This window comes from Camelus ferus, chromosome 5 (assembly GCF_009834535.1).
Source record: "Camelus ferus isolate YT-003-E chromosome 5, BCGSAC_Cfer_1.0, whole genome shotgun sequence".
NCBI classification, from domain to species: domain Eukaryota; kingdom Metazoa; phylum Chordata; class Mammalia; order Artiodactyla; family Camelidae; genus Camelus; species Camelus ferus.
In genome coordinates, this window is record NC_045700.1 from 91,020,884 (window position 1) to 91,151,451 (window position 130,568).

The 130,568-nt window shown below is 48.3% G+C and overlaps 5 protein-coding genes, 1 long non-coding RNA gene and 1 pseudogene across 16 annotated transcripts; 5 read left to right on the top strand and 2 right to left on the bottom strand.

The window, feature by feature from the left end:
- The first annotated feature begins 4,317 nt into the window (after positions 1–4,317).
- On the top strand, positions 4,318–9,648 carry PRSS56 (serine protease 56). Its single transcript, XM_032480835.1, has 13 exons — positions 4,318–4,548; positions 5,195–5,332; positions 5,705–5,758; positions 5,873–6,062; positions 6,405–6,504; positions 6,593–6,752; positions 6,992–7,134; positions 7,379–7,541; positions 7,729–7,905; positions 7,991–8,155; positions 8,235–8,297; positions 8,672–8,778; positions 9,158–9,648. The coding sequence occupies exons 1-13, from the start codon at positions 4,449–4,451 to the stop codon at positions 9,446–9,448; spliced, it is 1,851 nt and encodes a 616-aa protein (XP_032336726.1). The 5' UTR covers positions 4,318–4,448; the 3' UTR covers positions 9,449–9,648.
- Positions 9,649–10,000: 352 nt separating this feature from the next.
- CHRND (cholinergic receptor nicotinic delta subunit) lies at positions 10,001–18,271 on the top strand. Of its 5 annotated transcripts, none has more exons than XR_004320149.1 (13): positions 10,299–10,350; positions 10,588–10,733; positions 11,140–11,184; positions 11,703–11,812; positions 11,986–12,141; positions 12,361–12,470; positions 13,174–13,374; positions 14,450–14,561; positions 14,651–14,765; positions 15,527–15,731; positions 15,821–15,939; positions 16,644–17,256; positions 18,064–18,271. XR_004320149.1 is itself a non-coding variant. In XM_032480506.1 (12 exons), the coding sequence occupies exons 1-12, from the start codon at positions 10,071–10,073 to the stop codon at positions 16,824–16,826; spliced, it is 1,818 nt and encodes a 605-aa protein (XP_032336397.1). In that variant the 5' UTR covers positions 10,001–10,070; the 3' UTR covers positions 16,827–16,867. The 5 variants fall into 5 exon arrangements, 3 of the variants coding, with proteins under 3 accessions (XP_032336397.1, XP_032336395.1, XP_006191204.1); XR_004320150.1 differs by having other exon boundaries at positions 16,644–17,137; XM_032480506.1 differs by lacking the exon at positions 18,064–18,271 and having other exon boundaries at positions 10,001–10,350; positions 10,552–10,733; positions 16,644–16,867.
- A 3,094-nt stretch (positions 18,272–21,365) lies between these two features.
- On the top strand, positions 21,366–27,068 carry CHRNG (cholinergic receptor nicotinic gamma subunit). Its single transcript, XM_006191140.2, has 12 exons — positions 21,366–21,452; positions 21,648–21,787; positions 22,009–22,053; positions 22,219–22,328; positions 22,965–23,120; positions 23,897–23,994; positions 24,308–24,508; positions 24,685–24,799; positions 25,004–25,118; positions 25,833–26,049; positions 26,261–26,391; positions 26,674–27,068. Exons 1-12 carry the CDS (start codon positions 21,398–21,400, stop codon positions 26,845–26,847), a joined length of 1,557 nt encoding a protein of 518 aa, XP_006191202.1. The 5' UTR covers positions 21,366–21,397; the 3' UTR covers positions 26,848–27,068.
- A 1,250-nt stretch (positions 27,069–28,318) lies between these two features.
- EIF4E2 (eukaryotic translation initiation factor 4E family member 2) lies at positions 28,319–57,148 on the top strand. Of its 5 annotated transcripts, XM_032480508.1 has the most exons (8): positions 28,319–28,446; positions 34,938–35,052; positions 36,083–36,217; positions 40,084–40,188; positions 41,412–41,564; positions 41,666–41,802; positions 48,621–48,699; positions 54,599–57,148. In XM_032480508.1, exons 1-7 carry the CDS (start codon positions 28,427–28,429, stop codon positions 48,664–48,666), a joined length of 711 nt encoding a protein of 236 aa, XP_032336399.1. In that variant the 5' UTR covers positions 28,319–28,426; the 3' UTR covers positions 48,667–48,699; positions 54,599–57,148. The 5 variants fall into 5 exon arrangements, with proteins under 5 accessions (XP_032336399.1, XP_032336400.1, XP_032336401.1 ...); XM_032480509.1 differs by lacking the exon at positions 48,621–48,699; XM_032480510.1 differs by lacking the exons at positions 48,621–48,699; positions 54,599–57,148 and adding an exon at positions 44,888–44,912.
- On the bottom strand, positions 38,283–72,929 carry LOC116663798. Of its 2 annotated transcripts, XR_004320151.1 has the most exons (6): positions 72,706–72,929; positions 61,567–61,677; positions 57,807–57,985; positions 41,227–41,347; positions 38,710–38,944; positions 38,283–38,506 (listed from the first exon to the last, which is right to left on the bottom strand). It is a non-coding gene; the product is annotated as an uncharacterized LOC116663798 (long non-coding RNA). The 2 variants fall into 2 exon arrangements; XR_004320152.1 differs by lacking the exon at positions 41,227–41,347.
- Positions 72,930–88,843: 15,914 nt separating this feature from the next.
- Positions 88,844–125,405, top strand: EFHD1 (EF-hand domain family member D1). 2 transcript variants are annotated; one of them, XM_006191139.3, is made up of 4 exons: positions 88,858–89,493; positions 109,292–109,439; positions 115,673–115,807; positions 124,081–125,405. In XM_006191139.3, exons 1-4 carry the CDS (start codon positions 89,198–89,200, stop codon positions 124,213–124,215), a joined length of 714 nt encoding a protein of 237 aa, XP_006191201.2. In that variant the 5' UTR covers positions 88,858–89,197; the 3' UTR covers positions 124,216–125,405. The 2 variants fall into 2 exon arrangements, with proteins under 2 accessions (XP_032336407.1, XP_006191201.2); XM_032480516.1 differs by lacking the exon at positions 115,673–115,807 and having other exon boundaries at positions 88,844–89,493.
- Positions 125,406–128,310: 2,905 nt separating this feature from the next.
- LOC116663800 lies at positions 128,311–129,070 on the bottom strand (annotated as a pseudogene).
- Between the last annotated feature and the right edge of the window lie 1,498 nt (positions 129,071–130,568).

A 130,568-nucleotide genomic window follows, 5' to 3' on the forward strand; every position in this document is an offset into this window, starting at 1 on the left:
GCTCTGCCACATTCTGGCTGGGTGACCTCCCTGAGCCATTTTCTTCCCTGAGTTTGGGGAGAACGGTGTGAAGTGCTGGTACTTACCGGCCCCTCAGAAAATGTCTCTCCCCGACCCACACTCCAAGGGAGAGTGAAGAGACTGGGCAGACTGAATGTGGGCGTGAGGAAGAAGGAGCTGAAGACCAGGCCCCACCCCTGCACGGAAAGGGAGCTGATGGGGAGGAGCCGGCAGGGGAGGGGGACCCCAGGACTGCTTTGGACAGATTGAGGTTGACGTGCCAGGAGGCAGGGAATTCAGCCCTGGAGCAGGAAGACAGGCCAGTTCTGATCACTCATTTCTTCATTTGTTTAGCAAATACAATGTGTCAGTTTCTGTTGTGGGTGCTGGGGACACCACGGGGACGAGACAGAAAGCCCTACTGCCCTGCAGCACACAGACAACGCAAAGACCAAGCTCACAACTGCAGATGGCTCTTAGCAGCTCACTGGGCAATCTCAACTCATTGGGCTGTAGATTGGAAAAGACTGAAATTTTCCAGGCGCTGCCCTCCACTGTGCTGGGCAGAGGCTCCTTTCCCACTGGAAGGGGCAGCTCTCTTCCCAAAACTGGGCCAGATTGTGAGCCTTCTTCACCCCCAGGTTAGAGCTTCTTCTGGGCATTGTCCATTGAAACTCTAAGCTCTTGCTTGATAAAACTCATCTCCCTTCCCCAAGCTTCAGAAGTTCTAGTGGGGATGGAAGGGTGAGAAGGGGTCTCCCTTCACCCTTGGTTCTTCAGTGTTGGGGTAGGGAGAAAGAAAGGGGGCAAGTGCTCCTGACTCGCCTGGGCCAGGGAGCCCCAGAACCAGAGGCCCTGCTGGGGCTGTAGCTCCTTTCCATGGAGAACGAGCAGTGCCAGCGGTCCAACCTCTACCTCAGGGCGGCTCCCATGGGCACAGGGCCCTGTGCTCAGCAAGGCCCCACACTTGGTTTGATGTTCCACCTGCCACGGCATGTATTATAACAACGTAACGCTGGCAGCATCATACCATGCTGTACTTTGCCCCAAAGCCTGAAGCTACCTGTCTCTCTCACACTCAGGGCCAACTCTCAGGCCTGAGGACACATGTGAGATGGCCCTCTGCAAATGCTTAAGGACCAGGAACCGCAGGGGTATGGGCCCCGCCCTACTCAGCACTTCCACCCTACCCTCACTACAGAGGGCCCTGGCTGGTCAGTAAGTCCTCTGGCTAAGGTGACCTCCACTGGGCACTGAAATGCCAGTCCCTCCCTCTTGCCAGCTCCCTGATTCCTGAGCAAGGATTTTCTTGATTCCTCAGGGGATTCTACCCCTCCTTCTCGCTTGGCTGGAGCTGTGAGGGAAGATGCTCTCTCTGCCAACACTGTGCCACCCCCAAGGCCCTCCTCCCCCATCCTTTCTTCCGATCCACTTGGAGGAGGGGCCAGTGGGGGAAAATGGATTCTGACAAGGGTCCGGCAGTGAGCCCTGCCGTGGTGGTGGGGAACTGCCCACTCAACTAGCCTGCGGAGACCAAGCCCCTTAACCAGGCAAGAACTCCACTGGACAGCCTGCAACAGACATGATTGCTCTGAAGAAGATACAAGAGGGTAGTGTGACAGAGATGAGAGGAGCTGCCGGGACAGCGGCCAGAAGGCCCCTCTGTCACATTCCAACGGGAGAAGCAGATAAGGAACAAGTGCACTGTCACCAATAGTAAACAAAATCGTATCATGAAATGTGGATTTAGACGCGATTCTCAAGAGGAGGCCTGTGGAAGCAGATGAAATTGACCTGGACTTGGGGTGGGTATAGACAGAGGAGAGGGCTTGTGACTCAGCCATGGAAACAGCAGTGACAGAGGAGGCGGCAGAGAAGGGTGAGCTGGAATTTGAGCTGAATTGCGGTGCATTCTCTGAGGTCCCTGCTTTTTCTTTGGCAGTGGTGGGACTTTTTCCCGAGGGGAGTTGGGGCAGAAGGGACAGTAAAAAGACCAGCAACTCCTGGTCTTCTTGCTCCTCCGCCTCCTGCCTTGGAGACCAATGCAGGCAGAAGCGAGACCAGGAGGCAGGGTGGGAAGGCTCTTTACAGGTGCTCTAGCCTGAACAGGCTTTGGCAGATTCCAAGCAGCTAAGAGACTTAGGTGCTGTGTGGGTAGGAAGTGTACCCCCCAAGAAATTCCCCAGAGGAAGTGTCCACAGGGGGCTCCACTGTGGGGGGGCTGGCTTCAGGCTTCAGTCCTTTCAGTTTAAATGCAAGGCTCTGCAGCCAGAGCTTGCAGGATGTATCTGAGCTGCTGGCCTCTCTGTCTGGAGGCCTGCTAGACTTTCCCACCCATCTCTCTCTGCTTTCTGGGTCCCTTACTTAATGGCTCTCTCTTGCAACCACAGATAATTTTCCTTTGGACACTTTCTCAAACCTCTGTTTATGCTTCAAATACAGGTTGTGTTGAACTCTCTCTCTGCCAAGAATTTGGAGATCGTGGATAAAAAGTCCCAAAAGGTTCCCCACCTAGACACACATCCTATCTAGATGTATAGATTGTATAGATATTCTGATGAATACAGATAATTTCCAGTTTCATAATATTCACTCACAATAACCCACACTCAGACAGTATTTTCATGGCATTCCTGAATCGGAGGTGTTACCTTTCTGAGGTGTGGTGGTAGGTAACCAGTGAAGGGGAAAAGGGGTGTATATAGTGCTGTGCTGCTAAATGCCGAACAAATGCCTCCCTGGGGAAAAAAGAGCTCTGATCCACAGCTTTTGCTGATTCCCATGGTGTAAATACTCTCATCATGACTGATTTCAAGCTACCACGTGACATTACTGAATGCAGTCTTGGGAAGAGATGCAGATGATTAGCTCTCAGGAGCCAGTCTGAGCTGACTGTAGCACAGCACTGGGGCGGGGTGGGGGGGGGGCAGTGAGGGGCTACTCCAATGGAGTTCCATGGGGTGGGAGCCTCATTGTGGTCAGTGCCCAGAGAGGTTGGGAAGAACCAAACTGATGGGGCATCACTGCGATCCAGGGGGAAGAAAATTTCAGGGAGGAAAAGGAAGTCGTGCTTATTCTCCACTGCCCACAGTGGCACAGAAGGAAGAGGTTGGAGAGGATGCTGGATTTGGCTGCCCCTTCTCTTCATCTCACCTACTACCCCTGTGGGACCCCTGGCTCAAGGCTATCTCTGCAGGTCTGAGTTCTGTCTTTGAAAGGAGGGCAAGTTCCCATCAGGGTGAGTTCACCTATATAGAAAGAGCAAGGGCTGGAGAAGAAAGGACAATGTTACAGAGAAGACATCGTGACAGATCTGCTCTGAAAATGGACCAGGCCTGCCAAAGCCGCCTGGGGGTCACCAGCACAAACTGCGGTGCCAGAGTTCTTTTTTTGGCCCCAAGACATTCTGTGGGGCAAGAGGGTACCTTCTTTCTGCCCCAGGTGGGGACTTGGTCCCAGGAGAGCTGCCCATTTGTGGCCCTTCCCGTGAGACTACAGAAGACTCCCTCCTGCCAGATCAGGGTCATAGCAACCAAGAACAATGCCAGGCAGGCCGAGTGGGCCCTGCGCAGGGGCAGGGGGTCTGGGAGAGCGGCAGAAGCTGCTGGGGCCTGTCCTTCCCGAACTGGGCCACTGATGGGGCCTTTCATCTCCCGCCTTCCTCTCTGGGCCACTCCAGCGTCCGCCTGCCTCTGCCTTTCCCCCCACCCTAACTACCCCCAGTGCGGCAATTACGGCGCTAATTAGGGCGCTTTGATCATCTTTAGAAATGGCCACACTGGGGAGGGACACTGCCAAGCAATTAGGGGCAGAGAGGCTGGGAGCTCAGGCACCTCCTTAGGGGGTGGGACTGCCGAGGACCCTCAGATACCCCCTTCCCTCCTCCCTCCAGGAGTGTCTGCCCCCAGCATAGCTGTAAACTCTTCAGGGAATAGAGACAGATGGGAATCCCGCCCCCCATTTGAGCCCTGGAGACAGGGCCAGCCCCTGCCCACCAGCCTCCCTTTGCCTGGCCCCCAGCCCAACCGTCAGCTCTTCTGGCCTGTCCAGGCCCCTTTGATGGAGCCGCAGAAACAAGGGCTCCTTTGACAGAAGGGGGGCCTCAGAGCCTGGATGATGAGACTTCAAAGGTGAGGGTCAAGCCCACTACCCTGTTCCCTCCCCCAGGCCTGGCCCCCTCCCATGTACCCCCCCAGTCTGTCCTCTATATAGCCCCCCAAGCCCCATTTCCCCTGTGGGCTCCTGGGAGTTAAGGGCCAGGTGAGGGACTGACCAAGGGAAGCGGGTGATTTTGATGTAAGAGAATAGAGTCAGATGATCTGAGGGACAAGAACTCAGTGCCCAGGGGCAGAAAGGCAGTGGGAGACAGGCACCAAAGGATAAGCGCCTGGCGGGTGGACCCCGAGGGGGAAAGAACCCGGGGTCGCTTGCTCCGGCTCCTGGTCACCATGCTGCTGGCTGTGCTGCTGCTGCTGCTGCCCCTCCCAGACCCATGGTCTGCACATGGGCACCCACTGTACATGCGCCTGCCCCCCAGCACCCTGCAAGGTGAGCCCAGGCTGGTCTAAGGGAGCGGCTGAGGTGGGAGGAGCAAAGAGGAAGTGGGTTCTGGGCAGGGGAACATGAGTTTGCCCCCTTCCCCCAAGGCCTCTTCTGCCTACCCTACTGGGAGAAGGATCCCTGGCTGAGACACAGGTGGGAGAGGAAAGGGGAGGACGAGGCTGGAAGGGGAAGGGGAGTGCACTGCAAAAAGGTGTGCTTTCCAGGAGGTTCTGGGGTTAGCAGGGAGGAAGGGGCCCAGGGCAGCATCCCCTTGGTTATCTAGGCCCCAAGGTGGACGACTGGACCATGGTTTCGTTGTGTCAATAAGCCTTGGGTTCTGTGATGTCTGTACCTTTGGAGTGCTGTTTTCCCTTCAAGGTTTTAAGGAAAGGCCCTTTCCACAGATTCCAGCCCAGCTCAGTTGAATTACAGAGATATTTTGGGCTGAGAATCTGGGACCATCTGCTCTGAGTGCTGGGGCCTGGAGCCCTGGGGCTCTCTGTCGCCCCCTCTCCCATTATGTCCCAGTGCTTCTGGAGCCCAACCTGCTTCCCCACTGGGCCTCCCAAAGTGGGGCTCCAGGCTGGGGCAAGGAGGACAAGCCTGGAGCTCTTCCCCAGCAGTGCATGACTTGCTCCCCATGTCCCAGCAGCTCTGTCAGCCCAGGGGACAAAAGTGTTGCAGGCGGCCCAGAGGAGCGCCCAGTGGGCTGTAAATCAGGTGGTGATGGAGATCCAGCACAGACTGCATGAGTGCTGGGGTTGTGCCAACCACACCATCCCATGCCCTGGTGAGCTTGCACTGACTACCCTGGGTCCAGTTCTCCTGTCCACCCCTTCCCTTCCCTTTAGACTTGACCCCTTCTTGGGGACAGAGACTGGGTGGGGCTGAAACCAAGACAATGCTCATGAAGGTCTCTCCAAGTGGAAAGGGCACCCCAGGCTTGGACACTGTGTGTGCAAAGGCAGGAGGGCAGGAATAGTCTGGGCTCATTTGGCGAGCAGTGAGTTTATGGCTGCTGAAATAGATCCTGACTGCTAGGGGGCAGGGTCACAGAGGAGGGGTGCAGGGGTCGGGGAGGAGGGAGAAGACTCAGGCCCAGGCTGGGATGGAGGAAGGGTGGGAGGGTGGCCACGAGGCTCAAAGATCTGTTTCTCAGCAGCACCTGGGCGTCCCAGGCCTCAAGCCCCCCTCCTCCAGGATCCACCTGAGGCAGGTGAGGCTAAAAAGGCTCCAGGGGTCAGGGCTGAGAGCAAGGTGGACCCTGGAGGGGTCTCTATGGTGAGGTCGACCAGGATTTGTTCCTCCTGACGCCGCTTGGCCTTTCTAGGGCCGTGTGGCGAGAGGCACCCGGGCACTGTCAACGTGACGCGGGCCCACGGCCGCATTGTGGGGGGAAGCGCGGCGCCGCCTGGGGCCTGGCCCTGGCTGGTGAGGCTGCAACTCGGCGGGCAGCCTCTGTGCGGCGGCGTCCTGGTGGCTGCGTCCTGGGTGCTCACGGCGGCGCACTGCTTCGCGGGGTACGTCCAGCCTCAGGCCCCTGCCCAGCCGAGATCCCCAACACCGGGTCCAACTCTTCCGGGGTCGTCGGAAGGGCGCCAAGCGTGAGGGCCGATCTCTGCTGCCCCCTAGCGGTGACTGTCCCTTGCCCGCCTCAAGGCGTCCTCGCCTCCCAGCCTCGGATCTCCGATGACTTACAGTCCGAGGATTCGACCCACTCGGGGCCAGCTCTCCCTGTCCCCAGGTGGAGAAGCACCCCGGCGTGCGGACTCGCTGGGTAATGCCCGTGGGCAGGGGGCAGGGTCTCTAAGGGACCTCGCTGCTTCCTTGTCCAGCGTTATCTCCCGCCGCTCGCCCCACAGCGCCCCAAACGAGCTTCTGTGGACGGTGACGCTGGCCGAGGGGCCCCGGGGGGAGCAAGCGGAAGAGGTGCCGGTAAACCGCATCTTGCCCCACCCCAAGGTGAGAGGGCAGCCCCTAGGCCCTCAGAGTTCGGAACAGCACCCCCACCCCACGCCTCGTTGACACTGCGCCGCCACCCCCTCCCCAGTTTGACCCTCGGACCTTTCACAACGACCTGGCCCTGGTGCAGCTGTGGACTCCGGTGAGCCCGGCAGGGGCGGCGCGCCCGGTGTGCCTGCCCCAGGAGCCCCAGGAGCCTCCCGCAGGCACTTCCTGTGCCATCGCGGGATGGGGTGCTCTCTTCGAAGGTACTGGCGGGGCAGGGCCTGGGTAAGCCGCACCTGCGTGTGCATGGGAAGAATGGGGACTGGGGTTATGGAATTTCGGAAGGTCGGGGCGTAAGGATTCTGACCAATGCCCAGCTGCCTTCGCAAAATGCTGCCCATCTCGCATAGGAGGAATCAAGGAGGGCAGCAGGAAGGGGGAAAACCCTTGAAGCAGGACCCCTGCCCTTCAGGCCTGAGCCCCTTCCACTACTTCCCTGTAGACGGGCCCGAGGCTGAGGCGGTAAGGGAGGCCCGTGTGCCCCTGCTCAGCGCAGACACCTGTAGAAGGGCCCTGGGACCGGGGCTGCGCCCCAGCAGCATGCTCTGTGCTGGCTACCTGGCCGGGGGCATCGACTCATGCCAGGTATGAGCCTCGATTGATGGGAGGACTCTGGGTGGGGCGCTCCCCAGGGAAGGAACAGCCGTATTTCCTTCTAGAATCAGGCTGTCACTCAACTTCTCTGAGCCTCTATGTCATTTGCTAAAATGGGTACAAGAATGGTAGCCCCAGTAGAGCTCAGAGCTGCTTTCCCGGCCAGGCCTAAGGCTGTCGTTGGGGTGGAGGGGTGTCAATGCAATGGCCTCTCTCTTGGCTCGGGTCCTCACAGGGTGATTCTGGAGGCCCCCTGACCTGTTCTGAGCCTGGCGCCCGCCCCAGGGAGGTCCTGTACGGAGTCACCTCCTGGGGGGATGGATGCGGGGAGCCAGGGAAGCCCGGGGTCTATACCCGTGTGGCTGTGTTCAAGGACTGGCTTCAGGATCAAATGAGCGGTGAGCGCCCCGTTCCTATTCCCTCCTCCCCACAGTGTCCCGCTAACAGCCCTGAACAAGCCCGTTTCCACCCCACCCTCCCTCAGCCTCCTGAGCCAGGAAAGCCTGTCTCCCTCCAGCGGAGGATTTGGGGGGCTAGGGTCCAAGGCCGGGGGGTGGGGTAAGCTAGCCTGTACTGCCCCCGCAGCGGCCCCCTTCAGCCGCGAGCCCAGCTGCAGGGAGCTTCTGGCTTGGGATCCGTCTGGAGAGCCTCTGGCAGATGCCGCCCCTCCCTGCGCCTTCTACGCCCACTTGTGCCCGGGGCCCGTGGGCGCCTGTACGCGTCTCGCGCAAGAGCAGTGCCTGCAGCGCCGGCGGCGATGTGGTCAGTCCTGTTCCCGGGACTGGGCCGGGGGCCTAAGGGCCTGGCCCACATCTGACTACCACTGGGACCCCTGTCCCGCCTGCAGAGCTGCGCTCGCTGGCGCACACCCTACTGGAGCTGCTGCGGGGCGCCCAGGAGCTGTTCGGCCCGCGCCCGGGGATGCGGCGCCTGGCCCCGTCCGTAGCTCGTCCCGCTCTGTCTCTCCGGGATCCTCCCAGGCACCCGTCCCGCGAGCAGCGGCTGCACCCAGGTACCCCAAGCCCTCGCAGCACAGCCCCGGACCCACCCCGCCGCGGCCGAGGCGTTCCCTTAGCTCTGCGTTTCCGCAGGATCGCGGGCTGCAGGCACTCGGTTCCCGAAGAGGAGATCAGAGCAGCAAGGCGAAGCGGACGGTAATGTCGCCCCCTGCCGGCGATCGCCAGTGGAGCGGGTCAAGGGCTGGCCGAGGCCCTGAGGATTCTCCCAGGGTCTGCGCTGGGAAGCAGTTTCACCCCTTCTGGCAATGGGGAAATCGCTCTCCCTTTTTTTCCCCCAGCAGCAGCGCAGATGATTCTTTAGGGGAACTTGTGACTTTGGGCCATCATCAGTAGCAACAGAGATGCTGGGCCTTGTGTTATTATTTAAACTTTCCAAGTCTTGGCTGCTCCTCAGCTGCCCCATCTAGAGCATAAGTCTGCCCACTGGGAGGTGCCCAGAGGTACTGATGGGAATACCACCCCCATCTCCACGCTTGCGTTTATTCCCGCGGCTTCTCCCCTTCCTGCAGGCTGCCCTGGGCTGGAGCCCCTGCGGCAGAAATTGGCCACCCTCCAGGGCACCCATGCCTGGATCCTGCAGGTCCCCTCAGAGCACCTGGCCATGGACTTTCACGAGGTGGGTAGCCCTGCCTTCCCAGACTCCTTCACAGTGGCCTCAGAAGGCTAACCTGGGTCAGCCCTGATGGGTAGTGGCACAGGAGAGGCACCCTCCCCAGCAGGAGGGAGGACCTTCCCCCAGCAGCTTGGGGTGAAGGTGGGACGGGGGTTCTGAGGGGAGGGGGAGGGAAGCTGTGTGAGCTGAGTGCTGGGTGGGTGTGAAGATGTGAGGGAAGGTGTGAGCAGAGGGCTTGTGGGGGTGTCCCAGTGAGCAGGAAGTGTGCAGGATTAGGGGGAAGGGGAAGGAGAAGGGATGGGTTTGAGTGAGAATTTCTGAGGGCCAAGAGAGAGACCAAGAGTATGATTGTTGGCCCCTGAGCTGCCTCCTCCTTCTACAGGTCCTGGCAGATCTGGGCTCCAAGACACTGACTGGGCTCTTCCGAGCCTGGGTTCGGGCAGGCTTGGGTGGCCGACACGTGGGCTTTGGCGGCCTGGTGGGCCTGGAGCCAGCCACATTGGCTCGAAGCCTTCCCCGGTTGCTGGTGCAGGCCCTGCAGGCCTTCCGCTTGGCAGCCCTGGCGGAGGCAGAGCCTGAAGGACCCCAGATGGGTTCAAGGCAGGGCCGAGGGCTGGGGAGGAAGGAGCATCATCCATTCAGCCCTCGGGTTCCCCCAGCCAGATGGCCGTGAGCCATGTTTCTCCCCTAGGCCCTGGTCAGGACCTGCTGCTCCCAGGTTCAGGAATTATGATGACAAACTGTCACTGCCAGAGTTGGGTGGGGGTCGGGGAGGTGGGAGAAGGGTCCTGGGCCCTACGTGTCTTCCCAGATGTGCCATCAGAAAATTACAGCTGCTTTAATAAACATTATTTATGATCTACAGATACAACTCCAGAGCTTACTTAGCATTGAATTTCTTTCTTTTTTTTTTCCCCAGTGGGAGAGGTAATTAAGTTTGTTTGTTTATTTATTTAATGTGGGTTGAACTCAGGACCTCTTGCATGCTAAGCACACACTCTACCACTGAGCTATACCCTCCCACTGAGAGTTTCCTTAGGATGGACATTGGATCTCTGGGGGTATGGCCCAGCCCCTAGAAGCAGTTGGTGGAGGTCACAAAGACACTGGCTGGGGGCTGCAAAGCCCCCCACCTCAGCATACCTGTCTACCTCCCAAGAAAGGGCAGTGGCGGACCTGCCTATCACCACTTCGCTATCCATGGCTGATCAGTGCTGCCCCCAATGTTCAGCGTTGCACGCAGCCTCAGCCCTCACTGCTAGCTGTAGGGACTCCCAGCCTGGGATCTTTGTCTCATGTCTTTGGGCTCCTGCCCGGCTGGCCAGTCCCTGTCCCCACCCCCTCATCACCTGTCCCAGTTTCTCTTCCCTGCAGCAGAGCCTAGAGGTGTCAGATTGCGTTTCCGGCTGCCTCTTCCCTTTGTACCCTCCCCCCATCCTGCACCTGTCCCCTCTGTCACCCACCCACATTCCCCAGTCCTGCTGATAGGAGGGGCAGACCCAAGACCCAGTCAGAGGAGAAGGATGGAGGGGCCTGTGTTAACACTGGGACTGCTGGCTGCCCTGATGGTGTGTGGTAAGATTAGCCATCACCCCTCCCTGAAGGGTCCCTCAGGTTGCCTACCCGGGTCCCCACAGCATGGTCCCCTCCCACCCACTCCTACCTGATGCTCCCTCTTCCAGCATCAGACCCACCTCCCCACTCTCACTGCAATTTCTCCCTGGAGGGGCCAACCTCCAGGGCCCAGCTCCATCGCCCAGCTGGACCTCAGGGCAGCATCCTTCCTGGGCCCCTGTCCCCAACCCTCCCCAGGCAGCTGGGGCCTGAACGAGGAGGAACGACTGATCCGGCACCTGTTTGAGGAGAAGGGGTACAACAAGGAGCTGAGGCCTGTGGCACAGAAAGAGGAGAGCGTGGAGGTCTCCCTGGCCCTCACCCTCTCCAACCTCATCTCCCTGGTGAGAGGCCCCTCCTGGCTGGGCTAGGGAAGTGCGACAGGGACAGCTTCCTGGAGGCCTGGCTGTCTCCTGGCTTGGGAAGCCCAAGGCCCCAGCCCCACTTCTGGTAGCTCCTCTCCCCTGGAAACACACTCGGGCTGTCTCCATGCCCTGGGCTGCCTGCAGGCCTCAGGCTGATGCCCCTTCCCCTTCCCCTCCAGCTTCAGCTCTTGGGGAGCCCCCATATTGCACCCAAGACACACTTTAGAGGCCATGTGCCCTCCCTGCTCCCTGGTCTGCTCATCCACTCCTGACTGCTGGGGGCAGGCCAACACCATGGTTTCCCCATCACTTGGGTGGCAGCAGGGAGGAGGTGCCTGGTGAATGTGTGCAGGACCCTCGGGACAGTCGTCCTATTTGATTACAGAAAGAAGTTGAAGAGACCCTCACCACTAACGTGTGGATTGAGCACGTAAGGAGAACACCCCACTTAGAGCCGAAGGGTGAGGGTGCAGGGCCCAGGTTCCCTTCTGCTGGCTTCTGCTTGGGGATCCCCAGCCTGTGTCAGACACTGTTCTCCAGGAGGGACTGACTTGCCTATAGAGAAACCCTAGGCCCGGCTGCCCTTCCCACCAGCTAGTGCAGCCATAAGCCCAGATTGATTAGGCTTGTAGATTAGGATTCTTCATCTAGGAGAAAATTGTCACAGTGTCTTGATTTTACAGAAGACACTGTCTACCACCTACCAGAAGCTCATAATACAGATGTAAGTCTTCTATGTCCACAGTGAAAACAGTGCTTCCAAGTTGTACAGTGTACAACCTACACAGTTGTACACGACAGACCTGAGTCCTCACTCTGTGCCCACCTCCCCCAAACCTCTTCTGTCACAGCCCCAGACCCCACAGTCTTCCCTCAGGGAAGTAGGGGGAGTGGGGGGAGCCTGGACAACAGCAGAGCCCGCTGCCAACATTCCTTCTGGGCTTCCAGGGCTGGACAGACAGCCGGCTGGAGTGGAATGCTGAAAAATTTGGGAACATCAGCGTCCTGCGCCTGCCCCCTGACATGGTGTGGCTCCCAGAAATTGTGCTGGAGAACAAGTTGAGCCGCCGCCCTCCCTGGCCTCCCCTCCATCACTATGTCTCCCTTCCTTAAGTGTCTTGAGCCTCCCCCTCAGCCTCAAGAGTCTGACTGCCCTCCCTCCTCTGCCGCCCCCAACCCTGCCAGTTCTGAGCTGGCTAGCGCTCACTGCGACCTCTGTCCCTGTCCCCAGCAATGACGGCTCCTTCCAGATTTCCTACTCCTGCAACGTGCTCATCTACTCCTCCGGCTACGTGTACTGGCTGCCACCCGCCATCTTCCACTCTTCTTGTCCCATCTCCGTCACCTACTTCCCTTTCGACTGGCAGAACTGCTCCCTCAAGTTCAGGTGCACCCACTTCTCCAGCCACCCCTCACCCCAGGGCACCCTGCCAGGGCCTTACGGAGGTGAATTAAGCACCCTCAGGCGGAGACCTCTGCTCTGTCCTGATTAGAGCTCCCCATCCCTGCAGTGGCCCCTGCCACCGTGAACCTCCTGCACTAGCTTGCCCTGCTCAGTGGCCCAGTCAGTGGCTGAGGACCACTCTCTGTCCACTGCCCTCCCCAGTTCACTCAAGTACACGGCCAAGGAGATCACCCTGAGCCTGAAGCAGGATGAAGAGGACGGCCACCGCTACCCCATGGAGTGGATCATCATCGACCCCGAGGGCTTCACAGGTCCTGGGAACAGCAGCTGTGGGTGGGCAGGCCCTTCAGATACAGTCACACCAACACCCCTGTCCCCCGGAGATGCATGTTATGCTTTGGGTACATACACCTGGGACATAGACACACAGGTAAACAGACCTTCCGGGTCTGGGCAGGGTCCCTGGGGATGCATGTGGCCAACAGATGAGGGGGTGGTTAGTCTTCCTGTCCCCAGAGAGCCCAGGGGATGGTGGGGGCTTTGGCTGCCATCCTGATGGTGTGTTTGTTGCCCCTTCCCAAAGACCCCCATCCCCTTTCTGGGACTAAGCCCAGTCTTCTATGGGGCCCCACTGCTTGCCTCTCTCTGTCAGAGGAGACCCACATCACCAGGACGGGAGTTCCTACGCTCACTGCCTTGTTATCCCCAAGACTCCTTTGAATCACATATGCCCTCAGCTTCTATTTTTCCCAAGGAGAAAACAAAAGAGTCAGCCCTCGAGGAAAACATCCCCTCTGTAGATTGAAACTTCCTTTCCAACCCCCCGGGAAAGACACCCACAAACAGACCAAGAACCCTCCTCTGTGCCTCCCCCCCTCCCCTTAGGGCCCCGCAGACAGGCCTCGCTGCGCCTCTGGGCCCTCTCACTACCCCCAGCCTCTCGTCCTGCCCTGAGGCCCCCACCTTGGTCCCCTTGCCCAGCCTGACCCCAACGCGTCCATATGCCACCCTCAGAGAACGGGGAGTGGGAAATAGTGCACCGGCCGGCCAGGATCAACGTGGACCCCAGTGCCCCGCTGGACAGTCCCAGCCGCCAGGACGTCACCTTCTACCTCATCATCCGCCGCAAGCCCCTCTTCTACGTCATCAACATCCTGGTGCCCTGTGTGCTCATCTCCTTCATGATCAACCTAGTCTTCTACCTGCCGGCTGACTGTGAGCCTTAGAGCCCTCCCCTCCCCGAGGCACCTGTGCATCGCCGCCCCTGCTTTGCCCCTCACTTCCTCCTGGGAGCCACTTGGAGATCACTGCTCCTGGAGCTCCCTGCTCAGGATCCAGGCATGAGGGACATGTGGCCTGTCAGTGGGAGGGCTCTGTGCCCATGTCTGATATTCCCCACGTGAACAGGATCCCTGGGGGTTCCATCCCTCTTGGACCCCACTTCTGCCTCTCAGGATGGGCTTTCCAAGGACACTAGGGAGAACCACTGCAGTGTTCCTCTGTCAGGGCAGAGGTCTGGTCTTTGTGGTCACCACTGTGTGGCTGTGGGCCTGGCTGTTGAGCCAATGGGTGGATAACAGGGTCTCTAGGAAGCCAGGGCATGGGGCGTGCACTCTATACTCACCTGGTTCTAGAAAGGCACATGTCATTTGTAGTCACTTGGCTCCAGAATACTTACTATGAGCAGGGCACAGTGAGTTCCAGAGACAGATGTGACCCAGCCCCTGACCCTGGCAGACAGAATAGAAAGTACAGGACTAGGAGTGCCGCCTGGCAGCAGTGGGATGGGAACTGGAGCCAGGCTGGGAGGCGCATTGCAGACAGAGAAGGGGTGCTGGGGCCGGGCGTAGGGAGTGCTGGGCTGGGGTCTTTGAAGGAAGTGCTGCGAGTAGGACTGTTTGTTACCTGGGTGCCATGAGGATGCCCTGGGGCTTTCTGTGTGGAGGAGGGACACATGCAGATCTGTGATTCAGGAGGGCTGGGTGACAGGGGATTGGCTAACAATGGTAGCGGGTGTTCCTTGAGCTCTAACCCCATGCCAGGCAGAGTCTGAGTGTTTAGTGCATGTTCTCTCACCTTGTTCTCACAACATGTAACAGTTGAGAAAACTGAGGCACAGAGAGGTTAGGCTTTTTGCCCAAGGTCACTCAGCAGTAAGTGGCAGAGTGGGATTTGAGACCAGGATGGTAATCAGGGCACCATGAATAGCATTGTTAATAGTAGTGCAGGGGCCACAGTGGGACCCTCCCGGCTCGGGGCCAGAGGTCACAGCTAAGTCCGGGCTCTCCAGGTGGCGAGAAGACATCAATGGCCATCTCTGTGCTCCTGGCCCAGTCTGTCTTCCTGCTGCTCATCTCCAAGCGGCTGCCAGCCACATCCAAGGCCATCCCCCTCATTGGCAAGTGAGTGACTTACCCCGCCCAGCTTGCCCCGCCACTCTTCACTGCACAGAGCCCCGGGCAGGGGCTCCAGGCTGTGCGTGTGCCCACAGGTTCCTGCTCTTTGGCATGGTTCTGGTGACGATGGTCGTGGTGATCTGTGTCATCGTGCTCAACATCCACTTCCGCACACCCAGCACCCACGTGCTGTCTGAGGGGGTCAAGAAGGTGAGGGCTCTCAGTAGCCAAAAGCTGGGGACTGTCCACGTGCCCCTCTGCAGGGGAAGCCATGGCTACACCCACACGAGGAGCGCAACTCAGTGGCAAAAGCCCCACCGCAGGGACCCTGGGCGGAATGTTACCTAAAGAACACAGGCTTCCTGTGAGAGATTTCCTTTCTATGAAGTTCAAGGACAAGCAGAACCAATCTTTAGTGATAGGAATCGGGATGGTGGTTCCCTCTGGGGTGGGTAGGAATTAATGGGGTCACAAGGCATGAGGGAACACTTCTGAGCTGAAGGTCGATATCTTACCTGAGAGGTGTGTACGCGGCTGAACACATCTGTGAAATTGAACCTAGCTACATGCTTAAGATTTGTTGATTCTAATGTGAGTTTGTTACACCTCAATTCAAAGGAAGGTGAGAACTGTGGGGGCGGGATGCCCAGGATGGGGACTGTCCTTGCCTCTCAGCCTCTGCAGCCACCTGGTTCTTCTGGGACAGCTGAAGTAGTTTAGCAATTTTTCCATCTTAGCTCAGCATTTGGGGTATTTTTCTTACTTCTTTGTTTTTCATATATAATTCATTTTCAACAAATGAGTTCTCTATGCTGTGAGTAATGAGGGAGTGTCCATCAGTAGGGCATCAGGGGAATAATGACCAGCGTCAGACTTGGGAGCATTTTGTGGCAGCCAGGAACAGAGTCACAGATGTTTGGATGTGTGAAGGTGACCCATGTTTGTAAAATGTGACCCCTGACCTGCCACAGCTCTTCCTGGAGACCCTGCCGGAGGTCCTGCACATGTCCCGCCCCGTGGAGGATGGGCCCAGTCCCAGGGCCCTGGTCCGAAGGAGTAGTTCCCTGGGCTACATCTCTAAGGCAGAGGAATACTTCTCGCTCAAGTCTCGAAGTGATCTCATGTTTGAGAAGCAGTCAGAGCGACATGGGCTGGCCCGGCGCCTCACCACCGCACGTGGGTCCCTAACAGCTTAGAGTTTGGCTGATCTATGGGAGGTGGGATGAGGGTAGCCCTCATGCCCACCTCTGGTCTGATGTCCACAGGCCGGCCCCCAGCAGGCTCTGAGCAGGCCCAGCAGGAGCTCTTCAGTGAGCTGAAGCCAGCTGTGGATGGGGCCAATTTTATCGTCAATCACATGAGGGACCAGAACAATTACAACGAGGTGAGTAGCAACAGGGTTGCCGTGTACAGGTGTTCAAGTAGTGCACTGATCAAGCATATCCTATCTTAAGGGGGCACAGTTCTCCTCAGAGATACCTACCAACGTAGATGAAGGCGCTCACAGTGGGTACAGATTCTAGGCCCCTCAGGGAGGGGGAGCCCCTGCCTAGAACCCCATAGCAGCACACGGGGCCAGACACACGCTCAGGTATACACATAGGCACACTGCTCCCTGCTGTTGGCGCCACACTCTGGACCTCCCTTAGGGTCCCTTCTTTCTCCCAGCTGCCAATCATTTTCTGTCCCTGCTCAACTCCAAGCTGTTAGTCCAGACAAAACCAGACAGTTAAAAGGCAGCATTTTATGGTTGTTCAATATTATACAGCTTTAAAAAAATTCTTTCTTGAGAAAGGGGCACCTTTTTCCAGTTCGTATATAAGTTAGGGGTAGCACTGAGTGGCTGGGAGGGAGGCTGTGGCCCTGCTCTCGATCTCCTGGACAGACAAAGACCAGCCCTGCCTGTGGCTGGAAGGGGACCTGGGTCCTTGCTGGGGACATGCCAGCACATCCCATCTGCTGCAAGCCTGAGGCAGCCCCCACAGATACGCTAAGGCCGTGCCTCTGTCACCTGGGCCCCAGCTTGGGGCATGAGTCTGTGGCTTGAAGGCCCGCCCTACTCCACTGTCTCTGTCACCCTTCCCCCAGGAAAAGGACTGCTGGAACCGAGTGGCCCGCACAGTGGACCGACTCTGCCTGTTTGTGGTGACACCCATCATGGTGGTGGGCACAGCCTGGATCTTCCTTCAGGGCGCCTACAATCAGCCTCCACCTCAGCCTTTCCCTGGGGACCCTTTCTCCTACCGCGAGCAGGACAAGCGCTTCATCTAGAGTGGGCCTGTCCTGCCCCACCTGGCGCAGCAGCCAGGACAGCTCCATGGCGGGGAAAGGGTGGGGGTGGGCCTGAAAGGGATGGGCCTGCAGGGGGTGGGGGTGGGGCAGGTAGCTGTGTGGACAGGGGGGTCTGAGAGACAAGCTCTTCCTGGGGAGGCCAACTCCCGGCCATGAGACTTGAGTCCAGTTGGTCCTGCAAAGCTGGGGCAGAGATGATCTGGGCTTTCCTGAGCTCCAGGAAGTGAAGGAGAAGCCCCACTTCTCAACAGTGGTTCTTTTGCAAATACAGCCAGGAGTCACTCCAGAAGGTATGAGAGTGGATGTTGACTGGTGGTGGGGCAGGATGACGTCAGGGGAGGCAGGAGGCTGGTTCAGGGACCAGGGAGGATGCCACTCAGGATGGCCTTTTGGGACCCCTCTGTGACAGGTCAGAAAAACAGGCATCTTCTTGCCTCCCCTTCCCCCCAGGTCAGGGTAGAGCAGATGGGTCCCTGTGCCTTAACTTGCCGGCTCCTCCAGCCACCTCCTCCTGCCAACCCCTTAGCCTTGGGCTTCTGAGGCCCAACTGGAGGCAAGGTTGGGGATGCTTCTCTCTCCAGCCCACTAGGGAAGGAGCTTTTTGGCAGGTGTGGGAGCACCAGGATTGCAGAAGGGCCTTCCCCAACCCTTTCTTTCTGCCTTGGCCACTCTGTCTGGGCCCCTCAGAAGCAGAGGACCGTGGTGGAAGGGTCAAGTTCAGCATCCACAGAGGCCAGAGGTCAACCTGTCAACTTCAGGTCACGCACTATCCTAAAGCCCCAGAATACAGCCATCCCCCCAAGATTGCTCCTTCTTGGGCACCTATTCCTCCTCCCCAAAGTAGGATTGCCAGATAAGACTTGGGATATATGTATACCGAAAAATAATTCATCGTCTATCTGAAACCCAAATTTAACTGGGAATCCTGTATTTTAATTTGCTAAATCTGGCAACTTCACCCCAAAGGGCCAAGTGCTGAGGCTACAGGAGCTGGGGGATGTGGCTCTGTGTGGCAGCCCACCTCCAAAACGGCCCCAGTGATCCCTACCGCCTGGTATTCATATCCTTGTGTAGTGCCTCCCACATGGTACCAGGACTACTCTGTGTGACCAACAGAATGAGGCAGAAGTGGTTGTGTGAAACTTCCAAGTCTAGGTCATGAGAGACATTGTAGCCCTCCCCCCACCCCTGCTGTTACTCCCTCATTCACTCTCAGTTGGCTGACAGAGGAAGCTGGTTGGCACAACGAGCAGCCTGTGGAGAAGCCCACGTGGCAAGGAACTGAGGCCTCCTGCCAACAGACATGTAACTGACCTTGGAAGTGGATCCTTCAGCTGCAGTGGAGCCTTCAGATGAGATCACAGCCCCATGAAAATCTCTGTGCTAGAACCACCCAGCTAAACTGCTCCTGGATTTCTGACCCTCAGAAACTATGTGAGATAATAAACGTTTCTTGTTTTAAGAGACAAAGTTTCGGGTAGTTAGTTACACTAGCAGTGTGGCCTTGGGGGAACCACTCCTCATCTCCCAGCTTCAGTTTTCTCATCTGCAAAGCATATGTAAGTCTGGCTCAGGAGACGTTCTGAAGATCAGATTTGCTAGTAGGAGTAAAGGTAGTTACACGTGTCCTGCAAATTTTAGCGGTGGTGGTTTATCTCATATCTCATCTGTGAGCCTCAGTCACTGAGGATAGGCCTCTGGGGCCAGGATCAAGCCTGGCTCAGTGAGTGAAGGGGGACTGGAGCAGGTTAGAGAACGCAATTCTTTATCTCCTTGATGTGCAGGCGTGAGGTCCCACAGCTCAACCCGTCTCCCGCAGAGGGAGTCAGTGACCTCATAAGCTCAGGTATACAGAAGACCGACTTTTTAGTCTTTCCATGGAACTAAAGCAAAGACTAGCCATTTAAAACCACAACTGACCTTACTTCCGCTTTCCAATATGAACTTTCCAAAAACTCAAGGTACAAATCTTTAATTTTTTCCCTCTGAATAGGAAAACTAGCTTGGACTTACACCCTTCAGATGAGCAGGCAGTCCGGGTCTTCCCTGGAATTGGCCACCAACTCCAGGAGGTCCCTGTCTCACACACACAGACGAGAGGGCTGACATCCGAGCCCACAACCACTGTCATTGCTCCTCTCTGCCACACGGTGGCACTGTTGGCAGCAGGTCTTATACAGTCCACCCGCCAGGCTCTGTGGTGTCTGGCTCCTCTAGGGTGGCTATAAACCTTCCAGGGAAGACAATCCCCAAATGCCACATCCGACCAAGGGTACCTTTTGTGCAGGTTCCCAGGGTCACAGTGGGTCCCCCGAGAGCACCCACTCCCCCAGCACTCCAGCACCAGGGCGTTGTCAGGGTGCTGTCAGGACTGGTCCACATGGTGATATGGGAACTTGTCTCCTTCCCTCCCCAGAAAGTTACACCCACAGGGCCAGCTTCTTGTGAAGCCAGAGGGTGTCCATGCAGACTCCCCAGGCCAGCAGGGCTACCCACACTCTTTCAAAGGGTGATGAATCCATCAAGAATACACTGGCTGCAGACAGTCCAAAGGAACAGACAATCCAAAGTCCGGTGGTGTAAGCAAATAAGGTTTCCTGTCTCTCACATAATAAGAATTGTGAGGCAGTGGCTGGTGCAAAACTATTAGGGACCTGGGTTCTGTGCTCTCTGCCCAGCCCTCCCTCCAGAGCATGTTGGCTTTGTCCTCAAACTTGTTGTCACAGCTCCACACTTCACATAATGTTCAAGGCAGGAAAGGAGCCAGCCATTTCTGACCTCTTTATCAGGAGGCAAAAGCTGAACCCCTCAGCCAACTTTGGCAAACACCGCATTGGCCAGGATGCGATCACACGGACACCCCATCTGCACAGGAGCCCAGGAAAGGAGCATTTCACTTTTCCAGCCCCTGGAGTAGAAGGTGGCAAAGTTGTCAGACAGTGAAGACAACACGAGATTTTCTCTTTATGGGTCCCCTATCTCCCCACATAACCCTCCACGGCAGAAACTGCCACTCCTCAGAGATGCCCTGTCCTCCTGAGAACACTGAGGATACCTCTCAGAGCAGAGATGGGGAGAAAATGGGAGTTACAATCTGCATACATAGGGAGGTGGCACAAGTCCCAACAGAATGAAGTCACGCTCCATAGTATCCTTTTTCCCTCCCAGATGCTTGTAGGAAAAGGAAAGGAGAAGGTCAGAAAGGTCGGGCATCACCGATGGCCTATGCCTGGGGCAGCAGAGCCAGGCAGGGACTAGGTGGGCCATTTTGTAGCTGAAGCCGGCAATGATCTTTGGCAAAGTGTGGTCCTGGAGCAGAGTAAAGAGGAGGAGACATATTGCTCTGCAAAACAGGAGAGGGAATTGAGTCTGGGGGTACCAGAGGGCAAAGTGGGGAGAAGGAGCCGTTGGCTTTGTGAACTCCAGGGAAAGTGGACTACACACCCAGATGTGTGGTGAGAACAGAGCTTGAGGGAAGTGAGCGGCACTGTCAAGGAAAACTGAGTGTGGGGCTCAGAGCAACTAAATGCAAGGACTGAAGCAGATGATCAGGGAAGGCAGGGGCCACCATCACCGTATCTCCAACCCCAAAGTCCTGGGGAGGACAGGAGGGACTTCTGGCCCTGCTTGCAGGGGGCTGGGGTCTGAGCCAGCCTCACTCGGATCTCCACCACAGGGCACTGGGCTGTCTTCCAGTTTACTGACATGCATTGAAATGCCGCAGACATCATTCACTTGAGAGGAGGGCGACATGAAATGGTGCTTTCTCTCCAGCCCTCAGAGGCCGCCACCACCCTGTCCCCCAGGATGCTGAGGGGTGGGCTGTCCTATTCCCAAGAGCCTTGAGTTCCAGGTCTTCCTTAGCCCTCCTTCCTTTAAAGCTTACCAGGCCTGAGCCCCATGCCTCAGAGACTTGGGGGACCCTGACCTGGCGCCCTCATTTGCATTAAGGTGTCATCGCTTGGGGGACCTAGTGTCTCTCCCACCCCTAGTGCCTGACCCTCCAGTGTCTGGGCCTAGTGAAGAGATCCATGAAGATGTCAGGCTGGTGGGACCAGTTTGGGATCCTCAACCAGGTAATGGAGAAGCTCAGGTACAAAACATGCTTAACCAACAGCCTTCACACCTCCCCAAATCCCAACCCGCTGGATGGAGTGAGAGGAGGGCGCCTGGGTCAAGGCCCTTCCTCAGTGCTCTGTCTTCTCCCACACCCATCTGTCGCTGGCTGCGTCCTCAGCCTCCAGCTGGAACATGGATGGAGGATGGGGACAGCTGAGCCTGAGAGTGGGGATGGAGGCTGGACTGTCTCTGTTGGGGCAGATGGGGCCCCTCTGTCCCTCCGCAGCCTGGGTAACCTGAGCCCGGCATTGTGTCCATCCTGAAACAGCTGACTGTGCTGTGGGCAGACAGCTGGCGGGGCTGGGCTGGCCTGGCTGGGCTGGCTGGGGTGGGAGTGTGGGCTGTTACATGAGACTCAGAGTCTGCATCTCCCTACTCCAGACCTAAGGAGCTGCAGTCCCACCCCTGTCGCTGCAGAGAGCTGTGGCACCATGCATGGGGGCCAGAGCCCGCTGCTCCTCCTACCACTGCTGGCTGTCTACCTGGGTGTGGACTCAGGGGGTCTGGGTCCCGAAGAGCCCAGGAGCAGGGGTCCAAGGCCTCAGGGTTCGGAGGGTCTAGAGGGCTACTGGAGCCTTTCCCCACCCTAGCTCCCTGCTTCTCCAGGTCACACCCTTCCATGGCCTCCCCCTCCTTTTGTCCCAAAACCCCCGTAGCCAGGCTTACCACTGTCTGTTGCAGGAGCCCAGGGCCGGAACCAGGAGGAGCGTCTGCTCAGGGACCTGATGCACAACTACAACCCCCACCTGAGGCCCGCTGAGCGCGATTCAGACATAGTCAACGTCAGCCTGAAGCTCACGCTCACCAACCTCATCTCCCTGGTGAGCACAGGCCTGAGGACAGTGGGGAAGGGCGTGCCAGCGCACCTTGCCCCCGGGACCACTGGGGAGAGGAAGGGGCTGGCTCCGGCAGCCCAAGCAGAGAGGGCCTACACTGGAGAGGCTGGGAGCTGGAAAACTCCCATGGGGGCTGGGGTCTTATAGGGACTAACATCCTGGGAGGGACAGGGATAGGGGCTGAGCCCTCTGTTCTGCATCCCTAGAATGAGCGAGAGGAGGCCCTCACCACCAACGTCTGGATAGAAATGGTAAGAAGTCACCCTGCCACCTTCTATCCCCTGCCCCATAGGGCCCTAAGATCCTTAGAGCTGCCTGTTTCCTTCCCATCCCGTCCCTGCCTCTTCTGTCCCCCTGGGACGGGCTCCTGTTCCTGGGGGTGGGGTGCAGCAGAGAGAAAACCCCTCCCCCTGCAGCAGTGGTGTGACTACCGCCTGCGCTGGGACCCACGAGACTACGAGGGCCTGTGGGTGCTGAGGGTGCCGTCCACCATGGTGTGGCGGCCGGATGTCGTGCTGGAGAACAAGTGAGGAGGGGGTGCGGGCAGGGGTTGGGGGACAAAAGGACACAAGGGCGGGGCACAGCAGGACAAGGGGGCTCTGGGAGAAAGAGACGGGTGAGCAGAGGGTGCAGACCGGGGACCCTGCGGAGACTGGGGGGTACTGATGGAGCGGGTGCTGAGGGGAGGGCCCAGGGCCAGCGGACCTGATTCCAGACCTGGCTCCATCAGCTCTAGGCTGGGCTGCCTGGGTGGGCCACTCCCCCTCTACCATGGGGACAAGGACACATCACTCCCACAAAAGTCGCCTGTCAGGATTCCACAGGACAGGCACGGAAAGGGCTGTGCTCTGGCACTTTGTGAGAGCTCAACCAATGTAAGGGGCTGTTATGACCATTATCAAAGAGAGTCAGGGAAAGCAGCAGTGATTACGACGTGGGGCCAAAAGAGCCTGGTGGGGTGAGTGTGGCAGGGAGGGGGCTAGATGGAGGTCACAGTGCCTGAGGCTAGGTGGGGACCAGGCAGGGGTGTGGCAGGCTGGGAAGGATTGGTGTCCCCAGGCCCATCCATGCAGGGCAGAGGGCTGGTCTGGGTGCAGGTCTCAGCCGAGCAGGGGCTGTCGGGGTTGTGAGCCCCTAGCCCCATGGCCTGGCCTGTGCGCAGCGTGGACGGCGTGTTCGAGGTGGCGCTCTACTGCAATGTGCTCGTGTCTCCCGATGGCTGCGTCTACTGGCTGCCGCCCGCCATCTTCCGCTCCTCCTGTCCCGTCTCCGTCACCTACTTCCCCTTCGACTGGCAGAACTGCTCCCTCATCTTCCAGTGAGGCAACTGATTGGGGTGGGGATTTAGGAAGTCTCTCAAAGAGGGGCCCTGGCCAGGGCGGCAACAGGGGGCTTTCAGCCAGGGCTGGCTCCACCTCCCTGGGGCCACTGTGTCCATCTCAGGCCCAGAGACCTGAAGATGCCCATGTCCCTCCCTGCTAAGAGCCCTCACTCATCCTCCTTCACTGCCTCAGTTTCCCTGCCCATGCCCCGAGGAGAGACATAAAAGACTGGTGGGCAGCAAGAAGGCATACACACACCCAAGACACACATGCACAACTAGACCGCTACACCCTACAGCCCCAGGGAGAGGCGGACGCTGTCTCAGTTTCCTCATCCGTTAGTGGGGGAAGGGGGTCACGGTGACAGTTTCCCTATATTTCAGAAGAGCAGTGATTTTTCACAGCAAACTGGCAGGGAGACCCACCTCAGTAAACAGACCTGAGAGGCACAGGCTGTTTCCTTTGTTCTTAGCGTGGGCCCCTCCTGCCCTGGGAGGGAGGAACATGGGGTGGCCCTGGGCTCTTGACATCAGGGGATCACACTGAGCTGCAGCCTCCTGGCCCTTCAACTTCAATTCCCCCAGATCCCAAAGAGCCCAGCTCCCAGCCCCTGCCGTATCTTGCTGTCAGGGTTTTGTGGAGAACTCAGAAATTCTTGGCTGCACTTTTTGAGGCAAAACTGCCCACAGTTGCCCTCAGGTGACCTGTATGGGACCTCATGGGTGGGTCTACACACCTTTAAATTTAGCCTCTTTTTCTCCCCATCTCCCAGGTCCCAGACCTACAGCACCAGTGAGATCAATTTGCAGCTGAGCCAGGAAGATGGTCAGACCATAGAGTGGATTTTCATTGACCCCGAAGCCTTCACAGGTAACATCCACCCAAGGCTCCTGCTGGATCTGGCTGTGGGGCAGGGGCAGACCAAGATGCCCCCTCCCACAGAACTCAAGATGAAAATCATAGTAAACCATAAAATATGTATATTTAAGGGCCCAGCAATGCTCTGATTTTCCCCATGATAATGACTCAGTTCTGGCAGGAGGGGATCATTCTCCCTTACTCCTTCTGTTCCTCAATGGTGCTCTTTTGGGCATGTGCTGGTTGCCCTGTAGCTGGGTCACCCGGGGTTGCAGGGATCTGCCTGCCAGCACTCCCCAGGCCCACTCCAGCCTGCTGCCTGCAGAAAATGGGGAGTGGGCCATCCGGCACCGGCCAGCCAAGATGCTGCTGGATGAGGTGGCACCAGCAGAGGAGGCAGGCCACCAGAAGGTCGTCTTCTACCTGCTCATCCAGCGCAAGCCCCTCTTCTATGTCATTAACATCATCGCGCCCTGTGTGCTCATCTCCTCCGTGGCCATCCTCATCTACTTCCTTCCTGCCAAGGGTACCTAGTGCCTGTGGGAGTGGGGGCATGGCCTTGGCCAGCGGCACGGGGGGTAGCTGGAAGGGCAGAATGGCACCATGACCCAGGCCCAGGGACACTGGGCTCCTTGTGGGAAGGGGCGTGCCCCGCAGTGGGGAAGCTGAGATCTACTCTGAGGGTCTCTTGGTCATGGGCAGCGGGTGGCCAGAAGTGTACCGTCGCCATCAACGTGCTTCTGGCCCAGACTGTCTTCCTCTTCCTTGTGGCCAAAAAGGTGCCCGAGACCTCCCAGGCAGTGCCACTCATCAGCAAGTAAGGCCAGTCCTCATGCCTGCTACCTACCCCTCCCCTCCCTTCTCAGGAACGCAGGGTATAGCCCTCCTGCCAACTCCCAACCCCCGCCATCCTCAATGCCAGCCCCTCACCCTAAGGGATCTAGGGGACTCTGCCACTAGGGGTGGGGGTGGTATCTGGGGATGGAGTGCTGAAGGGCTCCTGCCTACCCAACCCCGGCAGGTACCTGACCTTCCTCCTGGTGGTGACCATCCTCATTGTTGTGAATGCTGTGGTTGTGCTCAACGTGTCTTTGCGGTCCCCACACACACACTCCATGGCCCGAGGGGTTCGCAAGGCAAGCCACCCTCTCCCTACCCATCCCAGCCCCCACCTCCCATTCCAGCATCCTCCTGCCCAGTCCACTCACATGCCCCTTTCTCTGCACTCCTGTCTCTGGGCATATTCCTCACCCAACATGTCCAGCAGCAAACCTGCCTTGTGTGTATCTTGAAGCATGTGCCCAAATGGATTAATAATAATATCGAGTGCTTACTATGTGGCAGGCAGATTATACATACTAATTTATTTAATCTTCATAAAACCCCTATGAAGTGGGTATTATATCATCTTCATTCTACAAATGAGGAAACTGAGGCACAGAGAGGTTAGGTAGCTTACCTGAGGTGGCATGGCTAGAAAGTGGAGGTGGCAGGATTCTGCCCAGGCAGTCTGGCTCCAGTGCCTACATGACTGCCTGCAGCAGTCAGCTGGGATCCTTGTTACAAATAGATTCCTGGGCCAGAATACAGGGGTGGGGCCCAGGAACTCGTTTGTAACAAGTTCCCTGATGATTCTGATGTGCACGAAAGTTTGGGGGCCCAGGCTGGGTTTCTGGCACAGAACAGGCAAGCTGTACCAGGGCCAGCCACTGCCCCTAACATGTTGTCTCCGGGCCCCCAGTGCATGAGCCCCTCGTGACAACCATCACCTTCTGCTCCAAAGCCCAGCCTGGCTGCCCAAACATCCAGGTCTGCTGGCCACTAAGCCACCCACAACATCTCCTCTCCAGGTGTTCCTGCGGCTCTTGCCCCAGCTGCTGCAGATGCAGGTTCGCCCACTGGCCCCAGCAGCTGTGCAGGATGCCCGGTCCCGGCTACAGAATGGCTCCTCCCTGGGGTGGTCAATCACGGCTGGGGAGGAAGTGGCCCTCTGCCTGCCTCGCAGTGAACTCCTCTTCCGGCAGCGCCAGCGCAATGGGCTGGTGAGGGCAGCGCTGGAGAAGCTAGGTGAGGCAGGGCCGTGGACACTGCAGGCGCCCCTCCCCAGGGAATCCAGACAGGAAGGGCTGTCTGTTGGCCAAGGTGCCAGGCACAGCAGATGAGTGTTGGGCAAATGTCCAGGTTGAGGAGAGAGGGACTGGGGTCCCTAAGGAGAGGCCACTCTCTCTACTGTTTCTTCTCTATTCTATTCCCAAACCTTACCCCGTCTCCTCAACAGAGAAAGGCCCGGAGTCAGGGCAGAGCCAGCTGTGTGGCAGCTTGAAGGAGGCCGCTCCGGCCATCCAGGCCTGCGTGGAAGCCTGCAACCTCATTGCCCGTGCCCGGCACCAGCAGAGTCACTTTGACAGTGTAAGCCAGTCCGGGGGTGGGGTGGGGGGTTGAGAACCTGATGAGAAACTTGGACCTGAGGTGGGGGCAGGATGAGTGAGATGGCCATGGTAGGGCAATTGATGGAAAAAGCAGAATTGGGAATGGGGCCAGGAGACCATGGAAGAAGCCAGGTTGATGCCTGGAAGTAGGTGAAAAGGATGGGGAAATGAAGAATGGAGGTCCACCAGATGATCAAGGATGGTATAGCGGCCCAGCTTCCTGTCACCGCTGGTCATCTCATACCCTGCCTCTCGCCCTCAGGGAAACGAGGAATGGTTTCTGGTGGGCCGAGTGCTGGACAGAGTTTGCTTCCTGGCCATGCTCTCACTCTTTGTCTGTGGCACTGCTGGCATCTTCCTCATGGCCCATTACAACCGCGTGCCTGCCCTGCCATTCCCAGGAGACCCCCGCTCCTACCTGCCCTCATCGGACTGAGCCAGCCAATTGCTGCTAGCCACGTGCAGTCTTACCAGCTTTGTTGTGCTGCTGAAGTTATGAGTATGCTCTTTGGGAAGCACACTTCAGGGACATGTGAGCCAACGGCCCTGAGAAAAGCTGAGGAAATAAACAGACACAGCTGGAGTTCGGGAGGGGCTGGGGATGGGATGTGGGCAGAGTGTGCTAGTGGGATCGGCATCCATGTGGCACTAGCTTGCTAGTCCTGGAACTCCCCTCACTTCAGTAAAGTGTTATCAATTCCCATCATTTCTGAAGTTCTGAGGACTCTGTTTTATATCATATCCCCAACTGGGCAAGGTCCTATCACTCTAGGCCTGGGCCTCCCTTCCCTTTTACAAGTTCCCTGCAGGCTCCTGAAGGAGGGAAGTCAAGAGAGAAATGAAGAGTAGCAGCCAATGCTCTCTCAAAAGAAGGGCAGCAGCCCATTCCAGCTGGCATATGCCTACTTTCTGGGTGCTGTAAACACCTAATAATGACACGCACCAGTGACCTTTTCATTTATAGGCATTTTTTGTCATTGATCACCAAACAGTTCATTAATTTTATTATCTTTTCTTCATTGTTAAGAGAAGAGATCTTCACAGCATCATGGATAAGCAAGTCACTATTCCCCTATGTTTAGGATAGGCAAATTGGGGCCCAGAGTAAGAGAGGCTTCCCAGAACAATGGTAGCTAAATAAAAGTGTCTGGTATAGAAGTCTCAACTCTGACCCAATCTTAGACACTAAGAAAGTACAGGGTTGCTGGCTTTGGGGATCAATCACCAGCAGGTTCATCTCATTTACTCCGGGGTGGGGGGAAGGCGGCGCAGGCACCGCTGTGTATTTGGAGCAAAGGCTTAGATCCAGGAGGCAATTTGTTGATGGTGGGACCATCTCTTGTTCCTGAAAGCCTCTTGCTAGCTTTGTCACCCAGAGTGAGTCTCTCAACCATTCTGACTGCCTCAGAGGGCGGAGATTAGTTCTGTAGCTCCTGGCACGAGTAAGCAAAGATTAACAATAGCTACCACTTATCGAAGGTTACGGTGTCTAGCGCCTGACACTGATTATCTCGTTCAATCCACACGGCCATCTGAAGAGGCGCGTACTATAGTACAGTATTGCCAGAACCAAAGAAGGACCTAACCTCGCGGAGGTTAGGAGAGAATCCAGGATCTTGTAGCCCCACTGGCGGTGGAGTCGGGATGTGTACCATGCCGTGAATCCAGAGCCTGCGCCGTCAGCGACTCAGCGCTGCCTCTTTCTCCGAGCCCGCCGCGGGAGGGGGTCAGGATGCGCTCCCTGGGGAGGGCGGTTGGGCGGACAGGGAGGCGGCAGACAGGGACAGGGATTGGAATTGGAATAAAGCTGAGGCCCTCAGCCGGCGAAAGAGCTAAAGCCGAGCGCGTCGGCGAAGCCGCCCAGATTTGGTGTCCCGGGATACCCGTTCCCTACCGGGGCAGCGCGCCGACGTTCCGCTGCGTCCCGCACAACCGGAAGTGGCCGGACCCTAGGCGGAGGGACCGGAGGAGCGGAAGTCACTCCGTGAGGCAGTGGCTACGGCGGCAGCGAGAGGATGAACAACAAGTTCGACGCGTGAGTGGCTCGTGGCCGGTCCCCCGGGGCCCCTTCCCCCAACCGTTCCCCGCGCCCGCCCCCGCCAGGACGGCCGGCGGCGCAAATTGTGCGGCACCGGCTTCCCTCCCGGGCTCGGGCTACGGGCCGGCCTGGGCGGCTGGCGGGGAGGAGGGAGTTGGGGAGGTGGGATGCAGGGGGTCTCTGGGACCCCAGGGTCGTGAGGACCGAGGACGAAGTGGGGGCTCGGGGGAGAGAAGGTGGCCGTACCTCCCGGAAGGAGATTTTCCGACGCCCCGCCCGGGCGGGTGCGGGTTGCCAGTGGCGTGGAGGGGCGGAGACCTCGGCGGTTTGGGTGTTTCCGCAGCCTGGCCGCCTCTGAATCCAGCTCTCCTCACAGACTCTGGCCTAGGCAGCTCACCTCTCTTCTCTGTCTCAGTTTTCTCATCTGCAAAGTGAGGACTGTAACAGTTCGTGTCGTACGGTTGCGAAGATGCAATGAGGTAATGTGGCTGCCGCGCTCAGCGCTGTGGCTGCTCAGTTACGGAATTCTCATCGTCTTCCTGAGACTCCTTCCTACTTCCTTTCTCCTCCCCCTCCTTTTCCCCTCTTCCAACACACTCTCCAAGAGATGCTCAGTATCTTGCCCAAGTTTCTTGTTACTGTCCCCTTCTGCGATTCTGTATGTACCCTGATTTCTAGTTACAGCATCTATTTGGAGATGCAGAATGGAAATGCTAAGTGTTTGCGTATTTCCCTCCAGCGATTGTATCTGAAGGTAGATTATGTTCTTAGCTTTCACCTAGTAGTCCAGTAAATCTGTCTTCTGAAGACCTAGATTTCCAGTCGCAGACCCACCCACCAGTTAATAGTTATTTGATAGCAGAAAAGTTACCCAGTCTCTGAGCCACTGTTACCCAAACCCAATTAATGGCTAAGGCCTTGCTGCCACACTGGTGTGATAAGGATCAAATCATGTTCAACAGTGCTTAAAGGTACTTTGTAAATTGATAAATAGTGAGATATAAATGTAAAATAGAATTACTTTTAGTTTAGGTTGTGACCCACTGTTTCTGATGGGAAATTGGGGCTTTTCCTGTACAGTGAGTGCTGGTGTGCAAATTCAGAAGTCCTGGATTCTGACACTCCAGACAGCTCCTCAGGAATGTTTCCTGGTTGCTGAGAGGGCTTTACTAGTTGAAAAAAATCTTTGGGAGAGCGCTTCTGCGGCCTGCTGCATAGCTGAGCCATCCCTATACTAACGCCACCCCACCCCCCATCATCATAAGCCCTGCAACTCTTAGCTCCAGATCTAAGTCCAGCCTCTGGAGTTTTCTGCCAGCCTTACACCCCTTCTCCACTGAATTGAAGAAATAAAAATTTCATCTTAAGAAGGCATTTTATGGGCTCTCTGGCCCAGTCCCAACCAAATCATTGGGAGGCCTGGAGTAAGCTAATTTAAGAACGGCAATAATGGCTTCCACAGGCATTTTGCTATTTTTCATATATTATTTATACTTCTAACAAGCCTGTAAAGGGGATCTTGTTACCTCCTTTTAGAAATGAGGAAAATGAGACTCTGAGATTAAATAACTTGCCCACAACAACAAGAATGGCCATATGGTGGGATTCAAACCCAGGTTTGTTATTTAATGTTTGTTCAAGCACATCTTGACAAAAACTAACCTGGGTCATTTTTAATTAGTTCTAATTATTAACTATTTATTATACTGAGCCAGATTTTTTTAAACATGTCTTCTAACTAGGAAAAAAACAAAGCTGGCTTTCATTTGAAATTAACAATTGGAGACAGCACTCCCCCCAGTTTTGTTTTTGTTGTTTTTGTTTTTCATTCAAAAAAAGTATGCAGTTTTTAGACCACTGCTGCATATTCAGCCTCTGCACTCTTCACCACATGGCTCCTAAGGATGTGTTCCAGTTTGCCAGAGTTCTAAAAGTTCAGTGCCTGGAGTTCAGTACTGTAGTCTAATCTGATGGGCTCAGATTTAAGGGGATCTCTAGTCTCCTTTTCTGTGTGGTTTTCTGTGAATGTAACCTAATTGCTACCCCCCCCCCACCCAAATCAAGTCTTTAGCTCCCAGTGCCATTGATCCTGTTCAGATATAAAACCTTAAGATGCTTTCACTGTACTGTAGTCCCTACATATTGAGCTTGGTTTTCAAATCTAGATGCCATACTTGACTTTGTCCTTATTCTCTCTCTGTTAGCTTTTGGCCCATTCTTAACTATTGTCTGAACCACTTATTTGTCACTCATCCTGCTGTGCCTTGTATTGCTTTGATTTTAGAGATCCATTCATTAAACGTGTTTGTTTTCTGCCACTGCCTGATGCTGAACATGTAAAGATGAATTATACCAAGTTCCTACCTACAATGTATTATCTAGTCAGGAAGTATGAGGACATACCTGGGCAGAAGCTTGGTGATCTAATTAGGTGCCACAGTCTGGACAGCCTCAGGTGCTAATTGCCTGCCTGAGTCTATGGAGCACTGATTTTTCTGTAGATTATATCTTTGCTCAAATCCAGCTTCAGGCTGGGAGGAGTAGCCTCTGAAATATAGGATGCAGATGACTTGCCTTAAGTGTAGGCTCAGAGAGCAGAGTGGTTGGTTAGCTTCACCCTCAAGAAATAACAGCATCAGATGAATGTCCATTAGGGTTTCCATTTACTATCTTAGAAGGAAGTCGGGAGGTGTGGTCCAGGAATCACAGTAGCGTTGTTTATTCTCTGACATGAATATTTTTGTTATTCTTTTTCTGTTTCCTAGCAGTGATTAGCAGCAAGAGCACTAAAAAAGGAACTTACATGCTTTTCTTGGGACTAGCAGAACGTGAGATGCTGGGATGACTGTGCCCCTCTTCAACCAACATCGAAGGGAACAGACCCTGAAGGATATAGTGGGGGATTGGGAGCTGAGGAGAAAGATGGTTTGAGTCCTTGGGGTATGCCCTAAAGAAGAGAATTAGGAGCTGTCTTGGGTCCAAGCAATAGAAAAACTCATGAGATGTTCGTAATCAGGAAACAAGAAACTAGTCATGACAGTATAGCTGGGACAAATACAAACATTTATATGGGAGTGTTCAGAAGAGGGGATCCCGACTCAGCTTAGAGAGAGATTAGGAAATATTTTCAAGAAGAGAACGTGGCCCTTAGTCTGAGTCCTAAAGGACAGGTTAAGTAGGGGAAGAGGGGCTCTCTGAGGAGAGCATGTGATGAACGCAACAGAGGGGTGAGGTTGAGGACTGCAAGTAGGTTGATACCACCGAAGGGAAAGGAGTCTGTTGTACCATGCTGAGGCCTGACTCTGGCATTCTGTAGTATCTGATACAGTATGCTTATAAATGTAGTGGGGCTTACATGCTAGTCAGGCACCTCTTGAAAAGGAAACCACACCACCTCAAATTTAATAAAGGGAAAGGAGTAGTGTAAGTACCGTTAAGTCTCCCAGAGGTCCAGGAAGGCTGAACTAAGCCAATGCGATATCAGCATCACAAACAAAACCATTGTCCTCTCCACTCTGTTCATCTGCTCCATTCTCTTTGCCCCTCCTGGCTTCCTTTGCTCCTCCTGGCTTCCTTTGCTTTTGCTTAATGTCTTTATTCCCTCATGGCTTTTCTTGTATGAAACTTGTACAGCTGACCACCCCAGCTCCTGAATCTGTGTCATCTTTCATCTCCTGGATGAAAAGCTGAGGGAAGAATCTGCTTATAATTTTGAGCAAGGCCTTGAGGCATAGGCCAGTCTCGGCCCTTTGTAGTCATGTCTTGGCCAGGGTGGGGATGGGGACAGTGCATGACCTCAGGAGTGAATCTTACAGCTAGGGCTGTGAGGTGGGCAGAACAGACACCTCAGCACATGCTGCGCTCATCCATCCTAACATTTGAGTGCTTTTAATGTGATAGGCACTAGGGATTCCTGGGCAAGAAAACAAAGTACAAAATTCTTTGCAACATGTTTCTAATCTGTAATACAGGCAGACTGCATTTGACTGAGCTGTACAGATACTGCTTTTTTTTTTTTTTTAAAGAAATTGAAAGTTTATGGCAACCCTGTGTGTCAGATAATGGTTAACATTTTTTAGCAGTAAAGTATTTTTTAATTAAAATACCTACTTTTTTTAAGACATAATGCTATTGCACTCTTAATAGCATACAGTATAGTTTAAACATATGCACTGGGAAATCCAAAAAAAAAAGTGACTGGTTTTATTGTGATACTTACTTTATTGCAGTGACATGGAACCAAACCCACAATAACCCCAAGGTATTCCTGTATCTGAGTTTTAGTTTGACCATTTCTAGTACCTTTCTTAAGAATTGCTGAATTCCACTTGACTGGATAGGGCTAGAAAGGTGATTTCAGGAAAGACCCATGATAAGTTAATGGTCCAGCTCTAAGCTAAACAGCATTCTTACTATCTTGGTGAATTCACCTTCCATTTATCTTTTTGTCTGAATCCAGTGAACTTCAGGTGTACCTGAAAGCCTTAGTATTTTGTTTTGAAGGGTGGTAAGTTAGGCTCAGAAACTGAGATTGTCCTTGCCAATAGTTTATTTCACACTGATTCACCGTGAGAATTGCAGTAATTTCGTAAACCAGTAGCAATGCAGATGTCTCTTATTAAGCCAGTAAAGAAATAACATAACATACTTCAGACCAATGATAGATTAATCACACTGTTCCAGGCAAGAAGAGATAAAAGGAGTAAAGTCCAAATTTAGTTCAGGGTGTACCTTTGTATGAATTGGTACTAGGATAAGAAGGCTTTGCCAACCAAGAGCTCAGGTCCAGCTGCCAGCTCAAAATTCAAAGTCCCTTATTGTAAGGGACCTACAGAACTGGTGTTGACGGGGGAGCTGATCTTTATGGGGGCTGCTGCATACAAGGTTTGTCACCACTGCTAAAAAGATCACCATTACCACAGCAGGAGCTAATGTCCCTTCTCTTCCTGAGACTGCTGCATGGTTTAACACCAGTTCCAACCAAAGAATCGCCTTGGCCACTGTTGGAGGAGCAAGTGTCCCAAGATACTCAGAGAGCAAGATCAGCCAAGGGTGGCTTTACCCGGACAGAAACTTGGATGTTCCTCACAAACCCTCCGTGTTTGTAGTCTGTCCCCTCACCGTAGTTCCTTCTTTGTCTGTTTTTATTGATGATGAGCTCCCAGGGGGGCCACTCTGCAACTGAGCTGCTAGCGCCTGTCAGAGGCAGCAGACGAGGTGACGTCCTGACACATTTTGTTCTATAGCAAAACAGTTTTACTTCTAAAAGCAGTTTCTTTTTGGTCTTTGTCATAAACAAGTGTATTAAAATATCTTCATTTAAGTCATAAGTGGATTTGAAATCATAGCAAACCGATATACAACACTTAGAGTGGTTTCACTGCTCCTAAAAGCTTGGCGCATAAAGTACATTTGACTGTATTAACAAGACAAGAAGGCATTCCTTCCTTTTCTTTCTTTTCTTTTCATTTAACACTGATGCAGCATCTGCTTGTGCTACATGTTAGAGCAGCATCTTCTTGTCCTACATGCTGAAGATGCAAAGATTAATAAGACACTGTTCTAAGAGCCCCCTCCACCTAGAAGGAAAAATGCATATGGGAGGAATGGTGCCTTGGACTGAGGGGCAACTTTGCAGATAGCTCGGATGTGGAACTGTAGGTTGCTTTGGGAGGTTGAGGGAGCAAAGAGGATGCCAGATTGACCAGAGTCAGATTCTAGAGAATCTTACATTGTTGTACTTTATCCTTCATGGCGGACATCAAAGGGCAAGGGACAGTTGAGGGGTTTAAGCAGGGGAATTAAAAGATTAGATTTGCATTTAGTAAGATAGAGCTGGTGGCAATGTGGAGGACAACAGAGCATGGAGATGATTTGTGTCAGGGAGACCGGATAGGAATTTATTGTAATGTAATTGAGATGACAGGAGAGAAGGGTCCAAACTAAAGCAGTAGCAGTGGGGAAGGGTAGGAAAGATGATTAGAAGTGGCAAGAAACTTTTTAAACTTCATTTTGAAATACCAGAGTGGTTATTTAATCCAGAAAATTTTTTCATTGTTGACTCTATTTTTGGTAAAGCAATCTCTTACCCCCTTGCTTACCCTCTTGCTTCTTTTGGGGGAGGGGGTGGCTGTTAGGTTTATTTATTTATTTATTTATTTTTGATAGAGGTACTGGGGATTGAACCCAGGACCTTGTGCATGCTAAGCATGCACTCTACCACTGTACCTCAGCTTCTTTGTGCAGCCTTTTAGAAAACTAGAAGACCATGCTTTCTGGAATTTACAGGTTAGCTGATGAGCATTTCGTTTTTGTTGACTCCTAGTTGCCTTTCTGCATTCCCTTGTCCTGTCCCATGTGCATCCCATTGCCTGTATCTTAAGTGACTTCAGGTTGGTTCCATGGTAGTTCATTTGACCTGGTGGCTTTGTTAGATAAGCAAGAATCAGCTCAGTCATGGGATAACGTTGTTTTGCCTTCTCATTTAGATTGAAAGATGATGACAGTGGGGACCATGATCAGAATGAAGAAAACAGCACACAGAAAGATGGTGAGAAGGAAAAAACGGAACGAGACAAGAGTCAGAGCAGCAGCAAAAGGAAGGTGAGTTTTGTGCTGTAGAGACGTAGTTGCCTTTGGACTTGAGACTGGGTTATCTTGTGAAATCTGTTTATCTGGAAGATGCCAGATTAACTTAATAGCACTCTGTTTTGTAATATATGATTTGTTCTCAGAAAAGATTATTGAATCACTGGAGTTCATTTTGGGACTTAGAACATTTCCCTTGAAACATGATCTTGAGATGCTGCCTCACTCTCTGGTATTCTCCAAGCTTGATGTAATGGAGATTAACCCTGGAGTTTAAGGCTGTTAGCTGCTTCGTAAGCTGCTGCTCAGTGTTTCAAGTCCTGCACATCACTTAGAAGAATAAGTACTCTGAGCTGAAAGTGACTTGGAAAAGAAAAAAATTAGAGAATCTGAGATAGATGGGTCAATTTCTTTCTTGAAATATTAAAGCAATCATTAATTCATTTGCCCCACAATATCGAGTACTTTCCAAATGTAAGCATCTTGTGTGCTAAGAGGACTCAAAGCTGGATGAGACCATGGATCAAGGCGTTTACAGTGCCAGTAATACTAGTAGCTGTCTTTTATTGAGCACTTACTGTGTGCCAGGCACCATGTGAGCACTTTACATCTATTAATTAATTTGATCCTCTCAGCAGCCCCATGAGGGTGGTTATTATTATTTCCCCCATTTTGCAGATAAGCAGCTGAGGCACAAACAGGTTAAGCAACTTGCCCAAGGTCACTTGGCCAGTGATAAGAGTGCCATAGAGGAGGCCGTACTTGGCCTGGGAATATGTTGAGATAAGATACAAAAATAAATACCTATGGTAGGAAGTAGAAAGTTACAAAAGCTTTGAGAACACAGAGAAAATGTTACAGGAACTTACAGTCAGTTAACCACTAAAGAAATTTACTACGTAAGCAGAATCTTGAGCACATTGCAGTAATTGAGGATGCATCCTTTTTAATTGTGGAGGTTGTGAGCGGTGACAGTGTAAAATGTTTTCTCAGTCTCAGAGCATGTGAAAAATGCCCAGGTTAACCCACCTTCTTTAATTCACAGGCTGTTGTCCCTGGGCCAGCAGAGCACCCCCTGCAGTATAACTACACTTTCTGGTATTCCAGGAGAACCCCTGGCCGTCCCACCAGCTCACAGAGCTACGAACAGAATATCAAACAGATTGGCACCTTTGCCTCTGTGAGTATTTAGTGGCTTAATGTAGTGTGAGCCGTGATTGTACATTCACGCCTGTATTTACATCACTGTGTTTATTTACCCTTTTGGTAACCTACTTAGGATACTGGTTTCCTTAGTTGACTGATTGAAGTCTCTGAAGTCAAATTGCTTCATTCTTAGATTTCTTCATTACACATCTGTAGGCAATATACATTGATATCAACAAGTATGTGAATTGTGGAATTGATCAGAAGGGGATGATACAAAAATACAGATTTGTTTAGTTATTTATTGAGTTCTTACTATGCTCAAAGTGTCACTGGGAGATACAAAATTTTATAGTGCGTGATGTCTGTTCTCATGAAGCTTGCAGTAAAGTCAGAGTGAAATTCTAAAGTTTTTGTTTAATAAACTCCCATTAGGGTTTTGGATATGTTAGTGATTATGCATAAAGCAGCATCTTTTTTTCTATGTTCAGAAAGAAACAAAATCTCTAACTTTTTTTGTGGGTACTGTCAGTATAGAGAGCCCACACTCTCTTATCTCCCTCACAGGTAGCTGGTTTGTGTACTGTGAAAAGCTGTGTGCAACTAAAGTCAGTCTCGTTCAATGAAAGTTACTATGTACTTCCTGTGTGCTGTCCAGTCAATCTCTGGGCAGAATCAAATGCAGGATTTGTTATTTTCTTGAAATTATTGAGGTGTTTGTCCTGTTTAAAATGCAGACACTGGAAAAGGAAACTATAATAGACAGTAAATTTTACAATAAATTAATAAAGAGGAAGGACACAGTAATAGACACTTCATGTAATTCACTTCAGTTGTTACGATGGCTCTATCAAGTCAGTGATACTATCTATTTACAAATGAGGTGAATGAGATTTGGGCTAAGTATCTGATCTGAAGTCTCAAGTAAGTTACAATTTACTTGATTAAGTAGAAGAACTAGTATTGAAACTCAGGTTGGGTAGGCTGTAAAAAAACACCTTCCAAAGCCCGTGTTCTGTCACGCTTCCATATGCTAAAATGCATTCCAAGAGGCTCCAGTTTTTTTAAATGTTTGTTTACTAGACAAGCTCTATTTATATATCTGTTTGTTTATTAATTAGATATACAAATATAACTGGTAATCAGATTATCTGATTACTGTGCTGAGTTGATAAAGTTTCAGCAAAAAGCAAAGATTTTGTTTTAGTTGGCCTGTGCTCCCTTATCACTGGTAAATGTAGGCTTTTTTGAATTATTCAAAATAGCCTGTGCACTGGTACATACTTGATTCAAGCAGTGTTTGTTGAATGAATTCAAGGCACTAATAGAGTTCTAAAATGAATTAAAACCTTGCCCTTGGGGAAATAAGACCTTCCCAGGAATTTCTAACACGGAGGGGCAATGGACGGTGCTATATAAGGAAGGCATGGCTAGAGTGATCTTGGAGTTCAGAGGAAAGGAATTAATTTCAACTTGGAGAAAGCCTCTTTGAGAGGAGATGGATTGAAGATTGAATTTAAAGAATTTAAACAGGTGCTAAGAAGAGGAAGGAATTCTTGGCAGAGAGAACAGTAGAATTAAACTTTAAAAAAATACCCATGAAGTCTTAACATTCCTGAATCCACAGAAATTTTGGTTACTGGCTAGACGTTGCAGGTAAAAGGACAGCCATTACGTTATGAGCAGCTGGTTAGGCACTCAGAATCAACGAAGGAGCTGACCTGGGGAGTAAGTTTTCATTCAGGATTTTGTTCAGTTATTTTGGGATGATTATAAATATTTCTAGCATTTTCTTTTCCTCTTAAGAAAAGCATGCATGAATTTACCCAACTTGTGCAAGGAAAGTTTTTGTTTTCTTTGGGCCTTTATGTTGAGTTGAACAGTTTATCATCAGCAGCATCTTGGGATAATGCTGCTTCAGTACTCACCGCTGTCATGTAATTCGGGGCATTAGGAAATGTCTCACAATATTAAATTCCTCACACGGAAATAATTACGTTGTGAAACCCTTTATTAATGCCAAAGCAGTATTTCCCAGTGGTCCTCAATCCTAGTATTTGACATTTAAAAGTTCTTGAAAAGTGACTAAGAAGGCCGTGTCTTGAAGTGGAAAGGGCATTGGACTTGGGGATCACAGGTCTGTCTCATCCATTCTGGTGCTTGACTTTGTGGGTCAGGGCAAGTTCTGAAACTGTGTTCTCAATTAGAAAATGAAGAAGGTAGTTGAGATGATTTCTGAGGTCTTTTCTACATCTTGTATTCTGAGTCTAAATATTTCTTTCACCTTTTGGTTTCAGTTGGGAGTTTCAAAAATGAAAATTGCCTAGAGAGAAGGGGGAAAAAATCAAAGTTTAATAATATTTCTCAAGCTACTTATTACTTCATCTCTCTTGTCGTTTGGATATGAGATTCTGGCTCTAAGATTGTATGGGATGGCTCAAAGATTGGTGGAGACCAAACTGTTAATGAAGCAGTGCTTGATTAGGGGGTTGGTGATGGTTGATGTACTTTGTCCCTGCCACTCACCTCAAGTCCCGATTCACAACAAGCCACAGCTTCTAGTAGACGTGCTTCATTTCTTTCCACTGTGTTAGGGTGGGGAAAGATTGTTGCTCGCCGTGTGCACATGACCAGTCACTGTTCTGAATCTCCGTGTACAATTAAGCATAGCTATTGCTGAGATGAAACACTGCACTGAAGTCCTAGGAGTGGTGTTCATTCCTGACTTTGTAACATGAGACATTTTCCATGTTTCTGTTCTCTAGAGGAAAGAAAAGGATAGCCATTTCACACAGTGTGAGGTCTGTCCAGATCTAGGAGTATCTACTCAGTTCCCATTTTGAGCTGCACGTTGTAGAATCTTGCTTTGTATTTATTTAGAGCCCCCTCAGCAGTGTGTTGGCAAATACCAACTGTTTCTTTAGACTGTTCCACATTTTCTTTTTCTTCCTAAAGTGTGCCTCTTCACTGGCCAGTACTTTGTAGGTGTTCTCTGTGAACTGCAGAGGAATAGGGATGTACTCTCTCCTGTCAAGTTACTAGTGAGAGAAACAGGAACAACATGATGACTATAAATAAGAGTACATTTGATAGAGAAATATGTATAGAATAGAGAAATATCTAATTTTCTAACAGGACTGTGAAGAAGGAGCTAAGAGAAACAAAATTTCTAGCCAAGAAGAGGGACTTAAACCCTAAGTGAGAGAAGCCATGTCCTGCTTGGTTTTGGACTGTCCTGGCCTTAGCAAGGGCACTTGGGTGTAGAGTAGAGCATGTGCCTGATTCTGTCACTTAGTGCTCGGTAGCTAAATAAAATAAAATGTATTTCATTGTAGCTACTGCTGTATTTGTCAGTAAACATCTTTGATCAAGAAGTGATCAGACTTGAAGTTATGAATAAGTCATGGGCATGTCATGTACAGCAGAGTGACTAGTTAATTAACGTAGTTAATAATACTGTATTTTCTTAAGTGATTTTGTTCTAAAAAAAATACATTCAGGCTGAGGTTGTGTAGCACTTAATATACCTCAAGACTAAATGGTTTTTATTGTGTAAAACAAGGTCCTCTTACAGTGTGTGGTGACTGCCCTGCAGCTTCCGCGGGAGGGTTTGTATTGACGTTCACCAGCTAGGGCTCCTAGCTGAGGCTAGTGTTTCTCACCTAAAGAGTTTACTCCTGTATCAACAGTATTACATGATTCTTTTATCAAAATATACAATTTGCTTTCCTCTAACATGCCTTCCTTCCCACACAATGCCCTGGATGAAAATCTACCCTCCAGAAAGTAGTGTTTCTAGTAGAGTGTCTTTCATGTTTATGCTCTTTTCTTAAATAATTCTCACATTCATTCAAAGAAGAGGAAAAACATCTGTTTCACTCTGGTATCTTCTCTCTGCAGGTGGAGCAGTTCTGGAGGTTTTACAGCCACATGGTACGTCCTGGGGACCTGACAGGCCACAGTGACTTCCATCTCTTCAAAGAAGGAATTAAACCCATGTGGGAGGTGAGAACTAAAGGCCTCAGACTGCTTTTCTAATCAGCTTGGGTTTTTTGTTGTTATTGGGTGGGGCTGTTGTTTTTTTTTTTTTTTTCCCAGCCATGTCAAGGTTAAAAGTATTTTAAAATCTCTGAAAGCTACATCACTATTTGGTACGTCCTTGGAACCGGGACCTCTAGGAAAGGGCACTGATGCCATTGTTTGTGTGGATGGTTTTCGAAGATTGTTTAGTCACTGAAGTCACTTTAACAACATTAAAGGCTTGAAAAAAAATTACCATTCTTCCTATAGAACTGGTTGTGTGTGTGTATAGTATGTTACTATGTATACATATGATTAAAGTTTGTAAAAATAAGCTTACAGGCAGTAATTGGAGACCCAGACCTGAGCTCCATGATCTCTTTGCAGTAATCCATCTTCTCTATTTTGATGCCAGAGCATTTTTCTAGAAGACAAATATGGTCGCACATACCCCCCAGTTAAAAATCTTATGCAGCTCTTTGTTGCACACTTGATCTTGTACCTAATTTACCTTTCAGGCCTTGTCACTCATCATCCCTAAATAAATCTATCCTTCTGTGTAGCCAGATACTCCTCTCTGCATCTCCTTGGCTCACAGTCAGTTTGTGCACAGGCATGTTCTTCCCAATGCCTGCAGGGCCCTTCCCCTGCTTTCCCTGGCTAACTCCTGTGTCCCTCCAGAGCCAGCTTAAATGTTTTCCTCTTCTTGAGTGTTTCTCACAGTCTTGTTCTTCTTGAACTTACTGTGCAAGTCTCTGTTGCAGCAGTACTTGTCAGACTGCTATTGTCATTAATTTTCTTGTCTGTCTCCTTCACTAGACTGGATCTGGGTAGAGACTGTGGCTTCATATCTGTGTGTTTGGGACATGGTGATATTTGATAAACTTTTTAGCAGATCAGGTGAGGAATGATTTGTGTTTGAAATCTGACGTTTCATTTTGATGTAGTTCTGAGAAAAGAGGATTATTTTTAAAGGTTCTGTTTGGCCATTTTTTGTTAGTGACTTGTACCAAAGATCCCCACCTTGTTTTTCTTTTTTCTTGTTTCTTCTCTCTGTAGTCCTACCACCATTTTTCCTGTAGAGTTGAATAATTGGAAGGCAACAAGATTTCTTAGCATCAAAGGATCCTTGGCTTTTTACTGCCTGAATGCAAAAGAAAAAGAGCTTTGAAACCATATCTTAACTTTTAACACTTTTCTTTTTACAGGATGATGCAAATAAAAATGGTGGCAAGTGGATTATTCGGCTGCGGAAGGGCTTGGCATCCCGTTGCTGGGAGAATCTCATCCTGGCCATGTTGGGGGAACAATTCATGGTTGGGGAGGAGATCTGTGGGGCTGTGGTCTCTGTCCGGTTTCAGGTAAGCCACCCCGTGGGCAGGTCTGCTTTCAGGGGTTGCCTTTGCTATTCTCACTGCTTCTGGTTTGCTCTGATGATTCCTTCTGTTGTTCCTCCCTGTAGGAGGACATTATTTCAATATGGAATAAGACTGCCAGCGACCAAGCAACCACAGCCCGCATCCGGGACACACTTCGGCGAGTGCTTAACCTACCTCCCAACACCATTATGGAATACAAAACCCACACCGACAGCATCAAGTACGTGTTGTGGGGGCTTGGGGGAGCATGTCCCTAAGTTTAGCAGAAGTAGGTCCTTAGTTGGGCCCAGAGACATATGGTCGTACAGGAGACTGACTTAAGGAGAAGGGACAGACCAGTCTTCCCCTCTAGTGCTTCTGGCTACTTGCAGCGGTTCTTTGCTGGCGAGGGTCCCTGCCCACCTCCACGGTGGGGCGCTGTGTTTGAGAGAGAGCCCTCCTGCAGAGCCCCCTTTGCACTGCCTGGGCTTGCTTATTGACACAGGCTGTCTTGTCTTTCATTTGCTAACCACTGTCTTAAAATGAAAGACGAAGTGCTCTTCTTTTTCTCACTGTTCTTTTAAGATAATTTCACTGAACAGTAAAGTCCTGCCTGTCTGCCCCTCACCCCACTTTTGCATGTCTTTTTAACCTAGTAGCTTCAGTCTGTTTTCTTTGTCCTGGGAAATTGACTTCTTCTCAGGAATAATGGCTGCATTTCCTTGTGTGTAGAGCTGAAATTGTGGAGGAGGCAGAATAGTGTGTTTGTGAGAGTAGACTCTAAGGGGCGCATGAATGCCAAAGGGGAAACCAGTCCTGCCATCTACCTGAGACTCAGGGAAGTGGAGCTGGGCATCCACAAATGAGAGTCGGTGGTTAGGCCTGCTCCTTCAGTGATTCAGTGTCACACATAAATTCAGGTTATTATGAAGATGTTGTGGGGAGCGGCTGTTAGATGTCTCACAACTGGAGAGGGAGCCAGCCAGCCAGGAGTCAGGACTTAGAGGTGCAGTTCTCTCCTTTGACTTTAGTATCAGTGTGTATCTTTGGCAAGTCTCTTTGCCACTCTGCTTCAGTTTCCCCGTCTGTAAAATGGGGGATAATAGTGCTTTACCTAACAGGGTTGTTGGGAGGCTGATTTAGTCTTTAATGAAGGTCCTCAGATGGAGAGTGCTTTCAGGGCCAAGTGCTGTTACTGCTCTCGTCATCATTAGTGATGGTATCATCATCATGCTGTTCTTATCAAAGGCATTACCAGTAACGAGCCCAGTGATGGTGTTCAGCAGGCAGGCCATTTGGGGATCTTTTTCCCTTGCATTTACAGATGATGTTTTGGGTGGAACTGGCTTAAATTAGCTGAGGGTCAGATTTTAACTGGGAATGCTGCCATTGGAGGTGGTCTGCATCCAGTGGATGGGTCTGACTCATCATGGCCACCAAGTTACTAGGCAGCCATGGCCCTGGTTGCTTGCCTTGGCAGTCATAGGTCAGCATTGTTTTTTTCTAGGCAGATTTTCTCTGTTCTTTGCTCTGGAGTACAAGTAGTTTCTGCCCTCCAGCCAGACTCAGTCCAGGCTGGAGAGATCCACACCTACTTTTTCTGGGACTGTCATGTTCAAGGTTTCCAGATTTCCCCTTCCCCCAGGCCCCAGATAAGCAACGTTTTCACCCGGATAGGAAAGGGAAAGGGGTATTTTTCAACTCTCCCCTCTGCACTGTTCTCCCTCTCTAATACTCTGAAGCAGTTCTTCCTAACTTTTGTAGAAACGTGTACAAGTCCTTGTAGAGTCTAGGAGAGCCTGTGGGCTTTTTGCCTTAGTCTGTTGCTTGCTGCTTTATCCAGAGGTCTGCCTAGTACTCCAGCCCTGCAGCTACAGGGACCAGAAAACCCTCCTTGATACCCAGATGCTACTTTTCCCTCGTGTCTCCCTCTCTTTCTCTCCCAATGTGCCAACCTTTTGCACTTCCACTAGAATGCCAGGCAGGCTGGGCCCCCAAAGGCTCCTTTTTCAAAACCTCTGGAAGCCGCGGTTGAATGTGCCATGACCCTCTCCCTCTCTGGATGGCACCATCATTGAAGCTGGCATCATCGGAGCCTCTTGTTCTGTTGGCGTGCTACCTGGAAGATCCTTCTGTCCTGGACAAGAGGAATTGGAAGAGCATTTTATGTTTAAGCACAGGCTGACACGCAGCAGCTACAACAACAGCTGAGATCACTTAATAAATGGTGCTAAACTAGCTTGTCTCATGCTCTTGCTCTTTATGGTGCATCAAAGAAGTGGCCTTTCAAACTGACTGTCACCATATTAAGGAATGGCACAGACTTCTCCACGGAGGGCCATCGGGGAATGCAGCCTCATTTCCATAAGCCCGTTGTGTAACGTCACATGGTATTTTGTTCCAGCTCTGCTGAGGTCTGACATAATGAGGTGACATCTAGCTCTCAAAATGAGACCCCATTTTTGAGTACTTGAATTTTAGTTCCCATCTAATGAACGCTGATGACCAGAACAGAGTTTTTTCTGATTTAGAATTCAGCTTGAAAGTCCGTAAGGTTGGAAAGGGGGATCCTTGGCCTTTGCTTCGCTGACTTCGTTTACTTGCCTTTCCTTCAAAGAAATCTCTTGCTTGGAGGTAAAGCCGTGCTTCCATCTGTGTGTGGCTGTACGTATGTAGCTTCCTTGCTTTGTGTTAACAGGGTTTTCTCACTGCCAAAGCCGCTCAAGCCACAAGCTCTTGGCCAGACTTCTCCCTTCTGCTGTCCCCTTAGAGCCAGATCGTCTTCCTCTTTGAGCTCGCCCTGCTTGCAAGGTCTCAGGGTTCTAGCCCTTTCATTTCTCCCAGCCTTCACTCAGGGTTGTCGTGTGTCAGGACCTGGGATGGGGAAATGTCTTCGTCCTGCGTGAGTTTGCTCCTTGGGACATTTGACCGTAGTGCATATCAGCCCCTCACACGCTTTGTGACTTGGCTTGTATGTGCAGCAGCTTGGCCTTAGGCCCCTAACCTGCATGTAGGATTTCAGCAAGCCTCATGTTACTTTAGGTTTTCTTAGGAACCACCACCAAAACCAAAAGTAGACCATTTTTGCAAACAGCAAGCCAGGTTGCCTGAGAGCATCTGTGAAGGTGGCTGTGGGCGTAATGTGGAGCTTTCCCAAGTGGCTGTGCTGTTCTGTTTTGGCAGCAACACTCTGAGCTATACCATCCTGACTGACCACAAATCTTCACGTGGTCGGGGATTCCACAGAACACACATTGGGACTAGCACCCTGGGTCAGCATTCTGGAGGTTTTGTGTCATTGCTGCTTTTTTTTATTACATATCCAGAATTGGTTGAAGTACCTAGAAGATGGGAGATTTGCTGGTGTGTGGAAATGCCTGTGTTTTCAGCGTTTGTCAAAGAATTGTCTTCTATGGCCCTTTCCCTCTTGCCTTCCACGATGATGTTGTGTGTATCGACCTTAATTTCAGCTAATATAACTGGTCCAGGGGATGAGCTTGATGTTACCTTCCAGAATAAGAGTTGATCAGAAAGCACCAAACTGACCTTGAGACCCCTCCGATCCTTGCCAAATCTGAACAGAAGCCGGAACTGTTCTGCTTTGTTCTCCGCCTTGTGGCTCTCCCACAGGTGTGGCTTTGTTTGAGCCAAGGAGCAGCAGCTGCTGGAACTTGAGAATTCAAGGGAAATGAAGGAAGAAAAAGCCAACAGTTGTTCTCTCCCAAGTACTCTGGAGATTAGGGCCCCTGGAAATGGTGAGGGGAATTTTGTTTAGGGGTGGCTTAGATTTCTCAGTCAGGTGGACCTCCACCTTGCCATGTTTCCGTCCAGTCTGCAATGTCCTCTTTCAACTGTCTGGTTTTTCCAGCCTTCCCCTAATCACACTGCTTGTGGCCTTTGCCTGCTGCACTCCTCAGTGAGCTGAGAGGCTAACACTGCTGCGCACAGGGCGTGATGAGCTGCTTTGCTGCGAAAGGATGTTGCCCGCCGCCTCATACCCTGTTTACTGCCAACAGTTAGCCCTTAAGGGTGCTCAGGTCCCATTGAGAAATAGGAAACTTGTTAAACTGAGTGTTAGCGTGGCTTCTTCTAACGAGGCCAGTCTTAGTTGAGTTTTCAGACATTTGGGTCCTTGCAGGGGTCAGGTGATTTCGCTGTATCCTCCACTTTGAGGGGAATCTTACAACACAGCCAGACTCGCAACCCAGCATCATGGGACCACCAGGCTAAAACTTGGGGCACAGAGCCATATAAAGCGGCAGTGTCCTTTGTGAAGAGATTTCTCTTTGGAATAATTGTTGAGTCCTGTTGTGCACCTGGCCTGGAATGGGAAAAGGAAGGCAAGGCCAGCTGCCCTTGGCAGGCCACAGTGTTGGGAAGACTGGCCAGGCCCCTCTGCAGAGAGAGCTGAGGGTAGGTGACTTCTCTATTCATTTATTCTAGAAGAGAAATGGGTCAAGTTGTAGGGACTTCACCATGTCTAGATTTCACTGTATTTAGACATGGAGCTTTGTAGGCAAGGACCAACCATCCCTTCTCCTGCCATGGCTAAATCATAGCAGGTGGCACTGATCACACCAGCATAACTGCTGGCCAGGCTTTCCATTTGTGAAGTGTTCCCCCATGCTGATGTGCAAGGTACAGAAAGCCCAGACTAGCAGGAGGCTGAGCTCATCCGAGAGTGTGACGGCCAGCTGAGTGCAAGGCTGTGAACCAGGATTTGGGCAAGTGCAGAGTCACACAAAAATGAGATCTCTGCTTTCAGAGTTTGCTTTCTGGTAAGTGAGCTGATAAAGAGTGGTTATTGAAGGACTTGCTGTTATTCTGTCATTTAAATCTGTTCAGAATTCCCAGTAGGCTATATTAATCTCAGGGTAATTTAAAAAAAATTTTTTTAAGAAACTCCATTTACATTACAGTTTTAACATTGAACTTGTTCTTTCTTTACCTTTAAAAGAAACAAGTTTTACCATTACTAAAATGCCTGGGATGCCAGATGGAAAATGGCTAGAACATTTGTACCTACCTTTAGGTGATTGATTTGCCTCCTAGCCAAGTATTGGCCTGTGAGAATGAGTTACTGTACAATGACTATGATCAGCTATTTTATTTCCATTGAATTCGTGTGAGGAAATGTCTTTGAAATAACTTTGCCCAGATTCTTCATGTAGAAGTTTAACATTTGAAGAAGATTCTTCTGAAGAAAATGGGAGGGCAATTTAATACTAGAATGGACTAGAGGGGAACTCTGAAATCCATATTTCTGCAGGTTCTTGACAACAGAGGAGGACTTCTCTATTTGGACTAGTATAAACCTTTCTAGAAACGGAAGGATAAATGAGGTGACGCTTCAACACAGCCATGCAATTTCTTGTTGACACCTAAATTGCTTAAGTAGAATTTAAATCTCACTGTCAGAACTAGAGAGGGTTTCCTGGTCACTGCCCAGGCATCAGATTTTGCTTTCCCCTTATCTTCATTTGAGTGAAGAGCGAAGTGGCCTTCTGACATCATTCGTGGACTCTCAAAAGTTCATCACGTTACCATCTCTCCAGAAAGAGCTGAGAAGCAGATGTCTTTCCATGGAAACTGAGCTTGTGAATTGCCAAAGACTGGCACACTTGTTGGGCAGTCTTAACATTTTCCTTGAGTTCCGTTAACACACACGTATTGGTATTTTGCTGATACACTCTGAAGAAACCATTAACTGCAAGTCAACCTTTTATTCTAAGAGGTACATCATTAACTTATGAATGCCACTATTCAAAAGAGGGAAATGCTAATGAAACTGGTGTGACTATTGCCTGTAAGAATGAGTTTGTTGTGCCAGGTCTCTGTATTTAATCCCATCCTATTTAAAAAAAGAAGAAAAGCTATTTGTAGAAGGCTCGATGATGAAGTATATTTACGTGGCCATAATATTAAATCTAGTGAGTTAATCATTTAAGATATTAAACCCAATATGTTGTCAGCATGGCTTAACATGGTGACATATTAACATATTAACCCCAACATGTTGTCACTATCCTTTAAACCAAGAATGAGATAATTGACAATAAGGAATTTTAGATTTAGAAGCACCAAGTTACCCATTTTATATGTAATTCCCAGGAAAGTTACCTGACACTTTGTCCCTAAGGGAGCTGAAAAGTGGTTAGGACAAAAAGGTAGGACATGAGCTACTCTGAGAAAACTTTAGGTGAGTTAGGGCTTCTGGATACATGGGAGATCAAGTTTTCTCCTGTTTTTTTTGGCCAGCAGTCACCAAGGGCCTGTTCTTTGTGGAGCATTACTCCAGGAGACTCTGTACCCCTTGGTCACATTTCTTAACCCTTCCTAACTCCAATTTCTAAATTAAGTTAATAAGCATTAAAGTTGTGATGAGCATTGATCCTGGAAATTTCTAACTGCTGTGACCTATGCAACTTAAAATTTAAGGTAATAGTTACTTGGGTATTTTTTAAAAATTGTTACTTGGGTATTATCAGAAACAGATGGAACCTGATACAGATTTGGGGTCTGAGTTTAGAAGGGTCAGAAGGTTGGAAATGTGAAAGCAGATAAAGTGGTATAATTTCCTCATCGCACCTTTAGACATCATAGTGCTGTTGGGTACCTGCCTTTACCCTCGGGGTGAGGCCTGATGAAGAAAGATAGTTTGTACCACCTGTCCTCACGTCCCCAGGGCAGAATACAATTGCTGCCCTTCGCCCCAGTGACTTGAAGCTGTCTCTGTTGGTGGGTGACCTTAGCTCTGACCTCATTGGCCTCCCCAGTAGACGTGTTGAAAGAGTGGATAGAAGGACTTTTGCAAGTCCTCGAGGTAGTAGTGAGGGCCAGGAGAATTGCCAGCTGCCCCTGCAAGGTGCAGGCCCCCCTGCTAAGCTGAGAGGAAAGTCTAGGGGGGAGACCTCACTGCTGCGCTTGCGGGTATTGGTGGGCTCCACTCGACCTTGAGGGTATGTGAAAGGGGGTGTGGGGTGATCTTATCTGTTCTCTCTTTGTTAAAAAGCCTTTGATCTGAATGTACTATTGTGTTTTTTGTCTCTGGTTTGCCAGGGCCTGGGAGGAGTTTCATGGCCTGGTGAACAGCAGCGGCCGCTGATCGGACGCTCCCCCTCTGTCTCTCACACTCAGGGTAGGGCCTTGTCTATCTTCTCCGTAACCTTGTGACATACCTCTCAGCCATAGGACCCCTCTTCCCAAGGGATGCCCTCTCCCCATTTACCCCCAGCCTTGCCTCTGCCAACACGGGGCCTGCTCCAGACTCCCCTCTGACTGATTATCCCCGTCTCAGAGAATAACTCTGAGTCCAGAACCGCTGAGGTATCATCATCCCTGGGTCGCATGTCGGTTAACCTCACTGTACCTCTTGGTTCTAATTTGGAAGATGAGGTTCCACAGACTAACATGTCTCGGTTCTCTTTGGATGCTGACATTTCATGATTATAAGCGTGCCACAGATCCTTTTGCCCAGATGTGGCCATTTTTAAGTCATCTGGCAGTGTCCTGTGACTAACAGGGCAGTTCCACAGGCCCCAGGATGGCTTAGGTGAGAGTGATGACTCGTTTGCTGGTAGTGTTTGTCAGTTGTGAGGAAACAGTGATATAACTTCAGGGTTAAAGTGAACAAGGGGTAGAGGTCAGGGCTGTGTAGGAGACATAGTGCCAGATTGTATTGTGGTGGGGCCATCACATGTTGGCTGGCAGAGAGAGGCACTGGGATATATCAAAGGCTGGGACAACAGAAGCATTCACTGTAAGAATATTTGTATTTCAGTTAAGAGAGCTCCAAGTCCATGACTGTCTCCTTAGCAGAAGGAATTGGGTAAATTTATTCTGAATGAGAGGAGTAGATGGACAGTGTGTGCATGTGTCTGGTCTGAGAGATGCTCCTGGACCTCAACTACCCCCCACCCCCATCCCTAGGAAATGGAGAATTTTTTAAGTTGGAACGGAACATGTCAGCTGTAGTAGCAGCTTCAGAACTCCCCTCTCCCAGGAAGGAAGTGAGGCTTTTTCAAGAAAAGGAGGACTACATTCCTCAGATAGGCCAGGAGAGAGGATGACACTGAGGGACCAGAAGAGGGTGGCCAGGGGCCTGAGTAGTAAACAGTCCCAGAATTCCTGCACTCTCGTGCCACTCATATTTCTTCTTAAATAGTTTAATTCCTTTATTACAAGTTCAGTTTTTAGATGATAACACTAGATTTTTAAGATTATAGTTGAAAGGGTTTCTTTGTAAAATATTGTCAATGTAGAATTCTGAAATGGCTGCTAGTATATACAAGGAGGAATGAAAAACATGTATCAGCTCTAATACTGATACACTGATTTGCAGGCTAGAATCTAGCAGATATTCAAAATACATCAGCAAGTTAAATTTCCAGAAGCCTGGTTCTATAATGGATTTGTTTTGATAGTATTACTATATTTAATTCTGATTCCTTTTTTTAAATACTTTTAATATCCCTAAAATTGGGATGCTTACAGTGAATGTGATAAAAAAAAATAGTTTAATTGGCAGTGTTTACCTCTTAAGGTACATAAAATGAGGGAACTTTTATAATTCAACAGCATCTTAGGTTCCATGGGGGGGGGGGAAGGCTTTCAATGAAATTGGAATAGTCAGAATGGAAGAAAACTTAAAATGGTTCCCTCTCCCCTTAGCTAACACTGAATCCCCCAGGACAAATATCTTCGAATTGCTTTGAAAAGACATATATTTGCATTGTTGCCATTTTGTAGTCTCTTTGTTCTTTTTGCTGCCCTCCCCCACATATCTTTTATGCGGCAGATTGACGGGAGCGCTTCCTGCATCAGGTGTTCTTGAAGCACAAACTTAGAAGTCTGAGAGGAGTGTTAGAGCCTAAACAAGAGAGAGCAACTCACTTCATTGTCTTAGCAGACTTGAAAAGGACTTCATAGTGATTGATTGATTGATTGATTGATTGGGGAGGGGTTGGGTTGGTTGGTTTATTTATTTAATTTTAATGGGGGTGGGGGGATTGAACCTAGGACCCTGTGCATGCTGAACATGCAGTCTACCACGGAGCTATACCCTCCCCCTTATCTCTAGTAAGTCAACCTTCAAAGAGGTGATGGGTTTCCCAAGAAGATGCGCACAGTACGTGGTAGTGTGAGCTGCCACTTTAGAGGCCCCAACACTTTAGCCTTCTCATCCTCCCTCAGTTTTCTTCCCCCCTTCCCAGTAGGTCATTATCTATGAAGAAGTAAAAACTACTATTTAAATAATTCTTGATCCACAAATACTTTTCCTCAATTTATCTGATATTTTATACCATTACATATGGCTGCTAATATTTTAGGACTGTTTTATTTAACCTCCATTACCCTTATCAATAAGTATTGCCCTTTCTGGGGTTTCAGTAGAATTCCCAGTTAGCTGCTGGGGGAGGATTCTGGGTCCTCACATGTCTGGGCTGGCATGCACAAAGCATGATCTCTATTGGTGGGGAATGAAGTTAATGTGATCCCTCAGTGGGAGATTAGGGATTGAAATTTGCCACACTAAACCTAGGAAGGGCTTGCAGCTTTATTTACTGTTCAGGGAGGGAGAGAAGAGGAAGCCAGAGCTGGCATGGGCTGGACAGCTGAGTAGCCAGGGAACGCTTCCCTGAAGACCATGTGTCCTTCACCCTATAGGCTGCTTTGTGAGTGCCCTCAGAGCCTTATTCAGAGCAGACTCAGGCAGGGCTCCTCGGTGGCTCCCAGCTTTCCCTTGACCCAGAATATCACTTGGGTGCCCCTGGTAGGGCACCAGCAGAGTGGCAGGTTGCTGTAAGAGTGAGAGGCGTTTTTCTAAGGAAGACTTTGCTCCTCTGTTGTCCACCTGCAGGAGCCAGCCTCTACCTTAGCTCATTCTTTCCCGAGTTTGTACTTGTCCACTTCACTAGAAGTACAAAAAGGCGATTATTTTGAGCAGAGCAGATTAGAAAGCTGCTTCAGAGTATTTGGGCAACAGTTTCCCCCCAGATCCCTGGGAATGTGAATTTGGAATACAGTTGGGATGGGGCTCGGGCATTTCTGAGGCCCCATCTTTAGAACAAAGTGTCACACAGTAGAGAATGTCCTTTTGACTTCTGTAGCATTGTGGGTCTTTTGGCTTCTGTGTCGTGTGCCCTGGAATGTAAAACTCCCTGGAATAAATAAGATACAGTAGAAATATTGATGTCTGAAGAGCCCCTTTAATCAATATACTGGGCTCAGTCCTAGTTGCTTGTTTTATATAAATTCACAGATGAGGATGTAAAAATTTTATCATTTCTTTGTGGAAAGTCTGTTGGATCATAGAAGAAACAAAACCAAAACCACACTACCTTGCCAATGGTCCACACGTTGCTAGGTGCCTCGAGGGGCTAGCTTTCAGGAACTCACTCTGGATTTCCTAAATTTTAGTTGGCTTTTAAAAGAACAGAAGCCCATCTTTAAAAACAACCAAAAATTTGCTTGTGGCCTCTGCTGCCTCCTGTCTACATTCTCCCTTTCCCTGTCTCCTAATCTGCACTGCAGCCTGCAGTGAGGGACAGACGTAACTGAAGGTTAGTTCCCAGCTGGTTTGAGGTTAACACACTCCTCAGGCTAAATTTGGCACCGAGCTGTTCTCAACCCAGTTTTTTTAAAGAAAGGCTAGACCAGCACTGCCAGCTGCCACCAGCCTGCTTCAGCCTATCCTTGCCAGGAGCCTATTGCCCACCCTCATTTCTCTTCGGGTTTTTTTTTTTTTAGTATCAAACTCTGGAAAAACTCAACTGGATTCTCCTGGCTCTGTTCCTCCCCTTTTCCACTGTAGAGATAAACTTCAGAATAATTCTTAGATTTTCTGACTATGAAGAGATCTATGACAATAGAATTAGAATGAACATTAACTGAATGGGAAGGTGTTATAAAGCCTTCAGTTTACCTGCCACAGAGAGAGTCTGTTTCTGGCCCAGCCCCAGCACAGTACAGGAGTTCTTCCAGAAGATAAGATGACCTGCTTAAATGGTGATGACTTATCCTGAAAATTCTCTTCTTTGCATCACTAAACAGCTGAAAAGGTTGAGCCCGGATACTTGCCTGCCATCTCTTCCTCCAAGACAGATAATTCTCCCAGAGTCCGAAAATTGTGATTCTCCCTTCCTGCACCCCTGCTTTTCTATTCACTTATCTTACTTCTTCCTGCTGATTGACTTTTGTGACCCAGTTGATCTACAGGGATAGGGATGGCGTCAAAGGGGAAGAAAGGAAACAGAGCAAACCAATCCTTCCTAATCACTTGTTTGTTATTAGAGGTGTCCTCTGCTGTGCAGACTCAGTATTACAGCACGTCGTCCCTAAGGGGACTCAAATCGCACACCCCGGTATGCCCTCTCTTCTCTGTCTTAGGACCAGGTATATTTTATTCTTTGCTAGCTACTTGTGGCACCTCAGTGGGGTCTGTCCTTTTGAACTGCCCTTTAAATAGATAATTACCCCATTAAGTTCTCTTTGTGTTCCGTCTTCAACTCATTAGATGGAAATCATTGAAATTCTCAGTAGCCATTGATCATTGAGCTTCATGATCATGCATGTCAGTTACAAAAAGTACCAGTGGGCTCTTGAGATAACATCAGTGTCTTCCCAGCCAGAGTTAACCTATGCCCCTCTCAGTGTACCTGTCCACACTTACTCTCTGTGCAGTGAGGGCTGTCACTGTCAGCCTGCTGCCATCATGGAGGAGAATCTGCCAGCCACCAGCAGCTGTTTGGCTGGGCTGAGCATATTCTTTCATGAGTATTAATTTACCCGGGACCAATTGCCAGATACCCAGTCAACTGTAGCAATTTTAAGACAGATCAGTTAAAACCAAAGCTTCTAGAATGTCCCATTAAAATTAAGCAGAAGTAGTGATTTCAAAATCAGGTTAATAGAATTTCTATCTCAAAATTTCAGACAAGTTTAAGTCTGGGCCAGAGCAGTAGATGCAGTGACCTTTTCAAGCCCCTTCCAGCCCTGAGATTTGGAGATTAAAATAGTGATGTGAACTGCTGTGATGTCATTGGATGTCTAGTCTGGGACAGGAGAGGTTACTAGTGAGCAGCCAAACCTGTCTGCTTCCAATAGAAGGCAACTGAGAAAACACATTTTATGATCTGTTACACACACACACACACACACACACACAAACGCACACACACACAAACGCGCACACACAGACACACACTTCTCTTCTAAGAATTACAGCTAAGTTTTTCCAGATCTCACCTCTTGGAGAATCCTTTTGTAAGCAGCTATAAGTTTTGAACCAAGGAGTTTTGGGTTGGTTGGTTGATTTTTTGAATATGTAATACAGTCTTTGGTTCAATTTTTTTTTTTAATGTGTGTGCGCGCGCGTTTGTGTGTGTGTGTGTGTGTGTGTGTGTGTAAGAAAGAAAGAGGTTTCCTTCCCACTCTTTCTCCATCATCCAGGATCCACTGTGTCCCCCTCCTCTGCCACCGCTCCACTCCAGTTTACCACTGTTACTGGTTTCTTGTGTAGCCTCACAGCGTTTTATTATGTATGACCTTATTTGAGGCAAATATGACCTATGACCTTATTTCCCCCACCCCTACTTACACAAAAGGTAGCATACTATGTACACACACTGTTCTGCACCTTAGTGTATCAGTTTCTCTTGGAGATCTTTCTATTTTAGTAGAGAGCTTCTTTATCTTTTTTTTTAAGCTACACAGTGTCCATTAATTTTTAGTCCCCTAAATATTTAGTTCCCTATTAATTAATACTTAACCACCTGTTGATGTGCATTTGAATTGTTTCTGATCTTTTGCTATTGCAACCATTTGAGTTGAAGGGTTTGAAGGGACTTGGGAGGCAGGTTGCTGTGTTGGCATTAGATTAGCAAAGTGGGAAGGTCCTGGGGTGTCAGGAGGGCCTGAGAGCTGCTAAGGCCAGGTTTCCCGTGTGTGTGTGTGTGTGTGTGTGTGTGTGTGTGTGTATTTTGCCTAGAGATGATCTTTGTATTGAATGTTCTATTTTCTCCCATTTTTTCTTTCAGGGACAATTCAAGCTTTCGAAATACAAAAATCACATTGTGAAAGTACACAAGCTGGCAATAATCCTTTTCTGTATGTGTGTGTTTGTCCGAAATGGATGGGAGGTCTTCGGCTGGTCCTTCCCTCTGCTCACTGAAGGGACGTCCCTGAGCTGTGTGCTCCCCTTTTGCACTCATTCCTGGAGGACGGATTCCGCTAGACACCCTCCAGCATCGCTGACTTTATAAAGCGGAAAAACGGAAAACGTGACTTTGTGATAGACAAACTTTTTTTGTTTTAAATGGGGTTCTGTGAGGGGAATTCAGCCTTTCATTTTGCTGCGTGCTGTCCAGATGCCTCCCGGGCATTCTGTCGTGCTCTCCTCTGCTGTACGAAGGGCGTCATGACCACATGTATACGCCAGAGCTGTCGACTGAGAGTGATCAGTATTATGAATGTCTGTGCATCCAGAGTCCTGAAATAGCATAAATGCTCTCTCTAGCTCTGCCATTAAATTACTGGGACTTTTTGTTTATTTCATGCCCCTCTTCCCGCAAGCCCCCACTTTCTGAAAATGTGTTACTGATTTTGTACAGTCTCCTGCCTTATGCCCTCTAGTGTCCCTCCTGTGGGACTCTTTCCTTTTAGGCACTGCTGCACTTAGACTTTTAATCCAGTGGGCCACACTGGTTTCACTGAGGCGGCTTAGAAGGTATGACTTTATAAATTAAACCCCAGCAGAACCTAATTTGGTTAGGAACTAGGTTATAATGGAGGTTCCAAGTGCAGGATTTGGAGCTGAGGGCAGTTTCTGAAACCATTTTTCCAGATGAGGAGGGCCTGTGTGTCCAGCCCGTTTCTGTGGGTTCTTGCTTGCCCCTCATTGAGGAAGGGAAGTAAATGCTGGTTGTTGCCAGGTGTTGACACTTAATATGGTGAATTCTATGATCCTGAAACTGGGACATCTGAGGAAACGGTGGCCACGATAGGTGGCTTTCTTTGCGTGGCTGTGCCTGTCTGCAGTGGTTGGAGGAACCCGCCTTCAGTCCTCATCACCTGGTATATACATGTTAGCAAATGTGTGCTGATCCAGGAGGCCCAGACAGAAACCTTGCAGGCGACTGTAGGCAGGCTCTAACGGTGACTGGGCATGCATCAGACTCCAGAAGGACTGAAGTCAGAGAAGTCAAAGAGCACCTAGGGTTGAAATGAGTACTGAGGACCAGTCCTCCAGCAGCCTCCAAGGAGCACTGTCTTACTTGGCTCTTGTGAGCAGAGATCGCAGTACCTTAAATTAAGGCCTCTCCTAAAACCTTCCTTACAGGCCAGGGGGCCTTGGCTACCTGGTCTCAGAGAAATCGTATGAGAGTAACAGGCATTTCCTTATTATATTTGTATTACTCTCTTCTTGCTTTCCAGCTCCTGAACACCCTGTAATTACCACTGTCTTGGGATGTTTTTTCCTAGAAGAACAGGGGAGTATAGGGGCCAAAAGGGAGGTGCTTCCATTACAGGTGAAGTTAGATCAGATAAGTAGATCTAGCCGGAATTTCAACTCTAGGAATGTGAGGAATCAATTCCAGTGCCCAGACAGTTGTGAAGGGCTCAGACAAATATAGGAGCAACATTGGTTAAAATGGGGAGCAAAGGCTGCCTCCTGAGTTTAGACCCCAGGGAGGTCTTCACTTTTGCCTAAACTCAGATTTGCCATGAAAATTCCAAAGAGAGCAGACATTTGGATTTGCCCCCCTTTGGGCATCTACCTGACTCTTAGTGTGTGCGTGTGGGTGTGTATGTGTGTATGTTCACGAGTGAGGGTTTTGTCAGGCCGAGTGCTTGGGTATTGTCCGTATTCATGTTTTTGCTTTTCTGCCTCTTTTATTTGTCTTATTTGTTCAGACTTTTTAAACTTGTGTTTCCTAGAGCTGCTCATGTTTTCCCCTTTCCTCTTTGTCTTTGCAGTATTTGAAAGTTGTTTTTTCCCATCAAAAATATGCTGGTTAGAACAAGAGTTATTCCTGCTAGGCAGCGTCTTACCCCCAGAGCTCTCCAGAGATTCTGCCTAACAGCTTTAAATGAGAGAGTGAAGAGTCAGTTTCTCCAAACCACCCATTTTCCAACACTAGCTTGAGAGGTCGTTTCAGTTTTGTTTTGACTCCATGGGCCTCCGCCACACTGAGATAGGACACAGTTATGCTTATGGCATCACCAGTGCTAGCGACAAAGGGGAGAAGGTGCACCAGGGCCAGTCTAGCAGACGCGGGAGGCTGCTGCTGGGGGATGGGGAGTCACTGTCCACTGTGCCAGGCGGGCTGTTCCCAGGACCCCTCAGAAGCTGGCCCTACTCCCTCCAGTGCTCGTCTCATCTGTTCATGTGTATGTGCGTTTTCCCTGTTACATTAGCAGTGACAATACTTTTCCACCCAGAGAGAAGCTTGTGGTCCACGATGCTCCAAGAATGAATTTGCAAGTATTTGCCAGTGGAGGAGCAGAGGCTGTGACAAGAGTAATTTAGTGTTGCACTTTCAGAGCAATTGTCTACTGCAGTAATAAATGAAAAATAACAGCAAGAACCCGGTTGTGGACTCTTTAATCCAGTGGAAATGGCGATACTGGTAGTTTGTTGCCACTAATTCTGCCCTTCACTAATTCTGCATGGATCTTCATTTTAAATGCATCCCAGAACAAATAATGTGAAATAAACTAGAAACTGCCAGTATCATTGACATAAATATATCATAAAAAATATTCTCTGATATTAATAATTGTCAAAACTCAATTTACATTTTGAATGTCAAAATATAGTTGTTCATTTTAATTCTTCTAAATTCAGGATGAGGAGTATTGGAATGGAAGGAAGTTCAAAGATTCAGATTTGGAAGTAAGAAGTCTCCCCAGGCCTTGGCTTGGGATGTTCTGTTCAGCCCAGAGTTGGACATGTGGGGCATTCCAGAGCCCACGTGAAATACCGCGGGAGCGTGACACTTCTGCAGAGCCGCAGTTTATGAAAGATTTAAAACAGTGTAGTCTGGAAACTTCATTTCAATAGGTAGAAATTTCCTCTATGTATATGTCATGGTCCAAGTGAAGACAGAAACCATGCAAGTTATTTTAACAATATGGTAAGAGTTGTTGACTCAGTCACTAAGAAGGCCTAAAGAAGACACCAAAAAATCAAGGAGGTAGTAGCAACTCCAGGGGCAGGGGCCTCTGAAGATGGATGCTGCTCACCTGGTGCAGGTGTCTGACGGTGAAAAGAAGCTGGTCCGGGCATGTTGGCAGCAGCAACTGATTCAGCTGCAGCCATAGGAGCACATAGCCTTTGCAGAGATGAGTGAGGCTGGAGTGATGCTGATAAGAACAGGAAGGAGCTGCTCTTCCTCTTCCTCTCTCCAGCATCGAAGTGCACCCTGTTGGAGAAATCCAGTGGTCTGCCAGCTGGCCAAGCAGAAACGTGTGCAGAGCTCTAGGCCCAGTATCACAGAAATAGAGTTCAAAACGGTAAGTGTGAAACTGAGAGGTACAGTCCTCCCCTTTAGCCACTCAGCGTCTGCACACACCCTTCTACACATACTGGAACTTCAGTAGTATCACTAAAGAAACTCTTTCTGCCCAAGATACAACTAATTGTCAGACGTTCTTAGCCTCTCCCCAAACCAAGGACATGTAAAGATCAGCAGTCAGTGTGGGCCTCTGGGCCACGCTGATCACTCTAATTCAGTCACAGCCTCATCTCAACAGAATGTAGAGCAACAAAACTAAAGGGTAAAAACTTTCCAAAATACTTGTGTGAAATAACGAGGAAAGAGGAAAATTGTGTGTGTGTTTACACATAACAAGCAAGAATAGGTAGTGTCTGTAACTCATGAGACTGGAGTTGGTACTTTTAACTTTTTTTCCACTATCAAGCCTTGATTTCCTTTGCTCTCAGCCAGGATCTCAGCTGGTCGGGATTCTTTGTTTGGCATGGTTGGTCCAAATCTTTATTCCTAAAGGATCTGAATTAGTCATCCAGCCTTTATTAGTTAACAGTTTGCCATTCATTTGTGCTGTTTGTAAGAGAGGACCTCGAGAATTCTCTGGCTTCCAGCCCGTCCTCCCTACCCGATCTGTGCAGCAGTGCCCAAGTTTCTTCTCGGGGGTGCTCCCCAAGCAGTAGAATAATCCCCTTATCTGCTTGTTGGTTCAGTGTCCTCAAGGGCCCAGAACAGCCTGGTGAGCTATTTGCAGCCCAGTGGAGCCATTTGTGTCCCCTGGTGGATGCATTCCTCCTTTGAAAGCAGTAACATACTCCAGCAGACCTCCATGTTGAGGGGGCTGCTGAGAGGAACCACTCCCACTTCTATTCCTTGATTCCTGGGTGCATGAGTTCTGGCTTATATGAGCAGGGAATGCAAATCCAAGTCCAGAATATGCATCTACTTACACGGTTTGCCAAAGGGCAATGGAATGAATCCAGCCCTTTCTCTTTTCTTTGAGCTCTGGCCACCTGGATGTTCCACGTTTTGGTATTTCTCATCTCATGTCTCTGCCCACGGGGTCACCTTTCCATTGGCTACAGTCCTGTTTGGTGTATTTGAAAGGGTCACATCCCCCAGGCTTGGTTCCATGTGACTGTTACATTGAGCTCACTTCCAAGATCATTTTTGACTCAAGCTCAGATGTCCTGGACAAATAGCCCGACTCCATTCCAACGGTTCATAGAAGTACAGCTAGCTGATGTCTCAGCTGCAAGAGAAAAGGAGGCTTCTGCTGCCCTCAGAATGTTCATCCAGCAAACACTCACTTCCTGTGTGGGCAGCATGTGGCTATGGTGACAGGTGAGCTGGCAGCCTGGGGCCGTACCCTTGAGGAACTCAGGCTGGAGGGAGAAGTTCCCGAGCGCAGCACAGGAGACGTGATGAGAGGCATGGGAGGGTAGTGGGAAGACTGGGAGGAGCTCTAGCATCCCGGCAGGGCCAGGGAGGAAGGAAGGCCTTCTGGAGGCTCTGGGGTTCAAATGTAGTCAGTGCAGGCCCAGTCCAGTGGGCAGGTTACCTTCATGCACCTGGACTTTGAAAATGCAGGTGTGAGACTGGTGGGCTTCATGCTGGAGGTGTTCCCTCTGCGTAAGATTGGCATTACGTGTAGTAAATTATACCAGTTACTAAACACTCCCTGTCAGTGCCAGGCACTGGGATAACTTTACGTGTATGGTGCACTCAGTCTCCTGACAGCCCTGTGGGTAGGTGACTATGGTCCTCATTTCACGGATGAAGAAATAGGCAGGAAGAGGGTAGCAACTTGCAGAAAGTCACACATGTCATGCAAGGGCAGAGATGGGGGTCTGACCTTGGGTCCGTTGAGTCCCGAGCTCCTAAACCTTCTAGGGCATGGAAGCGACGGCTCACCTAGTCTGCAGGCCATTACTTGGATGGATAAGAAAAATGGTCTCCAGAGCAGACCTGGGCCCTATCACTGTAAAATGACCCTTGCTGCTGCAGGGTGGTCCCAAGGGGTAAGAGGCCCCACCCAGCTGGCCACAGAGGATCAAGAACAAGAATACAATGTTACTTCCATTCAGCCCCTGTGAGGGGAAGGAGGGCACAGTGGTTTGCTGGCCAGGTGACATTTTGTATTCTTTCCTCATCCCACACCATCCGTCTGACACCAAGAAAGCCTGAGTACTGGCCTCACCCACACCATGTAGATTCCTAGTTTCCACAACTGTGAATGTTTCTATAAAGTCACTCTGCCCAAATCACTCTCGGTGTGAGTCCACCAGTCCTACTGTCTCGTTAGACTCCCTTCACCAGTTGTGTGGCAAGCAAAATTCCCACCCTGAGAGCCAACGCCCAATGTTCTCCCTACTCCACTCTGGCCCCCCCATCCCCCAACCCTCCCTGCCTACCCCATAACCACAGTGGACCCAGGCATGAACTTGGGCCCAAAAGTGTCATTCTGGCAGCATGTCAATTCATCTGGATGGGTGAGACCCAAGAGTCAAGATGAAATACTAAAGATGAAGTCACTCGGGATAACTGCAGTTTGCTACAGCCTTCCTGCAGCATCCAACATGTATTACTGGCATAAAAACCTGTTAAAATCTGATGAGATGCTAGAAGGAACCCTGCAGCGCTGGATTAGAGTACGAGATATCAGTATGAAGTCATGTTTAATTTAATACACATAACACAGATACAGAAATAAGAATACATGTGTATACATGTGTTAATATACATAGACATATTCCCTGGCTTTATCCTCTGAGCAGGGACTAGAAGCAATGACACCCCAGTAGCAGCAAGGGCACCTTGCAGCCAGATCTTAGTGTCTAATACCATTCTACAATAAAAGGAACCACACTCCCTGGAGAAACAGCTGAATCTAGGGCTGGGCAGGAAAAATATAAGATGAACCTGGAGCAATCTGAAGTGCCTGAAAGTAAAGCTTTTTTTTTTATAAAACCTACAACACCTCATATTAATGGGGGCATGCCAAAAGGACATAGGAGCCGAGCAAAAGAGCTCCCAATGGCCAAAGCTGGAACAGCCTGAGCAACAAAATAAATGTCATGCTGGATTACAAACCAAAGTAAAAAATAAACATCCATGAGTCTGTACTGATATAAATAAATTGTTCAATAAGTAAGTCAATGGAAGGCAATAGACAAATCCCCTGTGGGGAAGAATTCCAAATAACATGGAATAACCCCTTTCCTTAAGTGTAGGCTATGCACAGTGGATTCCTTCCAAAGAGTACAGTATGGAAAGGAGATTTAAAAAACTGTCTTGACAGGAGAGAAACCTGATAAACATGACTTCAGCCAGGTGATCCAAGTCAGCGTCGCCAGCGATAATTCACGTTACTGTGTGTATCTGTGTACCCTTGATATGATGTGATGAAAATGACACTTTACCTCTGTGATCTTCCTCCCAAAGACCCAGAACCCCCGTCTAACCCTAAGAAAAAAATCAGAGAAGTTCCAGTACAGGGGTATTCTGCAACATACCTGACAAGTGCTCCTCAAGACTGTCAAGGTCATCAAAAACAAGGAGAGTCTGAAGACTGCCACAGTCAGGGGGAGCCTAAGGAGACGTGATGACTGATCCTGGATAGGGTCCTGGGACAGAAAAGGGACATTAGCTAGAAACTAATGGAAATCTGAATAAACTGTGGACTTTAGTTAATAACAATGCATCAGAATTGGCTCATTAATTGTAACAAGTGTTCCATACTAATGGAAGATGTTAATAATATGGGAAACTAAGAGAAAATAAGTGTGGAGAATATGAGAGTGCTCTCTACTATCTTCTCAATTTTTTAACCAATCTAAAGCTGTTCTAAAAATATTTAGTCTATTAAAAACAAACAAACAGGACACAGGAGCCAACCTGAAAGGGTTCCCAGTAGCCGAAGCTGGAACAGCGTAAGCAACAAAGTAAGGTAATATTGCACTATAATACATAGAATGAAGTATATATCCATGGATCCATACGAATACAAATAAATCACTGAATTCATAAATAAATAAATGAGGGAGAAGGGATATCTTCCTTATAGAAGAATTTCTAATGATGAGTGTAGAAGGAATGAGCAAAATAGAAATCACCATTACTTCATTATAGTGATGAATGCTAAAAACTGAGCAAAACTTTAAGGAGAAATTGGGTATCTCCCTCCCCCACCAAATGTTTATTAATTACAGCAGTGGTTTTAACACATGTCCACAAATATTTGGTACTTGCCCTCCAAGAAGTAGAGCTTAATTCATCTCCCCATGTGTGTGATTTGAACTTGACTCCCTTCTAATGAGGGAATGTGGAAAAAGAAAAATAGTAACTTTACAGTAGAGAAACCTGGCAGACACATCCTTAGCCAAGTGATCAAGCTTAATAGCATCACTGGGTCATGTTGACACCATGTGCCCTGATATGTGATGAGGACACTTCACCTCTGAGGTCTTCTTCCCCCAAATCCACAACCTGTGTACTTGTAAGAAAACATCAGACAAACCCACACTGAGGGATAGTCTACAAGATACTAAAATACTTGACCAGTACTATTCAAAAGCATGAGCATCATGAAAGACAAAGAAAGATCCAGAAACTGTCAGATTGGAAGAAATGAAGGAGATATGATGACTAAATGTAGTGTGGGATCCTGGACCAGAAAAAGGGACACTACTGGAACACTTGGGGAAATCCAAAGGAAGTCTGAAGTTTAGTTGCATAATGTACCAGCGCTCATGTCTTAGTTCTGAGCAATGCACCTGTGGTTATGTAAGATGCCAACATTAGGGGAAGCCAGGTGAAGGGTACAGGGGAGCTTTGTATACTATCTTTGCAACTCTTGCATAAGATTTAAAATTTATTTCAAAATAAAAAGCCCAAGAGCTTGCACAAGGGGTGACGCTTGATTTGAATGCCTAGATCTTGTTCTGAGATGAGGCCTGGGTCCCTGCCCTCCAGGGTAGGTTCTGGTGGCTCCATCAGTGCCAGCACCAGGAGGTATGCCTGCATGCCTGTTACTCAGGGAGACTCTGCCTGATGCTCCACCCTCCAGGCTCCACCTACCCCGATGCTTATCCTAAATCAGCACACAGCCTGCAGGTGCTTTAGGGTCCCAGCCTGACAATAAATGAACATGAGCCCCACCTCCCCATGGCACAAGGGAGACATTCTGTGAGCTCAGGTCAAAAAAGGCCTGTGCTTATGAAGCTGAATGGAACCCCTCTCACCCCAGTCCCAGCAGGAGGAGGAGTGGTAAGACTTGAAGTAGCAGGTGGTAAAGAGAGGGGGCCTAGAGAGCAGGTGTGGCTCCTGAAGTACCAGCAGAAAGGGGACAAGGTAAGAACCCCAGGAGTGGAAAGCTTAGCCCAGTTTGCCCATCAAGGAGCCCCGCCTGATACCCCACCCTGGGTAGGCTCTGGGTGGTCCACAGAAGGCAGAGGGCTGGAGTCCAAAATGAAAGGGACATGCCACCAGCTGTGGGTCACTGATGGGCCAATGGTCAGACTGTCTCCTCCCAGGTTAAGGTGTGGTGAGGTGGTCACAGGTCAACCAAATCAGGGCGGAAAGGCAGCAAAAGGGCACCATACTGGCTCTCTAGAACAACCATTGGTAAGATGTTAAGTTCCAAATTTGCTGAGGCTTGCAAAAATGACCATGGGCAATAGAAAGGATCTTTTAATTGATCAGGGCATGAAAGGAACAAGAGGCAACTAGTGTGAGATCAACAGAGGAAGAACAAATTGCCTCCTCAGCATGGAAAGTGTGAGGCCTAGCAGCGTGGTGCAGACAAGAGCCCAGGAAATCTCGGATCCCCCAGCGCTAACCCAGGCAGGAAATAGGAGGTGTGCTGACAACTGGAGACAGGGATCCCTAAACTCGAGTCTCTGGAAGAGGAGAGGCTTCAGCTAACTCTATACAGGGCTAATCAATGCAGATGGAGGGTTTGAGGGAGAGGAGGGTGGCCAGAGAAGAGCAGAGACTCTGAAGTCCTTTAGTCTGAAGAAAGGAACAGTGACAGGTGAATGGCTTTTCAAATGTCTCAATGACTGATTGTAGGAAATGGCCTCATGCCATGGAACCAGGACCTCCGGGTAGAAGTTAGAGATGGCTTTCAGTTTAAGAACAGCTTCCTGGTAATTTGAGCTGTCTAAACATGGAGGGGCTGGCTCAGGCAGTGCAGGTGGACAGGCAGAGGCCAAGTCCACCTATTGGGGGATTTACCATGAAGATCCAAGTGGCACACCCAAGGGTAGAACAGATGGCCTTTAAGGCCACATTCATCTCTGGAATCTGAAAGTCTCAGAACTGAGAATGGGGAAGCGACTCTCTGCTGCCTCCTGCAGTTACTCAGGTCCTGGGGACTCAGTGGCGTCTGGCTCTTGGGCTGCTGTCAGCTGGTGAATTTCACCCGAGCACCAGCGACAACAGGCAGTCTGCCAGTTTGGCCACGAAGGTGCTAAATGTCCAGGCTCTGAGCCCCTGGCCTTCTGGGAAATTCTTGCAGCATATTTATAAAACGATGGCTCAGTGGTGAGCTTTTCCAGACTGCAGCTGCCAGGAAGGGGTAGACAAGTGGTTTGAAATCCACTACAAGCTGGGCAGGAAATTCCTCAAGACACAGGTCAACATGAAGCAACATGAGATCCCATTGCTCCTGCACCTGTCACGCCTCCGCCTTCTCTCCCAGGACCCAGAGGCCCAGGGCTCCAGCTAAGTACCTCCTGCCGGTGCCCTTCCTTCCGCAGGCCCCTCTCCAGCCCAGGCAACCCGATGCCTCTGCCCTGGAATGCCTGGCTGAGCTCCATCCTCACCAGCCCACAGCACTGTCATGTGGGGCCTCTCTGCCCACACATTTTTGTTCTTCCTCATCTCCCTCAAATATACTTTAGCCCCTTTCTAAGGAAAGAGTTTTTTTTTCTTATTTTAAAAAGTGTTCATTAGATAAACAAACTGGTACATCCATACAATGGGCTGTTATTCAGTAATAAAAATAAATGAACTATCAAGCTACGAAGAGACATGAAGGGAACTTAAATGCATTTGACTAAGGGAAAGAAACCAATATGAAAAGGCTACACACTGTGTGATTCCCACTATATGACATTCTGGAAAAGGTAAAACTATGGCGACTAATAAAAAGATCAGTGGTTGCAGGAAGAAGTGCGGGAGGGTGATGGGCGGGGCACGTAGGATTTTTAGGGGAGTGAAACTGCTATTCTGTGTGAAACGGTAATAGTGGGTACATTTATTACACAGTTGTCAAAACCCATAGAATGTACAAAACCAAGAGTGAGCAGAGTGAGCCCTAATGTAAACTATGGGCTTTAGTTGGATAATAATGTATTAATATCGACTTGTCAATTGTAACAAATACACTAAATACGATGTTAAAAATAGGGGAAATTGGGGAAGGTGGTAGAGTGGATTTGGCAACTCTCTATACTTTTTGCTCAATTTTTCCTGTAAACCTAAAACTGCTCCATTACAGAAAGTACAGAGAGGCAAAAAAACAAAACAAAACAAAACGCTCTAGAAAAATCCATCATCTCATTTACTCAGAAAAATATTTGTACCACTGAAGTGTATAACATTTACACTTAGGGATCTCTAACGAATGGGATCATTCTGTAGGTCCTCTTTTTCTTATCTTCACGTTTTATTTTGAAATAATTACAGACTCACAGAGAGTTGCAAAAATAGTATAGGGAGGACACCCTTCACCCAGCTTCCCCCAGTGGTACCGTTTTACACAGAGATAGCACAGGAACCTGACCTTGCACAGTCATACTTGTCTTATAATCGGCTCTGTTTATTTAACAATGTGTTTAACAGTGTATTGTGAACACCTTTCTGTCAATGGTTACATTTCTGAAGTGCTGTGGGTTTTTGATGGCCATGTAATAATTTGTTGTGTAAATTCCAATAATGTACTCAATAGTCCCTATGGTTATTATGGATGCTAGTTTATTTCCAACTGTTTTGCTGTAACCAAAGGCACTAAATTTTCATCAGTTACATCTAAGTGTATATACTCCCTGGGAGAAGCCCTTCATTTAAATTGACCCATTCAGTCCTCTGACTACCCCTTGAGGCAGGCACTGCTTCATGCTTCCTTTATAGATGAGGGTCCAGGAGAAACACTTGCCCTAGGTTGGCCCCAGAGCCTGGGATCTTTACCCCGGAGCTGCTCTGCCCTGAGAGGCATCCACCTCTGCTTCCTTTGGATCAACTGCCATCAGTAGGAGCGCTGGGTTGAAGGGGATGCACCTTGTACCTGCTGCAAGCAGCACAGCCACCAGCTCACAGCACTGTAGCAGCCGTGCTGGTGCCCTGCCTGTATCCTCTGGGCATTCATTCTACAGGCAGAGAGAGCTGCTTTTACTTGCTGTGAACATGAGACTCTCTGCTTCAGGACTTTTTCCCCCTCGCTGTCCAAGCACACTTGGCCAGCACACAGCCAAACTGGAAATCCCAGCTGCTGGTTAATACCCCTGGAGACAGCCTCCCTCTCATGGTGGACAGGGAGCTGCCGTGTAAATACCTGACTTCTTGCCTCTTGGCTGGGATAACCTGAAAGCAGGCTTCATGCTGTACCCCAGAGTTCCCCAGTGGGACTGAGCTCCATTTGCCCCCAGTGGAAAGTGGCTTCATAACACACACTTCCCTCCCCGTCTCACTTCCATACTCTCCTACTGGTGTTGCCTGAAATCACTTTCCAAATAAGCCACTTGCATTGAATCCTTGTCTCTAGGCCTGCTTTTAGGGGAACCCAAACCAAACAATAGAGGGGATTTATTGGTACACAGAACCAGAAGATCCAGAGAGGCAGAGCAGGCTTCAGGGTTGCTGTGATTCCGTGGTCACACAGTACCATCAAAGGCCTAATCTTCTTCTGTCCACTCTGCCTCTCTCAAAATAGCTTCATCCTTGGCACTCTATGCCTCATGGTGGGAAAATGGCTGCAGCACGTCCAGGGTTCCAGGAAAGGAGACAGAGACAGAATCTAGGAGTTCTTGCCAAAGAATAAGGAATCTTCTTTCCTTGTATCCCCAGCAAACCTCCCTTGAGTCTCTTTGGCTTGATTGGGGTGAAGTGGCCAAACCTAAACCAGTCATTTGGCCAAGGGTATTTAACTGGGTTACCTGGTCAATTGCTGTGGCAGGAGGGTGGAATTTTCCCAGTTGGGTTAAAATGATCATCCTTCATTTCTTCACACTACAGGGCAGGGAGGTCAGGGCTATTGGGAATCAGAACACGCTTTATATACCTTTGAAAGATTTGTGACGTGCTGGAAAACTGCCCCTCAGAGAATGTTTCCTTTTTTTTTTTTTTTTTTAAATGGAGGTTCTGGGGATTAAACCCAGGACGTCATGCATGCTAAGCATGTGCTCTACCACTGAGCTATACCTACCCCCTAGAAAATACGTTTTCTTACACACTTTCCTACTCTGGGTTATTATATATTTTTAAAACATCTTTGCCGATTTGATATGTAAGAAATGGTATTGTCCATTTTGGACATTGTATTTGCTGGGTATTTATATTTTTTTCTTTTGTAAATTGCCTACTTATGCTCAAAGACAATTTTTCTATTAAAATAAACATCTTTTTAATTGATATTTGAAGAGCGCTTTAGAAATTAAAAATACTAATCTCTCACCATAGCTGTTGCCAATATTTTTCCTAGGCTGTCATTTGCTTTTGAATTTCATTTATGGTATTTAAGGTTTTTTATCTGGTTATGTTTATCAAATTTTTCTTTATGATGTTTGCTTTTGCTTAGTTCTTCTATTCTAAATTTATGTAAACTTTAACCTACAATGCATTTTCTTCCAGTAAAACTGGTGCTTTTGGTTTGTTAGTTTTGCATTTAAATCCTTAATAAATCTGGAATAAATTTGACTTCAGATGTTAGATAGGCATTTACCCTATTTTCAGTCTACGGTGTTAGCGAAGTTTTTTTTAAAAACACCATTTGTTAAACATTCGCCCCAAGAACTTGAAATGCTTCCTTTATCATATATTAGATTATCATATTAGCATTGGCCTACTTGTGGGTTTCCTGTTGAGTTCTATGCATCTGAATGGCTATCTGTATGCCTATAACGCATGGTTTTAATAATCATAATTAAAAATAGGTTTTAACAACAGTAAGGAAGTCTTCTACCATAACTCTTTCAAAAATGTCTTGGCTGTTCTCATCTATGAATTTATTTATTTATTTATTTATTTATTTATTTATTTGGGGCTGGGAATTAAGTTTGTTTATTTGTTTGTTTGTTTATTCTTATTTTTCACCTGAGGTACTGGGGATTGACTCCTGGATCTTGTGCATGCTAAGTGCACACTCTACCACTGAGCTGTACCCTCCTCCTTAGAATTGACTTTTATGTAGTGATTAAACTGAGTATGGACTCAAAAGCTGAGTTTTTATGACACTGTATATTAGTTTCAGGGCCATGTCGTATATTCCTCTCTAATCAAGTCTGTTATGTTTCTCTGCAAAGTTTTATTGTTTACTTTTATTTTTGTTTATTTTAAAATCTAGATCCTACACATGTTTGTTAAATTCATTCCAGGATACTTCATATCTTGTTATTGTAAATAGATTTTTTTCATCATATTTTCAACTGGAATTACAGTATAGGGAACGGGTGTTGTTTTTGCATATTTCTCTTTTATAATCACCTTTTCCCAAAAACCAGTTTATAGTTCTAATGTTTTTTTGGTTTTATAGTGTGTGTGTGTGTGTGTGTGTGTGTGTGTGTGTGTGTGTGTGTGTGTGTAAAGGGTAGTTAATTCTTTGGGCTTTTCCAGGTAGATAACCATATCATCTCCAAATCATAACTGCTCTCCCTCCCTTTCCCAGTATTTATACTAATTTATTATTTCTTGTGTCATTGTGTTGGCCAGAATGTCTAGAAGAAATGTCAAATGATGGCACTGATACTGGACTTCTTCCTTGTTCTAACTTAACAGGAGAGCTTCTAGGATTTCCTGCAAGTTACCTAGAGATCAGTTCTCCTTATTTCCATCCAAGGACTCATTCTATTGCTAATTTACTAAATTTCTTTCAGAACTGGTTTAACTTTCATTAAATGCTTCTTCATCGATGTCAGTGATCTTTTCCTTTGCTAATGTCATAAAATTCATGAATAGGCTAATTTTGAGCCTTCTTTGATTCCTGGAACAAATCTACTTACGAAGTTTCATTACTGAAGCACAATGTAGGATTTAATTTGTAACATCAAAATCCTTCTAGCTCTCCTGGTGGGACTTGCTGCCAGGGTTTCCCTCTCCTCTTCAGCACTTACTCACCTTCCTTTTCACGGGCTTCTCTTTTCCCAGCTAAAAACAACCACAGCTTCCCAAGACCCCACCCTTCCGCTTTCTTTGCTTCCCTCTCTCCCAGCCTCTGAAATGAATGTTCTGGGCCAGTAGGCACCACTTGGCCACCCACTTTCTCCTGGACCCCATAATCCACCCTACTCCCTTCTGTATCCTCCCTGGCCTGGGGCGTACTCATCTTGCTTCACTTTCTGGGTGGACCTCTGGGGCCCCTGTTCCCTGCCCTGACTCCTCCATCTTCTCCCAGGGCCATGAGTCGAATCCCCTTTCTGCTCCTCTTTCTCACAGCTTCTTCTACCACCAACAGGATCTCAGGTTGGTGACACCTGATGCGTCCAGGCTCTTGTTTCCTCTCCCCACCTGCCCACTAGACACAAGATTTCACTGTCATCCCAGATTCCACAGGTCTGAACTGAAGTTCCTTCTCTTTCTTCTTCAGCCTCCCACTTCCCACAGTTCCTCAAGGGAGAGAAGCCCCTTCTCTCCCAGTGCAACTTGGAATCAGAAGCCTTGGCGCTCCTCTTGGACATGTTAGTTTTCTTGGACATGCTTCTCGTACATAATCAATCTCATTCTCTCCTTCCAAACTCTGATAGCCAGGTAATTGTGACCCCATTTGACAGATAAGGAAGCTGAGACTCCAGGAAAGGAAGCAATTTACCAGATTGGGCAGCTGTTAATTGCAGAGCCTAGGGAGAGGTGGGGATGCCCCCGGCACCCTGTCCTCAGCAGACCCCCCCCCCCAGGGTGTGTCGCAGCTCCCTGGATGTCTCACTGTCCTGCTTGTGCCTCTTGCCCCATTTTCTTACTCAGTTGGTGATGAAGTCAGATACCCAAACACTAAGCCACAGCCTCCCAATCGTGGCAGCATGTGAAAGAATTAGGCACCAAGTTCTGGAAATTGTGACTCCAAAGTCCCCCAGCTTCCTTCAACATAAGGATGTGGCTTTTTGTCTATGGCTTCCGAGTATCTAGAAAAACACCGCCAACGCGGACGTGTAATCCTTAGGAGCGAGCAGTGCAGGGCAGGTGTGGAGGGTACAGGCTTTGGGGTCCGGCCAGAGACCTCAGGCAAGTCACTAGACCGCTCTGAGCTTCTGGTCCTCATCTGGGAAGGTAACGATTTCCTTCGCCCTCTGGCTCCCTTAGCATCAAGTGAACTTAAAGCCCGAAGAGCCAGCGCCGTGCCCAGGACGTGGTGGGGGTCAATGAACTGCGTCGATTACTATCAGAAGTTGATGCCAGGAGGGGACCTGCGTGTGAATCTCCGGGGAGTCTCAGGGCGGAATGCAACGGGCGTGGCGGCGCCATCTGGCGGCCGTTTTCTGCTTTGCTGCATTTCAGCCCACGCCGAGCGAAGGAGACCCCCGAGGCCCTTCATCGAGCAGCGTCGGATTCTGGGGGCGGCCGAGAGTGGGCAAGCAGGGCTTGGGCTACATGGGTGTCACCTGGGGTGTTAAGACTCTCGTCTCCCCTTCCCACTTCATCTGTAAACATAGATTTCATTGTCTCCCCCAATTCAGCAGGCTTTAGCGGAGCTCATCCTCTCCCCGCTTTGCTCTGGCCGCTGACTTTCTCATCTGCGACTCGTCTTCCACCGAGGAGGCATTATTTGTTGACTAACTGCACGACAATTCCTTTCACTTTTAAATGATTCTTTAAGTAGCAAGCCCCCCAGACCTTAATGCACATGTTAAAGTCTAGTATGTGACATGGTGGCATTTCAAATCACTAAAGAGGTATTATTCAATAAAGGGGCTGGACTGGTTAATTTAATTAACTATTAAAATATAAAATAATTTCATCCTCTTCCTTTCTCTTCATTAAATATTAATTATTGGCATCTTCCTTCCTTTGTCAAAAAACCCACAAGGTGGGTTCAAATGTGATAGTTGACCTGGGGTTGGGGATTACTGAATCAGGGAATGTGCCCCAAGTATGGGTGGGGGCCCATGCGTGAAGGGGTAGCATCCTTGAGGAGCTGGGAGAGTGGTTGTGCTGGTTGTGCCAGGGGACAGGGAGAAAGTAAGTAAATACATGGAGGGTAATGGGAGCCAGGTTTCTTTCTGCTGGAAAGGGAGGTACAAATCTGGAAAGGGCAGAGGTGGAAATGAACCCTTTGATTTGGGGTTGGAATTGGCGATATTGGTCTGAAAAGTTGTGATTTTTCAGTATACATAAACGAAGAAATAAATAAAGATGTAAATCTGAGTGTATGTCCATGTGTTTCAGTGTGGGTACATGTACGTATCGATGTCCACTAGCTTTGTCACTGAAAAGGTCTGGGAACACGACACACTTGTGCCAATGACCACACCCACCACCCAGGTCTTGTTTACCAAACACCGCACTCCACCAAAAGGAACTAGAGCTCCCCGGAGAAGTGAAGAAAAGGCAAAGTACAAGATGAACCCAGGACATCCTTAGTGCCAGAGAATTAGGACTTGCACTACAAGTGGAGGGACATTTAGAGGGAAAAAAAACAGGAAAGCAAATTTGAAGGGGCTTCCAATAACCAAACCTGGGGCAACTGGACCATCAAAATAACTAAATATAGTCATAGATCATAATCCAGTAAGTAAAATAAGAACCTAAGAGTCCCTACTTATATAAATGAGTAAATAACAGTGACAGAAGGATTGGAAACATTAGAACATCACTGTTTGGCAGCCACCATAATAAGAACTCATTCCAGCAGGGGACATGAAGGTGAGCCAAACTGTATGAGTGAAAGGCGGTGAGGGAGCACAGAGTTTTATACAGTCCCAAAGTGTCTCCCCACAAAACATTTATTATGTACAAAAGGAAGAGAAGAAACTTTATATTGGAAAAACCTGGCATGTATTGTTTTCATCAAGTGGACTAAATTATTACCACCAGCTGTGGGGCACAGAAACATCAGGGTCACCCACTAGGTTGCAAGGAGGAGAAGGCAGTGCACATGAGAAAGACTGAGGGGTGGACTCAGGCGGAAAGGGACTGCAGGGGCAAGACAACTGGCTGCCATGTGTGACCCAGAAGTGGAACCTTAGCTCTCAATGATGCTACTGGGACAACTGGTGACATGTGAATAGAGTCTTCAGCTGGAGAACATGCAGGAATTCTTTGTCCTATTCTTGCAACTTTTCTGTAACTTGAAAGCTGTTTTACACTAAAATGGTAAAACAACTAGAGGATGGAGCCGCTGGCTCCGGTGAAGAAGAGAATCTTGCTTCCTGCCCTGAGACCATCAGACCGCCTTCCCACCCACTTCTGTCAGAAACAATGCGATAACCGGACAAAATACTCACCTGACCTTGGGAAACAGGCAGCGTGGGAGAAGAGGGAACAAATGAGACGAGTCCTTCCCTCTTCCAGGCTTTCTGCCTGCAGGTAAAATCCAGACTGAGACAAAAAAGGGAAACCCAAGCAGAGCCCAGTAATCTCACTGAGTTCAAGAGACAGAGATGGAAATTTGGGGAGGCCTAGACGCTTGAACTGGCAGGACAGAGAAGGGCAGGAGGAGGGAGAAGCAGATAAAGGGCTCTGGAAATCTGCAAAGGGTCCCCGAGTCTGGCTAAATACCAATGTGCACACATTGGCGGAAACTCCATGGAGCCAGACCAAAACTCCTTCCAGAGAAAGAACAATTACTGCAGAGCCATAAGTTGGACAATTCCCAAAACTCATAAGAATTAGGAATTGTTTGAGTTCCCACCAGCCAAAGAGAAGAGATTTCACTGAATGCGTAGGGTGTTCAGTAGAGAGCCCAGAAGTGCCACACCTTAAAAGTGGGTTAAATTCTCCATAGAGGAAGGCCTAGACCCATGTTGAAAGAGCTTAAAAACAAGTATTAAAAGATCCAAGTGGTTTGCAAGTAAATTAACTGCTTGCCATCCAAACTCCAACATTCTTTAAATGAGCACAACAAAATCTAGCACCCCAAAACAAAAATGTCACAATGTCTGGCATCCAGTAAAAAAAAATTACTTGACATAATAAGAAGTAAAAGGCTGGGGGGAGGATAGAGCTCAGTGGGAGAGTGTGTGCTCAGCACGCACAAGGTCCTGGGCTCCATCCCCAGTGCCTCCACTAAGAAATAAAATTAAAAATTAATTTAAAAATACATAAAGAAACCTAATTACTCCCCCTAAAAAAGACCAAAACCAAAATTATATACATATATAAAGAAGAAGTTAAACGTTACCTTTAGCCAGTGGAAAAATCAGGTACTATAAGCTGACCCAGAAATGACAAAGATGATAGAATTTTTCAAATTTCCATTCTAAAATGAACTCCAACTAATAGTCCTTGGTGAAACTTGGGAATGGGACCCTGCTTCTTACCCATCTTGGTGAACTGTTTCCACCTCACAGTGCACAGCAGTCAGCTTCCCCTGTCAGTGGACAAGTGGCTGCAGTGACCTTGGCACTGGCCTGGGTGGAGGCGCAGTCTTTACACACCAGGCCCTGCTGCTTGACATTTTGTTTAACTTCAAACTTCCATTTCAGGAGCAATGTCATCTTCCATGGGAAGCCCTCCCTAACTGCCCAGGTCAGGTCCCCGTAATACATTCTCACTGCCCTGTTCGCTCATCCTGGCCGTTTATCTCAGTTGGTGTGAATTTGTGTGAGTGTTTTATTAGCATCTGTCTGCCCCATTAATGCCCTGAACCCAAGAAATGAGGTTAAGTGTTTTCCTTGAATCTCCAGCACAAAGCGCAGTGCCTGCATAGGGTGTCCTGATAAACATTTGCTGAATGAATGAGGCATACGTGAACAAATGCAATGGGCATAATGAGTTTCATTTGGTCTTCCAAGCAAATTCTGAGGGTAACTGACAAACCATTGGTATCCAGAGGAGGGCACGCCAAACTTCTGATGACCCAGAACTCGCCAGACTCAGCCTTAGATATGCTTCAGGGAAGCCTACCAAGTGCAGGTAAATATTCGGGCCCCTGTCTGGCTTCCTTTTGATGACTTATTCTTGACAGAGGCATTTCTCCTAAGTGTCAAGTTCTTCAGGTCATCATCTGTAACGCTGAGAGCATTGTCCTTACAAGTGAGACTGACCCAGACAGAAAACGGGAGGATTGTAGTAGATGCTGTTTAAAACCCCTTTCAATCTTGAAAGTGTATGATTTTTGACGTTAACCAGCCAATCTTTTTCTTTTTTAATTTTAGCTTTATTGAGGTATAACTGACATATAAAATTGTAAGACATTTGAAGTGTACATTGTGGTGATTTGATATACATGTACCCTCCCCTCCTTCCCCTTCCCCGCTCCCCTTCCTTCCCTTCCTTTCTAGGTCTGCTCTCTTAGCAAATTTCAATTATTTAACCAGCCAACATTTCTGCCAGCTCAGTTGCAGGGACGCGGTAATTCCTCACTTCCGCCACTAGGTGGCACTTTTAGTTTTAAATTCTCTGCCTGGCGGGAGATTGGGAATCCTTTTCACTTTTAAACCCACACTCGAGTTTGTTTTGTAGAAGAGAGAACTGGTAACTAAAAGCTTGTAACATCCTGCAGCCTCCTGCAACCCTGGGATGCCGGTAGGGGTGCGGGATGGGGTTTGAGAAGTCCGCAATCGGACTCACGTGGAACGCTCGTGAGAGGGGTCTCCCTCCTCTCCACGCTCTCCCTCCTCCTCTGCTCCCGGCTCACCTGCTGTCTCACCTCCGAGGAGGGTCCGGGGTGTCTGGTGCTGAGACCCGCAGGGCTGGAGATGCCTTGAGCAAGTTCCGCGCCTCCCTGACCCTCATCTTTAAAGTCAGGGTGCGCGGGGTGTGCCTCCTGGGTAGATCCCAAGCTGGGGGCAGCCGAGAACATCTTATTTCTGAAACAGAGGTTCCCAGGCTCCACCTCCAGAGCTTGATTCTGATTAGGGCGAGGGCACTTTCCAGGTTACTGGGAAGATTAAGTAAGACAAAACCTAGCCAGCAGGACTTTCAGGAAATCGAGGCCTGTATGTAAAGCTCCTCATACCACGGGCAGCGTGTAGTAAGTGTTGGTTGAATGGGAGCTTTTGTTATTTTTACCACTACTGGTGAGCAGCCCAGGTGCCTAGGACGGTGTCTGTGCGGAGTTGAGGCCCAGTAAATATTGTCAAATGAATCAACAACCTCCCAGTCAGACCCTGGGGGTGGAGGCCCCGACCCCATCCGGGAGGGCAAGGGAACTAGTGTGACCACCTGCCCCACCAGGACCCACACCCCTGCCCACCGGGTCTCCAGGGGCCCCTTGATCCCAGGAGTCCCGGGAAGTCGGGGGTGGGGGGTCCCATCCTGAGAAGACAGTGGCCTTAGTGAGGCTGTCAGAGCCCTAAAGCCAGGTGGGGACACAGGCTGTGCACCCTGGCCCACAGTGGCATCTTGGGAGGGGGCTGTCTGCCCACCAAGTCACATGTATTACCTTTGTGGTAAGACCTTCCATAGCTAGAGGGCTTCAGTCACCTGGTGAATGACGAAATCACTGACAAGGGCCAGCCCCAGCAGAGGTCCGTGGCAGTTGGCTGGAACACAGTGGCAGAGAACTCAGGGTGACTGGTGGGCCAGTTGTGCTCCCAGCTACCCATGGGCTGGTTGGAGCCACTTCTGAATCTCCCACCCTTGGGCAGAGCAGTTCTGTTTGTTCTCCCAAACCTCAGAGATTCCAAGAACTAAATCTGAAGCTCCTGAGGCAAGAACTGTCCCAGCCTTGTGCTGCCAACAGGAAGGCTCTGCTGGCTTCAGGAGAAGGGGTAGGTAGTAGGCCCACAGCCCTTGGCAGTTCCTTCCCACCAGCCAGCCAGGGAACTCAGGGAGCCATCTGCCATGTGGTTCCCTGCGACCTCCAGCAGGGGGCAGTCTGTCTGAGAAGTCTGGGGGCCATGCCATCACAACCTGGTGTAGGCTTCCTCAGGCCAGCACCCGGGGGTCCAAAAGAGCAGACAGCAGAGGTCAGTGTCCAGCATAAAATCAGCATGCTTGGCCCTTTACCTGTCGGACTCATGGCCTGGCACAGAGGATGCCCTCAACTGTTGTTATTGAAAGAGTGAATAAATGAATAAATGAATGAATGAAAAAGAATCTTTGTTTCTATTGTAGAGACGAGGTAGCTGAGGCCAGAAGGACTTTGTCCCAAGTTCACCCAAATTAGAAGCTGACTCAGCCCACTAACACCCAGTCCTGGACATTCTCCCTACTCCAGAAGGAGAGGGGCTTTCCAAGGCGGGGGAGGGGAGGCCAGACCTGTAGAGCTGGGGTTGGAGGGTTGGGGTCAGGATCAGGCATGTGATCTTACAAATGGGCCCCTCCCACGACCAGCTGTGTGCCTTTGGGTGGGCGTTTAACCTTCTCTGAACCTCAATAAAGTGAGCCAGTACCACTAACCTCAGGGCAGCGCGGCCTTGAATCAGAGCACGACAGCCCCTTCCAAACACCACTCATTCTTTGTTGCCGTTGTTGTTGTTGTAATTATTCAAAACGAATAAATAAAAACCCTACGTAGTTTGGTAGTAGATACAATTGATTGATTTTCTGATATTTAGAGGAAGAAATTAGTTCTGTCTCAATCCCACCTTCTTTATATATATATATATAAACTACACATAGTGTTAGATATGTAATTATGTGGTTATAAATAATATGATTACTTACATTTTTTCCTTAAAACCTTGGACTTACAATCATACATATTCACCCAAATAACCATGATCCCCCTTCTTCTTCTTTTTTTTAGTTATTAGGTTTATTTGCTTATTATTTTATTATTATTTTTTGATGGAGGTGCTGGGGATTGAACCCAAGACCTCTTGCATGCTAAGCAGGTGCTCTGCCACTGAGCTATACCCTTGCCCTGCCTTTTTCTTTAGTCTCTATTTTTAAATAGGTTTGGTTCTCACCACCAGACCTTCCTCTGTAGCTTTTCCTTGCTTGGTCTTGTTTATTTGGATTTATCTCTGGATGGTTGTGTCCAGCACAGACAGGTCTTGTTTTTTTCAAGAAGCCATGGAGCTGCATTTCCTGAGTGTCTGCACATTGCCTAATCTCTGTAAGGATGCTTTGATGTGTAACATGTTTTTAAAGTGTAGTCATCATTAATTGCCTTTTTTTAAAATAAACTTTTGTTGAGGCACAACGTTGTTCCAGCTATTTGCTGTGGTGACATGCACTACCTGGAAATGCATGGCAGTATTATTATTCACAACATTCAAAAGGTGGAAGCAACCTGAGTGTCCTCTGACAACTGGATGGATGGGTCAATAAAATGTTGTTTCTATGTACGGTAGAATATTATTCAGTCTTAATGAGGAAGGAGATTCTGGTACGTGCTACAACATGGCTGAACCTTGAGGACATGATGCTAAGTGAAATAAGCCAGTCACAAAAGGACAAACACTGTATGATCCCACTTAGATGAAATTTCTAGAATAGTCAAATTCATTGAGACATAAAGTAGAATGCGGTTGTCAGGCATGAGGGGGAAAGGGGACTTTAATGGGTGCAGAGTTTCCGTTTCTCAAGATGAAAATGTTCTGGAATCTGTTGCACAACTGTGTGAACATATTTAACACACTGAACTATACACTTAACAATGATTAAGATGATACATTTTATGTCATTTTATTAACCACAATTTAAAAAAACCAGTGATGTAAAACAGCGACCACCATTTTATTATGTTTATAGGCTCTCTGGGTCGAAAGTCTGGGCACAGGGAAGATAGTTCTGCTCTGCTCCAGGATGTCTGAACCCTCAGCTGGGGTGACCCCAGTGGCTGGGGCTGGAAGAGCTGGGGCCAGAGAGTCCAACATGGTTCCTTTACTCAGGTGTGTGGCACGTAGGATGGGCAGCTCCTCTGGGCCTGTGGACCATAGCCCTACAGGTGGCACCTCCGGGCGGGCAGCCTCAGAGTAACCAGGCTTCTTGCAGGGTGGTTCAGGGTCACAAGGATGAGTGCTCCCCGCAGGCGAGGAGGAAGCGGCGTGGCCTTTCATCAGTCTCAGAAGTGGTGTTGTATCACTTCCCACCATATTTTTTGGTCCACCAGTCACAAAGCCCATTCAGGTTCAAGAGGTGGGGACACAGACCCTCTCAATGGAAGGAATGTCAAATCATTTGTGTTCATGTTTTTAAACCACCACAAACATAAACACAAAAAAAGGACACAAATCATGAGGGTATTGCTCGATGAAATTTTCCAAAGTGAACCTCTCATATAGTTAGCACCGAGATCAGGAAATAGAACACTCCCCGAAACTCAGAAACCCCTCTTGTGCTCCACCCTCCACCCTCATCCCCGACTTCTAGCACCAAAGGTTACTTTTGCTTGAGTTGAACTGAACTGTACACTTCAAAATGGTTAATTGTGTGTTGTGTGAATTTTACCTTAATTAAAAAAAAAAATAAGAGTCCAGAGGTCTCAGCCAACATGATATCAGAAGGAACTCCGTGCTGATATGGCAAATACAGGTCTTCCTGTTACCCATGCCTTGATCAATAACTGAAGCTTGACTTGCTAATTAGCCTAATGATGTCAGAAATGTTCTTTTAAAAACATTGGTGAATATAGTGCCTCATTGACTAAACTGATGAATGTTCGAAACAGGCTCTCATTGGCGAAATGAAAAGCGTTGTGTTTCAAGATAAGTGGATTGCCTTGAAATAGTCTAAAAGCACTCCCACCCATACTGCATAAGACATGAGAATCCAGCAAAATTTATCACCTGCCCCTAAGGCTTGATTTTTAATGGACCAGTTTACAGCAATTGATTTGGGAAGTTTTCTGGTTGTTTGGTGCTTATCATTGATAAGGCAAAGACTCTGGTCTCTAGGATATGTGTCTGCCGCTGGTGAAGGATGTGGTTGGATTTCCTAAAAAGGCCAAGAGTCAGGACTTGAGACTTCATCAAATTTACAGAATAGGGTATCTGAGCTATTCTATGTCTGCTTGCTGACAACGTTTGGTTAATAAATATCTTTATGTTTAGCAGAATTTGATCTGGTCTTCCTTGCAATGTGATAACAAGAACGTGGAGGAGAAGCGAACACCCACCCCAGACTTCTTTGACCAATACACTAACCCACCAAGTGGTCTGAGTTGTGCTGAATCAAACCAGTTTAGGTAAGTTTGCTCATAACCATTGCCCGATTTCTTCATCAGTTTTTTTTTCTTCTTGTTTTCACTGTGTAGGCGCTCCCAGTGAGATTCTGGATACTTGGTTGCTTTTGTTGAGGATATCTTCCAGTTTATGTGTTAAATCTTTGAATATTTTTCCTTGCAATAGACCACTCTTTTTTTTTTTTTTTAATTGTGGTATAGTCAGTTCACAAAGTTGTGTCAATTTCTGGTTTACAGCATAATGTTTCAGTCATACATATACATATATATTCCTTTTCATATTCATTTTCATTATAGGTTACTGCAAGATATTGAATATAGTTCCCTGTGCTGTACAGTATAAACTTGTTGTTTATCTATTTTATAGATAGTAGTTAGTCCTGGCAAAACTTGAACTCCCAAGTTATCCCTTCCCACCCCCTTTAACCCCTGGTAACCATAAGTTTATTTTCTCTGAGTGTGTTTAGGTTTGGAAATAAGTTCATTGTGTTGTGTTTTTTTTTTAGATTCCACATATAAGTGATATCATATGGTATTTTTCTTTCTCTTTCTGGCTTACTTCACGTAGAATGACGATCTCCAGGTCCATCCATGTTGCTGCAAATGGCATTATTTTATTCTTGTTTATAACTGAGTAGTATTCCATTGTGTAAATATACAACTTCTTTATCCAGTCATCTGTCGAAGGACATTTAGGTTGCTTCTATGTCTTGGCTATTAAATATAGTGCTGCTATAAACATTCGGGTACATGTATCTTTTCGAATAAGAGTTTCCTCCAGATATACGCCCAGGAGTGGGATTGCTGGATCATATGGTAAGTCTATTTTTAGTTTTTTCCATACTGTTTTCCATAATGGCTGCACCGAACTACATTCCCACCAACAGTGTAGGAGGGCTCCCTTTTCTCCAAACCCTCTCCAGCATTTATCGTTTGTGGACTTTTTAATGATGGCCGCAATGGACAACTCTTAACTTGAAACTGTAAATAGGTGACATTTGTTATGCCAGTGATTCTGAAAGAACCAAACCATCCCTCCTCATCTCAAGACCCATGAAGCCTTTGTCAAAAAAGGCATAATTCCCAAGCACCAGCCAAATCCTTTGAAATGCAAAGGAAAACTCAAACCCAAATTTGAGGGAGAGGCTGGAGAGGCAGACTTGATGTGCATAAGAATACAGGAGGAGTCTGCAGCCTGGGTAACGGGGATTCTCTGGGAGAGAAGGAAGAAATGCTGAGCTTCTTGGCCGATTTGGAGTGGGTAAAGGAGTTGCTAAGAGCAAAGTTTTAAAAAAATCAAAGTAGAAGTCATTGTTGTGGCATCGATGCGATTCCCTGGTGTCTCCTAACCACACCAACTGGTGTGGGCTTTTGAAATCAGAAAAGCTGAGCTGCTTGTCTGCACAGCAGGACTGTCAGTGAGGGCTTCATGACACTCCCCAACCCCAGCCCAAAAAACTGGCTTAGTAGGTGCCCAGGTGAAAGCCAGAGGGCACGGGGCCTGCCCTGTGGCTGAGGCTCAATTCTGCCAACCCCAACCTGAGCCAACATCTGTTCTGCGCCTATAGCAACAAGGTGACATTAATTTAACACCTACTAAGAGCTTTACACGCAATCAGTTATCACAACATCTTCGTAAGTCTTGTGGGTAGTATTATAGGCAAACCTTGTTTTATTGCACTTCAAAGATACTGTATTTTCTACGAAGTGACGGTTTGTGGTAACCCTTCCTTGAGCAAGGCTAGCGGCACCATTTTTCCAGCAGCATTTGCTCATTTCATGTCTCTGTGTCACATTTTGGTATATCTTGCATATTTCAAACTTTTTCATTGTTGTTATATTTGTTATGGGAATCTGTGGTCAGTGATCTTTGATATTACTACTATGACTCCCTGAAAGCTCAGATGATGGTTAACATTTTTTAGCAATAAACTATTTTTAAATTCAGGTATATACATTGTTTTTTTTTTTTTTTGACATAATACTATTGCATACCTAAAAGAATACAGTATAGTACAAACATTAATTTTATATGCTTTAGGAAGCCAAAATATTTGTGTGACCAGTGGTCTGGAACCAAATGTGCTGTATCTCTGAGGTACGCCTGTATCTTTGTTGTACATATGATGAAACAGAAGTTCAGAGAAGTTAAGTAACTTACTGAAAGTCGCACAGCCGCGAGTGACAGAGCCAGGATTCATACCACTGCTCCCTTCCTCCTACCTCTGCCCTCACAACTGAGGGCTTCTGGTTCTGTGTCTAAAGGGATGAGCCAAAATAGTGTATTGTTATTAGAGTCCAAAGGTTGTTTTATCCTGTGCTACCTGTAAAGAGAACTTGGGGGATCAGATGAAGTGTAACATCCCCAAACTCTTCTAAGAAACGCTCTTATCAACAGATGCCTGGCAATCAAGCAACCCTTTTGAACCTCAGAGGTGTCCCCTCTGCAGGGGGAGGGCAGCCCCACCCACTCCCAACAGCTTCCTGCAGCCACTGCTGGGGCCTTAAAATGGAAAAAGTAAGGACACCTGGGAGCTGGGACCAGTGGTGAAGTTTGGTCTTTTTTTTTCTTTAATCTGGTTTTTTTGTTTTTTGGTGGAGGAAGGTAATTAGATTCATTCATTCGTTCATTCATTCATTCTTAGAGAAGTTACTGAGGATTGAACCCAGGACCTCATGCATGCTAACCATGCGCTCTACCACTTGAGCTATACCCTGCCCCACCCTGGTCTTTATGTTAGGATGTTACTCTCAGGTCCAGTGTCGGGGGAGCACTGGGTCAGATTTGGGTGGATCCAAGTACCTCGTGTGGGGGACAAGTTGAGTGTGTCTGTAAGGGGTGGTTGAAACCAGAGGTGAGGCCAGGTAGGAACTCCTCAGCAGCAGAACTTCTCCAGCTGAGGATCAGAGGAAGGGAGCAGGGACCACTCTGACTTGCCTCTTAGTCCCAGGTTATCCATGATGGTAGCCACCAACCACAAGTGGTCGTCCAGCGCTTGAAATATGGCTAGTCTGAATTGAGATGAGCCTAAGTGTAAAACAGACCTCAAATTTCAAAGCTTTGGTAGGAAATAATGTAAAATATCTCATTAACATTTTTGATGTTGATTATATGTTGAGATGATAACATTTGGCATATAGTGGCTTAAAGAAAATAGATTATGAACATGAATTTCCTACTAAAAAATTTAAATACCAAATACACAATATTCTAAAATAAAATATTCATTCTCTTTCTATCGGACTACACTGTTTTGGACTAATCCCTCCCGCCTGGGTGAGGAATGGAGGACACATGGGCACAGGGCAAGTCAGCTTAACAGCATGGCACTGCCTCCTGTCGCCCTTCCAGGAGAGGTGCTTGTCGGGCCTGACACAAGGAAGAAGGGAGAGAACTGAACTGCCTCAGGGTGGAAGCAAGACTTGCCTGACTAGGTGAGCAGAGCGTGGAAAGGCCTGGGGGTGGGGTACCAATCCTGATGGGCGTGGTGGGGAGAAGAGTGGGCAGGGTGGGTCTGTCAGTCTGACAGTCACACCCGGGGATCCCTAGGGCCACCAGAGGGCCTAGCTTTCCTCCTTTCCAACCCTGTAGGATTCATTTTCATCCACTGATTGTTCTCTGATGCTCCATCAGGTGAGAAATAGAAAAGTGGGTTATTTTCATTTTCAGCAGCTTCTACTGCAGCCCAGAGTCTATTTTCTGAGCCAGGGAGCTGAGGCCACCCAGTGAACCTGAGTCTGAGCTCATCGTACCCCTGGGGGGGGCTCCCTGGCAAGTTCCCAAGGCCACAGACAGACATGGATGCCTGGAGCCAAAGGGGCCTGGGGACCAGGCCTCACCTGGAAGATCAGGGCCTCTAGGTCCACCCTGGGGCCTGGAGTCTGAAGTTTATAATGCTCCCCGATTCTCTGCCAGGAATCTCTCCTGCAGCAGAGCAGGGCAGAGTGTGGTTAAGGATTCTTTTTATGCTGCTTGGGCTAAAAGAGAAAGGTAAGAAATCCCTTTCAGGTGGTCCTGTGGGCTTTCCGCTGGGGAAGATGCAGCCTGCCTGGGGAAAGATAGGTGAGTCACTTTAGGAGTTTCCCAATTAAAATCGAAGACCTGAAACGTGCCCTCAAGGAGACATCCCTGGAGAAAAGGAAGAAGTAACTGAGAGCCTTCTGGAAAGAACTATGGAAGACTTAGAAGAAAGGAGGCAGAAGCCGACCACAAAGGAGGAGTTCCTCCAGCCTGAGTGGCTTGTGTTCTGAGCACTCCGTTCACTGTTTGGTCCACTCACTTTCTACTGCTCACCATGTAAATGTCACCTCCTCAATGTGGCTTCTCCTGGCCATTTTACCTAAAGTTGCAACTTGCTCCCTACCCACATCCTAGGCTCCTTCCAGCTTTATTTTTGTCTGAGTGCTTGTCATCATCTAACATAGCATATATTTTATTGATCTTGCTGAATGTTTGCTCGCCCTGCTAGACTATACACTATGAGGGCAGGGACCTTGTTTTGTTTGACTGTTCCCAAATGCCTAGAACGAGACCTGGCACTGGGTTCATATTCATTGAATGAATGGATGAAGTGTAAAAACTTTTAATCCAACTGATGCATAAGAGGGGAGCCCACCCTCTGCTCACTGCAGTACTGTGTGGACAGCAGGCAGAAGCAACTTGAATGTCCATCAGCAGGGGACAAGTTAGAGAATTTATGTGACACGGAGTAGAATGTTTGGCCGCTGTTAACATAAATAAGGTAGGTTAGTGGTTCTTAAAATGGGGTCTGCAGTCCTCTGATAACTATTTTGTAATTCTAAGACATCATCTGCCTTTTGCCACATGCTGACATTTGCATCAGTGGTACAAAAGTGATGGTGGGTAAAACTGATGTCACCTTAGCCTAAATCAAGGCAGTGACTCCAAACTATACTGAGTCACTATATTCTTCACTCTCATGTACTTTGTTTTAATGCAGTTTCACTTAAGAATGTTTTTGATGCAGCAGGAGAAGGATTTCTAATTTTATTAAATTTTGATCCTTTGATACATGTTTAATACTTGGTGCCGTGAAGTGGAAAATACACACAAAGCACTTCTGTTGCAGATCAGAATATGGCATCTTGAAAGGATTTGTACGATCGACTGAGCTATGAGGTGAACTAGCTCCCTTTTCCAGGGAACATCATTTCTTACCAGAAAGAGCAACTAACAAACTAAGGCTGTTCATAGGTGGGTATTTGGGTATTTTGGTATTTGAACAAAGAACCAAGTGAGCCTGTCACTTGAAGATAAACAATTGCTATCAATAATAACATTTGAGTTTCAAGCAAAAATTAGAATTTTGGACAATTTTACTGTTATATAAGTGAAATGGGTCAACGTAACCAATGCATAATAATACAAAGTTATGCATAAAGCAAGGCCCCTTTAAATGCACGAGACAGAGTGATAGATTTCAATGTAGCAGAGTATGGAGAGTTCAGTCTGGATGCTTTCACTTTCCATGTTGCAATTAAATTTCAGGAAATGATCACTTAGGAATTTGGGTATAGGTACAAAGAAGATGATAACCACAATTATCTGAAAAGACTACAAAAATACTCCTCCCCTTTCCAGTTATGGATCTAACTAAATTCCTAGCCTTCAGCAGAAGCCTAGATTTTCTTCATATACTTCACACAAAGCAATGAAATGTAACAAATCGAATTCAGAAGCAGATGTGATATTCAACTGTCTTCTATTAAGGCAGACATTAAAGACATGCAAAAATATAAAACAATGTTTCTCTTGTCATTTATTTATGTTATTATGTAATGGCTTGTTATTGTCATTTTTAAAATAATGGGGAAAGGTATACTCAGTGGTTAGAGTATATGCTTAGCATGCACAAGGTCCTGGGTTCAATCCCCAGTACCTCCACTAAAATAACTAACTAATAAACCTGATTACCCCCCCCCCAAAATAAACAAACAAAATAACAGATTTATTGAGCTATAATTCACGTACCATAAAATCCATCCTTTTGAAGTATACAATTCAATGGTTTCTAGACTATTCATGGAGTTATACAGTCATCATCATTATCTAATTTTAGGATATTTTCAATTCAATGAGGGAAGGCAGGAAAAGACTTACAAAGAGCACCTAACACTAACAATTACTTAATTTTTAAAGGACAAGAAGTTTTCCTCTAAAACAAATCAAAGCTGTGAGATTTTGACTTGTTAAAGAAGTTGATAATGCAAAGCTAAGAAGGACTGAATGCCTTCAGAGACGGAAGCATCCCCAGGCTTCTGCATTTTTTGGAAGGGCTTTTCCCTTTCTGGACTTCAGTTCATTCTGACTTCTTTGTGACTTGTAGGTCTGCACTTCCTGGAGGACCCAGAGACCTGTGCCAGCCATCTGGGCTGAAGGACATATCTGTTCTCGTCCGGATGCAAGAGAACCACGATAGACTCAATCCTGCAGGGATTTTCAGAGGGAGGACTGGCAAATTGTATTTTCCAAAGATGGCCACAGTAGTATGTATCCCATGCTGTTCTTAGACATTGTCACTTCTCCACTGAGAGATGGAGAGTTACGTTCCCTCCCCTTTGTGATGGCCCTGACCAATTAGAGTAGAGCTGTGTGATTTCTGACCCTACCTCGGATACAGCTTCTACCTGACTCTCCCTCTTTGCAAGTCCTCCCTGAGAACCCAGTGACCATGCTGTGAGGAAGCACAGGCCATACTGAGAGGCCATGTGTAGATGTTCTAGTCAACAGCCTCAAGGAAGGGCCAAGCACAAGCCAGCATCAATCCCGTACATCTGAGGGAATGAGTCTTCAGCTGATCCCCGCCCCCAGCCTTGGAGCTGCCCCTGCTTATGCCAAGTGGATCAGAGAAAACAGTTCCCCATGAAGTTCTGCCCAAATTGCAGATTTGTGAGCAAAGTGAATTTGCTGTTTGGGCCATAGGTTTGGGGATGGTTGGTTACACAGCAATAGGGAACTGAGAAAGAAATCTTGGACTTAAAACACATTTGGTTTGCCCTATGAAATGTAGAAGCTTCTGTAGCCATCCCAGAGGAATGTGAGTGAAATGAGCGTGCTCGTGGAATGACACAGGCAAAATACTTTCAACTGCTCTACAGCTAAAATCTACCTCCTGGTGCTTCTCCATTGTAAACAATAACATTTGTTCTGGTTATAACAGTTTTATATAACCAATGTAGAAAATTCAGAAAAATGAGAATTAAAAAAGGGAATGAAAAAGGTCTGACTCATGGCATTTACAACTGCTAATAATTTGGTCCCTTTCCCTCTAGTTTTTTTTCTTCCTATACATAGAAACTTATTTTATAAAACATGGATCATATTTGCACAGTAATATTGCTACTGGCCCATCATTCAGCAATCGTATTTTGAATTCAGCAGGCACCCAGCTGGACTCTGGAGAGGGGGAGAAAGAGGGCAGGGTTTCCAGCCGTGGCCATGACTGTGACTCACCTTGGGTCACTAGTGAGACACTGAGACTTCCCTCGTAGGGGTGGCTACGTGTTGCCTGGTGAGCATCATGGGTACCTGCTGCTTTGCTGCCAGGGTGGACACAGCTTAGGAGGTGTTCCATCCTCCCCTCCTACCTAAATGCAGGGAGGCTTGAAGAGGGCGGTGTCTGGTGGACACAGCCCCCAAACTGTGCCCCTTGTAGCTGATGTGCCTTTTGACTAGTGCCTGGGTGACAGCTCGTATTTCACATGCATATTTTGCAGAAACACTTCCTTAGAAATCCACCATGCAATGCAGAACCTGTTGTTAACAATATGGTCTTGTGCACTTGAAAATTTGTTAAGAGATTTGTCAAGCTCATGTGCAGTGTTCAACCAACCCCTTACCAACCCCTCCCCAACCCCCCCCACCACCAAAACAAAAACCGAAAGGACACAAGAAAACCTTTGGAGGTGATGGATATGTTTATTACCTTGATTGTAGTTATGGTGTCATAGGTGTTTGCACATGTCCAAGTGTATCAAATTGTATGCATTAAATATGTGCAGCTTTTTGTATATTAAGTACACCTCAGTAAAGCTGTTTTTAAAAAAGCACTTCCTCATTTGGAAACACTTAAATGAAAAAGTCGAATTGCGTTCAAAATCCACTCTTATTGACAAGAGAATTTTCAACATTATATTCTAATCATAAATGAAAGAAAAGGAAGAGCTATTAGATCCTTTCAATTTAGTGTCAACTGTGCTCAATTTTAGCATGTAAAATGATTGTTCACATTTTTAAATACCTATTCATGTAAAGTTTCCTGTTGATGTAGTGTTAAGAATTTTATTTTACTTTATTTATTTATTTATTTATTTATTTATTTATTTTTGGTGCATGTGTGAAATATGTCACATAAAGTGCTCTCCACACAAGTGACAACAAAGCAAATCTAGTCACTACCACCAGGTCAGGAAGGGTAGTGCCCTATGGTGTATTTGAAGGGATCCATCAATTGCCATTTCAAGCATAAAATCTGATGTAAAAATAAAATGGCTGATTACAGAACCAAATCAAATTGTTTAGTAGGGATGTTAAAAAGATTTTATTTGATACCTTAACTTAAAAAAATTTTTCCCCAATACTTTTTTTTTTTTTTTTTTTTTGACCTTTTTTCCCCACTAGGCCTCTACAGATGCCCACAATCCCCGTCAGGACCTCCGAGTGCCCCATGTGCGCGTGCCAAAGGCTGGTCCCGGGTCGCAGGCGCCCGCTGCCGGGCTGGGCCGCAGGCACGCCCGCCCGGGGTCAGCAGCCCCCAGGCAGTCAGAGCAGAGTCCTGTCGGCGACGGCAGCCCAGTGTTTACAAGATTCTTCTCTACGTTGGGTGATGTAACAGCCATCGCATCAGTTTTCCTCAGGGAGAGTGACGACTGTACTTGTTTTCATCCTCTTGTTAGAAACGCTGATTTATTTATTTTCAAGCTTCTTTTTCTTTTCCTGCTTGTATTTCACAGAAAAAGCTGGAGCCCCTGCAGTCGCTCTGGTGTCTTAAACACAAGGAGACCGAGTTTTGTCTTGCTTGCTTGATCTTTTTTTCTGTTTGCTTGTTCTTAGTATTTTTAGTATGTTTTGGAAACATTTCTTTTCAATGAGTGTTCGAAACTCAGCTCCCTCCTTCCCTCCGCTCCCTGAGGGCGCCTCCCTCTCCCTCGAGACCAGTGGGTGCCACCCCCAGCCGTGGGGGCGCTCGGTTTCCCCCACCAGCAGCTTGTCCCGAGTCGCGAAAGCCTCCAGTCGGGGCACTTCTGGGGGATGAGAAAAAACCACCCGACGGAACGGTAGTGAAACTTTTTCCTGCGGTCGTTCCCCCAGGGACCACAGGGTCCCCGGGTTCCCGAGGAGCGGGCGGTAGGGCCAGAGTTGATCTGGGGATCTACGTCCGGTTTGGGGAGGCCCTCGGCTCCCCATCCGGAGCTCGGGGGAGTAGGGAGCGGGTCCACGTCGCCGGGCGCGCAGACACCTGCGGCCTCTGGCGGGGCGGGCGGTCCTTGAGCCCCAGTGCCTCCTTAAAGCCGCGGCTCCGCCCCGTCCGCCACCCTCCCCCGTCACCGGTTCCACCCAACCGCCGGGTCCCCGCCGCCTTGGCGAAGTGTCGGACTGTCGCGAGCCCTCAAGGAGCGCGCTGCTCGCCCAGGCCCCCCGCCAGGTCTCGCGTCCCCGAGTCCCCGAATCCACTGTGGCTATGGCCAGTGAGGAGCTCGCAAGCAAGCTGCAGCGGCGACTGCAGTGGGAGGAGGCGGAGGACGGCGGTGTCCAGCCTGCGCCCCGCGCCGCCTCCGTTCCCGAGTCCCAGCCGCAGCCACTTGCCCGGGTGCCCACCGCCAGAGCCGACGCCGAGTTGAGCGCGCAGCTGAACCGACGGTTGGACATCAACGAGGGCGCGGCGCGGCCCCGCCGCTGCAAGGTCTTCCACCCCTACTCCGAGTTCCCGGAGTTTAGCCGCCGCCTCATCAAGGACCTGGAGAGCATGTTCAGACTGTGAGCGCCCTGCGCCGCCCTGCGCCGTGCGCCCCCGAGGACCCTGAGCCCGGGAGGAAGGAGGAGGGGGCGGTGGGTCGACCTTTCTGATCGGGAGTCCCGGACCCCGCTTGGGTGGGACGGGATGGGATAGTGCAGGGGTTCCGGGCGTGCCTTTAGCACTTAACCCAACGCCCCCAGATCCCGCGCGCCCCGAGCGATCCCGGAGCGGTGGAGGGATCCAGTGGGGCTGGCACACCACGAGCAGGAGCCACAGCTTTCCCTGACCCAGGTTGGAGGTTCCCCTCCGTCAGGGGACCCCGATTCCCGGGTTCCCGGGTCCCAACGGCAGGTCCCGCCCCCTCCGCCGCCTGGCTCCGAGGTTGGTCCAGGGCGCAACTTCTAGGAAACGGAGCCGCCGGGCGCCTCACCTGCCAGCTTTAACTTTATCTCCCGAGGGAGAAATTAGCCTCGTTGTCTTTTATCTTTTAAAACAAAAGAGGAAACTTATCCTTGGCTGCCGCGCGGGGTTTGATGTACTAACAGACTGAGAACAGGGAGTTTGTTAAACTCTTTGTAAGATCAGTACTTTCCTGGAGCTGGCGCGTTTGAGGGGCCTCCTGGGGGCGTCGCCTTGTCTGTTTTTCCCCTTCTTGCCTTTCGGGCAGGAGGCGCCCATAGGAACCAGACGTGGCAGCTGGTGGCTGGTCCCGCGGTGGCTTATTCCTGTCCTGCCTTGTCAGCCCCACCGGGCGGGGGAGCTGCTAACGAATCCCAACCCCGGACGGTGGAGGCAGCTTAATGAGCCTCCAAGTTGTCCTTGGAGCCTGGGAGCTCCCTGGGCCTCAGTTTCCTCATCTGCAGAGTGGGGGAAGTAATTGTCCCTGCCTTTTAAGGCCATAAAGTATTTTGCACACCGTAAGCTCCTAACCGAGCTATTAATATTATTTCCAGAATTGGGCCAAGACCGGAAAAATGCCTGGGGGAGCGGAGGCCGCTGGCCAGGTCATGCCTGGGGCGTTTTTAAAAGCGCTTGGAATGTGTTTGTCCTCCCGCGTGGAGGTTCTATTTAAAGGCGCTGTGGCCGGCGCTGTGTGGCCAGAGCCTGGGCCCCCTTCCTGAGGCTGGGCTGTTGTCCAGCCCCAGGCCCCGGGCAGAGGTCAGCAGAGGCTGATACCCGGCACCCCCGCATCTCCTCCACTTCCCTGACACCCTGATTCCCGCTTCCTGGCTTCCAGACACTGTTCTCTAGTTTTAATACCTAGTAGGTCTAATTTGGGTCATTAAGGAAGGCTGAGCTGAGGCAGAAGAATGAGACTGGGGCAGAGATAGAAAAGCAATGCGTGAATGGTTTGTATTTATTTGGGGTTATGCCTTTCCTGGGAAGACTGCTCCTCAGTGGCTGCTCCAAGGTCCCAGCAGTTCTTCCCAGGCCAGCTGGATTCAGAGGGCATCTTGGACACCTTCATCTCGCCATCGCTTTTGGGGTCACTCATTTCTTACATTTATTTTTATTACTAATATTTTTTTCTGCAGAATCATCTTTGAAAGGAAGTTTGTTTGTTGGCTACCTAAGAGCAATAAAGGGAGTCCACACAGTCAGAGGAGACCAAGCAAAGTGACATGGGTGGAAATAGATACTGGAACAGGGTCAAGCTAAAGGGAAGGCAATGTGTGGTCTGCGGTCCCACAGAGCTGGCAGTCCAGCCTGTGCATGGTATTTCTTTCTCCAGAGCCACTGTGTCAGTCAGAAGTCTAGGCTGAGTTTTCTGTTGCTTGCAACCAAAATTGGTATAAACAAAAAGGGGATTAATGGGATCATAAAACTAAAAAAGATAGCTGGTGTCAGGTATGGCTGGATCTAGGAGCTCAAATGATGCAATCAGCACTTAATTTCTTTTTCTTAAGCCCGCTGCCTCTCTGTGTTGTCCTTATTTTCAAGTGGCTTATCCCTCGTGGTGGCAGTGCGGCCACAGCAGCTCCAGTAAATCCAGTAGGAAGAGTAACCACAGCAAAGGCCTTATTGTGTATGTGTCTTTTGTAGCTTTACTATTGTTTCTTATTGGCTCTGAACCAATGTCTGTGGCTAGGGGAATCCGCTGCTCTGATTGGCCAGGCCTGAGCCACGTGATCCACCCCTGCAGTGATCAGCAGAAGGACTGACAGCCGGGAAGGCAAACCTAGGGGCTCTTGCTGAGGAAGGGGGATATGTGCTGGTGGCAGTGAAGGACCTTCACAGCTCCATCCTGGACCCTGACCATGGGCAGACTCAAGCCTGCTGCTTTGTTCACTGTCAGCCATGAGTGTCCTGAGGCAGGACTGGCAGCTCCTGTCATCAGGGAATGGCATCTGAGGCATGAGTTACTGCAAAGGAACCTTCCTGGGGATTGTCCCCCGTGTCCTTGAAGGCAGGGGAGGCAAAGCTGTTCCAATTAAAGTCAGCCAAGTGGTGGCTGGAGACACCAGTGTGGCTAGGGGAGCCACACAGGCATAGGGTCAGACAGGGCCTGGGACCTGTGACCCTGGGCAAGCTACATCATTCCTCTAAGCCTTAGTTTCTTGTTGGTAAAATGGGCACAATTACCACCTTCCCATGAGAGCCAGGGAGCTGCTGTGGCCTGCCAGGGGCAGGGGCCACTAGGGGAATGCTGCCTTCCCCCTACAGTGGTTTGGAAAGGCCCTCACCTTAAACCTGATATCAAGACCCAATTATCCATCATGAGTTTGGGGACGGTGGGGACACAGCCCCCTCATTCCAGGGTCCTTACCTGTGATCGTGGATAAGTTGCTAACCACTTCTGTCTTTTTATCTGTAAAATGGGTGTGACTGTTTGTTTCAAGGGTTTTGAGAGAACTGAGTGGGGGACAGGGCCACGAGTTGGCATGTGTCGTAAGGGGCCTTCTGCTGAAGGCCATCCCCCCACTTTGGCTTCAGGCCCCAAGTCCATGTCCAGAGTCCTCCCTGTCCTGCCATACCTTCCTGCGATCCTGTAAAAAACAGAGATTCCTTGGCCCCGATGACCTGAGCTTCCATAAACTCAGCCTCCTCCAGCAGAGCTCGATGGGGTTCCCCTCAGGATGCTTCTGCCCAGTTTCCTCACCTGGGAGGCAGCTGAACCTTTGCTCTCCCTGCCCACCAGGGTCAGGAGATCCCATCTGGGAGACTTTGTCATCTGGACATGTCTGACGCAGCTCTGCTTTTAGTCCTCATTTGTCCTCGATGCCTGGCACGTGGCAGTGACTCTGCTCAATGGCTAAAGCCCTCATCTCATGAAGGGGTGCTGATGTATCCATGGTCATCAGGTCAGACCAGGTCCCCTGCCACTCCCTGGGCTCTGTGCCATCCAGCCAGCAGTTGGTTGGTATCTGCCCCCATTTGAAGTGTGTCTCTTCCTCCCTTTTTCTTTCACCTTTGGTTTCTATGCTTAAATAAATCTAAAAAACATAAACATGTTTAAAATCCCGAAGAACACGTAACACACCAACTTATTGTCCATTGAATGACTTTCCACATTTTATCCATTCCAGACACAGTGTTTCAAGGCTGTTAAGAGCATGTGCTTGGAGCCAGGCTTCCTGGGTTCAGACCATGACTCTTCTAGCTTCTGGTGGTGGCCAGGAATCCTTGGCATCCCTGACTTATAGACACAACACTCTAGTCTCTGTTTTGATAGTCACATGGTGTTCTCTGTGTGTGTGTGTGTGTGTGTGTGTTTGTGTGTGTGTGTGTGTGTGTGTGTGTGTGTCTTCACATGGCCTTCTTGTAAAGACACCAGTGGCTAGACTTAGGGCTTACCCTAATCCGGTATGGCTTCTTATTTCAATTAATTACATCTGCAAAGATCCTATTTCCAAATAGGATCACATTCTGAAGTTCTGGGTGGCTATGAATTTTGGGGGAACCCTATTCAACCCGTCACTGAGAGTGAACAGAAGTGCCCAGTCCATGTGGCACCATGACTGTCTTCTTACCTCCTGGAAGAGTGGGGTGCTGGTTGGGGGGAGGCCCTTCCAAGGAGGCCCTCAGATTTAGGAATATCAGAGTCTTAACCACTTTAGATTATTTAGGTGATTTAGGAATGTCTGAGACTTAATCAAAGCCAGAATGATTCCCACCCTCAACAGAAGGGAAATCCAACTTCCCAAAGCCCAGTCCTAATTCAAATGGAGTTGCTGTCCAACTACAAAAACACGAAACCAGCAGAAAACCCCCGACTTGTGCCAGGAGTGCACTTACTTTCAGAAAGCATTTCACTTTTGATCAGTTTCTAGATCCAGATTCTAATGTTGCCTTGGAGTTCACTTGGAACCTGACTTGACTGGAGCCAAGTACACCCTTTTTTTTTTTTTGGTTCGGGGCTATATAGATTCATGCAGATACTGCAAAACATGCTTTGATCTTTTAACTCTGATGTTCTTATTTGAAAGTATTTTGCCCAAGGATTTCTTACCTTTTCAAGGTTTTAAAAAAAAAACGAAAAAACTTGGACTCTTCCCAACCTGTGAGCACGTTGGTTTGATGGAATGGAGGTCTTCTGTCTTTGTATCTTTGGGACCTGTAACAAATGAGCCTGGTGTGCTGTAGAAGGAGAATTTTCTAATGAACGTGGGAAGCCAGTCTGGCTGGAGAAAGTTCCCTCTCCATTTCCCAGCATGTTACTGAATAGCCTGAGCCAAGAGAATAGTGGCCTGATTTAAACGAAGAGTGAGAAGGCCCAGAAGAAACTGACTCTACATTGTGTGTCCAGGGCTGTAATACTAGCTGATGGAGTGGTCAAGGTTAGACAGGAAATTTTAATTACCCTGGGCTTATCCAGAGGCCTCTTTCAAAGGGAGGCAATGAGGGCAGCCAGTTAAAGGCAGGACCCAAATACAGGGACTTAAAATGCAGCTGTGACGGTTTTGCAGCGTGCTAAGAGCTTGTATTTCAGTTCCCCGAAGAGAGGGTGGGGAGAGGAAGCGTTTGGCTATGGGAAAGTTGCCTTTTTATTAAGCATCCGAAATGATGTCATGGACGCCCTGCCAGCACCTGATTCCCCCCGCCACTGAACCCCAAGAAGGCGGGGCTGTCCTGGAACTCAAGTCTTGTCTCCCTTACCCCCAGTTTCTTTTTCTCCTCCCTGTCTTTTCTCTGAGGGAGAGAGAAAGGCGGTGAACTTGGAGGGCTGGGGATTTGCCAAGGAGGTGAAGGAGGCCCTGCTAAGGAGGTTTACTGGGGAGCTGGAGGGAGGGATCTATATGTATCTTTCGAGTGAATTGACTTTAAGACAAGGAAAGGCGGATGGAAATAAATGGAAGTTAAGTGCTTTTTTTACCCCTTAGAGAAAGATGAGAGCTTCTGACTCTTCTGATTGTGTCTTCCACCCAAAATGGTCCACCTTAGAGTTGAAATTCCCTCACCTGCACTGGATTTTGGACCTTTTGACTGTTCTGGGTTGAAGGTGGGGCAAGAGAACCCAAGGCTTGTCTGAATTCCTGGTGGGCAGTCAGCCAGAACTCAGGCTGGCTTCTGTTTGAGGGCCTTGGTCTCTGGCAGAGAGACGCTGTGACTGGGAAATCTTTCGTTCTTAGAACGGTTAAAGCACTGGTTTTATTTGCCCAGCGTGTGCGATGAACGTGGTGTTGATGGAGCTGGAAGGAGGTTCCATGGTTTCTGGCAGTTTTATCTTTGCAAAGAGTTTCTTTCTTCCTCATCCCCGGCTCCTCACCTCCTCTCTCTGGGACGTCTCCTCTACCTTCCTTATTGCAAAGCATCAAATGTTATAAGAATTTGAACTTGAGTGACTTATTAAAGTCTTACATTATGCAAAAAAAAAAAAAAGGGCCTTTTTCTTTTCTCCCTTGCAAAATTAAAGTGCCTGTTTTCAGAGCTGTAAGGTCCAGGGAACTCTATACTATCAGCTTTGTAATGCCTCCCCCACCCCTCCTCCCAAGTCTGACTAGTAAATAGAAGTACCTTCTTTGATTGAATTGGGGGGGCCTGGTGTACCTGGACCACATCACGCATGGTTTCTCGGCGTGGCTGAGCCAGCGAGTCTCTAAGGATGTGTGGAGTGAATCGGGTCTTGGGAGCTAGTGGCTGCCAGGCTTGACCGTGACTCAGGGAAGAGATACTCAGTTTAGGAGCTCAGCACACACACTAGGTTTTGCACATCCTTGCTGTTAGCTTCCTGCTTCATGAATATCTGTGTATCACATGCACACTTGCGTGCTTACATGTGCCTAGAGGTGTGCTCACACTTGCACCTGCTTGGCCTTCTCCTCATTATATAGTCCTCCTAGAACAAGCCTCAGTAGCCTCCTCCTGTTCTGTGTCCCTTGAGTGTTGGTGATTGAAGGGCATCACTGGTCCTAAATCCTAGAAGCTCCTGGGCAGGCCTTGGTACAGGGATGCCTGAGTTGTTGGGGTGTGGATTATACCATCCTGCAGGATGAAACCTGACCTTTGCTCACTGACCCACCAAGGCATGGACCCAAGGCCCCCTAGCGAACCCTTCCTGAGTTCCGAGGTTGCACAGACTTTCTGTGACCCCTTCCCCAGAGCTCCCACCCCTGGGCTCCCATGGCCAGCACTGTCCATACGTTTGCTAACGTCTGCTCCTGCGGTACCAGGATGATGACGATGGCGAGCCTCTTTGTCACCTACTGTCTTGGAGCTATTCATTCATTCATTCAGTTTTTTCATTGATTTGGTGAAGAACATGCTAGGTACTGGGATTATACAGATTGATCTGGAGGGGGTTTCTGCTTTGAGAAGCTCAACAAACATTTAACAGTGGATTGGATTTAACATGATGCTGCTGGTCATGGAAGGAAGCGAGTCCCAGAAAAGCCACCCACCACCCATGTTCAAGACACCCCGTGTAGCCTAGCAGACCCTGTGAGGATGCTGCATTCAAGGCAAGGGGTCGCGGTCTTTCCGCATACAACCTGGGAGGAACAGCTAGCCAGGACTGGGAAGGGATTCAGGCCTTTGATGGATCAAAGGCCTTTGGGCCAAGGTTCTTGGAGCCAGAGGACAGGAGCTGGAAGCTTGACATGTGGTGGGGACCTAGTCGACCTCAAGGGGCAAAAGCCAGGCCATGAGGGTGCAGCAAAAGGAAGCTACAGCCTTGGTTCAGTGTAGAGAAGAAAGAGCTTTCTCATGTCTGGAGTTGTTGGGAAATGGAAAGAATTGTCTCAAAGGTGTAAGCCCTTTGTCTGGAGTTCCATTGGAAGGTGAGTGGTCTGTCTTCATGGAGTGAGAGGTTTGCAGCAGGGAAGGGTTGGAAAGCTTTTGGGAGGCTGGGGGATAGGCTGTATGACCTTTAAGGTTCCTTCTGGGCTAGAGGTGGGCCAGCCTGGTCTATAAAGGGCGAGCTAGTGAATCTATTTGGCCTTGTGGGCCTTAGCTTCTCTGCTGCCACTGCTCAACTCTGCCGTTGTGAAGGCAAGTAGCCACAGACAACATGTGAGGGAACCTACGCTAACTGGTGTGGCCGTGTCCCAGCGACACCTGGTGAGCGGGAGTTTGCTGCAGGCTGTAGTTTGCCAGCCCCTGTTCTAGGCGGTTGTTTGGGAATCTCAAGCCCTGTGAACCTCTTCTGGTCTCCCCAGTCCCCTTCCTCACTTCTTGGCCTTTCCTTCTGTAAAGGGCCTGGGGTTTCACTCACTGGGGCAGACTTTAAGTCCCCAGGGGGACTCAGGAGTCCTAACGAGGCAGAAGCAGAAGTGGACGTGGAGTGGGCCCGGAGCTCTAGGACCCCTGAGTTGCTTCTGGAAGATTAGTCCTGGAGTAGCAGCAACGTACTGCCTCTGCTTCTCTTGCCTACTAAGGGGGCTGGGCAGCTGGAGCCCTGCATCTGGAGCCCCTGCTGTGACATTCTGCAACCTCAGAAGGGCTACTTTGTTTTTACTTCCCCTGAGAGGTGGTCTGAGGTGTGTTTGAGCCAGGCTGTGGTCAGGAAGGGCTTAAAAACTCCAGATGAAAAGGAAAAGGAAAGCTAACTTGGTGACACATTGACCTTGCTTCTCTCTTCAGAAGCCCTGGTGGGATGGGGACAACATATAACATTCAGTAGCTCCCTATTGCCCATGGAACAAAGTTCAGACTATTCACAATGACCCTTAAGGCCAGTCACAGCTGGCTATTGCATTCTTCTCTCTTGCTGGTTACCCTAGCCTGGCCCCTCTCTCACTGAGCTATTGGGCCCATATAACCTCTCTCTCATAACCCCCAATTTCTAATCTGTCAGTATTCTTGATTCTTATGGGGGTCCCATCCCCTTCCATTGTGTTTGCCCTGGGAAAGCAGAGAGAGCTCTTTGTGGTTGAGTGTGACTAACTTCTTTCTTCAGTCCCCATGCCCACCCCAGGGGGGGACCCAGGGCCAGACCTAGGGCCACAGGCAGGTCAGGGGTACCTTGACTTCTGTAGAAGGGTCTGAGCTCTGCTTCTCAAGCTGCCCTGAGGCCCTAATTACGTCCCCAGTGGAATTTCCCATCTCCCAGGGCTGTTAGGTATAGGAGCCTTCGGTGGGGTTGCATGGTCCCCTCCAGCAGTGCCACCAACCGCATGCCACATGGGCACATGCCTGTAAGTGAGATGTGGAAAAGGAAAGTGGCCACCTTCTCAGGTTGTCCCCAAGATCATGTGACCACTCGGTGTGCAGTCACAGCCTTAATTAGGTCACCCTGGTGCCAGCCCCATGTTCTTTCCACTGAGGGAGCTACAGGTCCTGGCCCCCAGCAGGGCTGCTGGATTTAAGGTGGTGCCAGCCCAGAGGAAGGACACAGAAAAGGGGCTAGCCGAGAGGGAGGCAGTGGGGTGGGGATGAAGATGCTGGCAGCCCGGGTGCTTTTCCTTTCTGTTTGGAGGGATGGCCGAGCCTCCCACAGTCCACTTCCGCCAGGCCTGTGGCCCCGGCCTCCCCCTCCCTCACAGCCTCCCCTCAGCCATTTTCCCCCCAACTCCTGGGCTTGGGAGTGGAGTGGGTGTGAGTCACAGCCAGGGATGCACCAGGCCTGACCAAGTCCAAGTGTGGACACCCGGGGTTGTTTGGGGCCACCCGTCCCCCGAAATCCACAGGGCTCCAGGGAATTCCTAGGAGAACTAGGTTTCCAGGGGCACCTCCAGCCTACTTTTCCAGTCCTTCGGGACTTTCATGGGAGGTGTTGGGGGCTAAGGGGAGATGCCCCATTACTGCACCTTCACAGCAAAGAACCCACTCTTGCTCATTTCAACACCCCTGATTGGAGGAGTCCCTGTGGCCTCCCATGGCCTCCATCAGGGTGTGTTCAGGGGGGCCTTCCCCTGGGACGCCCTTTCTTCTCTCCTTCCTTTCTGGATGGATCGCCGACAACTCTAAATTCCCAGAGCCACATGCTCCATTCTCTGTTTTGAAACTGAGTCCCCAGCTGCCTGTACTTACCCAAACCCAGCACAGGTACCCTGATTTCAAAAGGACCAAGGGAAGGCCCCAGGATTAGGATCTTTCTCTTAATGAGAAGTTTCTCTGAATCAGCCAAAACTGAAAAAGTGAGCCCTTAGTGATAAGCTTACAGATAAGCTGAGAGTTTATCTGCCTTCCTTTACTCTTGGAAAAACTGGACACTGCCCAGACAGAAACTCACCAAGGACACACAGCACGGGATGTAGCCGGATCCCGGGCGCACACTCCAGCCGCTGCTGTCCGCTACCCTCAGGAGGAGCACACCGAGGCTCCAGCAGACCCGGCTGCTCCCTGTTATGTTTGCCGGGTCAGAAGTTTTCCAAGGCTCATTCTTCTCCACCCGGTCTTTCATGGTCAAATGGTTCTTGGCATTCGTGCCCTCATTGTGGCTGAAGCGCTTGGCACTCCTGACCTGCTAACTGGTTGTTACTGGCATGTTCCTTTCGGGGGGTGGTCACAGGGGCTGGTTTGCTCCGTTTCCACACTGGGTTGCTGGCATCAGCAGGAGAATGTGCATGTAGCGGAAGCCTCCCAGTTCGAGGCCTTTCCAATATTGAGTTCCAGCAGCCAGTTTGCGAGCACAAGGCTGGGGGAAGCTTGGTGTACCCCTGCCCTCTCTCCTGAATCCGCGTGGCAGTCCCTGGCTGGGGCAGTGCACTCCCACTGCGTGCATTTGGGACGAAGCAGATTTCCCTGCTTGTCTCGAAGGCCAGGGTAGCAGCTGCCAGCCTCTGCCACCCCCTCTGCTGTCTTGCAGGGCACTGAGCACATGCTGGGTACTCTCTCATGGGGGGGGGGGTGGCCCCTCCGCTCTGTCTGGACACCCTCCCTTTCTTGACGAACTTCCAGACACCATGTATGGAACTGGGCTCCTGCAGCCTGTAAAGATGTTGGCCTCTTACCAGAAAAAGAAGGATATTTGCCAGAACTGTGTCCCCACAGTACTGGCTGCACAGGTGAGGCTGGTGTTCACCTGCATCCAGTGCCACTCCCACCTCATCGCCCTCCCTGCATCTGTCCCCAGTGAGGACTACTGTGTGCCACTCAACTGCCTTAGTCTGCTCACTCCATTCTCCATCACCACCCCCCTCAAAATCCATCCTGCACAGTGAGCTGAGAGGCCTTTCTGCAAAAGCCATTGATGTCACTTCTCTGTTTCACAATCTTTGGGGGTTTCCCCTGTTGCCCTTAGGAAGACACAGCTCTTCCAGAATGCCTTATGGGAGCTGCCCCCCCACCTCCCCTTCTGGGACATCCTGGCACCTCTGGGCTCCTTCCCATGGCTCTGAACTTTGGCTCCTGTTAGTTCCAGCCACCTCCCTCTGCTCCAGCTCTGCCCAATTCCGGCCTTATCACAGCTCAACTGTTTCTTTGTACCTCTTTGCCTTCCCACTGGGACTGGTCTTTGTGCTTTCCTTCTGCTCCGGAGAGGCCCCAGGAAGACATGAGCCAGGTGGTATGTGAGTGAATGGAACTCAACAAGCCGGGAGTTCATCCCACAAAGGCCGCTAGGAGCAGCCAGATTGGAAATCAGACTCTGGGCTCAAGCCTTTGTGCTTAATTCCTCAGAGTCCCCCTTCCTCCGAGCCTGCTTGCTTTTACTTTGCATGCGATTGTAACACACTTGGAGATCTGGTTTCCTAGCCTGCAGCAAAGTGGAAGGCAGCAAAGTAGGAATGAAGGCAGGAAGGGGCAGATGACTTGACAGCTAGGGAGAACCCACAAAGAGGGCAGAAAACCAGGCACTCACAGAAGGGGCAGGCAGGGAAGCCTGAAGGAGTAATAACAGTCCTATGACTATGGAGGGCTCTGATGCTCATCTGGGTAGGGACATCCACAGGAGAGCCAGGAGGGCCCTGGGAAAGGCCACTTGCTTTGGGGATATTCTGCTACATCACCCTTCTCCAGCTTGAAAGAGCCTGGGCAGCACAGGGATCTTGTGAACATGTAGGTTCTAATTCAGCAGGTCTGGGGAGGGACCTGAAATTCTGCATTTCAGACAATCCTGGGTGACTATGGTGCTGCTGGTCTGGGGACCACATTTAGACCAGAGCCTGTCTGTTTGAAAAGGCCATACAAGGCCTTTCTGAAGGAAAGCAGGAGGTTCCGGTGTTCTGGTGTTCTGAGGGGTAGGCGGTCCCCGCAACACTGAGACTAAGGCATTTTCTGGGGCCCTGCCACCCTCCTGAGAACTTCCCTACCTCCTGGGGATCCCTGGGGAGTTTCTGATGGCTGAGCCTCAGGCAGACAAAGGCTGGCCCGCTTCTTTCTTCCTTGATAGCAGGATTATTCTGGTGAAGTGAAAACCAAGAAAGCCCAGGGGTTCTGCACAGTGTGAGCCAAGAGAGCGAGCCATTCACGGACCAGCACTGGGCAGACATTGGAAACTGGCCTCTGTCCCCTTGCTGGCGGGCCTCTGGTGGGGTGAGGGTTAGGGGTTACCTGGGCCCCTCTGGCCAGGCCAGGAACTTTCCCAGGTTACAGGCACACATGGTTGTGGGCCCCGTGTTCAGGGATCTAAGCCCATCCTGCCTCACTCCACTCCGTGCCACCATCAGTGATGTCTCCAATCAGTCAAGTCACAGACCTTTTTGAGTGGGCCCTTGGAAGGCCGATCTGATCCTCTCACACAGGTTGGGCTGGGCAATGAGAGCCACTCACTAAGGACTTCTTGGAAATTCAGTACAAGGGGCGCACAGGAGCCTGTGGATTTGGGTTTCCCCCAGAAGGATAAAGCTGGTAAAGGCTGTCTGAGGCCCAGCTGGGTGCGGGCAGCTCTTCGGAGCAGAAGCCCTGGAAGCTGCTTCCTCTTCATGGCTGCAGACAGGTACTACTCTTAAATATAGCTCCATCCCAGTGCTTGCTTACTGAGTGCCAGGGGCCAGTGCTGGCGTGTTATCTCCTTTCGGCCCCTCTGTGACTCTGTAAGGCACAGACAGCTCTCGTGATAGTCAGTCTGCAGAGGGCTCGCCAGCCCCTCTCTCCCAAGCAAATGGCAGGGCTGGGTTTAAATCCAAGCCTGTGTCTGCAGGGCCATCCACAGTGCTCATGGGACTCGAATCTCCCCCTAACAGATCCTGGAATACATGAAGCAGAAGGGAATGAGGATATTTTAAAGCAAAAACATGGAAAAAGCTCACCAGTCCAGAGGACTAGAAGGAAGCCCTAGGAAACAGAAAGATGCGGGGTTTGGGGATTATGACTTTTTTTAATGTCTTGGATTGCCTTTAATAAGAAAAATCTGGGTTAAGTTTTAAATTATAGAAAAAAACTAGTATAAGGAGCTAAGATGTTGGACGGGGAGGAGCCACTAGCTTAAAGGAACTCTAATAAGCCTGCAAGCTCTAAAGATATAAACTGTTGGTGGAGAGAGGGTGGCAGCGCGGGGCAGGGGAAAGCAAATACTTTGATGGTTTGAAATAGGGAGAGGAGGATGCTGCTTAAGCCAGGTTTCATAGGGAGAAGGAAAGGCCCAGATGGGCCTCGGGCTGTGCTCCCTCCCGTGTTCTCCTGGGGCCTGGTCCCACACCTGGCAGGTGGCCCTGCCAGCTGGGCAGCGCAGGTGGGCCCGAGCTGGCCAGGTTGTTCCTGGTGTGGCCTCCTTTCCACAGAGCTGGATTCCAAATTGCAAGGAATGTGATTGTATTTTCATAGCAGGGAGGGGAAGCAAAGGAGGTTTCCAGAATGAAGAAAACAAACCCAACCGCATTCATCTTTCCCACAGGCCCAAAAGTTTGGTATAAGGTCACCTGTTCGCAGATGGCCTTGTCTGAGGGGTCCTCACACTGCAGTTGCTTGAGGAGAGGGGCTCTGAGCTGGCTGAGGGTGAGTGGTTTGCCCGTGGCCCAGCCCTGGGGGCCCCTGCTGGGGTTTCTCACCTCTAGCTTCCTTCAACCACACCCATCATGGAATACAATAGTTGATGTTGTCATTGTCCTAAAACCTTCAGAAGGGCCTTTATCTTTTTAACAGGAAACTTCTCTCTGCCTTAGACTTAATCTCTGTTGATGGTCACTGGAGGCGCAACCTTGGCATTCTGTAAGGACTGACCTGCTATTAGATCTTTCTTCCCCAAATCCTACCCCTGATGGCTGTGTTGCCCAGACCTGGGGTTGGGCTGTGGGCTCGAGACCCCCCTCCCACCTCCCTGGGGTTAACCTCCCTGGGCCTAGCCACCTTGGGCTGGTTGACCTCAATGGGCCTGGTTTATTCAACAGCCTAACAGTGCTCCACCCCTCAGAGGAGTGCTGAGAGGTTAAATCAGATCAGATTTATTAGAAGGGTTGGGCTGGTAAGACTGTTTCTCCAAATGTGTGAGAGACATTGGTATTCTCTCAGTCAAAAATGAGTAATTTTGCATATCTGGGTAGTCGGTGGCACCACACTGCAAGACCGAAATCGAATCCACATACATGCAGGACTCAGAACATGGCTCCTGTTATGTCTGCCAAAATCTTCAGATATGAATTGTATAAAGTGTGTGAATCTCACAGTTAACTAGTGGTCTATGTGTTGGGACATGGTGTATACACTCTATCCCCTGACTCCGCACCAAGTTAAGGGGCACAGAGCATAAGTTCAGTTAACGATCACTTCTGCCTTCCCTGCTCCCACGTCAAGCCACGCAGCTGCTTGGCAATCCCGGGTTCATTCTGATCCACGGGAGTAGGCCTCACTGCCGACTTCAGCTTTCACACCTGTCAGGTGGGGTGACTAATTACCACCTGAATTAAATGAGGCGATTCAGCACAGTGCTGGCACTTGGTGGAGCTCAATAACCAATAAAGGCTGGCGGCAATCATTAATTCTTCACAAGCCTATTGTAAAGATGAAAGGATTCGTATATGAGACAATAAACTGTGAGATGCCAGGCAGACCAGTTGTAGCTGTTGGGTGCTTTGATTCCCTTTGAATCAAAGGGATGGTCGTCAGGTGCTTTGAGAGGAGCAGATAAACCAGTAGGATGATGAGGGCGGACCTGGGAGATTTTTCCAGCCTGTCTTGCAAATGCAGGCCCTGAGGGAAGCGGCTGTGGACAAGCCCTCCTAGACAGTCGCTTTAACAAGAGAGGGATGAGTTTTAGGATCATGAATCCCGGTTCCATGGGGAGGGGCAAGGACATCACTAATGTGGTCACTTTATAGTCGGGCCAGGACTTAACTATGGCGCTTGGCTGGTGTTTCAGGCAGGAACAAAGGGACACAGTCTTTGCTGAGTCCCTGGGAGTGGAGGCGGTGGCTGGCTCGTGACCCCTTTCTTCCCTGTCCATCTCGCCTTGGAGACGTCCCCTCTCAGTCCACTCACTGGCTTTATTCCTGCGCCAAACTGGTGCTCCCGGCAGGATGCCGATGGGCCTGCTCTAGCCACAACTTTGGCCCTTTCCTCTGTCCGGGATTTGCCCCACTGCAGGGTGGGCTTCTGCTTCCAGGCACATACTCACCAAAGTGGTCAGACCCAAATTCCTGCCCATTTAAAGAAATTGGAATTCCTTTAATCTGTCGCCCAGACTTTGCCGAGACCCTTTTCCACACATTTGCCGTTTCTTTAGGCCTGGGGAATGTTTCAGGCTTGACGGTCTGAAAGAGATTTTCCGTAACTTCTTGACTCCTCTCAGTCAGAAGCCCAGAGAAACGCAGGGGCCAGGTCTCTGAGCCCCTGCCGGCCTATGACCCCATCTTGACAGCCCTTTCTTTGTGTTGGGGAGCTGTGCTAGCTCTGGGCTCCGGTGAGCGGGGATCCCTAGCCCTTCCTTCCCCTGCTGGGTGAGGACAAATTCCTGCCTTGTTCCCGGATCTTTTCTTATCTCTTCCCAGTTCCTCTTCTATTCCTGGGGCCCCATCCCCTCTTTACAACTGCTCCCTTCCCCCTTTCACTTTCCTTCTCTCCTCTCTGCTTTCAGACCCTAACACTCTGCCTTTGCCCCCAAAGCTCCCCATCTTGAATGCATCCCCCTTCTGGGCTTCGTCATCTCCTCTGCAGACTCATCAGAACGTGCACTATATGTGAGCAGCAGGCAGAGGACATTCAATTCAGAAACTCAACATTGTTTGATGGGCTGCCCTTCTAATATAGACTTGCTCTGAGAAGCGGTTCCCAAAGTGTTTTCCTTGGAACACCAGGCTGCCAAGGCACACCTCCTGCAGTGGAAAATCCCTAAGTGCAGAGGTGTGGTCAGAAGCATCTGTGTCCTGTTTCCCTCTGGTATGTTTCGGTTACATGACCATATGGAAGACTCTGGAAAGTTCCACACTAAAGAAGCCTGTTTACTTTGAGTAGGACTCCCTGTAACAGACACCATCCCTCTGGCCTGTTTATAAGAGCTCTTCTCACCTCAGGTCTTGTTCCAGCTGTTTTTGCCAGAAAGTTCTTCCCTGTGCTTGGCTAGAGCTTGTCTCTGTCATGTCCACACACAGAGCCCAGCTCTGGCCATCCTCTGGGAGTGTTCCTGGGAAGTTTAAATGCATAATCTGAAGGCGGCTCTTTGCTTCTTGGGGCCAAATACTCCAATTCCTTCTACTCCATCCTTGCATGGGATCTTAAGTCCATTCTCCTTCCTAGGTACCCCCACTGACCAGGCCCCCCGAAGTGTGGGGTTGGCCTGGAATGGAGCAGACTGTCATGGGGTGGGGAGGACTGTGTCCCCTTCATTTGGGATTTGGGACTTTTCATTTTTGCTGTCATTATTCCACCCCCTGGGTTTTTGGCTGCCCTCTGGACTCAGTGGGGTATCACCCATCTCCAAATGTCATCACACACGCCACTGTTCTCTTTTTCCCTCAAGACTTGTACCTGAGAGGTCAGTTTGGAGGACTTAGTTTCAGGACCTTGCCTTTTTCTTTTTTTAAGTTGTGGTAAGGGGTATATAACTTCAAATGTATCATTTGAACCATTTTTCAGTGTACAGTGCAGTGGTATTAAGTGCATTCTCATTGTTGTGCAGCCGTCACCACCATCCATTTCCGTAATTCTTTTCATCTTGTAAAACTGTAACTATGCTACGAATAACACAGTCAAACAATAACTCCCCATTCCCCGGCTTTCTCCACCACCATTCTACTTTCTGTCTGTGAATTTGACTGTTCTAGGTATGTCAGGTAAGTGGAATCATATTTGTCCTTTTGTATCTGACTTATTTCACTTAGCATTATGTCTTCAGGGTTCATCCACGTTGTGGCATGTATCAGAATCTTTTTCCTTTTTAAGGCTGAATAATATTCCACTGTATGAACATACCACATTTTGCTTATCCATTCATCAATTGATGGTCACTTGTTGGTTTCTGCGTTTGGCTGTTGTGAATAATGCTGCTATATACATGGAATGCCAATATCTGTTCGAGGCCCTGCTTTCAGTTCTTTTGGGTGGATACCCAGAAGTGGAATTGCTGTATCATATGATAATTCTATGTTTAGGACCTCGTGTTCTCCCTTGCTCTGTTTTATCCCTGGACATCGCCAGCTTGCCGAGATCTTTTGGGCTTAGATTCTGCCCCAGCTTTGTGTCACCAGCAAATTTGATAGTCAGTACCCTTCCTAGGTGGCCCTACAATTAACTGGCGATCCACTGAATTGTATGGACATTGACTCATGTTTATCTTGCTTCCACAAGTCTAATAGAGGAGCCTGCTGACTCTGGCAGAGACAACAGGTCAGTCACGGTTTTCTGTTGGACCAGCCTGACAACCTTGTTTCAAAAGCAGATGAGCATAATACCCCGCAATTCTAGTCTTGGATATACACCCAAGGGAAATGAGAAGATACGTCCACACAAAAACTTGACCTGAGTGTTTATAGCAGCATTATTCATAACGGCCATGAGTGGAAACAACTCAAATGTCTATCAGCTGATGAATGGCTTAACAAAATATGGTCTATTTATACAACAGAATATTGTTCAGCAATAAATAAAAAAAAAATAAAGTACTGATTGATATATGCTACAACATGGGTGAACTTGAAAACGCTGTGCTAAGTGAAAGAAGCCAGACATGAGAGGTCACATAGAATATATTTCATAAATGTCCAGAATGGGCAAATCTATAGAGACAGAAAGCAAACCAGTAGTTGCCAGGGGCTGGGGTTAGAGAGAGGAGAATGGAGAATGACTGCTCCAGGGTATGGATTTCTTTTAGGAGTGATGAGAATGTTGAGGAACTAGGTAGTAATGATGGCTGCACAACCTTGTGAATATGCCTTATGAATATGGAAAGAAAAACAGCTGAATTGTACAGTTTAAAAGAGTAAATTTTATGGTATGTAAATTATGTCTTGATAAAGCTGTTTTTTAAAAAAAGAAGTTAAAAACCAAGTAAATGAGGCTGACCCCTGAATCACTTTTAGGGTGCCCATGGCAATCATTGCTTCCTTTTTTAAGTGCTCAAAAACCATCCCTTAATAATACTAGATTCAGGGCTGGTCCATCTGTGATTCATATACTCTGCCCACTTCCTAGAAACCCAGAAGCACCTCTCTCCTTTCCACACCCGGAACACTGTCTTGTCCTTCAGGCTCCTCACGGCTCACCATCAGGCATCCAGAGGTCTTGTCTGTGGCCTTTAGTATCTTGCAATGTGATCCAGGCAAGGAGGCAGTGGGAGCCCAATGGGGGCACAGAGCTGCCTTAAGGACGTGGCGTCTGCTGAGGACCAAAGGACAGACAGTGGGTGCTGATGGAGATCAGAGAGGAATGGGGCAGCTCCCCAAACTCTAGGGCACAGAAACGGCCACCGAGGAGCAAGAGGCAGGGGTGCATTCTGGGTGGGAGGGATGGCATGAGTCAGCCACTGTGGCTGGAGCAGTTCACTCTGGGGGACCTCATTCTCAGCACGACCACATGGGCCACAAAATACCACCAGCCCACAGAGTTAGATTTCTGGTTGCCCACACGCTACATTTCTTGGCGAGTGGTGGTGTGGTTCCCAACAATGGTGAGGTTTTTTGTTGAGTTGGGGGTGGGGGTGATAGATAGGGAAGAAGCCTGTTTTGTTTGTTTGTTTCATTTTTAACTGTGTTTAACTTCATTTTTAACACATGTCATTTACCATCTTATTTAGGTGTACAGTTCGATGTACACTCACATTCTCGTATAACCATCACCACTGTCCTTTTCCTCACCCCAGATTGAAACCCATTAAACAGCAACTCCTACCCGCCCTTCCCCTGGTCCCTGGTAACTACTGTTCTACTTTCCGTCTCTATGAATTCTAGATACTTCAAATAAGGGGAATTATGCAGCATTTGACCTCTTGTGTCTGGCTTATTTCAACCTTATCATAATGTCAAGGTTCATCCATGTTGTAGCATGTGTTAGAATTTCATTTTGTTTTTAATTGTGAGTAGTGTATTGTGTAAATATGTCATATCTCATTCTATGGATAGACTTTATTTTGTTTGTCCGTTTATCTGTCAATGGACAGTTGGGTTATTTCTGCCTTTTGGCTATCATGAACGGATTTGTTTTTTAAACATGATGTTCATACCTGAGCAACAAGAGATCTCTGGGAAGCGGAAAATAGGATGGACTTGATGGGAGAAGAGCCAGGGAGTCTGTGAGAAAACTCTGACAGCCACAGTGTGTAGAGGAGTGGGGAAGGGGTGGACGGGCCGAAGGGCAGAAGGCGGAAGCAGGCTCCCACGGGACAGGATGGACCCAGCCACCGGGAGTAGTAGGCGGGGCCAAGATTCCCGCCGTGGGGAGGCTGGGTTTGTTTCTAGGCAGGTGGCTGGGAGGCGGGGGTGGGGGGGAGAGCCCACAGAGATGCTGGCTCTGTATCAAAACTTAGCCAAGAGGGCAGAATGGGGACCCTACTCATCTGTGTCTCACACAGGTGTGACCTTTCGGACCTGGAGACTAGATAGTGAGCCAGAGGGCAAAGCATGAGACCAGAGCTCCAGGGCCAGGCCTGATCACAGCTGAGCGCCAGGGCAGGAAGCTGCTTCCAAATACAAGGGACCAGAGGACCAGAGGAAGGGTTGGTGGAGAAGGGGGTGGCAGAGACCCAGGTGCCGATGACCGAGGGAAGGCTTCTAGAACTGTCATTTGCTCCAGTGCCCTCTGCAGCTGTTCTGTTGTCTAGCGGCAGGAAACTGGGAAAAGTGAAGGTAAACAGGCCTGTTTTTCATCCTCAAGAAAATTAAGGAGATAAAAGATGTGAAAACACTTGTGCAGTGCAAGATCCACTTTGAGTCATGTCGTGCAGAGCCCAAAGGCACTGGTGGAGAGACAGGACCCTATGATGCGGTGACCCAGGTGGGCACTGCAGAGCAGAAGGCATTTGAGTCATTTTTCAGTAAATAAGGTCAAAAGAACGACACCTTTGGTAGATTGACAAGTGTCCTTTTGTCCTGGCCATGGTTATCCCTCACCAGCACCCTGCCTTTGACTCCACAGCTACGACTCGGGAAGGGATGGCTTCATCGACCTGATGGAGCTGAAGCTGATGATGGAGAAGCTGGGGGCCCCCCAGACCCACCTGGGCCTGAAGAGCATGATCAAGGAGGTGGATGAGGACTTTGATGGCAAACTCAGCTTCCGTGAGGTACCTGCATGCATCCTCAGCCCTGAGCCCCTGCCAGGGGAGAGCCCAGAGAGGACCAACAGATGTACAGTCCCCTGGAGTGCAAATGGTTTTGGCCTCTCTAGAGTGCTGCTTGATATATTAACCTAGAGTCCTGCTTTTTAAAATAGCTTTAAGGAGCTAGTGAACCGCAGTGCTGGCATGGGAAAATGCTCAGCAAGCAGACTGAAAGTCAGCGTGGTTAGGATAACCTCATTTGGGTAAAATAGTAAGTATTGAGAAATCTGGAGGGATGTTCACCAAAATATTCATAGTGGATGTTTGTGGGTGCAGAGTTTTTGTGGTTTTTTAAAATAATTTTATAATTAAAAATATATATTTAAATTGTTAATTTTTATAATAAGAATTTTAAAATAGTGGGGAAAAAAGCAAATATACAAAGAGTCTTATTCTGTGCCTATGGACCTCCTGCTCCAAACAGGTCCATGAATGGGCTTTTTGGTCTTTGAACCCCTGAAATTGTGGGCAAAATTGTGTACGTAGAGATGTTTCCTGGAAGAGTGTATGTAAATTGACAGGCTGATCCCCCAATGGGTGAAAACCTTGGCCTTTTTTTTTCGGAGAATAAGGCCATTCTGTTTCTTCCATGGCAAAAATGCAGCCCCACAGGAAGGGAATTCTATGTCTCATGAGTTTTACTGAAAGGCCTTTAGATATGTAAGTGTGACCTGGTATTGGAATAACTTTGGTGACACCATCCGGTTAAAGGCTTGGACATTAGCCCAGCTGCCGTGGATTCGTTTTCAATTGGGTCTCATCTGGGGCCCTCGGAAGATGAGAGTAGAGAGGACGGTCCTTGTTTCCTGGTGTTTAACCTTGGTTATTCTAGAAATGGTAGATTGCTGGCATCCTGGTTTCTGAGGGTAAGAACTTTGGCCAAGTACTGGTCTTCTGTCCAGGCCAGTTAGGGCCCTTGGATGGTCTTCCTGGGAGGGTCTCTGTAGCTCACCCGGCAGCCAAGAGCCCCTTCCCCAGCTGGCTTTGCCTCTCACTGTCTGCACATCAAACCAGGAATCTCCCATGTCTTCCTTTCCTGAACTGACAGATATGGAGATAGATTACACGGAAAACCTGTGTTGGGTATAACCCTCAGGATAATCTGGTACCAACCTTCTCATTTCAGAGCTAAGGAGCTAGAAGACAAAAGAGGTTAGTGCCTGAAGCTAGGCACCAGCTTGGTGCTGGGCTGGGTTTCAGCCTCCTACCATCATTGACCGCACTCAACTTCGCAACTGCCTCTCTGGCTCCTTTGTCTCTCATTTGGTTTCTTCATATCATTCATACATTGTGCTGGGCATTGGCTCTTTCTAATCCAAGTACCCCTGGGGTATAGAAGGTAAAGGATTTTGCCTTGGCGAAGCTTTGGAGGCAATGTTGGGTAAAGAACTTCCATGGCAAAGTTGTGACCTCTGGGGAACAGAAATTGAGGGTGCTTAGAAGTCTCTGCAGGTTACCAATGGAGCTAAGACAAAATCCACCCCGCCCCCCCGCCCCCCCGCCGCCTTGTTTTACCCAGGAGCCACTCAAATGTGCCCCTTTCTGTATCCAAGATGCTTGGTTAGCTGCCGGTTTTGGCCATTTAGCACAGATGGTGGACATCAGAGGATCTTCAAAGGGTTTTGTTGCGGGTCCCCAACCTGCCTGCAGAACTTCAGTGACATTCACATTCAATCCTTTATCAGTTCAGCACCCCCACTGTGGTCCCGTCCCTAGCAGTTGTACCCAGAGATACAGGATTTGGATGCATAGATACATTTGCCATTAATACTCTGCAGCCCAACCTCCTGCTTTTAGTATTTCACTCTGCTGGTTCCCAGGGTGTTATAAGCCACTAGTGGGCCAATGCTGTGTTTATGTGATGAAAAGAGGCTGACAGGCCAACCTCCATCTTCCACACAGAACTGCATAACTGGAGCAAGTTATTTTACTTCTCAGCTTCAGTTTTTGTTTTTTTGTTTTTTTTGTTTTTTTTTTGTCCTTAAAATAGGGGTATTAATAGCTTTTGCTCAGGACTCTTTTAAGAATCAAGTTTTCCATGCCTCTATCAGCTAGGATTGTTTGCAAGTGAAGGAAACAAGATGCCAACTAATTTAGAGGAGAAAAGAACAGACAACTATTGACTCACATACCTGGGAGATGAAGAAGGGAATGTGCTTTAGACACAAGTAATCCAGGGTCTTTCCCTTGCCATGTCTTGACTGTGCTTTTTCCATGTCCATCTTTTCTTTCCAAATAGGGTGTTGTCCCTGGTACCTGCCAAGATGGCTGCCAGCATCTCCAGGCTACCTTGCCCCAAGGGATAGAGGGCTTCTTTATCCCAGAGTCCATACCAGTTGCAGAAGAAGGCTTCTGATTGGCCCTGTCAGGGAAACATGCCCATCTCCTAGACCAATCATTGCATCCAGGGTACTGTGATTGGCTAGGTCCAGGTCATGTGCCATAGGGCACCACAGTCAGCAGCTCCACCACCATCATCACATGCAGCAGGAGTTGCCAGGCGGACAAAATTGCTCACTTCTACAGTTCCTTCCTCACAACCTGGCACTTAGTAGGTGCTTGGCAAGTTTGTATTCCCTTTCTTTTCTTTGGATTAACTCAACTGAAGCAAGTCACATCTAAATAAAAGCTCTTTGATACAGTAGGTATGTCTCCATTAAGCACTATTTTGCTACTTTTCCCCAAAGTACAAGGGACTTGATCTCCCTTTAAACCGTTCCTTTTCCAATTGTGCAGATAATATCTGCGCATTAGGGGCATTTTAGAAATGGCATACATGGAACCATTAAAAATGGTGATGGGGCACAGTGATGAACAAAGAACAAGTGCTGACAATGTAAAAAGCAGGCACGAAAGCAGATTTCCAAACTTCTATAAAAGATGATTGCTTGCATATACAGTTCACAGACATGTACAGACATGTAGAAGTCAAAAGGATGGACCACAATTAGCTGTTCTATCTCCAGAGCTCAAGTGATCCAGGTTGGATTCCACCTCATTCTCCTTTGGAGGCAGACAGCAAGTCTGCCTTAATATCCTTCTCTCTTTTTCTTGTGGTCCTCACTAACTCCACTACATCTGTCTCAAAGCAGAAGCTCCAAGGCCAGATGTGTGGTGGTTTTGTGCAAAGGCTGGGTGAGGGGGTTACTAGATAATCTGTCAGTACTGGGGACTGTGGGTCCCATTCTGTCCTCCCACTTCATCCTCCCTAGGGTGGGTCCCTGGCAGTCCTGCCTGTGCTGGGTTGTACCCCTGCCTGGTCATGTTTGATTGGACCATGGATGGACCTCTGACCCAACTAGGTCAATTAGATTATCTATCTGGGAATTTGAAATTGGGGCTGAGATACTGCAAATTGGCTCTGCAGGTGGCTGTTCCCGAAAGAATAACACAATGAAGGGTGGCCATTTTCTACCATGGGGTCCAGACATGAGAGCTAGAGAGGAAATGTTGCTTTCAATCCTGAGAATGTTGCTTCTCCCAGTTCCAGTCCTCTTTCAGTCCACTGTATTTTGCCCTTGGGTTTTTGACACATCCTTTTTATATAATGTATACCTCCTTTTGGCTTAAGCCAACAAGTGTGTTTCTGTCACTTGCCATCTCAGAGCTCTAACTAATATAGGCAAGCGTTTGCATCACTAATCAGAGCCATGAAGTTAAACATTTCCTTAAATGTATCAGAAGCATTTGATAGATTGTGTCTGAAACTGCTTTTTGGCTGTGTTAGCCTGTTTCTTTGTTTTCTGCTTCTCCTTCCCTGCCCCCCTCTTTGCTCAGAGTCACAGCTAGGACACTTTCCAATTCTCCACAACATACCAGTCTTTGTGAACTATAAATAGGAAGACAAACAAGGCTGGGCAGTTAGAGAAATTGTCACTCAGGGGTTGGTGATTGTAATAAATTAAATGGGAAAGTCTGGCATGCTTTATGTAAGGCTGAACACTCTCAGATTGAGCTGGATTTTTTTTCTTCTTCTTCTTTAACTGGCTGGGGTGGGAGGACCCCTAAGTTATGACGGGGCTGCTGGTGTTCATCTACTGAGCTGGCAGAGTGAGAGTGAGCTCAGAGGCCCAGGATCTGCTCTGGGGAAAAGACCCCTGAGGAATACTTTAAGCCCTTCAGTAAACACTAACATTGTCATCTCCGCTGCAGATGTGAGAAAAATGAGTTTCAGGGGTGAAGAGACCCACCCTCCTCTAAAGTCACTTGGATGGCTGCTAGGCAGGGGGCAGCGCTCCATCTTTCCTAAGCTGCCTCCCTGGTATGGAGGGGCTACTGTTTTGTGTTTGCCTTATGGAGCACTGGGGAGGGGGGTGGCTTCTGTAACCAGCTGCTTTAAGGATGGGTAGGGTACTGAGGGATGGATGAGTATTTCACTCCTCCCCTCTGTCCATGGCTCACAGCTCATGTTTGCAGCGCTGAAGTCTTGGCTGATTCAGTCTCTCCATGGGACGCTCACCACTACTGTCCCCCACCCCCTTGTCCCACAACCTATTCTTGGGGGCCTCACCTCCTTCCACAGGCTTGATTTCCAAGGCTTTGGAGCCAGTGTTCTGGCTCCAATAATCTGCAGCAAACTGAGTCTTTGCTGGCCTCTAGTGAGAGAGTTTGAAGCTGCAGGTGGATGAACACTGTTTCCGTGGAGCCAAGCTGACTACAGCAGCCTCCGCAAAGCTGAAAATCCTTGAACAGCTTGCTTCACTGCTTGCTTTGTATTTGGCGATGTCCACTGTGGAATTAGGACCCCTGAAGGAAGAATGACAAAGAAAGGCTTGTAGGCAAGGCATTTTTTGGTGGTGGTGGTGGAAGCTGAGACTTTTCACTCAATGAAACCCACTTCCCTCTAGAGATTAAGATCCTTGGCAATAAGACACCCAAGTTGGAATTTGCAAATCCTGTTGAAGTTGTCTTACCTCTCACTCTACTTTAGGTAACGTTCTTCCCTCTTGGGGAAGCCGAGGAGATGGTCATGAAAATAACCTGGAAAACCTGAAATTTCCTTTTAGGCACACCTATTTTAGGTATTTGAAAACCTACCTCTTTCTGGGATGACTTGGAATACATCAATTTCTACGCTTTCTAAATGGAAAAAGAAATTCTAGAAGTTGGATAGCCGTTGTTGGACAAGTAAAATTCACAAGAAATTTTCAAGGAAGAGAAATAAAACTGCTTTGGGGGAGGACGGGGGGATGGGGCAGGGACTGCTCTTTCGGATTGGCCTCTTTATTTACTTATTAATTATTCTGCAGAGGAAAAGTTTATTCTGCGGAGGTCTTAGTACAAGTTGGCTTTAAAGACAAATTCATTCGGGTCACATTTTGAATCTGGAGGAAGAGGATGGATTATTCAATAAATAATGTGGGGATTATTAACTAACCATTTGGAAGAAAATAAGGTTAATGATCAACTTTACATGACAGATCAGAATAAATTTCAGGGATTAAATATTTACATGTTTGAAAAAAAATACAGTAGACAAAAACACAGACAATTGTTTCTATAACCTTGGTGGCAAGAAAGGTTTTTCTAAGCATAACACTGGTGAGAGAAGATAAAAAGATTGACAATTTTTTAAAACATGTTACCATAAACAAAATTAACAAACAGTACCAAAGTGTTGGAAACATACTAAGTTCTATAAAGATCTCTTAGAAAACAACAAAAAAAGGTAAACAAACTAATGCAAAAATGGGACACAAATGGAAAATAGGAATGGGTTTAAAAAAAGTCATAAATATTAAATTATTTAGTTTAAAAAATAGTATATGCAGGTCTACTGGATTTTTTTTTCTTTCATGGCTATAAACTAGGATGTTGCCAATTTTTAGCTTTTACAGACAATGCTTCTTAAACTATTGTGTAAATGTTTCTGAGGGATAGATTCCTAGCAGTGGAGTCAATGGTTGGAAGGATAAAAGCATTTTATTTTTGGTAAATATTTCCAAAGTGTCCCCAAAAAGTTGGACTCAAGTTATGCTCCCATCAGCTAGAAGTGAAGGTCCCCATTTCCCTACATCCTTGTGGGAAAATGCACATGTTTTCATTTTTGACAATGCAATAAGAAAAAAATATTTTGTCACACACGCATATATACACCCTTTTTAATAGGCTTGGCAATAATGGCTTTAGCTTGGGCCGGAGGGGACTGCTGTAAATCAGTGACATTGACTCTGACTCTAACCAACCTTCCCCTGTAGTTTCTGCTCATATTCCACAAGGCCGCTGCAGGGGAGCTGCAGGAGGACAGCGGGCTGATGGCCCTGGCCAAGCTTTCTGAGATCGATGTTGCCCTGGAGGGCGTCAAAGGTGCCAAGGACTTTTTTGAAGCCAAGGTAGGCGCCTCCTTCCTGTGCAGGACAACCCCTCTCTCCCTGCACCCTGCCTAACAAAAGCTCCCAGTCAGTGACTCTCTCATGGTCTTTCTCAGGACAAGCGAAACAGCCACAGCTTAATCGTGTGAGATTGTAGGAAAATGAGAGTGTGTCTGTGTGCAGTCTGCAAGTTAAAAACAAAACAGAAAGACAACTAAATGGTAAATTCATTCAATCCTGGTTTCAGATTCAAACAGGTTTGCTGGTACCAGGCTCCCAGATTGACTCTGGATCCAAACTTTCTTAAAGAATTCCTCCCTACCCCAAACCACGGTGGAGTTACTTGAACAACTACTTCCGCAATTGCATTTTAAACACCTGTGCATAAACAAGGGCATAATAGGGCCGGAGGAGGGAGACTTGGTGGCTCACCCTGAATCTGAATTGGTATTTGCAGCATTGACAATGGCTGGGAGTTGGGAAGGAAACTCCAACGCACAGTCTTGGAGACCTTCTGGGCACTTCCATTCCTTTACGAGTTCATACAGTCATTGAAGATCTATGGAGATATTACCATTGGCTGGGCGCTGACATTCTCCTCTCTGCAGAGCACACCTGCAGAGAGAGAGAGATCAGGAGAGGCCTCTGAATCCTCTGTCGACCACAGCAGTAGAGTGCAGTAAATAAAGTTACCTAACTTCAGATTCTACCTCCTCTACTTACTTACCTGCTAACTGTCTGTGCCTCAGTTTTCTCATCTGCACAATGGGACCAACAATGTGATTGCCATGAGTATTAAATGGAGTCACATGTCTGAAGTGTTTAGCAAGGGCCTGGCTCACCGAGAGGTCTCTGCACATGGTATATGAGCTGTTGGGGCCCCTACCACTCCAGGTAGGAGCCAGCCTCTTGTGGAACTTTGTTTTGTTTCAGGAGTTTGCCCAGAGACATAGTCCTTGGTGACACAGCCCAGCCTCCTCTGGCCCCTAGCAGCCCTCTCTTTCCACTTCTCTGTGATGCTACTTGGAGACAAAGTCTATCGTCTTTCCACCAACTATGAATCATGGTGGCCTCCTAATGCCTGAATCCCTACTGCTGTCATCTGGCATTTTCAGGGACAGGCTGACCACTCATTGTAACTTCAACACCAGAATCGTATGTCCAGTCCTGAAAGTGGTTTGGCCCTTGCTTCGTGACTTAACATTGATTCCACTCAGTTCTGGTGATGCCAGATTAAGGCCTGGAGAATCTCCGTGTTGAGAGGAGGGAAGGGTTAGTCTGGTGGGATGAGTCCTCGCAATTCATTGGCTGCGTCACTTGCAGACCTGTGACAGACGCCTTGGGCAGGGGCCTAGGTTTGAAACCCAAAGTTAGCGGGACCCTGTTTTCAGTCCACAGCTGCAGTGCCAAGTGCTCTTGTCGAAATCTGTCTGAAGTCTCTGGGAATGTCTTATCTGGCTTTTCCCGACCTTTTATAATCTGGCTGTGATCCCGGCTGTAGTCTTGCCCACCCTGTGCACAGTTCTTCAAATACTGCCATGCCTTTTCAGGGCCCCAGGACCTGCTGTTTCCTCTGCCTGGAACATCCCACCCAAATGCCTCTTCCTCGAAAACTCTATAAAACCCACATTAAAGAGCTGCCTCTTCTTGGCTGCTTTTCCTGACTCTCCAGGCCAAGAATGTCCAGCCTCCTCTGTGTGCCTTGATGATGAATGGAAGTGCCATAATAATTTATCTCGTATCTTACAATCTATCTTACCAAGTCTGCTTGGACACTTTTGGTAAGAGTATAAATTGACCCAACTTCTTGGACAGCAGTCTGGGGCTAGCTGTTAACATTTCATATCCTTCACCTCTGGAAATCTGCCTCTAGGATTTTATCCTTCAGAGACACTCATGCAAATGCACACAGATGTGGAGACAAGGATTTTCACACAGCATTGTTGATAATAGAGGAAAATTGGAAACCACCAAAACTTCCATTACCAGGGAGTTGAGTCCACTGTGGTACACCCCTACACTTGCACACCCTGCAGCTGTCAAAGAGTGAGATCCAGCTGCCTGTACGTGTGGACAGATGTCCAAAATAAATTAGGCAAAACTGTTTGAAACCCAATTTCATTAAATACAACCTGGATAATTATATACCGAAGTATTAATAAGAGTGATGTCACAGGGACTTGTTTTTTATATTTTTGTAATGTTTTATAGTGTGTGTGCCTTCTTTTTACAACCAGGAGAAAAGATGAAAAGAATAACAATAAAACTTTTTGAACTCGTTATGTTTATATGTCTGCCTCCTCACCTGCAGACTCAAAGGTAGAGTAGGTGTGTTATCTTTGTAATTACAGTGCCTGGCTAATAATGGCTCTCAATAAATGTTTGCATGAATGACGAATGGAAGGAATCATTGCTCGAATTTGGGAGAAGGCCATAAAGGAGCTGGCCTTTGCGACAGATGTTCAGAGATGAATGGCGAGTCACCTTGTAAACAGGGAAGGGAAGGCGTTCCTGCCGTGGGAACGGGAGAAGCAAAGGCTCCAAGGCCTGGGGGCAGGGAGCGTTTGGAGGCTGGCCCCTGTTCATACTGGACACCGTTGGACAGGGCGCTCTGGGTTCCCCTGAAAGTCAGGCCTTCCCCAGCCTGCTGATCCCAGGCCTCGCCCAGCTCTACGTGGGCTCTGCAGGTGCTGGGGCTCTCAGAGGGCTTAAGCAGGGTCTTGACGTGAGTGACGGCGCACAGTACGGGGACAGACTTGCCTGAGGAGAGGCTGGACTCAGGGGCTGCTGTAGACATCGGGAGAATTGTAGGGCCAATTAAGAACGTGACGATGGGGCTGGGGGGGGAGGTGGGGGTGAATCCCAACTCCCTAGAACTCTCAGTATTCATGATCACTTGATTGGAGGCGGAAAGTAAAATGCCTCAAGGTTATTGGAGCCGTGTCACCAGGGGTTGGTGATACTTTAAAAAATCAAGACAGGACCCCCAACCTGGAATGTGAATGATTAAAGGAGAAAAAGTTATAAGCTGAGTTTTACTGTTAAGTCCAAGGTGACTTCAAGCAAAGGGAAGACCTGCTCCTTCATCCGAAGGGCACACTGCTGTTTGCTAATAGTTTCTGCTCAAGTCCTGTTGGATAAAATGTGGGCATACCCAGATAAATGGGAGGCTACAATATACCTCTTTTTTTTTTTTTCCCTGGAGATCTATTTGCCCAGCTGTAATTCTGAAGATGGGGATACTAGATACTGAGGGTCATGGAATAATCTTGTCCACACCTGTCCATTCCTGAACCAACCACTGGCAAGGGCTAGAATATCATTACCCTGATTGGGCTCTCTCCTGGAGCCCAGGGATGAGTTCAGTCTCCCCTAGACCCTTGGGCCATGTGCCAGGGGAGCATCTCATAGGAAGAAAGAGGGAGGAAATGGATGTTTTCTGGACACCCTGCCACACAGACCACAGGAACTATCTTCACAAGATATGAGCTGAAATCCAACAACTAGAGGGGATTGACCAAGGGCAGAACGTATTGGTGACTAGATGGTGGGGAAGGAAGGAACCACAGATACAAGGAAACCCTGGAGAAAATGCCATTCTGGAGGACAGGAGCAATTTCAGGAAGAGACTGAATCAGATGCGGCCACAGCAGAAGTCTTGGGTCCAGCAAATGGGTCAGTGGAGATTTTTGAGAGGTGAGATTCACTGTGGAGGGCAGATTGGAATAGGGTAAGAGGTGGATGGGAACTGAGGGAAAAGAGATCTCATGGCTGGCTTTTCTGTCTAGAAGGTTCACAGAGGAGGCCCAGACATAGTGGGGATGGTAGCTCAAGATCAGGGAAGAACTTTTTGGGGTTTTTTAGCCTAGAGAAGATAGATGTTGGCATGTTTTTAGGTCACAGGGAAGTGGTCCAGAGAGAGGGAAACATGACGATAAAGAAATAGTAGGGTGATTAATGTGACATTGACTTGGAGGTCATAGAATCAAGAGAAGAGGTAGACCTTTATAGTGGAGAAGAAGGCCCCCAAGTGAAGGAGTTGCAAGGGCTCCCAATCCTCCTCTGAGCTGGCCAGGAGTGGGCAGGTGGGGTGATTAACAGACATGTGAGTGTTGATGATGGGCCAGACCGTCTGCTGCGTGCTTTGGATTTGTGTGTTTTCTAACGTTCACGCAAGCACTCTGGAGGTAGGTGTTGCTGACCCACTTTGCAGATGAGGAAACTGAGGCTTAGTGGTTTGGTAAATGTTTAGCAACTGGCTCTCTGGACTATATATATATATATATATATATATATATATACACACACACACACACACACACACACACACACACACACACACACATACACACTTAAAGTTTATAATATATTTTGCTGATATAAAGGGGAGTAGCACACTATTTACAAATAATTAAATATACACTATTTTTGTAAGGAAAAAGTGAAAGGAATAGGTCAGAACTTCATCCATTCCTCAGTGACATGAGTAACATCATTGCTGAATTTGATAATAGTTTTCAAATATTGGAAGAACATTCTCTCAATTTTGGAGCTATTCATAATGTAAAGCCTACAGACATCACATGTGTTTAAGTTTAATCTGCATTTTTAGCATTTTCCCTTCACTTTCTTAAGAAAAGATCGTCTAATTGTGCTGTACACCAGAAACTGACACTTGTAACTGATAGGACTTCAACTTAAGAAAAAATTTTTAAAAAAGAAAGAAAAGATGGTCTAGACACTCAATGAAATAATATTCAAGCCCTAGTTTGTAGTATTTGTTGGTTTCCAAGGTGTGAATACTCCCACCAGGGTTGCTTTCAAACTGCCAATGGGATGTTGAAGCTGCAGTTGGGAAGATCCACAGTAGCACGTCGCCATGTAGGATTTCCACCTCAGAGATATACTAGACATGGACGGCCTCAAGAACACAGATAATAGTAAACTGTAGTAAAATAATCAGGCAATGACAACTTTTGTGTATTACTTTTGTTTGTAATATAATTTAATTGTGAATGTGTATAAATCTAATTTCTAATTATGGCTATATTTAACAACCAGCTCATAAAATTCCTGAAAATCCAACGGCTGGCTCCAATACACCTCTGGGCCTAGAGATGTTCAATGAAGTGCCCAGGGGCTCACTTCCCTGCCCACCCTGAAGCACAGGAAAAAAGGGGAGGATAAAATAGGTGTGAGAGGAGTTCAGGGTGGATGGACCGCATTCCTCTGTGTTTTCCAAACAAGGGAGGAGGAGAAGGGCTGCTGAGAGTGGCAGGACCCATGAGGCTGGTGGCTGTCTGGATGACTGCTGTGGGGAAGAGCGGAGGGGAGGGGGGCTGAGTCCTACTGAAGGCCCAGCGCAAACTGGAAATCCTCACCTCCCAATGGGTCCAGACACAGTCCTTGTGAGATTTCTAAGAAAAACATGTTTTCAGCCTGTGGGGGGGAACAGACAGAGTCCTTGGTCTACGGGTGGGACTTGGCGGAGTGGGAGGGGAGAGGTGAAGCGTGTCAGGCCGAAATGCAGGTCCTGGGAGTTGAAGGTACCTTGACAAGTGTTGTTGCAAAAATTGTCAGGTGTCCATTTCTGGTTTGAGAGCAAACTAGGGCAAGGCTAACAGGGCAGGGAATAGGGGCTTGAACCCTGGTTGCAGGGTTCTACAACCACTGTGGGGGGCTGGGGAGATAGCGATTACAACTCGGACTTCTTCCCATAGTCAAGAAAGCGCAGCCTCTGGGGACGCTAACGTAGGGAGACCAGGCCAGAGCAGGGCCGCAGGGGCCTAAGAAATGCCTCGGAGGTTCGGAAACCATAATTTCCTTGACCCTATTTGGATTTGGAAAGAGTGAAAACATAATACACGCTTCCTGTTGGTAATTTCCTTGGTATCCTGTCTTCAGAAATGGACCCCTGTGAAGTATAGGGAGAAGTTAGAAAAAAGGATCTTACACTTTTTCACTGAGATATGAGAATCTGCACTGGGCCACCATGGATGTAACGAAATGAAAATCAGAATGGACTAAATAAGGAGCATTGCAGGGAAAGGTAAATCTCAGCTGCAGCAGTGCAGAGAGTTGGATGAGTGGACCGGGGAGTTGACTAATAAGACACCCAGATATGGAAGCCAGTGATAGAGAAACGAGGAGAAATAGAGAAGATGATGGCCACAGCTAAAAACCATAAGAGATGCTGATACATCCATTTAAAATCCTTAAAAACTCAAGAAACAAACTCACAGATGCAGAGAGCAGACTAGTGGTTACCAGAGGGGAAGGAGGCTGGTGGGGTCAACTGTATGGTGCTGGGGAGTAACGAAACTCGTGGTGGTGATCACTCTCTAGCGTACACAGAGGTTGAACTCTAATGCTGTACAGCTGAAACTTATAGAATAAAAAATTAAAAAGTTGAAAAATTTAAACTCAATGAAGGAAATGCTTTTCTACAAATTTGAAAAAATAAACAGAAAATGATGAATTATAAAGACATTTAGAAAGTTAACAACCCTGCCTAGCCCCCCCCCCCAATACTAAAATGCTAGGTATTTAGGGATTAATTCTTTAATGTTATACAATTTTTCAATGTTATAAAAATAATTCAAACATATTGTCAAAAATTATATCACATTCATTCTCTAAAGTCATTATGATTCTGATGACAAAATAAGATAAAAATAACATCAGAAAAAAATTTTATCAGCCTAATGAATATAGCTGTAAGAATCTTGAAACATTAAGAAGTGGAGTGCAATTATAACATTTGAAATTTACGTTAAGATTGCAAGGGTAATTTTAAAAATACATTCATATCACAGGTAGCTTCAACAAGAAAAATGTGATCGTTTCAGTTAGATGTCTCAAAGGCACTGGGTGAAGTTTAATATTCATGATAACACATGAAATAAGAAAACAAAATGCTTATTCCATCTGATAAAAGACTATTTACTTGTAAATATCAAGGCATTCTATAAAGCATTAATATTAAATAATGTAGTGTGGGTTCAGGAATAAACAAACCAGTTAGTGGAACAGGACAGAAAATAATAAAAACAGATCTCCTTCATATGGGAATTTAGTATATGAGAAATATCATTTTCAAATCAGTGGGAAAAGAATGGGCTATTCAATAACAGGTGTTGAAACAATTGGCTCTCCACTTAGGAAAACGAAGTAAAGCCCTCCGTCATGCTCCCTCCCTCACATAAATTGCAGGAGATTTAAGAACTGAATGAGAAAATAAAACTATATATATATACATACATACACACGCACACATTCACATAGGAAAACTAAAAAGAAAGAAAGCGGCTATTATTTTTAAATGCCTTCCTACTTTTCACTTTTTACATATCTAATAATACATACAGATTGTACATTTGGACAAACGCACTGCTTCAAAGAAGAAGAAAACCCAGTAAAATAGATCCTTTGAAAGGGGAGGATAGATATAGCTCAAGTTGTAGAGCCCACACTTATCATGCACGAGGTCCTCAGTTCAATCCCCAGTAACTCCTCCAAATATAAATAAATAAATAAACCTAATTGCCTCTCCCTCATAAAACAAACAAAAAAATAAAAGTAAAATACAGAAGACCGGACAAAAGTACCTGAAAAATACATAATGAGAAATTAAACCTAAACTATGTGAAGAATTGCAAATTAAAGAAAAAAAAAAAACCAGCTGAATAGGAACATGGGCAAAGGATACAAATGGGTAATTCACTAAAGGAAGTAAAAGAAGGTGCTAATTTTTTTTGCCTATCAGATTGGCAAACAGGAAAAAGTTTAATGATAAGCGTTGGCAAGGTCGTGGGGAAATGAGTATTTGCATTCCATGATGGTGGGGTGCAAACTGGAGCAACTGCTTTGGAGAGCAATTTAGCAATCTTTATGAAAAATAGTGTACACACCCAATGTGTTTGCAAAATTTACCAAATTGATGAGACACAGAGAGAAAAAAAACAAAAGAGAGAATCAATCCTAGAACAGAGGATACGATGGATTTATCTGATATGGTATTATTGAAGACAGATTCAAATCCCACTCACAATACCAGAAAAACACATGTAGTATTTGGAAGTAGATTTAGAGTTAGAAGGATTGATTCAGAGAAAATTGAAATTTTTAGTGGGCACCATGGAAAGAAAAACAGTACTGAATGAAAACAGAGGCATTCAGGGAAAACTGTATGTTTCAAAGAGACTACCGAGTTCTGTTTGATGGGCTGCTCCAGCTCCAAGTTTCTCTTTCCGAACTTTTCACTCTGTTGGTCTGTTCTCGCTGTTTCTCCGCAGGTACAAGCCTTGTCCTCTGCCAGTAAGTTTGAAGCTGAGTTAAAAGCGGAGCAAGATGAGCGGAAGCGCGTGGAGGAGAAGAGGAGACTTCGCCAGGCAGCCTTCCGGGAACTTAAGGCCGCTTTCAGTACTTAGGTGCTTTGACCTTGACCTCTGTCTTCAGCTGTGCCTCACAGATGCCCTGGGGAGAGCTGGCCGGGCATCCTCACCCCTGCTGACCCTTTTCCCCAATCAGCTCCACACCCTTGCCCAAGGCAAACTCCTTAGTCTCAAATGGGTGGCGGGGGGCAGCTCTCATCTCCTTGTGGGAACCCCTCCCAGAGGGTCCAGAAGCCCCCCTTGCCTCTGTCTCCTGCTCACCTTCCTCTGCCCTTCTCTGCAGCCAGAATGTGCCTCTACCTGGCAACCTTTTCTTTTTCCTTCTCCCTCTATCCTTCCATGTCAAAGAGTGGTCTACTGTGTTAATTTGTATGCAAACTTCTTTTTCTCTGGTGGTCCTCAGAGGAGATATTCCCCAGAGGCCTGTGATGTTAATGTTGCCTGTTTCCTTGGGTAATCCTTTTCTGCACCTCTCCCCGTCTTGCCCCTCTCTCCTTTATTTCTCATCCAGCTTCCCTGTTCTCATTCTTAGCCTGATCCTGTCACATGCTTTGGTATCCTCTGTCATTTGATGATGGTGAGGTTTAAAGCAGGCAGGACAAGTTGGCCAGGCTGGACCACTTATTGCCTATCTCCTTTCCAACAGGGGGCTCGGCATGCTGCCAAGATGACACAAAATAGCGACAAGTTAGGAAGTTCTGTTCCTTCTCATCTGCTTTCTCCTGCCCTCTTAGCATTCCCCCTAGATCTACTCTTTTCGTCATCCTTCCCACTTTAGACTCTTTTTTTCTACTCTTAAATACTGAGCTACTTAACTGTAAGAATGAAAGCATGATTATAAGTGAATTAATGAGTAGAATTCCTGTTAACTCTGACACTGCAAATTCTATTGCACTAGACCCCTGACATTCCCAAATGACAAATCCAGAGCCTTTCAAAATCCCAGAAGTCATGACCATCCTCACCATCTAGCCAGTTTGCAACATTCGCTCCAAGGTGCTGAGGTGAAGCCATCCTTATTCCTGCAGCACAAATTTTTATACGTTATAAATTCTTGGGATTGCTCACAAACATCAGGGGTTGGTTGTATTTTATAAAAGAATTTCTAACGTCATATTTATTGCTTCTCTTTTTTTAACTGCTGTCTTTATCATAAAGAAAACGTTTGCATTTTTACCTTACAGCTGTTCTTTTTCAATAAACTGTGCAAATGGACTTTGCCATCACGTCAATGTGCATCTAGTCTTCTTTGAAATGGGGGAGAGAGAAGAGCGGTTTCTGTAGGGACCACATCTAGCCCTGAAGCAGAGTGAGGAGTGGTAGCTAGAGTTTGGCTTTCACTCTGGGGCATTCTGAGTACCAAGCTTGTCTGTCAGCTGCTCTTCTTCCCATCACTGAGGAGTCTTTAAGCTGTAGATAAAATCTGTAGCTTGATTTTTCCTGCTTCCTAGACCCCTTGAAACTCTGATGAGGGCCAATGACCCCCTCCCTCCCATGTATAATTCCAGGGTATTTGGGGGACCTAGGTAAAGACACCTAGCCTAAGAGAACACCTCTAGCTCCTCAGGGAGGATCATTTCTGTTTCTGCACACACCCAAGGCCTACAATTCTCAGGCATCATTTTTCCAGGTGGGGTCACCCTGCATCCTCCCCACCAGAGGAAATGGACATGAAATATGACTGGAGAGACCCTGACTGTATAATCCAGCAGTCGGGCCTCTTGGTATTCATCCAAATGAGCTGAGAACCCTTGTCCACACAAAAACCTGCACATGAATGTTTACAGTAGCTTTATTCAAAATTCAAAATTTAGAAGAAACGAAGATGTTCTTCAATAGGTGAAAGGAGAAACAAACTGGTCTAACCATACAATACAATATTAATTCAGTGATGAAAAGAAATATTAATCAGTGATCAAAAACAAATGAGCTGTCAAGTCACAAAAAGACATGGAGAAAATTTAAATGCGTATTGCTAAGTGAAAGCCAGTCTGGAAAGATTACATTCTATATGATACCTAATGTATGAAATTCTGGAAAAGGCAAAACTCTGAAGATAGTGAAAAAGATTAATGGTTATCAAGGGGTTGGGGGCAGGGAGGGAGGGATAAAAGGAAATTTTTAGAGCAGTGAAACATTTTGTTGATGCTATAATGGTCATCATACATTTGTCAAAACCCATGTAGAAGATACAACACGAAGAGTGGACCCTAATGTAATTATTCAGTTAATAATAATGCTTCAATATAAGCACATCGATTGTAACAAGTGTACCACACTATGTGAAATATTAATAATAGGGGAAACTAGAGGGGGAGGAAGAAGGGAGGATATGAAACTCTGTACTTTCTGCTAAGTTTTCCTGTAACCCTATAACTGCTCCCCAAAAATAAAGTCTATTAATAAAAATTCTTTTAAAAAAGAAGGAAGGAATGCAGACAACAGTATAATTACTTCAAATGTCTTTTTACTCTGGACAGCAAGGCCCTTGTAAGAGCTAAAATCTCTTGATTGTAAATGATAGCAAATGTAATACGAAAGTACCTAAGGAAAAAAAGGACGGCTATTGGGTTATGGAACTACACAGACCAGGGACTGGATTTCTTTATCCCCTCTTGGTGACGCAGCCCTGTAGACAGTGTTGCCTTCCTGCCTCTCACCTACAGTTCCCTTCCTCCCTCTCTATGGCCATTGCCTTCTTGGCTTCTTATCCGTGTCTCTACAGTGGCCTCCTCACTGGTTTCCCTGTCTTCATGTTGCCCTGACTGTCCACCCTGCAATTAGAATAATCTTTATAACCTGCAAACTGTTGCTAACATATCTCCTTCAGGTTTTGGCTCCCCATTTTCAGGATCTGGCCCCAGTTCACCCTCCCCCCCATCTCTTGCTCCTCCCTCCCCCCTTCTTTCCTTCCAAATGGTACACTCCCAGAACACACAACATGTAGCAGTTCCTAGAAAGTGCCACACCTCCAGGCTTTTGCACACACTCTTCCCTCTGCCTGGCACTCCCTCCCTCCCTTCCCCTGGCATTGTTTATGACTCAGCTTGGAGATTATCTCCAGAAAGCTTTCCTGATGCTCCCAGGCTAGGTGAGGTACCCTTTCTCAGGATTCCCACTTCACCTCAAGTCTTTATTGTTATTCTTACAACCTTATGCAGTATCCTTCTCTTTTCCTCTCTTCCTCCTCCTTTGGACTGTGAACTCTTTGAAGGGTAAAAACTCTGCCTTACCCACTGCTGTAGGCCTCGCATGCTGCCCAGCATAGGACAGCCCCACTCCCAGGTGTGTTCATTTCACAAGGATGTACCAGGTTTGTCGGAGCAGACAGATGGGTGAGGGAGGGCCACTACCACTGACTCAGGGCCCTTCTGAGCCCCTGACCTGGGAGCGTGGCCTGAGGGGACAGCTCTGAGAGTGAGGGCGGCAGAGACTGTGAGGACATCTCTCTCACTAGAAAGGTGATGAGTCTACTCCTTAAAGGCTCTCCTCTAGCTGAGTAAGAGGGAAAACTAAAAAGCAAATCAGTTCTGCCACTGCCCTGGAGGCTGTGTGATGTAATGGGATTTGGAGTCAGATTCAAGGCTAGTAATTTAACTGAGCGTCTGTGTCCTCATTTGCGAAATGGGAATGATGATTGTCTACCTGGCAGATTCCACGTCTGGCATGTACTTAGCGCTCAGGACATGCGGGTCTCGCTCTATCTTCCACCCTCCACGACTAATAGCTCTGCCTCCTCCTGAGCTCTGGGTCTCTAAAGTCACACGCAAAGGATCCCAGGCTAGGGTGGCCCAGAAATGCTTAGCCCCGGCTGCTGTCTTGGCCCCAAGTGCAGAGGCCCACTTACCCAGCTTTTCTGTTTTTTTGAGGCCTCTTTCTCAAGTAGCCTGGAGAGATTTCTGCCAATCTGCCTGCTCACCTGCCACGCCCCTGCAGCTGACACTTGCTGAGCCATCCTGGCTGACCATGTGACCTGACACCTGTGGCCTTGTCCCTGCTCAGATTTCTTCTTGCTGACCATGCCCAGCCACCAGGCCAGATTTTGACCACATCCCTGCTCACCAGCCTGACTGATGGTGGGAGGTCCCGGAGGTCAACTTAGAATCCTACAGCTTAGGGAGGCACTGAGGATGGGACCTTATAGGGGTCAGTTTCCCCGTTCCCTTCCTCTCTTTTCCAAAACCAATCATTTTTGGCACTCTGCCACATGGTATTGGTATTGGTACACTGGTATTGTTCTTTTGTCTGTGTGTGTGGCTTTTACAGATATGTTTATTCATGCATGAGGGCAGTGGTACGTCTACAAGTCAACACAATGTCCCACATTCCCAACAAACATGGCCAGACTGACGTTCCATCCACATAAAGCTGGTTAACGGTGACCATGAGCAGGTGAAGGACTGGAAGCTTTCAAGGCTTTACTTCTTTTATCAGCACTCCTGATTTTATAAACGATGAAGCCCATCAACGCCATCCCTACCTAAATCTCCTGGTAAACTTGGGAATAGTAGGGCGTCTAGGGAATCCAAACATTCTTAATAAGGCTTTGAAGCATCTCAGAGCAGGACCAGTGGCTCAGGTGGCCCCAACCAACAACCAACAACTTGGAAAGATCACTTGGTGCTATCTTTTTTTTTTTTTTTAACTTTTTTTTTATTGAGTTATAGTCAGTTTACAATATTGTGTCAATTTCCAGTGTAGAGCACAATTTTTCAGTTATACATGAACATGCATATATTCATTGTCAATTCTTTTTCGCTCTGAGCTACCACAATACCTTGTATATATTTCCCTGTGCTGTACAGTATAATCTTGTTTATCTATTCTATATACGCCTGTCAGTATCTACAAATTTTGAACTCCCAGTCTGTCCTTTCCCATCTCCCTCCCCCTTGGCAACCACAAGTTTGTATTCTATGTCTATGAGTCTGTCTGTGTTTCGTATTTATGTTCTTTTTTTTTTTTTTTTTTTTTTTAGATTCCTCATATGAGCGATCTCATATGGCATTTTTCTTCCTCTTTCTGGCTTACTTCACTTAGAATGACATTCTCCAGGGACATCCATGTTGCTGCAAATAGCGTTATGTTGTCGTTTTTATGGCTGAATAGTATTCCATTATATAAATATACCACATCTTCTTTATCCAGTCATCTGTCGATGGACATTTAGGCTGTTTCCATGTCTTGGCTATTGTAAATAGTGCTGCTGGTGTTGTCCTTTTGAAGAGCAATTTGGTAGATTGTTAAAATTTAAAATTATATCTGGATTAGTCATTAATTCATGCTTTAACAAATCATCCCATCACTTAGTGGCATAAAACAATAATTAACATTTATTATCTCACATAGATTCTGAGGGTCAGGAACTCAGAAGTGATTTAGGTGGGTTCTAGCTCAAGGTCTTGCATGAGGCTGCCATCAAAATATCAGTTAAGGCTGCAGCCAACTGAAGGCTTGACTGGGACTGGAAGACCCATCTCTAAGGTGACTCACTCATGGGGTTCACAGGCTGGTGCTGTCTGTTGGCCAGAGGCCTCATTTACTTGCCACATGGACTTCTTCGTTGGGCTGCTTGAGTGTCCTCACAACATGGCAGTTGGTCTCCCTCAAAGCAAGTGATACAAGACAGCAGGTGTAAGCCACAATACCTTTTAAGACCTAGCTTCAGAAATCACACTCTGTCATCCCCACAGTATCCTACTGGTTACCCAGGTTAGCCCAATAGGTAAGAATCACTGGGAGCCATCTTGGAGTCCGGCTACTACAGAATTAGTCAGGGTTCTTAACTGCAAGTAACAAAATCTAAGCAGACTGATTTAAACAGAAGGAGAATTGATTGAAAAAACATTGAGGAGCTCACAGAATCACTAGCAGGGTTTGGGGACCAGGCTAAGAAAACAGGCAGGAGGCCAGTTGCCTGAGTCTGCAGCCAACAGCACACCATGAGAACCAGCCAGGCCTCATGCCACTGACCTTGCTGAGAAGAATTTTGGGGTATCTTGCTTCTGCAGGTGCTTACTCCAGATTCAGAGCCTGAGGCTGAGCTGTCACATGCCCACGTTTTGGGGGTGGGAAGGGTCAGTATCTGGACCATTTGTTTCCTGCAAAGGGAGGTGAGCTCTGTTTCCCATCGAGATTCTTATTTTCCCCAAACGTGGGAAAGTATTTCAGACACAGAACAGTCATGAAAGAATGGCAGATGTCCACTGCAGAGATATTCATGAGCTTTGATCCAGGGGTTTTACCTCTGAGATTGTACCCTACAGGTAAATATAAACGTGAACAAGGGTATATTTAAAGGGATACTCATTACTGCATTATTTGTAATAGCAAAAATACGGAAACAATCAGGATGTCTACCAGTAGAGGATCATTTAAGGATATTACTG

Coding starts and splice junctions, on each gene's coding strand:
- PRSS56 (XM_032480835.1), top strand. CDS start 4,449: ATGCTGCTGGCTGTGCTGCTGCTGCTGCTGCCCCTCCCAGACCCATGG. Junction 6,063..6,404: donor GCGGCGCACTGCTTCGCGGG/GTACGTCCAGCC, acceptor CTCGCCCCACAG/CGCCCCAAACGAGCTTCTGT. Junction 8,779..9,157: donor TGGCCATGGACTTTCACGAG/GTGGGTAGCCCT, acceptor CTCCTTCTACAG/GTCCTGGCAGATCTGGGCTC.
- CHRND (XM_032480506.1), top strand. CDS start 10,071: ATGTCTTTGGGCTCCTGCCCGGCTGGCCAGTCCCTGTCCCCACCCCCT. Junction 10,734..11,139: donor TCTCCAACCTCATCTCCCTG/GTGAGAGGCCCC, acceptor ATTTGATTACAG/AAAGAAGTTGAAGAGACCCT. Junction 11,813..11,985: donor GAAATTGTGCTGGAGAACAA/GTTGAGCCGCCG, acceptor CCCTGTCCCCAG/CAATGACGGCTCCTTCCAGA.
- CHRNG (XM_006191140.2), top strand. CDS start 21,398: ATGCATGGGGGCCAGAGCCCGCTGCTCCTCCTACCACTGCTGGCTGTC. Junction 22,329..22,964: donor GATGTCGTGCTGGAGAACAA/GTGAGGAGGGGG, acceptor GCCTGTGCGCAG/CGTGGACGGCGTGTTCGAGG. Junction 24,509..24,684: donor CTACTTCCTTCCTGCCAAGG/GTACCTAGTGCC, acceptor GGTCATGGGCAG/CGGGTGGCCAGAAGTGTACC.
- EIF4E2 (XM_032480507.1), top strand. CDS start 28,427: ATGAACAACAAGTTCGACGC. Junction 28,447..34,937: donor ATGAACAACAAGTTCGACGC/GTGAGTGGCTCG, acceptor CTTCTCATTTAG/ATTGAAAGATGATGACAGTG. Junction 36,218..40,083: donor AGATTGGCACCTTTGCCTCT/GTGAGTATTTAG, acceptor TTCTCTCTGCAG/GTGGAGCAGTTCTGGAGGTT.
- EFHD1 (XM_006191139.3), top strand. CDS start 89,198: ATGGCCAGTGAGGAGCTCGCAAGCAAGCTGCAGCGGCGACTGCAGTGG. Junction 109,440..115,672: donor GCAAACTCAGCTTCCGTGAG/GTACCTGCATGC, acceptor CTTCCCCTGTAG/TTTCTGCTCATATTCCACAA. Junction 115,808..124,080: donor AGGACTTTTTTGAAGCCAAG/GTAGGCGCCTCC, acceptor GTTTCTCCGCAG/GTACAAGCCTTGTCCTCTGC.